The sequence below is a fragment of the Arvicanthis niloticus genome, chromosome 17 (genome assembly GCF_011762505.2).
Source record: "Arvicanthis niloticus isolate mArvNil1 chromosome 17, mArvNil1.pat.X, whole genome shotgun sequence".
Lineage (NCBI taxonomy): Eukaryota > Metazoa > Chordata > Mammalia > Rodentia > Muridae > Arvicanthis > Arvicanthis niloticus.
The window spans coordinates 56,232,931-56,375,344 of NC_047674.1; the positions used below are offsets into that span (position 1 = coordinate 56,232,931).

Sequence of the window (142,414 nt, forward strand, 5' to 3'; positions counted from 1 at the left end):
AGCTTGCAGCATCTCCAGGCTCCTCTCCCTGAAGGACTCAAGCTTGTCCTGCCTCCTGTACCACAGCATCTGATCCTGTGTGAGGGTCTAATGTGTAAGCAACTGCTCTGTGCCTTCTCTTCCTCAGTTGTTGTCAGACTAAGGCCAGAGCTGGTTGGCTTCCCTTCCCTGCTTACCCCTGCCTCTCTAGATACTGAGGTGTGCTCAGGCAATTGACATGCACTTGCCCTAGAAGGTGGTGTCCAGAGGCTTCTCTCCATGTTCTTGTCCAGAGGGACAGTGACTCACTGTAGTCACACTGTCATGAAGGGCTGCACTGGGGATTGGAACTCAGATTCTTCATCTTAGTACCATTGCACATTAACTGTTCACGAGGAGATCACACTGAAGAGGCCGCTGTGATGGTTTGAGTGAGATTTTCCCCGTAGTCTCAGGCATTTCAACACTTGGTCCCCAGTTGGGAGTGCAGTTTGAGACAGTTTAGGAAGTATGGAGGACATGTGTCATACGGGGTGGGCTCTGAGAGCCTAAGTCCTTACCCTACTGTGAGTTCCCTCTCTCCGCCTCTTGCTTGTGGACCAAAATGTGAGCTCGCAGCATCCTGCTCCAGCCTGGTACAAGCTGCCATGCTTCTCCATCAGTGGAGTCTCATCTCTTCAAATGGGAAGCCCAAATAAATTCTTCCTTTCATAAGTTGCCTTGATCATGTGTGACCTGGATCAGAGTCTGTGCAGGTCCCTGAGCTGGTAGACCAGGATTGACACAAATAAAGAAGGTAGGAAGACTGGGATCAGGAGGTCTTGCAGAAGCTGATGGCTTATGCCAGACAAGTTTATTACCAAGAACATCAGTTTTTATACGGGTTGCAGAGGGAAAATGGGAAAGCTGTCATACAATGGGATGAAGTGAGCAGGAAGCTAGTCAAGGTTGTACAAGAGTAACACAAGATATCTCAACTGTATCACAGACTGAGCCCACAGTGGCATTGCTAATAACCACAGCTCCTTGCAGAGGAATGAGGAGGGGGAGAAGTGTTGGGTTTCAGGGTCTGAAATCACACCTTCCCCAATGCCTGGCCCCAGGGCGTTGATGACTTTACTTTACTAGGCATGTTCCTGGTGTTAGATAAGGAACTCCACTTCTTCTCCATATATTACAGCTTCAGGGAGAGCCTTGGATCAGCTGGCTCCCAACAGTGGCATTTTATCACAGCAACTGATAATCCAGCCTTCACCACAGAGTCTCAGCATCCCTGTGGTGAGGATAGAAGCAGGAAGAGAGGAGATCAAGGAAGTTGACAGTTACCTTTAACTGTCAACTGGACACAGCCTAGAGTCTCCTGAGGAGAGTCTCAATTGAGGGGATCAACCTGATCAGACTGGCCTGGGGACACATCTCTGGGGGATTGTCTTGGTTGTTAATTGATATGGGAGGCTCCAGTCCACTGTGGGAGACACCATTCCCTAGGCAAGTGGTCCTGAGATGTATGAGAAAGCTACCTAAGCATGGGGCTGCAAGCAAGCCAGCTGACAGCGCTCTTCCATGGTTTCTGCTCAAGTCCCTGCTTCAGTTCCTGTCCTGACCTCCTTCAGTGATGGGCTGTGGCCTGGAAGCATAAGCCAAATAAACCCCTTACCTCCATAGGCTGCTCTTGGCAGGAGTGGCTGGGTTTTGTTGTTATTGTTTTTAAAGGTTTAAAAAACCTATTTTGTGTATAAGTATGTACCTGTAGTGGTTTATAAATGTGTACCTGTAATAGTTTATATGTGTATATGTGTGTACTTGTAATAGTTTACATGTGTATACATGTGTATCTATAATGGTTTATGTACGTATATGTGTGTACCTGTAATGGTTTATTTGTGTATATGTGTGTGCTTGTAATAGTTTATATGTGTATACATGTGTACCTATAATGGTTTATGTACATATATCTATATCTATATCTATATCTATATCTATATCTATATCTATATCTCTATCTATCTATCTATCTATCTATCTATCTATCTATATATATATACCTGTAATGGTTTATATGCCCCATGTATGTGCAGTGCCTGAGGAGGCCAGAGGCTCCTGCTCTATCCCTTCCCAACCATGTGGCACTGGCCCCCCTGGACACACTGAACACTTCCTCCCTCATGATGTTCCAATGTTTTAGATACTGGCTAGCTGTCTAGGCAGCCATTGTCTTTCATTTCTATTAATTTTGGAACTGCTTGCCTGCACTTCCTGTATACTCAGATAATACATTTTTTTTCCTTCTCAAGTCTCTGATGGGGTTGGAGACTAGATAGTCATAGTCTTACTATAAGCTTAAGTTGTCTAGGATTTAAGATGCTCTAGGTCTAAGAAGATGTTTTTAGTTTGATAATGCAAGTTAGAATAGAAATTGATTTCGATACAGAACTTTGAACTCACCAGGATAGTATAGATAATGGAATACTTTCTCCTGGGTTGCCAAATACAAACAGACTGGACTTTTTTAATATAACTCGTACGTAATAATTTTCATAATTGTCCCTACTGTATGTTGTTTATTATTATAAGAGAAAGAGCCTTTTTTATTGAGACAAGAAGGGGAATTGTTGAGGTTTGGGCTGCAGCTATGTATTATCATGCTAAATTTGGTACCCAAGAATCTAGTTGCCTCCAAGTAAATTCTCCTGTTTACCAACTCTTGTTGTGCAAACCTTTTTCCTTAATTTAAAACTATTCCCCTTGACTGCTGAATGAAGCCTCTCAGAAGACAGTTATACTAGGTTCCTGTAGGCAGCAACAGATTCAGGGACAGCCCCTGCTCCAGTTGTTGGGGGACCCGTGTGAAGACTAAGTTGAACATCTGCTACATATGTGCAGGCTGTGCTCGCTCATCGGTTGGTGGTTCAGTCTCTGGAAGCCCCCAAGGGTCTACATTAGTCAATTCTGTTAGTCTTCCCCTGGAGTCCCTGTCTTCTTGGGGTCCCTCAATTCTTCCTCCAGCTCTTCCATAAGACTCCCCAAGCTCCATCTAATGTTTGGTTGTGGGTCTCTGCCTCTGTTTCTATTAGCTGTTGGGTGGAGCCTCTTAGAGGACAGTTTTGCTAGTTTCCTGTCTACAAGCATAACAGAGAATCATTAATAGTGTCGGCGATTGGTTCTTACCCGTGAGATTCGTCTCAATTTGGAGCAGGCATTGGCTAGCCATTCCCTCAGTCTCTGCTTTGTCTTTGTCTCTGCACATCTTGTAGGCAGGACACATTTTGGGTTGAAGGTTTTGTGGTTGGGTTGCTGTTCTTACTCCTCCCTAAAAATGGCTACAGGCAATTACTAGAGGGATAAAAGGTAGGCATATTTTGAGTTACCTGGTTGGGGGTTGCAGAGGAAGCAAGATGGACAATTGGGAGAGAGGAAGCTGCCATAAGTGGAGATGGACCATGAACACATGGTCAGGAGAAACAGCAAGTGTTTGCGGTACACCACTGGGGAGGTAGCCAGGCCTGCAGTTAGAAAAGTAGATTAGGGATGGCCCCCAGTAATTGTCAAAGCCAAATAAAATAACCAGTCTGAGTCTCATTCATTTGTAAGCTAGACGGAGAGAAACTTAAATTGGTTTAACTATACTCCTATGTTGCTGTGGGTATCTTGTCACATCAATGAGAAAGTAACTAATGGGAGAAGTAAACACAAATGTCCCTGCCCCACTCAAGACACCAGAGGTTTCCTAAATGGCTTCTATGGTGTCTGTAGTGCCAGTGTGATGATGATGATGATGAGGTGATGTGATTTTGGTGGTGATGATGGTGACAGTGGTGGCTGGGGGTGCATCTCTGTGGTAGAGTACTTGCCTGGCATGTGCAGGGCCCTGGGTTCTACTTCTAGCACTAAAAGAAAACAAACAAAATGATTGTGCCAGTAAGTGCTGACTCCGACCCCTCAGGGAGAGGAGGACTCCCGGGAAGGGGAAGTGGTTGCCTAGGTGGTCAGCAAACACAAAGATCAGCTCCATTCTTTTTCTGGTAACAATAATTTAAGATCAAAACACAAGAGACTCTGGAATACCACTAGCTTGTCCAGGTGGGCATCAAAGAGAGGGAAAAGGGAAAAGCTTTGGTCACCTATAAATCATCTGCTCTGTGTGAAAGAGGGAAGCAGAGGTAACTGTGATTTGGTGGGGCCTCTCTCTGAAAGGCAGCTGCTGGGGTACTGAGCCCTTCCTGCTTCTGTTTATCCACCCAGGGCAACCCTGGAGCATGGACATGACTGCTTTTCCTCTTAGCTCTCTCCTTAGTCTGTGACCCTGGTGCAGGTTTTGCCGTGGCCTCAGGAGCTCACCACCGTACTTCCGTGTTCACAGGGAACTTTGAAGCTGGCTACCAAGCTCTCACATAAGGTACTAAAGTCTGCACAGCTCATGTCAGGACAGGCTGCTTTGCATTATGGGTCGAGTTTCCAAAAGAGGAAACTTCGAATTCGACAGCCCAAGAGAAAGCAGCCCTTTATCTTGAGTTTCACCAAAGCTTTCAGCTCAACATTGTCCAAAGGAGAGGCATCTCAAAAAAAAAAAAAAAAAATCACGTCCAGTGGTAATTATTATTATTTCTTTTTTATTATCAACTTATCCTTTGATAGCATGCAGACAACCATCTCATACAATATGCACTAAAACATAGGGGTAGGGGTTATACGTAGGCACCAACTCCACAGCTGCACATTAAGTTGAGTAGGTAGTGTTTTCAGCAATTGGGCCATGCTGTCAGTTTGTGGAGAGCAGCCCATAGTCTTGGCAATACCCTGGGCTGTTTGTATTCTCCTGTGGGACCCATTTGGCCAACAGAACACTTGATGTAACTCAATCTTGGTACTGAAAGCTTTGTTGGGAGTCAAGAGATAGGCAGTAAGGAGTCTTTCTTCCCTATTATTTGGCAAGTTTATTTAGATTGTCGTCATATATGTGTTGAGGTAACCTGCCCCCATATATATTGAATTAGCTGGCTATGAAAGCCTGCCCCTGTATTCTCAATTGTTAATTGCTGTGATGGCAGGATATTTCCTCACCTGACCACAAAGAGGATTCTTTGAGATTATCATGTTAAAAGCAAGCTGCTTTGGTGGAGATCACAGAGTCCTCAATCTGGCAACACTAAGCTAATAGTTTTTTTTTTTGTGTGTTTGTTTTGTATGAGAGAGGAGTGTGGTTTTTATTGAATAAAAAGCTGGTGGCTGAAGCTATGGAAGAGGGACAGAAGCAGAACAGGAGCAGGGCAGGAAAGTCTGGTGCAGTCTAGATTGGTAGCTGAGGGACTGGTCTAGCAAAGAGGCTAACAGCCTTGTACTATACAGATGTCTCTGTGTCTTTATTAATGGATCCAAAGCAGTATTTCCCTGGAAATCTCTCACAATACATGGTGCTCAACATGGGGCATGAGATCCAGGCAAAAGGCAGACATCACCCCAGCTAAGAGAACACCCAGACATGAGTTCCAGACAGGAGACCTGGACAAGAGAACCCAGGCACAGGAACATGGAGAAAAGACATTGGCCAAAGACAGAGAAACTAAAATCCCAGACCTCAGAGTCAGCACTGCATGCTTAGCGTGAGCAGTCGTCAGAGGACAGAGTTTAGAAAAGTTTCAGTACAGAAATAGATATTAAGTTTGAAAACAGTAAAGAATAAGAGCACGTAAGTTTGGAAGCAATAAAGGAGAAATAAGTAGAAATGTCTTATAAAGGGGCATAGATACTAAAGGAAGAAAAGAACTGAATCTAGACATATGAGTCATAGAAAGAAAAATTATTAAGTTTCAGTAAAATAAAGTGAAGTCTCCAGAGAAGGAGAGAGTTAGAAAGATTTAAAGAAAAAAAATATTTTCTGTATTAAAGAAAAGGAAAACATCATAGCAGAGGGAATCTGGACTCCATAAAGTTTTGTTTTAGTTATAGTCATAGGACTACTTACAATTTATTTGGTAATGATTGCATTTTTCTGTGCCCTCTCTAATGAAGATGAGGAAGAGAAGGAGGATGAGGAGGATGAAGAAGAAGAGGAAGAGGAGGATCTTCTTGTTCTCCTCAAATTCACAGGAAGCAGATTTAGATAGAAAGAAAACTGAGAGATGGAATGTAAAATTGCGAGTGGTAGAACAGAAATGAGATCTTTTAAGTCAGAATAAAGAATTTTCTCCAGCCAGATCAGAGGAATTCAATCTAAAGCCCACAGCACCACCTTGTGATGAGATTACAGGATGCCAGTCCACGCCCATTAGAAAACCCATAATAGTTCTTACAGATACTGTAAGGCAGTTAGCCCCAGATGAAAAAAGCCCACAAAGTTATCGGGAATATGGATGGCAACCCAGAGATGCTAGATCTAAAGAGATTTAAAGAGGCAATGATACCATATAGAATGCACTCACCCTGTGTAAAACAGGTATTAAATAACTAGGCCACACAAAATTGTATAATTCCAAAAGATTGGAAAGATTTAGTGATAGTTATATTGGAAGCTGGCCCTCAGCTACAGTGGCTGACCTTGTAGAGAGAGGCAGCTTCAGCTTTGGAGCAATGTAATAGGACTAGATGTATTAATGTTGTCAAGAATCAGTTGCTAGGTGAAACTCAGTATGCTGAGTTACAAATGTAGATTCTGTTTAATTAATGCCACCATAGAGATTTGTTGTATAGTAGCTTAAATGCTTGGGACAAGGCTGAACAACAGAGAAGATGACCCAAATCATTTACCAAGATAATCCAAGGTAATCCAATCATTACCAAGATAATCTAGGGCTCAGATCAATCTTTTACTGATTTTTTTTTTTTTTTTTACAAAAGTTAACTTTTATGTAAACAGAGCAATATTAGATCCAGATGCAAGAGAGGTATTGAGTCTTTAACTTTTGAGAATGTTAATGCTGAATGCAAAGATGCTATTAGAAATTAAAAACAAGATCAGTGCCTATTTATGAACGAATTAAGACTACTAAAGTTATTAGACCTAATGCTTATAATATTGCTATGACTGGACAGTCAATTGCTTGTCCAGTATTAAAGGTATTAGAGATCAAAATGTCCAATGCTTTGACTATGGAAGACAAGGCCATTTCCAAAAGGACTGTAGACAAATAGTTCCTAAGGATAATATTTTCTCTAATGATAGTTCAGAAAGAAAGCTTCCTGCGATATGGAACAGATGTGGAAAGGGCAGACATGTGGCTTATGAATGTAGATCATTCAAAGATATATGAGGCAACTCCTTACTATTATGAAATGGCCTGGGGGGGTCTTCCTTGGGCCCCCACAAAAAAGAACGTAAGCTACTTATTCTCTATCAGCCAAGAAGAGACTATCCCGTACAGCAACCAGAAAAATTAGTGCCTGATAGGACAGAAAACACTGCTCTAAACTTACAGAGAACCCACTTAACAGGGACAGATCATCTATAATGGATGGAACAAGAAATTTTAAAGGTACCAGGAAAAAATATTTTGACAAACTTCTATAAATGATCAGATACCAAAGTTGGAATTACAATAAGATTGAATTGAGATTGAAGGCCTAGTGGATACAGAAAGCAGAGGTAACAATAATTTCACATGATTCTTAGAATCCAATTTGGTCACTTCAAAAGGTATCTTGACAGTTTCTAGGGATTGGGATATTGTCTCAGGTAAAACAAAGTCTAAAATGAGCTAAATTTATATGACCAGAAGTTCAGATAGACTAAAGCCATATGTATATAGTCATAAATTTATGGGGAATAGATCTATTACAACAGTGGGAAAAACAAATTAACATTTATTCAACTTCAGGGACAATCCATGAAATAGAAGATGTTCTTGATGAAAGTGTTGAAAAGCATTATCAAAACCAATTACAGATAATCCAAGTTGTCCAGAAGCAGGTCACAACAGGTGTTGGCTCTTAAAATTTGTAAGGGAGAGTGGGCCACTGCTAATAAAGTATCAACTGCTCTACAATTAAAGTTGTTAATTAACAACTCTGTTTAGGTAGATCAGTGGCCCTTAATGAAGGAAAAATTACAGGCTCCAGAAGAACTTGTCCAAGAGCAGCTAGAATTGCAACATATAGCAGAGTCCCCTTGGAATTCTCCTGTATTTGTCATTAAAAAGAATTCTGGAAAATGGAAGATATTGACTTGTCGAGGCCCGAGCTGGAGCCTCACTTTGTGCAGCCAGAAATGTTGCGGCCTAGCAAAATGTTGAGGCCCAGGCTGCCCCACTGTATCCCGGCCCAAGCTGCCGCTCCGGTCAGCGGGTCAGGGTTCATCAAGAGAGAGAATGAGGACAGACTCAAAGAATGGAGACCAGACAGAATGTGATTCAATCCCGTTTATTCTTCAGTCTCTCTTCCTAGTCCAAGTCCCAAGTCTAGCTGTACTCTCTAAAGAGTCTCCCTAAAGTGTATATCTCTCTGCCTCTGCCTCTGCCTTTTATATGTCTCACTTCTAAGCCGTGCCTCTAAGTCACACCTTTAATCATGCCCTTAGGTCTTGTCTCTAAATCTGATCTCTAGGTCACACTCTTAAGTCACACACCTTTAATCTCACACACCTTTAATCTCACACACCCAAGGAAATTTCTGGGTATCCAAAGCAAGATGTTATCAGAGTGTGCTCAGCTGTTGTAGGCTATTGTAATACAAGTCTCATGTCAGGGTATATGGCTCAAGATGGCTGCAAAGCTGATAGCCACTTTCTGCTAAAAGTCGGCCCCCAACATTGACTGATTTAAGAGCTATAAATAAGGCAATTCAGCATAAGGGTTCTCTACAACCTGGAGTTCTCTTACCTTCTTTGTTACCTAAGGCATGGCCTATTATGATGATTGAATTAAAAGATCGTTTTCTTACTATAGCCATGCAAGAACAGGATAGAGAAAAATTTGTTTTTACTATGCCCACATTTAACAATAAACAGCCTGCAAAATGATATCAGTGGAAAGTTTTATCATGAAGAATGTTAAATAGCCCTACCTTATGTCATTATTTTGTAGAACAACCATTAGACATAATCTGTAAACAATTTCCTCAATCTATAATTTATCATTATCTGATGACATTTTACTGGTTGATTCCAATACAGATAACATAGAAAAAGTTTGTTGAAGAAAAAAAAAAGCCTTATGGGAGATTACAAATTGCTCCTGGAAAAAAAATACAAAGAGGACATTCTATCAACTATCTAGGTTATAAGATAGCTCTACAGAAAATTCAACCAGAGAAAGGACAGATCAAAAAAGATTAGTTACAAACAATGATTTTCAAAAATTGCTAGGAGTTATTGTCTGTGTCCCATCATTGGTTTAACTACTCAAGAGTTAAGTAATTTATTCAAACTTTACAAGAAAATTTGGATTTAAATAGTCCAAGAAAATTATCTACCAGAGACAACTGGCTCTGTAGAAAGGAGATTATAGGATGCATATGCAGATTGCTTAGATCCCAAGCTTGATTGCATTTTAGAGATTTTATCTTTTACTCATTCTCCCACAGGAATTCTTATGCAGAGAAAAGATAATATCTTAGAGCATATGAACAGAGTAAGAAATTAAAAATCTCTATAGAAAAGGGTTCTGATTTAATTGTGAAAGAAAAAATAAGACTTCATCCATAATCAAGAACAGACCCAGCAGAGATTGTAGTTCCTTATACAAGTGCTGAAATTACTTCGTTATGGGTAATCAATGAAGATTGGCAAAGAACTTTTAGTAATTTTGGGGGAGAAACTAACAAATATTATCTCCAAAGCAAACAACTTCAGTTTATAAAAAGAATGAGTTGTATTCTTCCTCATATAGTAAGAGGAACACCAATTTCTAAAGCTCCTACCTTTAATACAGATGCTAGTAAATTTGGAATAATAGGCCACAAGTCATGAAATTTAAGTAAAGTAATTCAAAGCCCATATGTTCAATTCAAATATCAGAACTATATGCTGTTTTCATGGTTCTATTAGATTTTTCTAGAATCCCTTAATGTAGTTACTGTCTCTACTGACTCTCAATAAGCAGAAAGAGTTGTTTTACATATAGAAACTGGTAAACATATTCCAACTGATTCAGAATTAATTTGTTATTTATACAACTACATATTTATACAACCCATATTTGGTCTCATGTGGGTTTGCCAGGCCCATTGGCACTAGGAAATGAGAAAATAGATAATTAATAGGCAATGTGTTAGAAGCTTCAAAATTTTATAAATTTTTACATAATGTAAATTGTAGTAGATGCTTAAATAAAAAAATTTCTATAGCCTGGCAACAAGCCAAGGAAATTTTTTTTAAAAAAATATCTTACTTGTTCATTGTGTAATCAAACTCCATTATATGCTGAAAGTAAAGTTTGGTTGGTGTCACTATCGCTCCACTGGGGTTTCTGCCTGGCTACAAGAGAAGGCCTCTTTTTTTTTTTTTTTTTTTCATTTTATTTTATTTACATTTAAGATGCCATCCCCTTTCCCCATTTCCCCTCCCTAGAAAACCCCTGTCCCATGCCCCCCTTTCCTTTTTGCTTTTATACAATTTTTTTTAAATGTTAATCAAAGGATTTATAAGTTTGGTAATGCTCAATCAGAAGGGTAATCCAATACCCAACCTAGATATAAAGACTATCTTTGACTGGTGGAGACCTGTGAACATCTGCCTCCATGCCCCCTCTCTCTTTCTCTCTCTCATCACCTAGCTTCTCCTCTCCTTCATCTTCTCTCCTTACTCCAAAGAGAAGGCCTCTTCAGGTTCCATATCCTCAATGCTATCAGTCACAGATAAAATTACCCGAATTGATTCTTGGGCACCTACCTATTCTAGGTCTCTGTCATGGCAGATGAAGGGAGGGAACTGGGTGGGACAGGGAATGGGGAGGTTCAGGATTAGGTATGGGGAGGAACAGTAGAGATGACCAGGTTATCATGAGAATGAATGGAAATCTGCAACTGATGGGAGTGAAGAGGTGGGGGACATCTCTAGGAACTTTCTGTTTATTATTGTATCACCTAGTCTCAATTTTTTTTTATTTATATGGATTTTTTATGTGATGATACAAATTTATGATTATATTTGCTACAATATACTGTACATGATTCAACTCTGGTTTAGACTATACAATGCTTAGAATATTTTATATAGAATGTCTATGATGATGAAGTTTAAAATTATGAAGATCTACTCAGGTTAAGTCCCTTATACTTCAAAACATTGGAGCATCTGATCTTTAGCCTTCTGGCCTAGGATCATCTGACAGACCTAGTAATTCAGAATTTTTAAGGGCTGATCACTCTGTCTTGGCAGATATAATCAGTGGACTATTCTGCAAGTGTGTCCTTTTTCTGAACAGTAATTTGTCTGTAGATAAAATGAGGCAATTCTTGCCTAGTGGCTGTCTCACCACAACTGTTGTAACTCCGAAGATGCTCAATTTCTTCTTAGTATTCAAGATAGAAAAGCTGTCAGGAGAAGACAGGTCTCTAATCAAATGAATATTAATTCAGAAATGTTTGCAACATCAATTCTGTGGACTTCTGATGTTTTTGAAAACCAACTATCTATGTAAAACAATCTGGACTATTGTCCATTAAATACTCTCAGCTATTTCTAATTAAAATCTAGAAAACACCCTAACAATAAACTCAGAGCCATGAATTTGTTATTAGGCCCTTAACTCACAGTTTAACCATCTTAGATCAGTTTTAAAAAAGTTAAAGAAGGACTGAGTCTAAGCCCTGTAGCCACCAATTTTGACTTAATAGAAGAAAAGATACCAATGAAACCCTTGAATTTGAAATTAAAATAAATTTTGTACCATTTAAGAAATTGTAACTTCAGATTAGTAACAATTATACAGATTTCTACCAAATAGGTTATGGCTATTGTAACTATTCCTTCTTGTTCCAATAAAACCATTACTTTTCCCTAGAAGGACAGCCTAATATTAGCCACCTCAGTCCCCAAGCCCAGGGAATAGGGGCGCCGACTCTTCATTAACTTCTTCAAGCTGAGTATGGGCATTGAGATATTAGAAGAGGGGTCAGGGGAAGGGTAAATTGATAAGCCTCTGACGTCTGTGTCTTCACTGCATCCAACTGAAATTTCAGGACATCAGAGGTTTGAGCAGGTTTGCTCAGCTTGCTTGATGAGTAGATACACCAAGGCTGTGTATTCTGCAATATACAATTCTCAAAACAAATTTTAGAATCAAGACAATTTTTTTGTTTGAATTCTGGAATCTAGACTTCTGGAGGCCTACCTCTGTCATATCTGATTCATATAATTCTGGGAGGTAGAAATACCTTAATCATCCCTTCTGAAAACACACAGACAAAACCTTTTTCCCCAAAACATAATTTCCTTGAGCCAGTAACCAGAAAAACCTTTATCTTGACCTCTTTCCCAGAGGAAAAATATAACCACAAAACTGAAAATCACACCCATTTTGAAAATGCAATCAATTTAATAACTAAAGTACTGTATGTGCTTATTTTTAGGCCTTTCCTATTTTGCCAAGCAGGAAATGAACCCAGAATTCCTGTGGGGCCCACGTTAGACAGAACACGAGTTTCCTGTGTGGCAATATAATTTTATATCATCGGAATACACCTGATTTACACTATCTTTTCTGTTCGGCTCTCTGCCAGAACAGTTTTTTATTTATACCATCTATCTGTTTGGCTCTCTACTCCAGAACAGCCTCTCTTTATACACTGTACTCTGTACTCTAAAGTCAGTGACGATTTCCCTATCTTAGTTCTAAACCATGGGCGAAAATCCCCACATGAATCAGACAAAACTGTTTCTAAATCTATCTTAAAGACAAATAATCTCAATTTTAATTCACAGTTAAAATCTCTCTGCCCTAGAAGTAAGCTACTTCCTTCTTTTCTTAACAAAAAGCAACCTGTGTTTCCCCACAGCAGGGGACATCAGCTTGTGGTTTCTTTGTTTAGTTCCTGTGCTAGGAGTCATGTGACGGTGTCTCAGAGCTTACTCACTTTCCTTTTTAAAAAAAATACAACTTTTATTCTCAGGTGAAATAGACTTAAATATCTAGTAAATTTGTGCCCCATGATAGGCTCCACTTTGTTGTGGTAATAATAATTGCGGCACCAGATCTTGCTTGTTCTTAATCAGTCGCCATCTTCCCAACTAGACAAGGCTTGTGGCCACAAGCTTTGGTGGCATGTTTTCAACGCAGCTTGGTTCAGGCCACTGGCTCTGGCCAATGGCTCAGGTGGCCAGAGACACCGGCCCTGTCACCCACGAGACGCCAGTGTGGGAGATGGCTCTGCCAATATTCCACACTGTCTCCACAAGGTTGGGCTGAGCCCAGACCATCCCACCATCCATGAGGTACCTGGTAGAAATGAGACTCTAATGTTTAATGATTACCCAAAGGCTTTGTATGTTTGATAAGGTTCAATTAACAAGATGCTCACACAATTAGAGGTGTGTCCCAATATCTAACCTTAAGATATAAGTTGTTACCCAGGAATGCTCTTGATACATGCATGGTCATCCATGGCTCCTACATCTCTCTCTCTCCCTCGCCTCACTCCTCTTCTTCTTTCTCTTCCTCTCTTTACTGCTCCCACCTTAGCTCCTCCCAACTTGCGGGGAAAATTTTCCCCTACAATGTATAACTGGCTACTTATGTCTTTGCTAAGTTGCTCAACAACAAGCTGCTCAAAAATTCAGAGAAGTTAGAGCATGTTTGATACATAAAGTATTTTTTATCTAGATTCTTTGTCTTTAATCAAAATGCATAAACTCCTAAGGTCTACTCAGGTTCACAGTAATATTTGTCTAGAAGAACTGATACAATTAATTACAATAATAAGCTTTATTAAGCCTTTTGTTTACATTTTCAAAATACGGAACTGAAAACAGGCAATGTTTGTTTAGATATATTTTAGGTAGATAGGTGATTCTCAAACACTTCAGAGATCTGTGGTCTGTTATTTTTAATAGATTTGGAAGCTGCTTGCTCTGCATTTCCTGCTTATTCAGGTAAAATGTATTCTTCTTAAGTATCTGATGCGTTTAAAGACTAAACTAATGAAAGAATTAACAATTTAACAGCAGAAACCAAGGCTTCAGCTGCCTTCTCAATTCCCTTCAAGTATAAAAAAGTCAGACCACAGACCTCACTCTCTAAGAGCTGCTACTTCTAGGTGTAGACATGGTCTATCTTGTTAACCACTTTATGTATGGTCTGAAAATAAGAAAGTTTAAGTTATAAGGATCTGAGAAAGTATTTTAGGGTCTAGGAAGATATTTTAAGATTGGTGAATGCAAGTTATGAAGGTTGAAGAATGTGAAAGCTTAAATAATGATAAGAAAGTGATTTAAGGTATATAAAAGGAATGAGAAATGTTCCAGATTCCTTTTCTTGCTCTGCTTGTGTTTAGACTTCTGAAGTTCAGAGCTTTACCATTAACAATGGAGTTCTGCTGGTGTTGGAGGCTGGGAGGATGGGAGGAATGGGGAGAAGAAAGGTTGGGGGAGAAAAATCTTTGTAACTCATTAGGGATGGGGTCAGGAGGAAAGAGAGACTGAGGTTTTCTGCTATAGATCTGGGGATGAGATCGGGGGTGGGAGGGTTAGAACTGGAGGAGCAGTAGGAGAGGTGTGGATCCACCTTCAGCCTGTTTGTTGCCCTGCCAGGAATGCCCTTGATAACACAATAGAGGGTGTCTGCAGGTTGATGACTGGGATAAAGCATCAAGTTGGAAAAGAGAGAATAGAAGCAGAAGATCTGTGGAATCCACGGGAGATGTGAGCAGGTGGCAGGGAAGGCTGTCACAGATTTTCTGCTGCAGAGCTGGATATGAGACTGAGGGGTTGGATCTTGGGGAAGAGAGAGAGAGATTGAAGGTCAGTCTTTAGGAATACCTGTAGGTGTAGGTAAAGCAGGCTGTAAGGCTCCCATTAGCCACATGGTGGCATTAACATTTCTTAAATCAACCAACAATCTCCATCCTTTTACAAAATACCCTTTCAATTAAAAAAAAAAAGGGGAGAAAAAAAATCCAGAAAGAAAAAGAGTTTGTTGATGAAGGTCTTTCCTCCAAAGATTACATGAGTAACACAGGTTGGTAGGACAGCCATTTGTGACAACTGGACATTGTAACTTTGTAACACTTTATTTACTATCATTAGCACTAGTAGCTCCTAATCCTATCAGGGTTGAATTTATCTCTACAACAGACCATTCAGGTAGCCATTCTTCTATCTTTGTTGTTGTTCAACATGTGGCTCACGACAGATCACACCAGGCCAAACAGTTCCACGTGAGGTTTATTCAGGAGATAAGGGCAAAGGTGATGGCAAAAACAGGGAGAGAGAGAGAGAGAGAGAGAGAGAGAGAGAGAGAGAGAGAGAACTCTGCCTATTTATATGAATAGTGATGTAGCCTCTCAAAGATAAAGGTGGGAGGTGAGCCAAGTGGATTCTGGGAATGTGTGGCAGTTGTCGATTAGATATGATGTCACTGGATTTGGAGACTGATATCCAAAGACAGTTAAGACAGAACAGAGACATCAGGTGCAGAATCAATCAACCCTGTAAAGTTTATCTATAACACCAAATCCTCCCTCACAGAGTACATTTTTCCATGAAGGGACTACATAAGGCAATAATAACAACAGTGCAATCTTTTTCTTTCTGCTTTAAATTGCCAGTCAGTGGGCATTGTAATCATGACTGTGATTTTTCCTGTATATTCTTTATCAATGACTCCTTTATAAACTTATTCCTTTCATTGATAAACTCTTGTGACCCAATGAAGTCCAACTGTTCTAGGCAGTACAGGTCCCCAATATCCTGTGTATAACTTAAAAGGACTTTGAAGAGAGGAAGTGATAATATCTTTAGGACAACGAGGAATAGCAGCAACAGTAGCACTTCCTTGAGCAGCTGCTTTAAGGAAAGGACAGATTGATTACAAGCTGAAGCTGGCACAATGTTATTGGTTTCAGATTTGAACCCTCTGATTCTGAGCCTTCCGTTGTTGTAAGGGACATTTACACCATTCCTTCAAGTGGCCAGGCTGGCTGCAAAACAAACACTATCTGAATAACAATAGTAAGATAATTGGCAATCTGAAGTAAACCCTCTCCCAGTAACTAAACCTGAGAGGTGCATGAAACACATTCCAAAAACAAATCTGTATTTAGAAGGCATAGAGGTCACAAGATTCTTACCTTGTTTTCTTGGAGTTTTCTCACAAGCACTCCCCACACAGCTTCATTCCTGGATAGAGTTTGTCAGGGACCTAGGGACCACAGTGAGCAGACATTCTGAGAGGAAGAAAGGAGATGACCTGAGGTCACTGCTGCTGGTCTGGAAGCCTAAAGGACATCAGAGAAAAAAGAAAAAAAGGAAAAAGGTCTCAGAATCTCAGGGCATGGTAGGTGCCAGGCTCAGGATAGACACCGGATAGACCAGCTCTCAACAATAATCCTAAACCTGTGGCCTGTTCCTATGTCCAACTCTACCTTCAGATCTGCCCTGACACTGACTCCTTAGGTCAGGGGAGATGCCCGTGAATGCATGGTGGCAGTAGCCTGAGATCCCAGCATCAGGGAGGGTGGAGCAGGAGGACTATGTGATGAAAGTCATTAGACCCCGCCTCAATGCCACATACTCCCTGAGACCCTGAAAAGAACCCAAAATTTGTTCAAAGTAGAAACACTGTTTTGAGGACACTCTTTTCATTTCCAACTATGAGGAGATTTAAGGCTGTGACATTTCACAGTGAAGGTGGGTGAAGCTGGGCTTGCAGCTCGCGTTAAGTAAGTCTCTTTGTTGACCTCTTAGGTAAGCCAGTGTTTAACAACTGACTTGGAGGAGGCTGTTGACCTGAGCATCTTTGGTGTTTTCCTGTAGTGGTAGTAAATTAAATCCCGTCTGTGCTCCCAGTGGGTGCAGGAGCCCCCTCTACACCTGCCCAAGTGTCTTGGATTCATGAACGAAAGACACACACATCAGCTTATTTTTAATATGTCCTAAGCAGTGCAGTAGTTGGGCACTTCCACACCTCCCCAAGGCTAGCATACTCTCCCCTTCTGAGTTGACACTTACTAAATCTATATTTTATCTTTGCGGGGCAGTCCCCTGGGGTCGCTTTCACCTTGCACCTACATTCCAGCCATCTCACCCTCCTGCAGTTTTCCAGTGTGGTCTGTCCTACACCTTTCTTACCAAGGTTTCGCTTCTCCCTCTCCTGTGTTTCTTGCCTGAGAATCTAAAAGTCTCACCTCTGTCTCCCTGCTCAGCCATTGACTACCGGCAATTTTAAGTCTCCCCTCTGTCTCCCTGCTCAGCCATTGACTACTGGCAATTTTATTTCCCAATCAGAAAGAACCAATTGGCGGCAGGCAGGCTTCCTTTAGCCTATGTGCAGGACCCTGTACACAGGTTTTTGGGTAACATTATTAGTATGAGAACACAAGCCGATACATTTTCAGCTTGACTGGGAACTCTAGAGAGCATGTCTACCCCTAGTGCTCTGATGTCAGATCTAAGCTGCAAAGCTTCTAAGAAGTACAAGCTTATGCTAAGGTGGTGTTGATGGCGATGGTGGTGGTGGTGGTGATGGTGATGGTGGTGGTGGTGGTGGTGTCCTAGCACCAAGACCAGAGATGGAGAAGCATTACCCAGGATACCCTAGGGGTAGGACCAGAGGTGAGGAAACATTTAGATGTTCTCTAGCTGCAGAGGGCCATAGGGGTGATGGTCCTGCTACCTACAAAGGACCTTGGAAGGTCCCATAGGCCTTGTCAATGGCAGAATACACTGGTTGGTTCTTCATGCTCAAGACCTAGCTTGGGTATGAGAGGGGAATTGGGGAGTGTAGGATGCAAGAAGCTGGTCATCTTCCATGGATGTGAACTTTTCAGCCATCTTCTTCATGACGCTAAGGGATGGGAGTCTAGTGAGCAGTAGGGGCACTAGCTTGATGGACTCTTCTCCAGGTATGCCTAGCATGAGCGCTTCTCCCTGGAGGTCCCTTCAAGTGTCTGCACATGAAGGAAGGCTGGACTCACAGAAAGGGGTCAGGCATGTGCCCATGACCTCTAGTGACAGTGGGAAAGGGAAAAGATGAAAGAAACCATGATGAGAAGAGACTGCAGGGCTGGCTCTGCTTCTGCCCTTGGGGTGTTCAGGCGCTGTCCTGAGCCTGACTGGAGTGAAGGAACTGAACGGTGCTTGTCTGGGTGGGTGGGTTCGCTGAGTGGTGGGGTGGAGGCCTTCTCAGAGATGGTTTTCATGTTACAGCTCTTTATGGGGGTGTGGGTGTGAAATAGCTCTTCTAGATGATATCTGGTGAGACAGCACCTCTCTTTATTTGGGGGTGGGTGGGTGGGGTTTTCTAGGAGAGTGTACATTATTGCCTGGGGTTGAGGTGCTGGGGATGCCTTATTTGAATGAAGAAGGACTTCAGGTGCTTAAATCTGGAATTTGGCTGAGAGGCTATGTGCTGTCCCCAAGAAGGACAGAAGGGAGGTGGAGGTAGGGGTCATGGGTCTATGTCCCCTGGGGCACTTTCTCTTGCCAGTCTCAAGATGAGGTTCTCAGGGTTTTGGAAGCTTCTTGACTTCAATCTTGTTCAAGTCTGTTCTCTTTCTCTCTGTCTGCACTTGCCTCACAGTAGACCTGTTAAGGCCACGAGTTCTGCACAGGACACCATGTGAGCATCTGTCTCCTATGAGGGTTGAAGCTTACGTGTGCTGTTCTTTAGTCAGGGTGTTTGTCTAACTGCAGCCCAGAAGGGGCAGCCATTTTCTGCTGCTTTCATTTCTGGATGACTTGGGAGAACTCTTCCATGAACTGAGGGCAGGTAGGTTCATGCTCTGGGGCTCAAAACTTGAAGCCAGGGAAGGCTGGTTCCCTGCATCCTCTTTCTGAGGCTGCTCATGGTTCTTCAGGGCTCCTAAACAAAAGGCCAACCCTGCTAAGCTCTTCACAGGTACAGAGGGCTGCCTTATCTGTGTTTAGCTGTCAGTTAATCAGGCCTCACAATAGACCTGGTAAGCTGGTGAGGTCTAGCTTACGGATGCGGAAACTGAGGCACAAGTGACCAAGCCATGTGCAGGAAGTCACACAGCTGGAACAAAAGGCAAGCCAGGAGTGATCCTAGGTGGTTGGGTCTGTAAGTCTCAGTGTGGACCAAATTCACAGTCCTTGAATGAAGACACTGGGGACACTCCAGCTGGAGCCACTGGCCTCCCAAATATCCCTAAAGAGATTTTTAGTCAGAAGCCCAGGCAGGCCTGGAACTCAGGCTGCATCCTCTTACGTCTGTCTCTACTGTGCTGGGATTTATAGGCAGGAGCCACTGCTCGGCTCACAGACCTTCAGTGTGAACCCAAAGTCCAGGGAACAGCCTCTTTGAGCTGTGAGCTGGCCTTCCCAGTGTGTGGTGTGCTTGACGGATGGGAAGGGAGTAGATGTCTGACTTCCCCTCACAAATCACAACATGGCCTACTTCCTTCTTTGTTCAACTGCAAGGAAACCGTAGCTAGACCCAGCTCTCCTAGCATCCTCCCTCAGCCTCACCCACCTCTGTACCCTGGGATGGCCCTTGCTGTCTTCCGTACTGTCTTCCAGGCTCCCCTGTTACCCACTCTGCTGCTTGTAGTAAGGAGGGGTAGGAAGAGGCTTACCAGATCGGAGAGTGGCTATGCTCAACACCCCTCCCTCAGAGGATATGGCATTTGCCAGGATTCATCTTATAGATCTCAGAGGATACTACCAATACTGCAAGGGTCAATGAGAACAAGAGTGGGGGTCCCTTTTCATTATTATTATTATAATTAATATTATAATTAATACTATCATTATTATCATCATCATTATCACTATTATAATTATAATAAGATTATTATTATTATTATTATTATTATTATTATTATTATTATTATTATTATTACTGTTTCCAGAGCAAAGGCAGACGTTCCAGAAGCCACAGTGACTCACTTCTCTATAGTGATGCTTTTATGAGGTTTTATTTCTAGGCCCACAGAGGGAAGGAGAAGCTTCTGCATTTTGAGGAGATTATGTATAACCTTAAGGATGGGGTCATCGAGGAAAGGAGTCCATTGAATTAACACACCCCAGCATCCTAAGGATCACAGGTAGGACCCGGCAGTTTGGGATCTGTTAGCCTGAGGCCTGTGCACAGAATCAGGTCTGACGTGGGAAAGAGACACAGCTGCAGGTGGATTCTAGCAGCTGTCTCCCACATGGGAGCCCATGAAGGTCCTCTGTTACCACCTTGGGTGGCAGGGGCTAGCCTTTCAGAGAGATCTAGTTCATTGCAAGATCTCCTACCACTTAGGGGAAATTTCCAGTGTGGGGAGTTGAAAATCATTACCTTTGGAAGGGCAGGCACCCTCACACCCATTTTACAGATGTGAAAATCAATTCAGAGAGAAATGAACTCCTGGCCCATGCAGTATAAGACGATTCCTTAGTTTTCAGCCTTGCCTCCTTCTTTCACTGTCTCAAACCCTTAGCAGTCAAGTGCAGTCCTAACCACCTGGTGAACTCCATGCAAACGTTTTATGAACCTGTGGCTAGCTGGGATAGGATGTATCTGGTACATGTGAATAGTACTAGGGTGGGGCGTGCAGAAGGCAGTTAAAGGGCCAGCTGCCCCTCTCCCACTGTGCCTCTGTCACCAAACAAGTCATTCTATAGCAGAGAAATAGAAGGCTTGGGGAGTGGAGGATGAGTTCAGTCCCAGAGGCCCAACAGGGTGTCATAGTTCAGGTCTGAGCTCCCAAGGAGCTGCTCACTCACCATGGTACAGAGCCTCTTGGGAGGTGGTCCTGTTCCTTGGGAAGCTCAGCCATGCGGAGGGGCCTGTATTTGGCAGAAGCTGGTTTGCCCTCAGAGTTTGTGCAGCTGCTTCTGCTGCTCAGGGCTCACGTGGCCTCCACACATCGTGTCTGTGAGCTTGCTCATCGCCTGGAATTTCATTTGCAGGTGTTCAGGTCCTGGCGAGCATTGGGTTTGTCCTTAATGCACTCATGACATTGTAAACCGGTGGTAAGAAGGAATTCTCTTCCTTCATGGGGACAGAGGAGGGAGGTCTCAGTGAGGGTGGCAATATGGGACATGACAACATGCTTGGACCCAGGCAGCTTTCCAGTAGCAGTAAAATATTTTTGGCCCTGTGGTCCACCCACTACCCCCATGGAGGCCGTGACACAGGATACTGAGAGCTGGGCGGAAGAACTGAGGGGCTAACAACTTGTTGATTTCGAGACAGGCCTGGAAATCCCTATGTGGTCAAGGGTGACCTTGAACTACTGACCCTGCTTCCCTCCCCTCCTTAGACCGACACCAGCTTCCTCTGTGCTTAGGGGCTCATCTATAGCCCTGGCTTTCCTGGAACTTGCTATGTTTGAAGCTGGCCTCAAATTTACAGTGACCTACCGGGTCTCTATGTTTCAAGTGTTGGGATTAAAGATTCGTGTCACCAGGCCCAGCTGAATCACAAGTATTGAAACTACGCGTCATCAGGTAAAGGTCCTTGCCGCCGAGTCTGAGCACCTGAGTCCAGTCCCTGGGGTCTGCATGGTGGAAGGAGAGAGCTGACCCCCACAAGCCTGCCACTGCTCGCAGAGGCCAGAGAGACTGTAGCCTGTAGAACAGAGTTGTGAGCCTCTAGATATGGCTGTGGGGACAGACCCCAGGTCCTCTGGGAGAACAGTCAGCACTTTTCACCACTAGTTAGCTTTCACTCCACATGTTTCTCTTCTTAAGGAAAAATGCAGTTCTCAGTGAGTAAAGTCTTCCTCCCCACTCTCTGGACAGTCACATGACCTTGCGGGATTCGGGAGTCTCCTGTTACATTTTGATCTTGACAGTTTTATCTTTATTGTTACTTGAAAATCTGGCACTGACTTCTCTGTTGTACCCTCCCCACCTCACCCCACCCCACCCCACCCCACCCCACCCCACCTCACCCCACCTCATCCTACCCCACCTCACCACAACAGTCAGTCATTTCCCTTTGCAGGGTGTCTTTATCAGCTTTTGAAGGGTCAGGGTCAGCATCCACTAGTATGATCAATTTATTTATTTCAGGGCTGGGAATAGAATTCAGGGCTTTGTACAAGCCAGACAAGTGCTCAGCCACTGAGATGCTACCTTCACCAACATCACAATCATCACCACCACCATCACCACCACCATCACCATCATCACCACCACCATCACCAATATCACCATCATCATTCCTCATCATCACCACCACCATCATCACCGTCGCTCTGAGACTCTAAGGTGATGGTGATGATGATGGTGATGGTGATTAAAAAAAAGCCAAGGTTTTGATCAGCAATGACAGATCGATGAGCTTCGTTACAAGGGGGGTGATTGCTCTAGCAAGTGCCATAGGTGCTAGTGTATGGCTGCCATGCAGGGATGACCATGTGTTGATGGCTATGATTGGCATTTCTGAAAATGAATCTGCGGGCTGCCAGTCTGGAGGACGGTGTGCAGTCATGCGTTGCAGTGGGATGCCCACCCCGTCCCTGGAGTAGACTCACAGTTGCTCTGATGTTCATCAATTAACTCAAATGTGTCAGTAGAGTCAGCCAAACAGGTTGTGTCTAGTTGTCCCCACAAGGGTGACCACAAGAGGGAATTAGATGCAGCGTATTGAGGAACTGAAATGTCCCTGAAGTGCTGGAAACCGTGTCAGAGGTGACAAATTCCTGTTTCTGAAGTGAGAAAGCCGGTCTTGTGTTTGAGATGGACGTTGGGGCAGTGCAGGAGCTGACTACAGTTATTCTCACTAAAATTTTTTGAGGTTGAGAGCAAGCATATTGGCATGTCCCTGCCACCTCGGCACGGTGGATGGGCAAACTAAAAGTCTGCCCGGCTACGCTGCAAAACCTCTGAATAAAAATTAACAAAACTATTGTCTGTGTGACTGAAAAGGTTAATTGCTTCAGGGGTGCCTTTAAACCAGCACTAGGGAAGCAGAGGCAGGCACATCTCTGTGATTTCTATGGTAGCCTGGTCTACAGAGTGACTTCTAGAACTGCCAGAGCTACATAGTGAGATCTGTGCAAAAACAAACAAACAAACAAACAATTAACCGAAACAAAAAAAAAATCAACCAGTCAAAACACAGGACAGAAAGTAAGTGTTAGGATCGGTCTTGGGTGCTGTGTGTTCAGATGCTGAGCTGTGTGCTCCAAGACCAGGTTACAATCTGGACATGTGGATTGTAATGTCTCATGTACTGTAAAGAATGCCCCCAATTATCTCTGATTGGTTAATAAAAAGCTGGAGCCTATGACAGGGCAGAGGAAATAGGATGGCAGGATGTGTGTCGGAGTGCGTCCAGACATGGGCATTGGGTTGTGTGTGTGTGTGTGTGGAATGAAGTGTGTGTATGTGTGTGTGTGTAGGGAAATGAAGTGTGTGTGTGTGGTGGAGAATGGAGTGTGTGTGTCTGTGGGGGGATGGAATGTGTGTGTATTTCAGTGTGCAGGGGAATGAAGTGTGTGTGTGTGTGTGTGTGTGTGTGTGTGTGTGTAAAATGTGTCTCAGGTAGGGACCACAAGGGAGAAAGAAGAGAGAGAGGTCACCCTGAGGCGGATGCATCATGAGCAGGTGACCAAAAGAAGTTCGTCCTGAGGACAAACAGCGATAGCAGAAGTAGCCCAGGCTGGACAGTGGCAAGTAACTTGGGGCACATGGCTCGGAAATAGCAAAATCGCACAGGGGGTTAAAAATATATGAATTTCTGCCTGGTTCTAGGGTTTTAAAGCATGTTGAAAAGCTCCAGCAGGCCCGTGTCAATTACTCAGGAGCTAAGTGGGCTGGGGCGATTTTACACTCCCCCCCAAAAAAATTACTAAAACAAAAAAAAGAAAATAATTTTCAGAGTAAAGGAAACTGAGGTTCCTAGAGGTTTAACTGAGGTTTGAGCACTGCTCCCCTGAACTGCCCTGCTGACGTCAGCAGGCAGGGTGGCCAGTGACAGTGCTGTACCTCCCAGGAATGGGCTCACGTCCTGTTGTGAAACTTTCCAGAGAGTCTGGGTACAGAGTGTCTTACAGCTGTCCTAGCAGCCCACAGAAGCAGTTGGAGCTGAGACTGAAGGATGAGGAAGGCCGGGTTCTGGGGACTGCTGTGCGTGTTCTTTGTTTCAGGTAAGGCAGGTGGGAGGTGGGAGCAAGTGGCCGTTCGTGTGTGTGTGTGTGTGTGTGTGTGTGTGTGTGTGTGTGTGTGTGTTACAGGTTGGCATTGGGTGTCTTCCTCATTTTTTCCCTTGAGACAGGGTTTCTCTGTGTAGCCCTGGCTGTCCTGGAACTCACTCCGTAGACCAGGCTGGCCTTGAACTCAGGGATCTGCCTGCCTTTGCCTCCTAAGTGCTGTTACTAAAGGTGCGAACCACCACTACCCAGCTCTTTTTTTTTTTTTTTTTTTTTTTCCTTCTAGATACAGGGTTTTACTGTGTAGCCTGTCTGTCTGGAACTTGCTATGTAGACCAGGCTGGACCTCTATCTAGTCCTGCTTCTCTGCTTCTGATTACTGACATTAAAACTATTAATTGCCACACCTGGATCTACATTGCTCCTGAGTTTTTTGTTGAGCCTGGAGTTAGCTTGTTAGGCCAGCTGGCGGAACACCCCAGGGACCCACTTGTGTCTCCCTTCCTGTTGCTGGAACAGAAGTGTGCACTGCTGTGCTAGACACGTCACATGTGCATTAGAGATCAAGCCCAGGTCTGCATGCCTACGCAGCAAGCATTTTGCCAGCTAAGGGGTCTCTCTAAGCCCTTGAAGCTCTCTCCGCTGAAGCACTAAAGCAGTGGTTCTCAACCTATGGGTCTCGACCCCTGGGATGGGGGGTCGAATGCCCTTTTCACAGGCATCTCCTAAGACCACCATTGGAAAATAGAAATTTACATTACGATCCATAACAGTAGCAAAATTACAGTTATAAGGTAGCGACTAAATAATTTTATCATTGGCGGCCACCACAACTTAATGAACTGCATTAAAGGGTGGCAACCTTAGGAAGGGTGAGAACTACTGTTCTAAATCATATGGCCATCAAACACAGGGCCACAGACTGCTCACTTCGGGCCAAGCTTCACCTGAGCTCAGAAAATCAGACCCTGAGGCCAATGAGCAGAGACAGAAGGAGGGCGAGTTAGGGAGGCAGGCACTCTATGCTTGTTTTTTTTTTTTTTTCTGGCTATATTGTTTTAAAATAATTTTTATTTTATATGCACAAGTGTTTGCATGCATGTATGTAGGTGTATCACATACATGTCTGATACCTGAGGAGGCCAGAAGGTGGCATCAGGTTCCCATGGAACTGGAGCTACAGATGGATGTGAGATGCCAGGCAGATGCTGAGAAACAAATCTTGGTCCTCTGAAAGAGCAGCAAATGCTCTTAATTGCTTTCTATTTTTCAGTCCTGGGGATGGGATCCCGGACCTCCCATCTGCCAGGCAGCTGCTTCCCAGACTCTGTGTGCATTTTGATGTCAGAGACATACAGATCCTTTGATGGGAACAATGAACAAGTAGGACAGGGTTTCTCTTTATAACCCAGTTGTCTTTGAACTGGTGGTCCTCCTGCCTCAGCTTCTTGTGTATTTTGGTTACAGATGGGCACTACTAGGCCAGCAGATCCAGCCAATCCAAGTGTGGCATGATCTGAATAACATATATGTGTTTTTGAGATAGAGTTTCTCTGTGGATCCCTGGCTGATCTGGAACTGTCTATATAGATCAGGCTAGCCTCAAACTCACCCAGTGATCATTCTGGCTGTAGATCAGGCTAGCCTCAAACTCACCTAGTGATCATTCTGGCTCTGTCTCCCTAATGTTGAATTAAAGATGTGTGGGCCCATTGTGTCCAGCCATATAAATAATATTATTTCATGTTGAAATGTTTTTTTCTTCTACTCCCCCCATGGTGCTTTAGATGTGGATAGTCCATTAGATCCAAAGATGTAATTCATTTAAAGGATATTTCCCAGGGTTACCTTGGGCCAGCAAATCTTCTAATCTGCTAGATTAGAAGTCAAAGGTATGAACAGAAGGCACCTCATGAAGGTTGTGATCCCAGCTCTTCAGTGAACGCTGAAGCTCTCACATGTGCTGATCAAGGCTGGCCCAACCCCGAGCCCCGTGACTTCATCTGTAACATTTCAGTGAGTCAGGGCTTCTGTGATGACAACCCAAGGGTGGAGTCCACATGTCTGTCATGAAGGGTGCTTCAGACATCCTGTGATGCAATGATCAAAATGGATTCAACAAAGCCCTGAACCCCTGCTGGCCTGTTTGTGCATATGTGGATATTCTGCCTGCCTCAGCTTCTGTTAAAATTTTTTATATTTTTCTGAGACAGGACCTCATGTAGCCCAGCTGACCTCAAGTTTATTATGTAGCTGAGGGTTATCTAGAACTTTTTCCTGATGAGCCTACTTCAACCTCCTGAGTTCTGAGATTATTGGTGAGCACCATCACAGTGGGGATGGGAGAGTGCAAGGAAGCCTGTTGACAAGGTTTCCTTAGAGATCTAATTGTCCTTTGAGCCAGGCTCACCTACAGAATCCCCCATGGGTGCTTGAGCTGAGTCTTACCAAGGCCAGATGAGGGCAGGGCAAGCCTTCTGGAATCTAACATCCTTCGTGGGCAGGCAAGGGCTCTACTGAAGTGGTAAGTCTTGGCCTGTATGGGTGGTACATGGCTGCATGAGTTTGTGCATACGTGCATGGTGTGTGCATATGTGCATGTGTGCACGTGCATGAGTACATATGTGAGTGTGTGCATTGTGAGTGTATATGTGTGTTCATGTGTGTCTATGTGTGAATGTGTATGCATGTGTACATATGTGTGTTCATGTGCACGTGTACATGCATGCTTGTGCTTGAGCGTACATGTATGCATGTATGTATGTATGTATGCATGTGCTTATATATGTGTGTGCAAGTGCATCTGTGAGTGTGCATTGCGTGTATGTGTGTTCATGCGTGTGTATGTGTGTGTACGTATGCATGTGTGTATGCATGTGCTTTCAAGTGTGAGTGTATGCATGTGCATATGTGCATGTGTGTGTACATATATGTGCATGTATGCATGCATGCTTGTGCTTGAGTGCATGTATGTGTGCATGTATGTATGACTATTCATGTGTGTATCTGCATGCCTGTGTGCATATGTGTGTGTGTGTGTGTGTGTGTGCTTGTGTGGAAGTTGTAGTAAGAACAGCAGCAGAAGTCTGGGGAAGTGAAAGGCCAACTCACTGATCTGGCATTCAGTCAGTGCCTTTGTTGGAGAATGATGTCCAGACATTCATGTTCCTGTTTATAACAACTAAAACTGTTTTCCAACACCTGTCTCCAGTGGAGGACACCTGATACCCAGTGGAGGGGGACACCTGACACCTAGTGGTGGACACCTGGAAACCGATGGGGAACACCTGACACCTGGGGGGACACCTGACACCCAGTGGGGGACACTTGACACCCAGTGGGGGGATATCTGACACCTAGTGGGAGACACCTGACACCCAGTGGGGGTACACCTGACACCCAGTGGAGGGGACACCTGACACCCAAAGGGAGGGCATCTTAAGTCTAGTAAGAAACATGGCTGTAATTTCCGTCAAAAAATAAGAGGGATTTATTGCCTTAGGAACCAGGGAATCCGGCTGTGCTGACTTGCAAACACAGCTAGGGCCACAACTCAATTGCTAGTCCCTCCTCACCTCCAGTTTCTGTCTGCCTGGCTGGCTCATTCATAGGCAGCTGATTCCTATAGCAATGGAATTTCACACCCTGCAGACCATCAACCTCTACATAAGGTTTTGAATAGTCACAGAGCAGGTTTTGATCGGCTCGTCCTAGTCTCACGCCCATTCCTAAACCAATCTGTGTGGCCAGGGTTTTAGGGTTGTTTTGACCCGTTAAGCCTCCTCATGGGTATGTTCTTGAGACAGCAGGCAGGCACATCAGCTGACCCATACAGGATGGCTGGCAACCCTGAGAAAGGAGAGAGTGCTTTGTTATTCAAAGAAGGGAGGAAATGACGCAGATAGTGGCATTGCCGTCCATCATGCCCTGGATGCCTCATTTTACTTCTTTTTCTTGATGCTTTCTTGGTGTCTCCTGAACTGAAAGTCTCTGTCCTGACTTAGATGGAGCCACCCAAACTTCCTACGCATCATTCTGTGCTTGGAGGATGTCTTTGTATCCAGTCTTTCCCTTGGAAAGTGCCTTTCTACAGGGCTTCTCTCCCATCATGCACTGGTCATTCATTTCATCTCTCTAAAGGATCATTTAGAGCTAGAGAAATAAATTACGCTGTCAGTGGAGTGCTGCTGCACACAAGCATGAGGACCCGAGTTTGATCTGCAGAAGCCATGTCAAGAAGCCAGACACGTTACTAATCCCGGCACTAGGGCATCAGAAAGAGCTGGATCCCTGAGACTCTCTGAGCAGACAGCCCAGCAGAGTCGTCCAGTTCCATGTAAAAAGTGAGAGACCCTGGGAAAAAGAGACAGCTAAATGACAGTATTGTGAGGTGCGACTGATACCTGAGGCTGGCCCCTGGGCAGGACAGCCATGCACACATGCGCGCGCGTGCGTACACACACACACTAGCATGTACTCACAAAAACATGATTCATCAAGTCTGATTTCCAGGGACCACAAATTTTTGGCTCTTTTACTAAAACAAACACCAAACAACTCCTTCCCAGTGGAGGGTTTGGACAGACATCATTCCCTCCAGAGCCTGTTTCTCTTTTCCTGTTTTTAGAAGTCCAAGCTGCCATTGTCCCAACTGAAGAAAGGTATGACCTAGTTGAGGGCCAGAACTTGACCGTGGGCTGTCCCTTCAACATCATGAAGTATGCCAGCAGCCGGAAGGCTTGGCAGAAGCTATCACCTGGGAATGAACCTTTGACCCTGGTGGTCACAGAGAGGTCCTCTACAAGACCCAGTGAAGTCCACGTGGGGAAGTACACCCTGAAAGATGACCCTGCTGAAGCCATGTTACTTGTTCAAATGACTGACCTTCAAGTGACAGACTCTGGATTGTATCGTTGTGTGATTTATCATCCACCCAATGACCCTGTTCTGCTTTTCCATCCTGTCCGCCTGGTGGTGACCAAGGGTGAGTGACTAAGAAATGTGTGGGGAGAGGGTAGAGAGAGGTGGGCCAGACATGAATGGAGCCATTGTACAGTGTGTGAAGGTGTGTCTCTGTATACCCAGGTGTTATTTCTGTACACAGCTGAATGTTGGCAGGATTCTGGTATTGGTGTTTCTATGGTCCATTACCAGGTTTTCCATTTTGTAAATATCCAGCTTTTCCTCACCTGTCTAAGGGAGTCTAGAATGGCTGTAATAAATATCTGACAGCCAATAGCTAGACAGAAAGTGGAGGGTGGAAATGAGAGAGAGAGAGAGAGAGAGAGAGAGAGAGAGAGAGAGAGAGAGAGAGAGAGAGGCAGGAGATTCTCCAGGGACACAGAGGTGAACGGTTGGACCAGAGTGGAGTAGAGAGAGGGAGCTGCCCACATGGATGTAAGTGCCAGGATTGGTTGAGGTAAGTGGACCTCACCATGCAGAGGTGGGAAGAGTCAGGGAGGATGCGCTCAGACTTACATTGCTTATATTCTATCCTCCAGGCAAGGTTCTAGTTTCTACAGCTGGGGTTGGGACATTGCCAGTTTCTTGCTTCATGCTGGACAGTCCCTCCTCCAGAGGGGGTTCTCTCTGGTACCTCAGAGTCCTTCTAGAGGGAGGGAAGCTCCCTGTTTCCCCATGACCTCCTATGTGACTGATCTGTGGATCTTCCAGGATCTCTGCAGATCAGTGTGGCAGCCCTCTGCCTTCAGAGGGTAGCGCACTACCCTAAATGCTGTTCATTGGAGGCTTATTTCAGGCCAGAGAGACTTTTAAATTTGCCTGTTTAAAAATAATCTATCAAGCCTCTTCATGACAACCCTGGCAGTTTGGCAGATCTTCCTAGGAGACCACGGAGCCCTTTCAGGTTTTCCTGTTTCCGTATCCAGGTAGATGTTCATAATGGGTTGCCAAGTTCCCTTTCTCATCCTAACAATCTCACAATGCTTAAAGAAATTAGCTAGATTCTCCTGAATCTCACTGCCATTTAATCTGTGGACATGGATTGCACTGTTGGCAGGCAGAGCCTTCGTTAGGATTCATAGGGAAATTTATAATAAACCAAGGTCGTCTCCTCCAGCCACCGAGCTGAATGAAGCCAGCTCGCTCTCCAGTGCTCATTCCACTGCTCTCCTCCCTGCATACCTCTACTCATGCCTGTAGGATTAAATCCCCACACTTTCTGGTCACTCACGTTCCAACTCTTTCCTGATCCAGGAAACCATTCAGACTCCTGCTCATAAACACCCATGCTACTGGGATGGTCTCTGCTCATAGACACCCACGCTACTGGGATGGTCTTCTGGGGATGAACTTTGCCAGCCATGAATGTTGTTTCTTTGGTTTTATTGACTCAGTGGCTGTAGGATCCAGTCTGAGCAGGATAATAAGAGAGACATTACTGTCCATAGCTGCTCTGTTGACCATAGCTACTCTGCCATCCATAGCTGCTTGGCTGTCTGGAGGTATTCTGCTGAGAAGAACTTCTCAGATCATAACTAATCAGCTGTGAAGAGAAATGGATGGTGGGAGTGTGACCTCAAAGAGAGAACCAGGGGATCAGAAATAGTAATAATAATAATAATAAATAATAATAATAATAATAATAATAATAATAATAATAATAATAACAACCACACACACACACATACACTGGAAAGTTGGCTTCAAGAGGCCTTGTACAAACTATGTTTTATGCCAAGCAAGTTGATTAAGAAGTACAGTATCAGTTGGGCATGGTAACTCTCACCACTATTTCCAGCACTGGTGAGGAAGAGGCAGCCCTATGAGTTCAAGACCAGCATGGTCTATATAGGGGGCTCCAGGACAGCCAGAACTACATAGTGAGATTTTGTCTCAAACCAACCAACTAACCAACCAACCAACCAGCCAGCCAACCAAGGAACAAACAGTACAGCATCTTCTATGTGATTTTCAGGGGAAACATGGGACAGCATCAGCAGAAAGCTATTATTCAACGAGGCAAAGTCAGCAGGAATCTAATCAAACGATATTGCATAAAGCAAATACAGAAGTCTCCAGTGTGCCTTTGACCAAGCACTCATCAGCCATGGGACTGTCAACTGCAGTCTTTTCAGTAAGGATTCCCAGGTTGCCAGGAACCGAAATCTTAAGTCCTTCAAGGCCTTGACCCGAGCCTCAGATCAAATCTTGCCAAAATTGCTCCTGGGCAAGAGCACAGAGCTTGCATTCCCTGCGTCTTTTTATCAAGGCCTCTAAGAAAGTCTAAGATCAGTCTGACTCCCAGGAGAATGGGATGGGGTTTGGGTGACTGGCTGCATGACGTTGTTCCCATTACCTGGGGGTAACTGTAGTCTCTCTGTCCATATCCTAGGCAGGGATGGTTCTAATCGTCTATGCTAGGTTAAAGTTAACTAGTCTCAGGAGACTTTTAGCTATCCTGTGGTCTTGTGGGCATAGTAGCTGCTGTCTGATGTCCACAGGATAGGTAAACAGGCCGAATGCTGTGTGCCAACTCAGCTGCATAGGAGGTCTTGGTGGTGGTAACAGTGATGGCCAGCCGTAGTGTCATAAGCACGTGTCCTACTGCAGGACAAGCTAGCTATGTGCCTGGAGGGCAGTTTGAGGATGTCCAAAAGAAGTTGCATATGCAGCCAGCACATAAGGCCAGTGGTCTGAGGCCTGGGTCTCAGGCTCAGACTGGCCTGAGGCTGACATCTGTAGGTGTTCACTAGTTCCATACATTTGTGGCCCATATAACTGGGTGGTGTGTGTATGTCCTTGACTTGACTGGGCTGTGAACACTGCAGCCCTGCTGGCTTGCAGGTTGTCTGTAAGTACTGTAATCCATGGATGTTATGTTCTCTTCTTAGGAAGTCTCTTGCAATCTGCCCTCCTCCTCCCAAGATGCCAATGGTGGCCCTCCCATGGGCTTCTGAACTGTGCATCTCAGGCCTTGCTGTGGGCATGAGCCACATGAAGACCTTGTTTCAAATGCAGACCCGGCCTCAGTAGATCTGAAGTGACACTTGCTTACGAGGAACAAGTCTCTAGGCTTATTTCCGTGGGAATTATGCACTTACAAGACCCCACTACAAATTTCTGAATTCTCTGAGGAAGAGCCAGTTTCCTGCTGGGCTCTGCATCCCCAGCAAGTAACAGAAGATGTGTCAGGGACTGCAGAGAGCAAAGGAACAGGTCTCCCTTCCTAGAACCAGGAGAGTCTGTGCCAAGCCCAAGACAGGGCTCGGTCACAATATTCAGTAAAGGACAACTTGAGAGTGGTGTGACTTACAGAGGCAGCTGGACCAGTGTCAGGGAGAGGATGGGGCAGGTGGAGAGTGAGCAGCAGCAGGCAAGAGAATTCCCTCAACTCAAACGCCAGCCCAAGAAGTCTTTCCTCGTGCCGCTTCCCACCCTTCCCCCTTCTCCTCCTGTTCCTTTTTTACTGCCTGTGACTCAGGATGACTTTACGCTATTTCTCTGGATTTTAGCAAAAGAAAACCTTGCTTCTTGGATGGCTGTGTTTGTTTCTCTCAACTGCTCCATTTCTCTTCACCTACTCACCTGTCCATCTGTCCATCAATCCATCCATTTATTCATCCCTCTATCAGTATATACATAAATACATACATATATGCACATACATATACACACATACATACACACACATACATACATACACACATACATACATATACATACATACATACATACATATACACACATACATACATATACACACATACATACACACACATACATACATATACACACATACATACACACATACATACATATACACACATACACACACATACATACATACACACATACATACATACACACATACATACATACACACATATATACACACATACATACATATACACACATACATACACACACATACATACATATACACACATACATACACACACATACATACATATACACACATACATACACACATACATACATACACACATACACACATACATACATACACACATACATACATACATACACACATACATACATACACACATATATACACACATACATACACACACATACATACACACACATATATACATACATACACACATACATACATATATACATACATACATATACACACACACATACATACATCTGTCCCTCCATCTATGCATCCACCTACCCATCCATTAATTATCCACCCATTCATCTGTCTCCTTCTGTGTCTTGCAGGTTCTTCAGATATGCCCACTCCTGACATCATTCCTACTACAAGGCTGAATAAGCTTCCCATCCCTAGTACCACAAAATACTCACCCAGTGACACAACTACAACCCGATCTGTACCCAAGTCCCCTGCTGTTGTTTCCTCTCCTGACCCTGGAGTCACCAACATAAACGGGACAGTTCCTGGCAGGTATGTTTTCTTGGCTCCTGGTTTGGACACCCTTCATGTCTTCCTCCTTCTGTTGAGAGGCCGTGGGGATGGGGATGTGGGGTGGATGGAGCAGGATCAGACACGAGTCACCTCTCAGTCTGTGTGGAATCTGCAGAGAGGGAGGAGGTGACAGCTGCATAGGTGGCTCCTGTCCTCCCCAGCTCACCTTCCATGTTTTCTTGCACATCAGAGTAGGAAGATGGAAATGGATTTTCGATGAAGGCTATTAGTCCTGCAACCCGGAAGTAGGGTGGATTCTCATGTCAGGTAGACTAGCTGTGTCTGTAACAGTGGGTGAGCCAGGGACCTGGGACCCAACAGTTCCCAGGGAAACTGTTGATACGCTAGAAGACCAGAGCTAGAGGAGGCTCTCACCTGCCTCCCCAGGCATTGTGTGTGCTGCGACAATCTCTAGTGTTGCTCATTCATTCTGTCTGATTCTAGCTAACTTGTCTGTTTTATTTGATTTTAATACTGGTGGGAGCACCCTATCACAGACTGAAGGAGCACCCTCCATAGACTGAAGGAGCATCCTACCATAGACTGAAGGAGCACCCTATCATAGACTGAAGGAGCACCCTATCATAGACTGAAGGAGCACCCTATCATAGACTGAAAGAGCACCCTATCATAGACTGAAAGAGCACCCTATCATAGACTGAAGGAGCATCCTCCCTTAGACTGAAGGAGCACCCTCCCATAGACTGAAGAAGCACCCTATCATAGACTGAAGGAGCACCCTCCCATAGACTGAAGGAGCACCCTACCATTAACTGAAGGAGCACCCTCTCATAGACTGAAGGAGCACCCTACCATAGACTGAAGGAGCACCCTTCCATAAACTGAAGGAGCACCTTACCATAGACTGAAGGAGCACTTTCCCACAGACTGAAGGAGCACCCTACCATAGACTAAGGAGCACCCTCCCATAGACTGAAGGAGCATCTTACCATAGACTGAAGGAGCACCCTCCCATAGACTGAAGGACCACCTTATCATAGTCTGAAGGAGCACCCTCCCATAGACTGAAGGAGCATCCTCCCTTAGACTGAAGGAGCACCCTACCATAGACTGAAGGAGCACCCTATCATAGACTGAAAGAGCACCCTATCATAGACTGAAGGAGCATCCTCCCTTAGACTGAAGGAGCACCCTCCCATAGACTGAAGGAGCACCCTATCATAGATTGAAGGAGCACCCTATCATAGACTGAAAGAGCACCCTATCATAGACTGAAGGAGCACCTTCCCACAGGCTGAAGGAGCACCCTCCCATAGACTGAAGGAGTACCCTCCCATAGACTGAAGGAGTACCCTCCCATAGACTGAAGGAGCACCCTACCATAGACTGAAGGAGCACCCTCCCATAGACTGAAGGAATGTCAGTTTATGGAAATGGTGCTAGACTCAGCATGTTTTCTGTTTTCAGTGCTAGGGATCAAACTAGCCGGAGCTCCTGGTTTCAGTACATTTTACAATAAGATTTATCATTCGTTTTTTTAAAACTTCAAAATTTTAGGATTTTTATTTTAAAATGTATTAACTCTTGTTTTGTATAAACTAAAAAAACCTGAAGTCTTAAAAATAGAAGTAACTTCCTACATACTTGGGATTGACTATTAAGCAACTGAGGGAGTTAGAACTTGGTGTGGTCCTTCTGTAGCAGCCCTGGTCTGGCAACGCTGGTCACTGCTGAGCTGTTCTTAACCTGTGTTTACATCTGCTACCTTTCCATCTTTGTATCAAATGCCCGAGACAATAGGTATAAAAGAGGATTGGCATTCTTTGTCTCTGAGTTCTAGAGGTTTCAGTGTCTGAATCTGTGGTGAGACAGTGTATCATGGTGGCAGCATATGACAAAGCTGTTCCCTCCATGGTCATGACACTGAGAAAAATGAAGAGGAAGGGTAACAAGATGCCCACACAATCAGAAGTGTAACCCAATACTCAACCTAGATATAACAATTACCTTTGACTGCTAGAGACACATGCACATCTGCCTCTCGCGCTGTGTCTCTGTCTCTCTCTCTCTCTCTCTCTCTCTCTCTCCCCTCTCCCCTAGCTTCTCCTCTTCCTTCTCTTCCACTCCTTCCTCTTCCTCTCCTTACAAGGGGAGCAGGCTATGGTTGTGTTATCCCTTTGGGGAATGGATACATGGTGGACGGTGAATGGCTGAATTGTTGAATGCGTGCATGAATAAGTATTTGTATGCATGGGTGACTGGATGGACACACGGTGACTAAATGGTAGGATGACGAAAAGGGTGGATAGATGGATGATAGACGCAGGAACAGAAGAAGAGGGAGGGACTGAGGGACGTCCCAAAGGCCTAAGCCTTTGACTGACCCCAGCCTTTAACCTCTCTGTCACCTCCTAACAGTGTCACTCTTGAGACCAACTCAGATCCAAACTGCAGCAGCAGGCCAAGTTACGAGCCACCACCTTAGCATGCACATCCCTTCTTGTAGTTACTAACAACTAGTCAACAATGAAAGTTATTATATGTTATTAATATTAGAATATGCCTTCATTTAAATGTGTCAAGAGAGAAAAATGTCTACTGTTCCTACTGATCCAATCTGGCCCCGCCCATAGCCATGTGGAGTGTCTTTATTCATACATGCCTTAGCCTGGTACCAGTTCTAATTACACACATGACATTATTGTCTCTTCCAAGATTATTCTTCAGCAGGGCACGTGTGCATTAATGCCTTTAACCCTGGTACTTGGGGATTGGGAAGTGGGGACTGGAGATCCAGAAGAATCTCTGTGAGTTTGAGGCCAGTCTGGTGTGAGTTCCAAGAGAGACAGAGCAATATAGAACAAATGTATCTAAAATAAATGAATATATATATATATATATATATATATATATATATATATATATATATATACATATATATATTCATCACTACTCCCTAATCTTCAAAATCATAATTTCAACAAAACACATTTCCATTGATCATAAAAGTCATAATGACGACATTCATTACCCTACATTAGCTGTTTTCATTTCAAGATCTTCTATTATTGTTGTTTTTCAAGACAAAAGTTTTCTGGGTAGCCTTGGCTCTCCTGAAGCTCGTTCTGTAGACCAGGATGGCCCTGAACTCACAGAGACCCACCTGCCTCTGCCAATACTGCCAGGTTGATTTTTAAAATCTTTTATCCCCACAAAATTTTTATGAGATATTTTTTGAGCATTTATATGAACCTGAATACTATTACACAAACAAGCTGTCGTCTAACTACCAGAAGTTTCAGGGCTGGGGAGACGGCTCAGTGGTTCAGAGCACCAGCTGTGCTTCCAGAGAACCTGGGTTTGACTCCCAGCCCCCCACATGGTATATCACAATCACCTGTATTTTCAGTACCTGTATTTCTTCTGGCCTTCATGGACAGACATTTCACCTATACAGTTCACAAACATATCAGGCAAACACATATATACACAAATAAGAATAAATAAAACCTCCAAAAATATTTTAAAGTCATGATCCACAAGGTTGAAGTGGGATGGTATTACTGCAGGGTGGCCATCTTGGATTTAGTATATTAAAACATTTCCTCTAAGGCTGAGTGAGCATCTGACTCAGAACATGGGCTAAGGATGCACTAGGCTCTGGTTCCATCCTCAGCACCAAGAAAAACATATTTTTAGTAAAGTAGATTTGGTCTGTTCATGGCGTTCATTTCTCTATGAGTGTGGACTCTTATTCCAGGATTGGAGGCAGTCGTAGTATTTCTCCCTCTTTGAGTTGTTTGCTTGGTACCAGATCAAGAGCCTGACATGGAGTAGGTACTTATTCAGCCTTTATGGTCTAAATAACAATTACAATCTAGTGAGAGTCAGCACTGATCTAACTTTTCACTGTACGTGCGTGCGTGCGTGCGTGTGTGCGTGCGTGCGTGCGTGTGAATTGTACACCTGAGTTCAGGTGCCTGCATAGGCTGCAAGAGGCATTGGCTCCTGTGGCATTAGAGATACAGGAAGTTGTGAGCTGCCCAGTGTAGCTGCTGGGAAATGTAGCTCAGGCCCACTGGAAGAGCAGTGTGTGCTCTTAACTGAGCCATCCTTCGAAAGTTACTTTTTCTCCCTTGCCTTTATTTTCCAAGGCTCAGGAGGTAGACACCCTGCTCACATTCTGGCTAGCACTGCACTCTTCCACCTGCTAACTTTATACAGTATGCTATAGCGTGGGATCATTCACCAACACTGATTATTGTTGGTCAGAGCCCAGGCAGGACAGCAGCAGTCATCCCAGCTGTCTGTAAAGAGAACTGTTGGGATTCAGTGAGTTCTTTGACCAGGCAACAGAAGAGCAGAGCCCCTGCCCTGTTGATGAGCAGGCATTTCAGGGAGCCTCATTTCCTGTGGCAGAGCCTTCCTCATATGTAGGGCATGGAAAAGTAAACCTCACAAAAAAGTTTTAGGAAGTAATTCTTGCCAGAGTCATTAGGAAAGTGAGGCTGGGGAGGGAAGGGAATCAATAAAGGGTCATAAACAGGGCCAGTTCCTCAGGTGTGCCATAGTGTGGTTCCTGCAAGGGAGTCTGGGTAACATCTGGGCTTGCTTCTATCAGATGCAGAAGGCCTGGGGCATATGTTCCTGCATCCAGTCATTGGGTGAGGGAAGCCCTAAGCAATGCATGGGCACATGGAGTCCCACTACCTCAGGGCCCACAGTCCGTGCAAAGCCAGGGAAAGGGACAGGTGAAGAGCTGCCCTGGAGCCCAGTGCGTGACAATAGCTCAGAGCTCCAGGAAACACGACACTGGCAGTTTAGACTTGGGAATCAGTGCAGTCAGCCAAGGCCAGAAGCAGGGCCTTTCTAGAAGTAGGTTCCTCTGGGGGGCGGGGGCTGGCACCAGGGAAGTACTGTGGCAACCACAAGATGAGAGACAGGAGCTGGCCTCCCTGTATTGGGTGCCTCTCCAGTACTGTCAGCTGCTGAACTTACCAAGTGGCCTTGGGGATATTGTCACCCTGATAGGAGACGGGACGAGAGGCTGGAGTGGGTGTCAGCACACAGAGGCAGGTTACCCCAGTCTGTCACCATTTGCGTGACTACATGTACTGCCTTCAAGAGTATTGTTTTGATTTATTCTTTAATTGAGCTCAATTCTATTTCCCAATGATTTCTAAGATACCTTCCCCATCTCTGTCTGTCTGTCTGTCTGTCTGTCTGTCTGTCTGTCTGTGTCTGTCTATCTATCTATCTATCTATCTATCTGCCATCTATCAATCATTTCTATATCTCTATGTCTATATTGTAGCATGTAGTTTCTACTACCTCACTTTAAGCTCCAAGCAGACTGCCCTGCCAGCCAGTTTGGTTCCCTTGGATCCATGGAACACACACACACACACACACACACACACACACACACACACACACACACACACACAGACACACATACACACACATACACAGACATACACAAACACACACACGCACACACAGACACACATGCACAGACAAACACACAGACACACACCCAGACACACACACGTGTGCATGCACACACACACACACACACACACACACACACACACACACGTGCTCAGTTTTCACCTGCCTTAAGGCTCAGTGTCTGGGCTCTCCTAAGCTTCCTGAGGCTAGCTTGCCTCTCCCCTTGCTCCTTGCTCAGCATCCTAAATCTGCCCTCAGCTTAGTTGCATTTCTAATCCCCTGTTTGCTACCCCAGGCCCAATGAGGGACATGGCCAGTGTCCACTCCAGCAGAGATTTCACTGGCTGATGTCGCTCTCTCTCCGAAGCAGGGTGAATTCCCTTTCCTCCTCCTGCATCTTCTGGGCCTGACTGTGGAAACCTAGAAGTCCCGCCTCTCCTGCCCAGCCATTGGCTGCTGGCATCTTTATTGATCGATCAAGAACCAATTGGGGATCAGGACTTTCAAGGTTTACAAGCAGATTCCAGATCAAAGAATCAGAACTACCGCCTACACTATATATACACTATGTATCTATACAGCTATCTAATCTACATATTTCTCTATGAATCTAACCTATATATCTACATCTCTTCACGTCTACATTTCTATACATCTAATCATTGGCCATGGTTGGAGCAGAATTGTAGTCTAGACTCAGACCAACCGAACTTTACGGTGCTCTGTATAACTGCCCCGTAGGGTTAGTCACTGAATGATCTTTGCTTTAGTTAGTAAGCAGGCCGTTGACAAAGACGTTGCATTCTACTTATTTATTTAGATGCGGTTTCATTCTGTGGCTCATGCTGGCTGCAGATTTGTGATCTTCTGGCTTCAGCCTACCCAGTGCTGGAATTATGGGCATGAGCCATGTCTGGCTTTGTTAACCATTAAGTTCTTAAATGTAGAGGGTATGAGGGCCTTGTGCTTGCATATAAATACATATAAAAAATACAGGGGAACCAGTATTTTTAAACATGTACTGTTGTCTCCTCAAAGGGAGAGATGGAGAGCTTGTCTTCTGCCAGAAATCTGGGAATGGTGACCTCTGCCCTCACGACCTACGTGGTTACATCACACCTGCCCAGCTGCCCCCTCCCTGTGCCCAGACTTTTATGTTTATCTCAGTCTTTCTCCTGAGATTCTTATCTTGAACATTATCCCTCAGTCAATAGAACCCATCTCAATGGAAGATGTCATTTGTATTTTGAAAAGAGTCTCAATGTTATTATGTTATTTAAGCTTCGTTGTACACACAGAATTGAGTTAGTCACAATCAGGAAACGCTTTTTCCTAAATCGTGCTATAGTTAAGTATGCCTAAAGTAAACTGCTCGGGGTCAGACTCTAGAAGTTGCAACTAACACCAGCTGCTGAATTTGGTGGATCCAGATTTCCCTCTTGCCTCATGCAGATGGGCACGCTGGTGTTCATGGAATTTGCAGAGAGCTCCACGATTATATGTCATTAATAGTACATGTGGCCCTTGTCTTATTGTAACCTGCTCCTTTTGTCCCTGTGTCCTACCATGCAGAGTCCGTGTGTCCTCACCTGCCCACAGTCAGACACGTCTCCCTCGCCTCTGGGGGTCTACTTCCTGAATCTATTGCTCTCCACCTGGAACTTGGAGAAACATTTTGCTAAACTCATGACAAATCCAAAGTAGGATTTTCAGTGAGCTTGGGTTCTTCGTGGTTTCTGGATGGAAAATGAGGCTAAAGGTGCCATGAATGTCCCCAGAAGAGAGTCAGAATGCTGACCACAGAGATCACCTTCCCTAGATGTGGGCCTCACTCATTCCACAGAGAAGGCCAAGACGCTGGACTATCTCTTCTTCCTTTATGTGTCTCCTGGACCTGAGCTCTATGCTCTCCACTGCACACATTTCTCACTGGTTATTCTAGGAAGTGACCCTCTGAATGGCGCAGGGCCAGAGGCTGTGGAGAGGCTGCAGGAAGGACCTAGGTTGTAGAGATTGTGTGGGAAGAATTTCCTACTCAGTGGTTTGAGTGGCCATTGCACCGACCTTCAATCCCTTCTCTCTACAGAGTCTCCCTATCCATTGTTATTGTTCCCGTGGTCTGTGGACTCCTCAGCAAGAGCCTGGTCTTCACTGTCTTATTCGTTGTCACACAGAGGTCATTTGGATGACAGATCTTGAAGCTGTACAACAGTGACCTTCAGCTGTGTCTATTTCACAGGAGGAGCTGAGCTGGAGGCTAAGGAGAAACTGTGACATAAATTGAAGCTGTAATCATGGGTGACATCTATGGCTCAGGATGTCCTCAGCTGGCCCTGCCTACTCTCCTCATTGCATCTGTCATCACGGGGATGTGCTGCACCCTCAGAAAAGAGGAAACACTTCCCAGCACACTCTGATTATTACCCCTAAATAACTTTGCCTGAAATAAAGACAGAGCCCAGTGCATTTCCCTGTCTCCTTTTGTTGGAGTCATGAAGACTACAGGTCACCATTGGTATCTCCACCCTTTGTCCTTCCCTTCCCTTGAACAGTACAATTCTAGTCATCTGGGCAGGGTCAGACTCTAGAAGTTTCTGACCCCGAGTCTCATCACAAAGCAGTCTACTCTCCAGCCTCTGGGGTTTACCCTCTGGGAGTCAGACACTCAGATTTCTGCCTTCATCTGTGGTCCTCTGAACACTCTCAAACATGGACCAAGAAGACAAGATCCCACCTTGACAATAATGCAACTGGGAGAGAGAAATCAAGTTAAGCTGGAAACTGTTGTCTGGGAAATACCTGGAGGAGGAGGTGGCATCTGCAAGATTGGATCAGTACATGGCATCAACATGCTGTGTGCGTTTTATCATTGACTCCTCAGTGGAACCCACGAGGGTCAAGGTGTATGTGACCAGAGTGAGGCTGCAGGAGCAGCAGGCCATCACCTCCTGGCAGGAATGAAATCTAGAGAGTTCTCTTGATGCAGGGCTCCAGAGACAGGAGATGGAAACCCAGGCTCTTCTGTTATCTAAGTGCCTTTTTGCCTGGACTGAGACAGGTGCCAGTACAGCAAGGGTCCCAACCCAAACTGTCCCCCTGTGTGCCTCTACCACCCTTCTTTCACCTCTCAGTCTCCTCCCAGGTGCCCTATGGCTTCAGTGCTTTCTGTGGGATACATTGGCATTTTCTTGATTCTACTTCTTTGGTGGGCTCTAAAGACCAAGTGACCCCATGGGTGGGAAAAGGTTGGTACATTAATTCATTCTACTTCAGCAGTGGCTGGAGCCAACTTCATCTTAAGGCTCCCAAGAGCAAACACATCACCACAAAGCTCACATGATCTCACCCAGAAGGCTGAGAAGTGGCTGGACCACTCATCTCAGGTCAGGCAAGCATGTTCCTGTCGGGGAGACTTTCCCTCCTCCTGTGAAGATCCTAGGTCTTAAGGTGTGCTTCTGTCACATAAGGACAGTTCATTGAGAAAACTGCTCTCTGTGTAACTCCACCCTGGGGTAGCATTGCTGAGCACAAGGTATTTACAGTCCCACAATCTCCAGTATGCTGGGAGAGGCCTCAGTGGAAGTCACGTTATGTTGGTGCTCTGGGCCGAGTCTTTGGAGGACTGATACAGACACTGTTCATCTTAGTATGCTTGTATTCTGACTTAAGAAACAAGCAGGGGTTTATAGGCCAGTGGATAAAATGCTTCTTGAGAAAGCCTGGGAACCAGAGTTCAAGCCGGAAGAGCAACATAAAAAAAAGCTTTTAGGGTGGGCCATGCCTATAATCTCAGCACTGGGGAAGCTGAGATAGATGGTTCCTGGGGCTTGGTGACCAGTTAGAGACCCTCCTCTGGTCAGTGAGAGATCCTGTTTCAAAAACAATGATAACAACACACACACACACACACACACACACACACACACACACACACACAAGTTGTATACTGACTGTCAGTTCTTAGGTTAGCAACTTACTGTAGCCCAGAAGCCACTCCGGAGGGGAGCCTCTGTTGAAGAATTGTCCCCTCTGGACATGCCTGTGTTGCATTGCCTTGACTGGTAACTGAGGTGGGAGGATCCATCTGTATATGGGTGCTACCACTTCATACACTGGGCCCCCGCTGTGTATAAGAATAAGGAAACCTAGTTGATCTGAAGCAGGTTGACTCCAAGGATCCAGTTTGTCCCCTGCTCTTGACTGTGGATGTAATGTAATTAGCTGCTTGCATTCCTGCCTTGACTGCGAGACAATAATGGACTGTGACCTGTTTCAGTTGTTGTTGTTGTTTGGTCAGGGTACTTTCCCAAGACAACAGACTAAAACTGGAACAATGACACATGTCTGTGATCCCAGCACTTGGGAGACTGAGGCCAGGGGCCTGAGGATTCGAGGACAGTTTGGACTTTGTTGTGAAACTCCATCCCAAAGAGAAAAATAAATAAAATGATGCCAGTTCAGATTCTGTAGCTGTGGTGACTGTTCTAGTAACATGCTGTGTCTGTGTCCTGAGGTAGATGGTTTAGTTGGATTCTTGGGCCAGAGTCACCCAAGCTGCTTGTTAAAACACAGATTCCCCGGCCCTTCTGCAAGCCCGTGAATTCAGTCCATCTGAAGGTGGAACCCAGATATGATGATGCATGCCTGGCTTCCTGAGTGATTCAGCCACGGGGCCACACTGAGAACTATGGGTACAGTGAGATGAAAGATGAGTCAAAGGCTGAGGAGATACCTCCATTGGTAAAGTGCTTGCCATAGAAGCACAAGGACCTGATTCCCAGAAGCCACAAAGAAAACACCAGATGCGGTGGTGTCCATGCACAATCAGCACTCGGGAGACAGAGACAGGCAGCCTAGCCTACTTGGTGAGGTTGGAGCCAATGAGGGGATGCTGTGTCACACAAACAAGCTGAATGATGTCTAGTAATGACATCAGTTTGTCTCTGGGCTTTGGAAGGTGAGCAAATCTGAATGTTCAGCATCATTGGTTTGCGGAGGACAGTGTGAGGGGTCAGCGGATGTGACGATGTTCTGGTGCCCAGAGGCAGTGAGTGGAACAGCGTAGGGACCTCAGGTGTGGTGGAGAGCTGCAGCCAGCCGCAGAGTGTTTCTCAACAGATTGTGGCATCGAAGAAGGAAGGAGGGTGTCACAAAAATGGGGTTCTCTCCTTTCCCCCCTTCTGTTCTCCTGGAGCAGCTTCCTCTTGTCACATTTCCCTAGGGGTTTCTCAATGGGACAAAACAACTGAACCTGTGGGGAGAGAAGCCGCTCAGCTTCTATGTGGGGCAGCATGCTCCAGCAACTGTAAGTGGCTTGGTCACTTGTCTCTGGCCATCAGCAGTTAGCACACCCAGGAAGGAGCTTCACACGGAGGAGGGAGGACCTGGGGGATGTCACCACTGCTGCTATGGCTGGGACTGTTGCTCTGTGTCTCAGGTAAGGAGAAGCAGGTGAGGAAGCCAGCAGACAGGGTGCCAACAAGAGGGATGGAGTTTGCAGAGGGGAGGTAGCTGCTAAAAGAAGTTTACTTTTGTTCCTCAAGATGGCCTGGGAGGAGACCAGGGCATGTGTTAGAGATGGGTGAATGTGGAGGAAGGAGTGGACAAAGACCTTGGTGATCCTCCCGACGCAGCCGGGAATGGGCCGTGAAACAACCTGGAGGTTCTTCTGGGCCATATTAAAGTAGAGCAAGTTATGTGGTGGTAACCAGGCAACCACCTTGCACTGCGCTGATACCTAGAGGTAAAACCAGGGAGGCAAATCTCCCTTAAAGGAACAATCAACCACAGAACAATATAAATGGCAGGTACAGAAAGATATCCCCCAAATTAACCAACAGGTTGATGGAAAGCTCATGTCTCAGTATTTCATGCACGGTAAATATGTCATAAAAGTCACAGGAGATGGTGGTGGTAGTAGTGTAACCTGGTTTGGGTGACCCATGGCAAGAAAGACAGACCAAGAAGGGAAAAAGATTAGTGCAGTTGGCACTGTCTGGTGGATACCTCCCTTAGACAGATGGACACAGGTTGAAGGGGAATTCTACCTAAGGATACAAGGAATGAACAGAAAGGGTCGCGTGTCAGGCAGCAACGACCATATCTGGGCCATCAGAAGCACAACAGAAAACAAAAGAGAGCTGGATATGGTGGGACATGCCTGTAATCCCAACATTTGAGAGGCTGAGGCAGGAGGACTGTGGGGAGTCTGAAGCAGTCTATACTATATGTTGAGTTCAGGTCATCTGAGACCTTGGAATGAGGGAAAGAGGAAAAGAGGGAGAAAGTGAGGGAGAGAGGGAGGCTCAGACAGAGAGACAGACAGAGACACATAAAGACACACAGCTGAGAGAAGTGAGGGAGAGGGGCAAGAGAAAGACAGAGAGGCAGAGAGACATACAGAGATGGGAAAGAGAGGTGTGACAGAGAGACACACAGGGACAGACAGAGGGGTGAGAAAGAGAAGGAGAGAGAGATAGAGAGACAGAGAGGTGGGAGAGAGAAAGAGACAGACAAAGAGACAGAGAGACAAACAAAGATGGGAGAGAGGTGTGTGAGAGAGACAGAAAGACAGACAGGGACAGACAGAGGGGTAAGAGAGAGAAGGAAAGAGACAGAAAGTCAGAGGTGGAAGAGAGAAAGACAAAGAGATACACAGAGACAGAGATAGATAAAAAGAGACAGAGGGGCAGGAAAGAGAGAAAGAGAGAAGCAGGGAGACACACAGAGACACACGGAGAGACACACAGAGGCAGGAGAGGGAGGTGAGAGAGGGGAAAGGGGACAGGGAAAGGGAAGGGGGGAGGGGGAGGGGGAGGAAGAGGGAGAGGGAGGGGGAGAGGGAGGGGGAGAGGAAGGAGAGGGAGAGGGAGAGGGAGAGGGAGAGGGAGAGGGAGAGGGAGAGGGAGAGGGAGAGGGAGAGGGAGAGGGAGAGGGAGGAGAGGGAGAGGAGAGGGAGGAGAGGGAGGGGGAGAGGGAGGAGAGGGAGAGGGAGAGGGAGAGGGAGAGGGAGGGGGAGGGGGAGAGGGAGAGGGAGAGGGAGAGGGAGAGGGAGAGGGAGAGGGAGAGGGAGAGGGAGAGGGAGAGGGAGAGGGAGAGGGAGAGGGAGAGGGAGAGGGAGAGGGAGAGGGAGAGGGAGAGGGAGAGGGAGAGGGAGAGGGAGAGGGAGAGGGAGGACAGGAAGTCAGGAAGGTAGATGTGGGTGAATGGCTGCCTGCATATACACACACATTTCTAGATTTAGAAATGGTGATGCAATCTGGTGAAGTGGTGATGCAGATCTTTTGTAATCATTCAGTCTGAAAATTTTCCACTCTACAAGATGCAGGCAGAATATTTCCTGCAAACACAGCCTAGATCTAGTCACCTGTTCTGGAGATTTTGCTGGTTTACTTTATTGATGTAGACACAGACAAAGCAATCAAGAGGTCTGGAATCGTTGCCGAGTTCCTAGATCCCCTTGCCATGCTTGCTGGGGTCATCAATGTCCCAGGAATGTGTGGCTGACGAGGGAGGCAAGGTGGCACTATGAAACACGTGTTTCCTATTCCAGGGCTCCAAGCAGGAGATGGGGAAGAACGGAAGTGTTTTCTGGAGGGTGAGACCCTGACTCTGACTTGTCCTTACAACATCATGCTATACTCATCCAGCCTGAAGGCCTGGCAGCGGGTCAGAAGCCAGGGTTCTCCAGAGACTCTGGTGCTCACAAACACCAGAAATTCAGACTTCAATGTGGCCCGGGCTGGGAGGTACTTGCTGGAAGATTATCCCACCGAATCCGTCGTCAAGGTCACAGTGACTGGGCTGCAGAGGCAAGATGTGGGGCTGTACCAGTGTGTGGTCTACCTCTCTCCTGACAATGTTGTCGTCCTGTATCAACGGATTCGGCTGGTATGGTGCCAAGGTGAGCTCTGGTGGAGGTTCAGGTGGAGTCTTTCCCTGCACAATAGTGGATGAGCCCATCTTCCAGGAGCTGCTTTAAGGAGGCAGCTCAGGGTAATGAGGAGAATTCCATATTTTTTCCTTCTTCCATAGTGTGACACCAGGAAAGTCACATTCTCTGTGCCTTATTTATTTATTTATTTATTTATTTATTTTGTCTGTAAGACAAAGACATTGATGTGTTGAACTCAAAAGCCATCTACTCCCACGTCATGAAATCTGCTAGAGAAGCTGGTAACTGGCCATCTGCCACGAGCCACGCCTACAGCTGCCTACTTGTTCCACTGCCTCCCTGTGTCGGGAGGACTCAGGGATGTTGTCATTCACTGTGTTCCCCTGCAGATCACTGAGCTGCTAGGACCCCACAGGCCCACCCCTCTCAAAAGTCCCTGGAACAACTCTGAAATGGCCCAGTTTGAACAATATGATACTACCTGCTTGTTAAAATTTTAGTTTTCTTTTATTAGCCAAAGATATTCTTATACATATACACATACAAACACATACACATACACATGGTAAAATCAATATAATAAAATGAAGAGAAAACTATATCTAACTTGGTCATGGCACCCCAACTGGAGGAAAAGAGTCCATGGAGACCTCTCTATAGTTTAAAGCTGTTGGCCTTTTGTTGGGCAGTCTCTCAGCTAGCTATGTCACTTAACCTTGGCTTCTCTGCCATCCTGCCTCCCTGTGTGGTCCTCACTGACTGCTTATAGCTCCATTCCATCTTCATACTGCTTCTCCTGAATCGGCTTCATCTGCTTGCAGCTCCTGTATCTCTTCTCTCTCTGCCCTGAAGTCCCACCCCCATACTTCCTGCCCCAGGTCCAACCACATTCCAGTCTGAACCAATCAGGAGCAGGACAATGCCCATTCTCAGGTTACCTTTAGGCAACGAGGGCTACCTGACCTTCATCTTTTGGGCTGGTGAGATAGGACAAGCATTTACATACAGAAAACCAGTAATGTGCCATAGATATGACAGTACCAAAATCCTACCAGACTTAGCTTTCTCCTGGTACAGATTTAACAACTGAAAACACAGGAACACGGCTTCACACAGTGTAAGAGGAGTTCACTCCAACAATTCCCACAGTCAAGAGTCCCATAAAAATACCAAGCTAATAGCTATAATATACACACAAAGAACCTCGTATAGACCCTGCAGGCCCTGTGCTTGCTGCTTCAGACTCCTTGCTTAGTTAATTTGAAGAGCTGTGTCCTCGTGGTGTTCTCTATCCCCTCTGCTCTTACAATCTTTCCATCTCTTCTTCCGAAGGATTCCCCAAGCTCAGAGGGGAGGAATTTGATGGAAGCCTCCAGTTTAGACTCTCTCTCTCTCTCTCTCTCTCTCTCTGTCTCTCTCTCTCTCTCTCATGTCTGGCTGTGGTCTCTGCATCTGTTTCCATCTGCTGCCAGAGGAAGCCTCTCTGATGACAGCTGGACAGGGCACTTATCTATGAGTATAACTGAATATCTTCAGGAGTCATTTTGTTGATTTTTTTTGAGATTAGTTATTGGTTTTATTCCAGGTCTCTGGGCTGTCTAGTCTCTGGTTCTTGGTCACCCACTGCTTGGGTGTGGGTTCCTTCTCTTGGAATGGGGCTTTAGTTCAAGCCAGACATTGGTTGGCCACTCCCACAAGTTCTGTGTCACCATTGCTTTAGTGTATTTTGCAGGCAGGACAGATTATGGGTCAAAGGTTTCTGGCCTGGGTTGGTGTCCACATTTCTCTTTTGGTAGCCTGCAGAGTACCTTCCTGAACCAAAGACACTGAACCTAGGGGTGAAGTCTCCATGTAGTCACCAGGTCGACTTCATGTTTGTTGAGTTGTGTGGATGCTGTTCTTAGTAACAGGGCCCTGATATCAATTTGCAGAGAACAAACTTTTGTCTAGGTTGTATGAAGATTTCCATGGGAACCCTTGATCAACAACAGCTCAACTGAATATAATCTAATCTCACTACTGGAAGCCTTGCCCAGCTACAAAAGATGGCCAGTTCATTTATTTTTTTTAAAATGTATGTATGTATGTATGTATGTATGATGTATGTATGTATGTATGTATGTATATAAGTGTTTTGTCTGCATGTATGTCCATATACCATGTGTGTGCAGTACCCCAGTGAGTTAGATAGTTATGGCCTGCCATGTTGGTTCTCTTCGAGAGCAGCCAGTGCTATTAACACTGAGAACCTCTCTGGCCTCTCTCAGGGAGTCCACAAGAGCAGGGGAGAAGAACAGACACTGAAGAGCAGAAGTTCACTGCTCTTCAAGTGTTCTTTGTTGGTTACGTCACTGCTGGCCCCTCCTCCTTGTTAAAAAGCCTGGATATCCTTGTGGGGAGTTGGCTTGTGGAAAGTGGGTCCTGATACCTTGGCTTTAGTGTCCTCAGTAAACCTCCCTGTGGGAGCTGTGAGTGCAGGAGGTACCAGCCACCACAAGGCTTATCTCAACATGTGACCATCTCACGGAACAGGCTCAGGCTTGAATCAATCACATAGAATCTGTAGATAGAGTTGAGGGCTGGGATGGAGTATTTGCCTAGCATGTGTGAGGTCCTAAATTCAATTTACAACACTGAAAAAAAAAGAAAAGAAAAACAAACAAACATTAAAAACAACTCTGGGCTGAGGAGATAACTAAATCCGTGAAGAGTATGAGGTCCCGAGTTTAATCCCCAGGACCTTGTAGAGAGCTGGGCATGGACGCACTTGCTTGTAGTCCCAGTGTTGAGGAGAAGAGACAGGAGGATCCCCAAGGCTCTCTAGCTAAGCAGCCTAGCCTAGTTAGTGAGGCCCAAGTCCCAAAGAGAGACTTTGTTCCCAAAAGTGGGGAAAAAGCAAAACAAAACAAACAAGTCAGAGCTAAATGTGTTGGTGTGGGCTTTAAAGTCAGTGCCGGAGAGGAAGAGGCAGGGGGAATCTCTTATTTGAGGGCAGGTTATATGACAGTTTATACAAGTTCCAGGCTAGTCAGGGCTACTTAGTAAGGCCGTGTCTCAAAAGAAAACACCAAGCAGAGCGCTTGAGGAACTCTGAGGGTGACCTCTGCTGCTCGGTCCCCTCATGCCAATATGCACAAAAGAAGCAACCGAGACCACATGAAGACAGGGAGGGTGGCAAGCTCTACTGATCGGATCTCTAGGGGAATCACGTGACACCCGGTGACACCTGGGATGGCGAGACTGACTCACCTGTGTAGTTAAGCAGCTCCTCAGCCATCAGCTCAGGTCATTAACCTGGACCCACTCCTGAAAGCTGTGCAAGGACTAATTTAGCAGCCCTTAACAGAGCAAAGTGCCACTTCAGGGACTAGAAGATTCTAAATCTTTGCTTGCTTTCTGCCCTGAACCTACTCAGTGATCTTGAAAAAGTCCCGTACCTTCTCTGGTGATCAGTAAGCCCTTGTCTGTCTGGCTCCCCCACTACGGCATTTGATAGCTGCCACGTTTTCGGTTCTTCTATACGTGTTGATCACAGGGAGCTACAGTTCTCATTTGTCACTGGGTCAAATCTACCTGCTCCAGGCACTATGTTCTCTGCATCCATCACTTCATTTCCACCCATCCTTTTGCCGAAGTCCTAGTTACAATACTACAAGAAAAGTCACCGAGAATGCCTGAGTCCACCATCTTGCCTGAGAACTGCATGGAGCTCAATAGAGATGGATAACTGTCAGATGCAAACTAGGCTTCCTTTACCTTCTCTCCAGGGATGAGAGAAACCTTAAACTAAGATGGCAGAGGAGTGGCATCTGGCACAGGTTTTCTCTGCCTGGAGGGATGGCAGGAGAACTCAGAAATAACCCTCCACAGAGTGTGCTGCTGCGGTGACCAGAGTGGTCTGGAGGGGGCAGTGCAGGCAGCTGGGTGCAGTTCTTTGTTCTAATTTTAGTTTCAGCTAGGTTGAGAGCAAGTCTTTCTTCTCCCCGCCCCCTCCCTTCCTCTTCGCTCCTCTCTCCCTTCTTCCCTTGTTGTAAAAAATATTTTTAAAAAATCCCTGTGTGAGATTTCTTCTTGCCTTAGGCCATTTATGTTCCTGGATGAAACACACACACTCACAGGCATACGCACACTCACGCACGCACGCACCCTTTATATTTTAATATCCCTGAAGCAGCACAATAGCTAGCTGGGCAGCTGCCTACCCTCCATGCTGTTAGAATCTTTCTATCCATAGCCCCATTGGTACTTTCTGTTGCATCTGGGCTGCTCCTAGCTCCAATTGAAAAGCCCACTTGGCCATGGTTTATGGCTCAGCTAACCCATGGCTGCTCCTTCCTCCTCTCCTGCACACTCTTCAAACCCAATGGCAGCTTCTTCTCTCCTGCACATTCTTCTATCCCATGGGCACTCTTTCTCTCTCTCCTCCCCATCTCCTCTCTCTAAGCCCATGAAAACTCAACCCTACCTATCTCTCTTCTGCCCAGTCATCAGCTGCTGGCATTTTATTCACCAATCAGAATTAACTTGGGGGCAGGGTTCCAGAGGCTATGTGCAGACTAGATCTTGGGGCCAGCACTTGGCATTACAATAAACAGTAAAAGACAAACTCTCAACACTCCCTTTCTCCCTCCCCTTTCCTTCCTTCCTTCTTTCCTCTCTCCCTTTTTCTCCATCCCTCTATTCACTTTCCTCCCTCCCTCCCTTCCTTCCTCCCTCTCTCCCTTCCTTTCTTCCTTCCTCCTTTCTTCTCTTTCTTCCTTCCTTGATCTCTCCCTCTTTCCCTCCCTTCTTCTCTTCCTCCATCCCTCCTTACCTCCGTCCCCCTCCCTCCCCTTTTCCTTCCTCCCTCCCTCCCTCCCCCCCCTTCCATTCTTCTTTCCTGCTTCCTTTGCTTCTCTAGTAATGAGGATGGAACACAGGAATTTAGATTCCAGGTTACTTTATATTGTCAACTTGACATAACCAGATGTCATCTGGAAAAGAAGGAGTCTCTGATCTTGCTCAGGTCAGAGTGGCCTGTGGCCTTGTCTGTAGAGAATTGTCTTATGATTAATTGGCATTAGAGGGTCCAGTCCACTGTGGGTGGTCCTAGGTTGTATAAGAAAGCAGGCTGAGCAACCCTTGGAGAGCAAGCCAGTAAGCAGCTCCCCTCCATAGCTTCTGCTTTTTAGTTACCACCTCCAGGTTCCTGACTTGATTTCCTGCCTGACCTGCTTCCATGATGGAGTATGACCTGGAAGTGTAAGACGAAATAAAACCTTTCCTCCCCAAGTTGCTATTGGCCATCATCCTAGTTAGGGTTCCTATTGCTGTGATAAACACCATGACCAAAGCAAGTTGGGGAAGAAAGGGTTAATTTGGCTTACACTTCCACATAGTAGTTCATCACTGATGGAAGTCAGGACAGGAACTCAAACAGGACAGGAACCTGGAGGCAGGAGCTGATGCAGAGGCCATGGAGGGTGCTGCTTCTTGACCCCGTGTCAACTTGACACACAAATGCATCACTCTTAAGTCCCAACCTTTCTTGTTCTCCCAAAGAGCACACATTAGTGTCAACATTACAACATAAACATTATAAAAAGATCCCATGGTTTCTAAAAATTCAAAGACTTAAAAAGTCATTCTCTTTAAAATAGCTAGTCATGTTTAAAATACAAAGCCTTTTAAAATTCAAAGTCTCTTAACTGTGGCCTCCTGGAATAATAAAAAAAATAAATAAGTTAAATTCTTACTTCCAGAAAGTATAACTAGGGTACAGTCACAATCAAACCAAAGCAAAGCCAAACTCTACCTGTGTAAACAACTCAGTATCCAATTATCAATTATCTGGGATTCACTTGTGGTCTTTGGGGGTTCTCCAAGGGGTTTGGGTAACTTCTCCAGCTCTGCCCTCTGCAGCCTACACAGCTGGTCTTCCAGGCTCTGTCTGGCTCCATCCTGCTGCTATTCCTATTCTTGGTGGTCATCCCATGGTACTGGCATCTCCAAAACGGTTGGCATGTCTTGCTGCAACTAGGCTAGACTTTTCACCAGTAGCATCTCTTGGGCTCTTTTCAGGGACACAGTGCCAAATCTTTCCTGCTCTCCATGACCCCTTCATGCCTTCAAAACCAATACACGTGGCTGACTCTTATACTACTAAGTTCAGCTTCTAGCATGAAGGACAACCTTGGTAGCTTCTGAAACACACCTTCTGTGTGATGATCCTGAAGAGACTTTGGAAGACTTCACTTCAATGATGCTGGTCTCCTCTTAGTCATAACTGATTCTTCAGCCCCAGATGATCAGCATCCATTGTCTAAGAAAGGCAAAGAGTTACTTTAGTAGTTCTGGTCTCTTGTTAATCACAGCTTATTCTTCAGTCTCAACTAACCAGAACTTCAGAATCTTCACACAAAAGGCCCAGTAGAGTCTTGCTTCCCTCCAAAACCTCACAGGCCTTTATCTTTTACACTGCTTTCAACATTCTTATCTTCCAAACTCCTACAGAACATACCACTGAGCTCTCAACACTCATTGGGTTTTCTAATCCAGGGTTCCAAAGTCTTTTCACATCCTCCCCTACACATCCTGGTCAGGTCTGTCTCAGCGCTACCTCACTCCTGGTTCTAACTTGTCTTAATCACCACTAATGTCTACTAGCCAGCACAGTCATAGTTTTTATCAAAGCAATAGAAACCTACCTAGGACTGCCATTATGGACCAGAGACACCCTCAGCAGGAGGGACTGTGACCAGGGCAGGCAGGTAGAGTGGGTATGATGGATTGAATGGGAGATGTGCTGAATGCTGGCCAGGCTCTTAGATGAAACTCTGGAGGTGGATACCAGCACCATGTCATGAGCAGAACTTAGGTGTTGGGGTCCACACTAGCCCCACGTTGGGGCAGCCAAAAAATGTCGCGGCCCAAGCAAAATGTTGAGGCCCCGGGCCGACCCACGTTTCGGTGGCCACTGTATCCCGGCCCAAGCTGCCGCTCCGGTCCTCGGGTTGGGGTTCAGCAAGAGAGAGAGAGTGAGGCCGGACTCGAAGAATGCAGACCAGACAGAGTGTAATTCAATCCCGTTTATTCTTCAGTCTAAGTTCTAAGTCTTGAGTTCCTAGTGCCTAGTCCCTAGCTCCTAGTCCCTCCAAGTTCCAAGTTACTTCTTCCAAGTTCTCTTCCAAGTGCCTGCTACCTGTCTTCTCTCTGCTGTGTCTGGTTCTGTTCTGTTCTGTCTCTGCCTTTTATATGTCTCACTTCTAAGCCATGCCTTTTGGTCACACCTTTAATCATGCCCTTAGGTCTTGTCTCTAAATCTGATCTCTACACTTCTAAGTCACTCTTAAGTTACACACCTTTAATCTCACGCACTTTTAATCTCAAGGTATCTAAACCAAGATTATCAGAGTGTGCTCAGCTGTTGTAGGCTATTGTAATCCAAGTCACATGTCAGGGTATATGGCTCAAGATGGCTGCAAAGCTGATAGCCACTTTCTGCTAAAAGTCAGCCCCCAACACTTAGGTGTGGGGTTAGGAGATCTGGGCACAGTGCTGGCCCTGATGCTGTGCAGTGTCAAACTTGGATGTTTCTAATCTATTGTGTAGCTTGGGACATTAGCTGGAAAGTGGATATCCCTTCTTTGACCTTCTAGGGCCCAGTGAACCTTCCTTCCTCAGCCAGATAGTCTTATGATAATGGTCTGGGAAGAGAGCCGCCTAGCTTACAGAAAAATTCCACATCCCTTCATGTTTCTTGTTGGCTCAGGTTAAGCCAGTTAGGCTGGGTAAAGAGCCTCTCAAGCACAGGGCACATTGTCTTTATCAACAAAATTTGGGCACCCAGTGGGAGCCATATCTCTGATGAGCCATATCTCCCAAAGAGTCTTTATCTCTTTTCAGATCATAGCATTTGCCAAATAGCACTGTGGGAAGGATTAGGAACCAGACACTTTGAAGGCAGCAGAAGAGTTGGGGAGTAAAGAAGGAAGAGACGCTAGTGTCAGGTGAAATGTGAGAGACTGGTGGAAGTGCCAGAAACTAGTAACCATGTTCAGAAAGCATACGATGGGGTGGGATGGGGGTAGAAGAGACAGAAAACCAGTTTGTTCTCTGACATGAGAAACATCGAGGACTTCTCTTTCAAGGGTATGTAACCTCTTGGCTGCTCTCAGGGTGCAAGGCAGTAGCAGGTACAACCACAGAGCTCTGAAGGCAAATAATCCATGTCCACTTAGATTTAGTAATGTCATCCCTAGAGTGCCCAACACTTGCCTTTGATCTCACAGAGCAGCCACTGATGGTGATCGTTCTGACATGTGGCTTCATACTGAACAAGGGCCTGGTATTCTCAATCCTGTTTGTCCTTCTCTGCAAAGCGGGGCCTAAGGTAAGTAAGTGGGACAGGCCAGAGTGAGGTGGATCAGAATGGTCTCAAAGGCTCCTCAAAACCTGTCCCCTGATGTCATTTTCAGAGGGTATCTGTGGTCAAGGGGTAAGGCCAGCCCTAGGCATAATGCAAGGCACTGGCAAAGATCCTGGGAGCAATGTGCTTAGTGGGTTTCCCTTGGCTAGGAAGACCCAAGTATGGGGACAGGCATGGTGGGGACAGCATGGTGGGGAAAGCATGGTGGGGACAGCAGGGTGGGATATCTGCCCTTCCCTTCAGAGCAGAAAGGCTTGATTCAAGCCTGGGATTTCTGAGCTAGTCATATATTTTTTAGTTTAGTTTAGTTTGTTTGTTTGTTTGTTTGTTTGAGGGTGTCACTGTGTAGCCCAAGCTGCCCTGGAACTCACAGAGATCCACCTGCCTCTGCCTACTGAAGAATGGCATTAAAGGTGTGCAGCATCATGCCTGCAATTGAGCTGATACTTTCTAAAGCTTGTCTATTCCTTTTCCTGCACAGGTGTTACAGCCTTCCAAGACATCCACAGTACAGGGAGTCTCTGAGAAACAGTAGCCTTCCTGCTACAAGCTGTGAGCACACCTTCCTTTGTCTTAACAGCGTAACAGATGTTCTGTACTGGGGACAATCTGAGCCTTCCTACACTCTGTTTGTGAACTCTGATTAGCACACGTTACTTCCAGAGGACAGATCTGGGGAGAGTCAGTGAAGAATGTGATAATAAAAAATGGTTTTTTTTCATGCAGTTTTACTGCTCCTGTATCCCTCCTGTGATGGTGAATGCCAATTGTCACATGATGCAATATAAAATCTCATAGAAGTCATATCTGTGAGGGATTGTCTAGATATATATGTTAGGTCCTGAGAGTGTCTATGAAAGATTATCTTGTCTATGTTGTCTATGTTAATTGATGTAGCACCAGAGAGTGGGATATTTCAGTGACAGACCTGACCATGATGTTTTTTGGAAGAATAATGAAGATTTCTGACTTGAAAAGCAGTTGGATACTTTAAGTGTGGCTTAATGGGACATACTAGTAATAGTGTTGAAGACAATGTTGAGGGTAATTGGAACTGTGGGGCAAAGATCAAAAAGTTTCAAAGGGGAAGAATGTGCACGAATGACCTAGAGATTTTATTGTGATGTTTTGGCAAAGAATGTGGCTGTTTTCCTTTGTTCCAAAAATCTGCCTGGGGCTAAATTAAAGAGCTTTAGATTAATGGTGTTGGCAGAGGAGATTTCAAGATAGCCTAATATCAACTGTATAGTGCGGTTATTAGTGGTCAGTCTTGTGCAGATCTATAATGAAGAGTGAGGGAACTGTAGATCATGAAAGAAAGACTGGTAAAGTCAAGCTAAAGGCTTGAAGCCCCAGAGACCCTGAAGGGATGGTAGGGACTTCACCTGCTCCTGGCACCAGGCTTCTGTCATGCAGCTGCAGCTCCTCTTCCATAGAAAGATTTGTGGCCATTAATCACAATGCCCCAAGCCTTTGAATCATGCTTAACATCTCAGACCAAGACAATAGGAAAAGAGACCACAATCAAATAGGCTCAAAACAGAGTTCTCCATGTTAATGGGGTATCTAGAGATCTGGAGAGCATTGCCAATAAGCTTCCTTTCCCAGACATTCCTCCCTGCAAAAGGTATTTAATCTCAGGCCCACCCTGAGAAATAGGATATGGTTTTATTTATCCATTTTCTGCCATGACAATAAATTGAAAGCATGGACCGGCTCTTCTCTGTGCTTCCAGCCACAACTGCCACCAAGCCTGCATCCGCCAAGCCAAGGACAGTCGCCACTGGGACTAGTTGGGGCTCCCCTCTCCTCCCTTAAATTGCTTTTGTTGGTGCATTTTATTACAGAAATAAAAAGAAGCTTAAAAAACCTCTGTTCCGAGCCCCTTCGTGTCCCCTTCACCCTCGGAAGAGACACATGAGGCGGTGTTCGGGTGGTTACTACAATGAGGCTTTACTTCTTGTATAAGCAGAAGCGGAAAGAAGGAAAGCCCAGAAAAGGCACTGCTTAAATACACCCTAGAGTGACGTGTTCACTTCTGATTGGCTGTTCACTCATTACCCATAATACGCCCCGGGATGGGCAGTGACTTTGGCGTGCTTTTTGCCTTTTGCACCTGCGCAGTCAGTTGTTTACTAGTGGGAGGACAGGATGCCCGTGCCATCTTGTAATGGTGAATGCTGACATGCTCGCTGTGGCTCCCAACAAACCTCTCTCGGCTTTTCCCCATGCCCAGGTCTTCTTCCTTTTATAGCACCCTGTCCCTCCAGAACAGTATATTTGCTACACTGGGTGAGCTCACACAGACATAGCACTATCATCTCAGACTAGCATCTTTAGGATCTACTGTTGGTGTCTTGCACACTCTGGATACTGACAAATGTGTAATGATGCATTTCAATTTTCTATCATGAAGAAAAAAAAATATTTTCCTAAATATCTTGTGTAGTGACTAAAACAAGAAGACTTGATTTTATTTATGAGTAAGTGTATGTGTCTCTGTGTGGATCTGTACATGTGGATACCAGAGAAGGCCAGAAGATACCATCAGATCCCTTGGAACTAAGGTAACAGGTAGTTGTTAGCCCCTGGACATGCTTGTTGGGAGCCGAACTCTGCTTCTCTCCAAAAGCAACATGTGCTTTTTCTTAACTGCTTTGGTCTCTTGTGTGACAACTTTTGAAGTAAATAAAATTTGATTCCAATACTACTTCCAGTTCAGTAATTCAGGGAAGATAAGATTGAGTTTATAATGAAAGCCTCGTGCTGGGGATGTAGCTTGGCAGTAGATAGAGCCCTTCCTTGCCTAGCATGTACAAGGCCCAAGGTTTGATTTTCAGTGCTGCAAACCAAACCAAACCAAACCAAACAAATTAAGTTTATATCCCAAACTTCTGGGTCTTAGTCCCTCATAAGTACAAGGGGGCAGTTAGCTTTTTTATTCTTTGCTTTGCCATTTCCACATCTTAACTGTTGCATAGGAGGTCCCTAGGCTCCCTGGAAGTGGAGCAGATACATGAAGACAAATCAGAATTTAGGTGTCCTGATGACCGTGGCATCCCAGCTTGTACCTTGGACTCAGCAATGAAAGCTGAGGTTTCCTTGATGTGCTGTGCATACGCCTTTCCTAACTGGTTGCCACTGATTATTGACTCCACTTTCAGTCTCTCAGCTCTTGACAGTTATCCTGGGTATCTTTAACTATCAACTCAAAACGGCCTGGGGTCATAGAAAGGACAGCCATGTTTGAGAAACTGCCAGAATCAAGTTGACCTGTGAGTATTGCTGTGGCTGTTACTTGATGTAGGAAGACCTAGTCCACTGTGGGTGGTACCATTCCCTAAAAAGGGATTTTTGAACAGGATAAAAATAGAGAGAAAAAGATGGGCACAGGAAAGAAATGATGCTTCTATTCTCTCTCTGCTCTTGATTGCAGATGTGATGTGACTAGAGGCTTTAGTGCCTGCCTTGGCTTTCCCAGTTGATAGAGTATAACTTAGAAATGTCAGTAGAATAGACCCTTTCTTTCCTAAGTTGCCTTTGGTCGGGGTATTCTAGCTCAGAGACATAGATGAACCTAGAGCACTTCCCAATCAGCTAGCTGTCAGCACAGCTCTGACTCCATAGTCAAGATACAGGAGATGTCTTTCTCCTCACTCATTTTACCTCAGGTTTACGTTTCACATAAGTGTTTAATGGTTGGAGCTCTAACTACCAGAATGTCTTGGAACTCACGATAACTCTCCTGCCTCTGCCTGTCCTGATCAAGTAGGAAGGAGAAACATCAGGGAGATAAAGAATGCACACATCCAGGTGTGTTAGAGGAAATACTCAAGGCTATTAGATCACAAAGGCTGTGACTTGAATGGTTTAATACATTGACAGACAGCCCCCAACACAAGCAGCAGGTGCTGCGTTCCTTCTCCTTTAGAAAAGAGTAAATGTTCCAGACATATCCTAGCACTTCGAAACTGCTGTAACATACTTAGACTGGCTACTTTATAAATAAATTCATTTAGTTAGTTCTTGAGGCTTAGAAGATGGCATCTGAGTTAATGTTTTGGCACTAAAATAAAATACCCAAGTCAGTTACTTTATAAAGAAAAGAGGTTTGTTTAAGAAACACATACGAAAGCTCAAAGGCATGAGCTTAGGTTAGTTCTTGTTACAGCCTCAAATTTGATGGCATCAAATCTTAAGAGTCAATTATGGGAGTGGGGGGGGGCAGAGAGACAGAGATAAACAGAGACAGAGTGGTAACTCAAGGCATGTCAGTTGTTCTAAGGACTCCCTTAGCCTGCTTCTTAAAGGCCTTACACTACTCTGGGAACTGAGCTTCTGATCCACCCACTTTAAGAGCAAATGGAAATCATATACAAACCACTGCAGGACCGAGCCTCAGACTACCTCTTGCTCTGTTTTGCAAATGCACCAACTTCATTCATGAGCATGGAGCCCATGTGACCTGTCAACTCCTCAGAGGCCCTACCTCTGTTGGAGTTGAGTTTTAGCATATGACTTTGGGGGATATGGGCCTTCAGTCCCCTCATCCACCATTATAGGTCATGAAATCCTTGCTCCTGGAAAGCATTGTTCTTCTCCACTTGTTTATCTACTCCATCATCTTCTTAAACCCAGACTTGTGGGCATTTTATAATATATAAATATAACATATGACTATAAACATCAGTTATTTTATTGCTACACTGTCCCAGCCTGGGTCACCCTTTCTTCCAGACATTTTTGCATATGAGCTGTTAACATGAGATAATTTTTCTTGTTTTCACTCACCCACTCATATGTCCCTTCAACATGGTCATGAATTCCCCTGCTTCCTTTCTCACCCCTAAGAGGCCCCTCCCTCTAGCCTTCCCTTCTGACAATTCTTCCTCATTGTTCTTTACCTCTCAGTAGCCCCACTCCTCTTTTCCAGGGACCATCCTTACAGTCTGGCATTGGAGTCTGGTGGCTCACATACCTTCCAGGATGACAACACACTGGAGGTGAGGGCCCTGACTTATCTTAGGGATGGGGATTCCCAGGACTCTGGCCACACCTCTAGGGACCTTTGACCTTTCTCAGGAAGAAACAAAAGAGGAAAGGACCTCTTACTTCCCCCTTTTTTGTAGCAACAATGGAGGAGTGTGATTGGTGTGGAGTGGCTGAGATGGGGAGAGGATGAGCAGGGGTGAAGTGTGAGGGCCACAGATGGACCCTGCAGCTTGCAGTTCCCGGTGCAGGTCTGGCTATTGTTCCTCTTATGGGTCCATAAGCCCGCCTTCCTAGGCTGGCCACTTCCCCAACCAAAGCTCCCGTCTTCCTTGGTTCTTACATCTCACAGATGCTGAGACTTAGGGGAAGACTCCTGCCTAGTTCAGAGGCCTCCTCTTTTTCTCCTCTTGTTCACTGACAGAGTCTGGACTGGTATGGCCTGGAGGTGCTCACATCTGCTGCCCGTCCCTGTGCTGCTGGTGCTCCTGGCCTCAGGTGAGATGATTCAGGTTATAAGGGGTTGAGAGATGGGATAGAAGGACGACAAGGGCTGGGCAGGAACCAGACTGACCCCGTGACCAGGGCTGGCTTTGGGACCATGTTCTGTGTTTGGGTGTTGGAAGCCATTGTATTGGCTTCCCTAGTCCCAGAAACAAATGTATACAGCTGAGACTCTGACCTCTGACCTCTGACCTCTGACCTGACGGTTTGTCATCCAGATGTCTGGGCATCCACAGTTATATCTGAGGAGCTTCATGGAATGGTAGGACAGAGCCTCTCCGTGCAGTGCAAGTACACGTCCAAGGAGGGGCCTTATGTGCTGAAAACGTGGTGTCGGCAAACATCCCCAAATAGATGTAGGAGAGTGATCACTACCTCTGAGCCTCGGAAAGCAGTCAGGGAATTACGGCACACGATCTGGGATGATCCTGAAGCTGGCTTCTTCAACATCACCATGACTCAGCTAACAGAGGAGGACTCGGCGTTCTACTGGTGTGGTTTATTTAGTCCTTCCCTCCATAAAGTAACCGTTCTCAGAGACATCAGCCTGGTGGTGTCTCCAGGTAAGGCCTTTCTTAGAGATACAACCCCCTTCCAGGGACCAAGCACAATATAGATCCCTGATCCTTTCCTTCTCTTTGTGATCCCTAATCTTGACACCTGATTTGACTGATTTCAGTCTCTGTCATGCCTGGCTCTGCATTGAGAAAGAATGTTTAAGTTTCATGGGGTAGGCACCTCGAGTCTCTCTCCAACTCTTATTTAGTTTACACTAGCATTGTGCGACTTTAATCCCAACATTTGCGAGGCATAGGCAGGTAGATCTGAGTTTGAGGCCGGCCTAGTCTAAATAGTGAGGTCCAGGCCAGCCAGAACTACATAGTAAGACTTTGTCTCAAAAAAAATGTTGGAATGTTTTTATTTTAAATTATGAGCACTTAAGTGCACATGCCACATGTGTACCAGTGCCCATGGAAACCAAAGACTAGGATCTCTTGCAGCTAGAGTCACAAGTTGCTGGGAACCACTCAGTGTGGATGCTGGGAACCAAACTCAGATCCTTTGCAAGAGCCTCTGGGTGCTCAATGGCTGAGCTACCTCTCCAGTCCTCCTACCCACTTTCTTACTTAGGCACACCTGTGCAGACCTGAGGTACAAATTCCTACTGGCCCAAGGGCTCCTGGGATCTTTCTTGCCAGGGGCCAAGCCTGGCATGGTCCTCTGTTTTGTTCTTGATTCCCCTTGAGGCAGCAGAGGGGAAAGAGTATCGGTCGGAGGGTAAGACTTTTGTCTTACGAGATATTTAGAGTTTTGCTGTATAATAATAAAAAGTTTACTTATCTAAGTCTAAGTTACTTTGCTACTGTAGCTGACCTGCCTTCTGTGTCTTCTGAGGCCAGAAACTGCAGTCTCTGGCATTTAGCTCCTCCTCCTAAAACAACAGGAGATTAAGTAAAGGGTTAATTGCTACAAACTTTTCCTTTTTCCCAGATGCCTCTCATTTGTCAGGTTAGGGGGAAGTTTGGATCAATAAACTGTGATTGAACCAGGAGAAGAGAATCATGCTCACGGAAGGAAAAACTTTTACATAAGAAAATACGCATAAACTCATATAAATTCATACAGATTCACACATGCATATTTATACATTTCCATTCAAATCAGTTGGGTCCAGGTTTCATACATTCTCACAATTGCGTCCTTACACACATCCATACTTACATATGCATTTGGAGCAAAGGAGCAAGCACCAGTGCAGAAAGAACTCACTCATTCTGGGTGAAAAACGAGCTCCAATCTTTATTGTACAGAGAAAGAAAAAGCTTTTACCCTTTTAATGCTAAATGCATTAAACCCACGTTTTAAAGAAGAAAGCTTTGTTCCTCTTAATAAGACTAAGCCTGCCTGTTCTTTCCCATGGTAAGGAGCAGCCTCTTAAGGAGCAGCTTCTTATTTCCTCTTTTCTTCTGCACTCTGCACATTGCTCTCTTAGTTTTTTATGTTACCTAGAGTTTCTAAGTTATTCTGCTCTGCATTCTCCTTTTAATCTTGCACTCTCTTCTTGCTCTGATGTCACAGTAATGCTCTTACTCTCAATGCCTTTTCTCCAATGCTATGTCTTTACTTCAAGTTCTTATTAAGTTCAGTTCTGTCTAAAAAGTTCTCTTGTGTGTTGACTAAAAATTTGTCCTCAGTTCTGTTCTAAAAAGTTCTGTTCAGATCATGTCTAAAAAATGTTCTGTCTAAAAGTTCTCCCCAGCTCAGCTCTGACTCTTCACTCTGTCCTCAGCACTTAAGCGTCTTTCAGAATACATAATCACATGGTAAAAAGTTCATCACAAGTTTACACATAAGTTCAAATCATAAATCGAAATAGAAGTTTACAACAGAGAATGTTTACATGCAAATTCATTAGGAGTAATCATCTGGCTAAACACCTGACACAGCTCCACAGGTTCATAGAGAATTAAAACCCATAACTAAGTTAGTTATTAGTAAAGTTTTGTATAGATAAACCCAGTCACTATTTTATCTTCTGCCCTAGTACCTATAATAAATCATTTATTCCCTGTTTATAACTTTTGGCTAATGGTTTTACAACCTCTTGAAAGGTGCTCTGAGGAGTAGAATGTCTGTAGCAATTAACTGGTGATAGATACTAAAGACTGGCAGAGTTCTAATTGCAATTTTGGCTATCAGAAAGAAGTTAATAGTGTTATTAAAACAGCTTAATAATTATTATAAATTTAGGATTTCTTATAGGATCATCATTGAGGATAAAGAAATCATCTACTTTTCTATATAGCATTACTACAAGACAGTACATCTTTGTTGTTCTGCAGAATTCTGCTCAAAAGAGTGGGCTAATACCTAGTGATTGTTATACATGTGATAATAACAGGAAAAGCACATTAATATCAAGAATCTTTCCTAAAATGATTTTCTCTTGGGCCTTGCCTACTGGAGTTCCATCATAAATTTTAAACTAAGGTGAAGTCATCTCAAGAAGATTACCTGCTAGTCATTAGCTAGTTGGCTCCTAACAGATGCTCTAAGCCCCCCTATATCCTGTCGCTGTTTAGGTGTCAGACTTTATTTTCCCTTCAGGACCCCACACAGTCATCTTCTCTTTTTCTCTTATAGCCTTGCCCACTCTTCCTCCATCTGGCTGCAAACAAAGATGAGTAAGTTATTGAGGAGGAAAGAGTTATGGTCGGGCAGGTCGAGGAGCATGGGACTCAGAAGGGCACTCCCCTTGGGTGGATACCCTAGAAACTAAGCAATGAGGGAGTTCCACTCAGGGCTTCAGATATAAAGAAATCAAGTGTGCTATCAGGTCTACCACAACCCACTTCCCCCTGGAAGGCCAGATTTGATTTCTGCTATACATAATGCTCTCCTGCCAATCTGAGCAGCCGCCAAAACCAAACCAAACAACAACAACCAAATGGCCAAGAAAACCCTCAACATCACTGCCTGCCAGGGAAACATGAATGAAAACCATTGTGAGATATCATATCACTCTGTAAAAATCACCCTTCCCCAAAAGACAAACAATAACAGGTGCTGGGGAAGACTCGGAGAAAGCCTTATGTGTAGCCATTTGTAAATGTAAATTAGCACAGTTGTCATTGTGACAACAGCCTGGAACTACTACTATGTGTCTTACCAGCCTATGGTCCTGGTTCTTGGGAAGTGGAGACTGGTAGATCACAAGTTCACCATCTTGAGCTATGAAGAAATTTTGAGTCCAGCCTGGGCTACAAGGAACCCTGACTGAAAAAAAAAATGCTAGCCAGTATGGTGGTGCAAGCCTTTAATCCCAGCACTCAGGAGACAGAGGCAGATGGATCTCTGTGAGTCTGAGGCTACCCTGGTCTACCAAGGGAGTTCTGGGCAAGTGAGAGCTACATAGTGAGACCCTGTCTCAAAACTACCAATCAACAATAACAAAACCCTGATTTGATAGACATTGGACTAGATTAGTGGTTACCAGAAGCTGAGGAAGGAGCCAGGAAGAGTGAGGGTGAGGCTTGGCTGAAGACTATTGAGTGACATGAAGGGGACAGAAATTCTAATGCTGTGCTGCACAGACTTCTGATAACAATAATGTGCTATTTGCTTCTGATTATTAAAAATGTAGAATATTTATTTATCTTATTTTACACATATGCATGTTTTGCCTGCATGTAGAACTGTGTAACACATATGTTTGGTGCCCATGGAGGCCAGAGGAGGATCTGGGTCCTCTGGAGCTGAAGTTATGGATGGTTGTGAGCCACTGTGTGGGTGCTGGGAATCAAAGGCTGGTCTTATAGGTCCTATCTATATGTACTATATGTCCTACCAGTAGGACTGGTATATATGGGACTATATTTCTATATGTTCTATCATCTGTCTGACTGTCTGTCTGTCTATCTATCTATCTTATTGTCCTATATCTACAAGAGCAGCTAGTGCTTTAACCATCTCTCTAGCCTCTGCCTGCTTTTAAAAGGCTATAAAAAGGATTTTAAATGGTTTTACCATGAAGAAATTATAAATGTCAAGTACACAGCTAACTTCGGTTTGAACGTCATGCCATATGTACAACATATATTGAAACAGTAAATGGCATAGCATAGATGTATGAAATCCTCTTTTAAATTTATAATTATATTAATGATGATAATAAGAATTATTCTTACTATTGCTATTATTATTGTATGCACTAGGGCATAGGCCATAGTACACATGTGGGACCAGAGGACAACTTTTGGGAGTTGCCTCTTTCCTTCCACTGTGGGTTCTAAGGCTCAAAGTCAGGTCATCGGATTATCTCAGCAGCCCATAAATATGTAAGTCTTAGGTTAAAGATTTTAGACCCAGTCAACTCTGAGTCTCCTGCATCTTTCAGAGATTAGTGTCCAGATTTCATTCACCCTTTTATGCATAGTTATCTTCTCTTTTCTTCTCTAGCCTCATCAACTCTTCCTTCACAGACGATTGCTTGGCTCCCAGAAAGCAACGGTAGGTTTGCCGGGAGGAAAGGGGGCTAGCCAGGCAGTTTGGGTAAGGATACGGGAGGCCTGCCTCTATGGTTGATGCCTTATATATGTAAACAAATTAAGTATAAAGATTTTAGGTGCAGGTAGTCCTGGCCTGAGGGACAGTGGGGTGTGCTTCCATCTAACCTTTCTCTACTTCCTCTCATGCTCTTGGGACCCATTCTTGGTCTCCATCCTGGTCCTCTAAGCAGCCACCATCTTTACGTCCTTCTTAGTTCTGACCACCTCTCCTGAGGAGATCACTGACCCTTCCATCAATGGCTCTGAGCACAGGTGAGTCGGGATGTCTTTAGAGGGAAGAGTCCTGGGAGATGCCCAGGGAGCTCCTGTAGGGAAGGATCGTCCTCAGGATGGCTGGGCATCGAGCTCTTCAGAGGCACTCCCAGGTCCAGACAGACATGGAAGTGGAGAAAGAAGAAATGGAGCCTGGAGAGCAGGTCCTACATATTGGAAGAGCTGTCGAAAAGGCAGGGAGGAACAGAATGAGTCTGAATCTCTATAAAGAAGGATGAAAAGGAAGAGATATGTGAAGAAAGAATCAATATAAGTTTCACAGAATTGTAAGAAAAGGAAAGCTCTCAGATAACAAAGACTCACAGAAGGCTGGGGAGTTGGCTCCGTGATCAGTGTTTGCTGTATGAGCAGTGAGCATGAACGTCCGAATTTAGGTCCCCGACACCCACATAAAAAGCTGGGTATGGCAGATCTAGATCTGGAATCCCAGTGCTGGGAGGCAGAGACAGGCAGGTCTCACAGGCTCAGTGGCCAGCCAGCAGACTCTCCAACCAGTGAGCTTTAGGTTAAGTGAAAGACCTTGTGTCAAAAAAGTAGAGAAAGAATATGTATATGTATATGTATATGTATCAGTGCTTGATCTCTCTCTTTCATTTTATCCCTCCATCCTTCTCTTCTTCCTTATCCCTCTCTCTCTCCTTATCTCTCTCACTTACCCATATAAAGACATTGTCAAGAGAGAGAGAGAGAGAGAGAGAGAGAGAGACAGAGAAATAGGAACCATTCCCACAGACACAGACAGGCAGATGGACATCTGTAGACCCAGTTCCTGATTTGAGAATATCAAGACCAGAACATTCTGGAAACTTAAAGATTATCTACAAAAGAACAAGAATGAGATTTCATATCAAATGTAATGAGATAGCTGAAGCCATCAGACACCCACACACCCATGAGTAAAAAAAAGATGGTGAGATTGCAAAACATTAAGAGGATTTTTTTTAATGAAGACCATAAAAACCTGTACATGTTTCTTTGAAAAGTTTTAACACAGTAGATATACTGTTGTCACGACCAAGATAATATATACAAACACTCAGCATTGGGGAGGTAGGGGCAGGTGGATCTCTGTGAGACCAAGACCAGCCTGGATGACAGAGCAACTTCTAAGGTCAGGGCTATACAATGTACAAGCTCTGAAAACCAGCAACAAACAGAAACAGAAAAAAAAAACAAAAAAAAAAAACTCAACAGACTTCTCCAAATCCAATAAACAATCAAGCAACAACAAAAGCAGAAACAAGAAATGCCCCCAGAATCAAGCAACCATTAAGTCTCATTAAAAAGTTAGGCAAGGTTGTCAGATGCAAGATCAACAAAGATCATGCCAGGGGTTTAATTTCCAGCACTCCCAACAGGCTATAACTCTACTTCTGGCCTCTGTGGGCATGCATATGGTGCACATACATATTTGCAGCCCAAACATTCGTACGAAACATAAAATAAAAGTAAATAAACAAATAGTTACCTTTGAGAACAGTGCAGTACAGGTACAGGAAGTGAGCCTGTCATGGCCGTACTCATGCCTGTAATCCCTGTACTGAGAGGTGGAGACCAGGGGATCCGGAGGTAAAGGTCATCCTGCCCCACATAGAGAGTATGAGGATGGCCTGAGCTATATAAATCTCTATCTTAAAAAAAAAAAAGATGGAGGACCCTAATGAGAAGGACAGAGGATCAAGTGGGAGTATGTAAACAGATCTGTGGAAATGCAGGGACAGATTATAACGTATAGTGATATCCATAAACAGTGGGGGCAAGTTCCCGTTATTTGGAAGACTAGCTATATAATTTAACCGGGCCTTCTGCTACTATACACAATGCTGAACCCTGGGCAGATTAAAATTGTGTAACTATGAAAAATAAACTTCAGTTAATTTTTTAAAAGACATGGCTGGGTGTGGTGGTGCATGCCTTTAATCCCAGCACTCCAGAGGAAGAGACGGGGATTTCTGTGAGCTTGAGGCTAGACTGGTCTCCATAACAAGTTCCAGGATAGACAGCACTACATAATGAGACCCTGTCTCAAAAAAACAAAAGAAATAAAGAAATAGTGAATATCTGGGTGAAGAGGAGGAGACTTTTTTATTTTTTACAGAAAACATTAAAAACATACATCATGGGGGTTAAGTTAAACAAATTACATGAAGGAGGGAAGGATTGTACTCAACAAGCAACATTGTGGGAAACGTTCGCAAGCAGATGAGAGACTGAAAAAAATTAATTAAAAGGCAAACACGGCAGGGCAGTTATGGTCCTCAAATGGGAAAAAATGGCCAATCCAGTGGGACCAGGCAGACAACAAGGACGATGACAGAAAATCTAAAAGGCAAACTCGTGTACTCACATGTGTCAGTAAGTAAGATCATCAGGAAGCACCACGTCACACCTTCACAGTGAGCAAGGTGGTTAGACATTTGGAAGGAGTAGAGAAGTTGAAGACTCAGGTCCCCTGAAGTGTCTGTGATCTCCTCACTGGCCTGCTGAGCTCTGGTCCTGGGTGGGACAGCCTCTTCCCAGCAGATCAGTGTGTGGACCAGCTTGATGGCTTCTTATCTAATGAAGTGAGGCGGTTCCTTCTCCCAGCTCAGTTCAGATCCCCAGCCAGAGGTTTTGACCCTTCCAATTGGGTGTCTTATAAGTTGGTTTCCTCTCGGGCCCAGGGACCCCAGAGCTCCATTCCAGATTGTGTTCATTGTCCCTTCAGAGCCTAGGGTGGGTCAGTATGCACATAAACTCTGGATACAAGGAGATGGCTTAGGATCACACAGGAGCAGGTGACATCCCAACCCAGGCTTCTCTATCTGCTTCCTACCTCCAGAAACCAAAGTTCTTCCTCTCCTGGCTGGACCTCCCCGGGACTTCTGATCTCTGTGCAATATGGCCTCCTCCTGCTGAAGGGCCTGATGCTGTCAGTTTTCTGTGTGCTCCTTTGCTGGAGGCGTGGCCAGGTGAGTGGCCTGACTGGGGTGGGGCTGCTCTGTAGGGTCTGCCCAGTGATCTATGACAACCATAATTTCAGTTTCAAGTGGGTATGTTTATTAAGTATGCAGCAAGCCAAAGTAAAAACACAAACACCAAATAGCAGAGAAATAGCAAACTATCATAAAACAAGGCACTTAAAACATCCGGCAAAAAAGGGAAGGAAGCCCCACTGAGGCACTAGTGGGAGTTTCCAAGAGACAGAGTCCCTGGCAGAGCCATCTCCCCTTGGGCGAGGCTTCAACAGAAGAACAAGGAAACAAACAGGGCAGATATAGACACCATCAAATCAACCGGGGAAGTTGAAGCAGCCAGCTGGGTCCCAGATGAGACTTGCCTTCATGGATGAGCTTCCCATGGCTGGAATTCCAGCTTCTCTGACTCTACACTTTCATACCATGTGGTAAACAATAGTAACTTCTGCTGGAGACATTAATCTGGTGGTTTGAACAGGAATGGCCCATGTAGACTCGTGTTTGAATGTTTGGCCCGTAGGGAGTGGCACTATTAGGAGGTGTGGCATTTTTGGAGGAAGTGTGTCACTGTGGGGGTGGGCTTTGAGGTCTCCTATGCTCAAGTTAACACCCAGTGTGGCATACAGTCTCTTTCTGCTGCTTGCCAATCAAGATGTAGCGCTCTCAGCTTCTCTAGCATCCTGTCTGCCTGAATGCTGCCATGCTTCCCTGGGAAGACAATAATGGAGTAGACCTCTGAAACTGTAAGCTAGCCCCAGTGAAATGTTATCCTTTACATATGAGGCTCTTCACAGCAATAAAACCCTGACTAAGATCATAACCTTCAGGCTGTTCACAGAAGCATGGTGTTTTCAGCCGTGGCTGGTTTTACTGTTCTCTTCCTCCCTGTTTAAGGTTAGGTCCCCCCATTCCCAGACAAGAGGCTTGGAGGGCACTTTGCAACAAACCTGTTATCTCAGTAGAGCATGATGGAGTCTTACTTCCAGAGGCAGCTCCACAGGAAGCTCAAACAGCAGAGCATGTGTATATATGAATGTAACACACATCACAGGAGCAGTAGAGCCAGGGTCACAACTCTCCCAGTTCCAGAAGATAGATGGGTACAATCTTAGCAGAGATAAACAGAAAGCATCCTCTGAGAGGAGAGAGGCCTAGGGCCCTTGTTGGAAATCTCTCTTCCAGGTTTTTGTTTGTTTGTTTGTTTTTCAGAAGGTGCCTGAGGACGGCCTCCAGAGGAAGGAAAGAGGAAGAACATATCAGAGAGCAGTCCTGGGGCAAGAGAAGGTGACACAGAGAGGCTATATTTAGTAAGTTTCTCCTTCCTTCCCCAGAGTCGTGAGTACGCGGCAGAAACAGATATGATGGAGCTTTCAAAATTACCTCACATCTCGAAGTCCTTGGGCAACGTTTAGCTACATCTCGGAGTGTGAGAAGAAAGCTAACCATTTCTAAGGCTACCGAGGAAGCACAGCAGTCCCCACCTCAGCTCTACCGAAGCCATCAGGCAAGCCCATGGGAGACAACCACCAGACCCGCACCTCAAACGGCCAGGGCTGTCACTCCAGTATCCAGCACCCTCAGCACCACACACCCCTGTAGCCCAGACCTCCCCAAAGCTGACCAACCACGGAAAGTTCATCTGCAACAGTCATCTCATGTACCTTCCCAGAACCCCACCCCTGAGCCGTTCTCATTTTCTCTCCTGCCTCCGTTCGCATCACATGACTCACAGGCTGTTTCCCAAGTGAGCTCCTCACAAGGCCTGCGCCTGTCCACTGGACTGAAGTCCACATTCTTGGTTTGCATCAGAGCAGAACCAGGTGACACCGTTTCCCCTGGGCTTCTTCTCCTCTAACTCGAGATTTTCTAAAATAAGGGGGAAATGACTTAAATCCTAACACGGGGAACTAAGAAAGGCTGTGCGCTGTGGACCACAACTGTCAAGAAGTTAAAGGGAAAAAAAGAGTTTCAAACCGGACCCCTCACGTAGTCACACATCAGAGGTGACCGCCAGGGGTCAGTATTGTGCTGGTTTAGCCAGTGACTCAATTTCATCTGCACAGAGAAAGACTGCTTATGCAAAGAGGATTTTTGGCTGCTGCTGGTGGCGGTGGGAATCGTTTAGGGAACAAAAAGAATGTTACATTTGTAAAACAGGAAGAGGCCAGAGTGATGTTCAACCCATGTGACGTTCAGTAGAGCCTGGATACTGGCATTCAGCGTGGATGTGGTCATGCACTATTGACAACAAGCTGAATGTAACCAAAGCCTTGTAGCCATGAAAAGGCCACTATGAAGGGAGCACACTTTATTCTCCCTTTTTTGTTATGTGTAGGAGAATAATATAGATGTTTCTTCACAAATATCTCATACCACATGATTGCCACCTATCTGAGCACCACATGATGCTATCTGTGCACACACTTTTGTTCCATTTCTCCTTTGAAGTGGAGATTTCTGGTTTCTTTGTAAACTTAGTTGTGTCACATGATGTTTTCCTGGAAGCTGTCTTGGGACAGGATGTTTTGCTGAAGCAGACACACGAGAGGATGTGTGGTGTTTGGAATGAGTATAAATGAAACCCCACCAACAGTGAGAGGTTGCTCTTGCCCTGCAACACTTCTCTGGACTGGGCTGTGTGCTGTGTGCCGTGTGCCGTGTGCTGTACTGGGCTGTGCTGGGCTGCATTGGGCTTCACTTTGTAGAGAGAAATGCACCACAATACTTCTTGTGGTATTCTGTGTTGCCAATTCAGCAGAACCTTGTGGTTTCTGCTGGATAGAGCTGCTGCTACTGGTTCATGTTTGGTGTTTGCTATTGGATTGGTGTGGCTGCTTGTATTATGTTAATTTGGGTCCCCAAAATTGTTTGTACGAGAATCTGCATGTTCGAATGTAAGACACTGAGGGGCCCTGCCCCCTGTTGGTTCTGATTGGTAACGTTGCTGGCAGCCAATGGCTGGGCAGGGCAGACAGAGGTGAGACCTTTAGGAGGGACCAAGGGAGAGAGAAAGATCTGCAATGCTGGGAGGAGAGGAGAGACACCAAGCAGGAAAGAGAGCATACCAGTCCTGTAGGAGTTGGGAGGAGAGTGGCCCAAGAGGGCTGCCCATCTGAGTCCAGGGCAGCAAAGATGGAACATAGATTTTAGTAAGTAATAACTTGGGAATAAAGGAGAGAGGTAGATTAGCCACGTGGAGGTGGCTCAGCCATTGAGCTGCTTTAGGCACATCAAAATATAAAGGCTGTGTGTGTCTCTCTCTCATTCGGGAACCCAGAGCATTGTGGTGGGTAGCAAGGAATGCCACCGCCTCTGTCACTGCCACTGCCACCGCCGCTGCAGGGATCAATTTGAGTATATAATTGGCTATTACAACTACTGGACTGTTGGTATCCTAACAACAAAGAGTGAATCACTGTGGGAGTTGGGAAGGCAAGGGATCATTGAACCAATCAAATACAGGTTGTACAGCTTGAGGGTAATAACATCTGATTAATCTAGATAGACATTATGTTTTCCTTACTAACATGTAACTTTTAGCTATTTGACTTTGGCAAAAGAGTTCATCTGTAGCTGGAAGGTTTGGATCTGTCTTCTGTCTCAGCGTGTGTCTCTGCATTTTGGCATGTGTCTTTGGATCTCAGCATGTGTCTCTGGAGTTCAGCTTGTGTCTGGAGTCTTCAGTCAGATGGTGTCTGGAAGAAGGCAGCTTGGCATCCCAGGCAGGTTCCAGGAGATGGCGCTGTCTTCGCTGGACTTGTGGTAGTACCTATAGGATAATTACAACAGGAAAGCAGCACCCCGGCAGGGGGATGTCTGTAAAGGGTGGGTAGCCAGTATTAAGTTACTCTGGAGCATGCACGTCATGGTCTGTCGTTAAGATCCTAGAAAAGTAAAGGTGTTTGAGGAAATTTTAGTCTTAGAAGGTACCTTTGAGTGTGTTTTGGATGACTGAGGAAGAAAAACATCATGTTAATTATGTATCTGGGATAGGCAGCAACAGTTTGTCTGTAAAAGGAAACTAGTTGTTAATTAGGGATTGAAAAATGGTGATCAGCATGTTGATTCGACCTGTGAAAGTAGATTAGATGACTTTAGAACCTTAAAGAAGTCTCAAAAAGTTGAAAAAAAAAATGTTGGACATGAATCACAAGTGTTAGAAAAGGAAACATTTAAACAAAAAGTGAAAAATTTTGGGTTGAAAAGCACAAACATTGTTGCAAGTATTTCTGTTAGGGAGAAAAGGAAATGTTTAAATAAAAACCAAGAAAATTCTGGGTTGAAAGCACTGAATTTTTGTCGCAGGTATTCATATTAAGGAGAAAAACATTAATGGCGGGTTTAGAAGCAGTGGGGGAGGGGCTTACACTGCCATGTGGCATCTGGGTGCTCTAGCGGAATACTCCCCATTTGTTTTTCTTAGAAATCCTAACTGTCGAGGAAGAGAAGAAAGGCCAACCTTGAAGAAAGTTCAAAGCAAGAAACATAGGGGCTTGGTAGGGGAGTCAGAGTCAGAAGGAGTGAGTTTCTGTGTAAGAGACTGGGCCATGGGAGAGAGAAGCTGTATGGGAGCCGGCAGCTCCTGGGAGCAGCTAGCAGGCGGAGCACAGTTTTTCTAGGCTCACTCTGGTGTTTTTTAGCCACGAGAAAGAAAACTGTCTCAAAAGGAAAAGGCACCTAAGGGGAGAAGTCACAGGCGCTGCTTCAGGCAAACAGTTGAACTAAGCGGCTGCAGCCCGTTGCAAATGATGGGGGGTGGGGGGGGGTGGGGGGGGGAGCCTACTAGGCTAGCAGGCAGACTGACCTCTTGGGGAGAAATGGCTGGGAACTGGAGTTTGGAGTCAGTGCTCCTGAGAAGCTAGGAGGCAGCGCACGAATGACTGACCCCTGGGGGAGGGGCAGAACACGTGGAAGAGAAGGAGAGACAGAGAGAAAGAGAGACAAGGAGAGGCCTGCCCAGTCCTGTGAGCTAGGCTGGATTTACTCACTGTCCCATGGAGAGGTTCTTGCAGGCACCCTCGGGGTGGGGTGTGGGGGGTGTTCTTGGAGCTGGCTCTGCCCGAATTCTCCACCACCTGCTGGGAATGATAGCCCTCGAGTGGTCTCGGGCGGGCGTGGGTTTCTGAATCTTATTGGGTGGTTGGTGATTCCCACTGCTCTGACGAAACTGGAAACTGGATTGCAGGAACCTTGACTGAGTTTGTTCTGAGCAACATGGGTGGGCGCTGGGCCATGAGAGGCTGCTGGGGCACCTCTGGACGGGGAGTGAACTCAGACTGATTCTGAGGGCAGCACAGGGATCTTGAGTGGGCCCGGAGGCCAGTCTCCATTCTCGAGCCCCCAGATGCTGCTGGGGGGCTGCGGAGGAACGGAGACTAGAGGTTCACAGAGCTGGCCCGAAGCCAAGAGAAACGGGGGGGGGGGGGGGGGACGGGGGGAAAGCTCTGACCACCGGGCAGGAAGGACTATATTCGCTTGGCTTGATCACAGCTTGCCTAGTTGAAGAGGCATTCCCCCCACTCCCACCCCACCCCACCCCGTGGCTGGAACACAGAGAAGTTTTCCATGATGGGCCCCAATGCACAAATCACCCTAAAGAACTACTTCTAAACTGGTCCACAACCCCCTTTTCCTAGAAATCATTTTTTTCTCTCTACCTCTGGTCAGTGGGGTAGAAGGAGGTTAAAGCACTCTAGAACCCCAAATAAAGTACGTAGGTTTAGAAAAATCTGAGCCTATACTCCTTTTAAATCCTCATTTTTTTATTTCTACTTGATTTCTTCCAACCAAGGTCACCACTCTAATGCATTTGATATGTAATCCTGAATTTGACTGATATTATACAAAAAAAGAGGCATTTCCCCCTTGTGACTTTTTGACTCACTCTCTCTCTCTCTCTCTCTCTCTCTCTCTCTCTCTCTCTCTCTCTCTCTCTCTGTGTGTGTGTGTGTGTGTGTGTGTGTACATGAGTGGTGTGCCTGTAGAGACTAGAAGAGGTCATCAGATTCCCATGGGCTGGAGTCACAGGCGGTCGTGAAATTCTGAGGATTGAACTCCAGTCCCTTGTAAGAACAGTGAGCCATCTCTCCAATCTCCAATCTGTATCTGCATTATTAACTTCTATAAAATAACACAATGTGCTTCCCCCAGATATATGCTTCCTCTTGCTGATTGCTGGGTACAGATACCCAGGTGACTGATGCACACCCCACTGCACACATGCTCTCCATCAGGGGACACTGTTGGGACCCAGGGTGCATGTGATGTCTCACCCTCTCACTTTCATGATGCAGACAGTTCTGTGGGGAACATCTCCATCACGCTGTCCTTGGGACCCATGTGTGACTTCATTAAAATTTATGAAGAGGAGTTTGTAGGATTTCATAATCTAAGCTGCTGGCGCTTCCAGCTTTGTTTCCTAGACAACCGGAGATCATACAGTGCATCTACAGGAAGTATGTAGAACCATCTATGGACTGGTCATCCAAGAAGCAAATGCAAGCATGTTGGGAGCATGAAGGTTTTATGCTCACATATCACCAAGGAAACCGGAAATGTTAAGCACACAGGATTGTCTTCCCAAAGGAGAGGATGTGTAACCTATTTTTCCATGCAGAGAGAATTGAAGGTGATTGACAGCTTGGTGGTCTGTCGGACCAGGCCATATCAAGCTTCTACAACCAAGACTGGAGATAGCTAATAGTCTAAATGTTTCTTATGAGCAGTGGTGGCACACACCTTTAATCCCAGCACTTGGGAGGCAAAGGCAGGTGGATTTCTGAGTTCGAGGCCAGCCTGGTCTACAGAGTGAGTTCCGGGACAGCCAGGGCTATACAGAGAAACCCAGTCTTGAAAAACAAAAACAACAACAACAACAACAAAATAAATGATTCTTACATTATCAGTATAGCCAGGAGCTCCCTCAGGCTCCCACAACCAGGACTGAGGGTGACTAATAGCCCAAATGATATCTGTATGACCAAGAGCATGCCAGATCCCCCTCTAGGCTCTTAAACTGAATATGTGTAACCTATCTCTAGGACTCATCTTCTTGGGAGAAATGACATGTACTTTGAGTTGAGTTTTGAAGTAATTATGCCTCCTTGTACATCGGGGATTGCATTATACCAGGAGACATTTTTCTAAATCATACTATGTTTAAATATGCTGAGAGTGGCATCAGACTCCTGGAGTTTGGACCAGCCCAGCTAGGTTGGACTGAACCGAGTTTTGATTCTCACCCCCAGTGTGATCGTTTTGCCTCCAACCATGACACCGGTAGGGACCCCATGGTAGGAGGAACCTACTGGTGTTGTTTTGCTACATGGTCAAGCTGCTGTCAAAATATTTGTGCTTATATGTATACATTTGTAATGTTCTTAACTTTGGTCAGAGAAACTTCTTCTTGCTATGGAAAGTTTGGAGATTTAGAACTGGTCAAAAGGCTGAGACTAAGAAAATAAGGAATTGCTGAGCCCTGGACGGGACATCTGTATTAATCCCTTGCCCCAAGTCTCAGAGGACATTTGTAAAAGTAACTCTTATTCTTCTGCTGTAATTGTCATCTTGGAGGCTCACTCCCTCCATCTGCCAACCTAGGCCTAGCCCTGGAAGCTTCTAGCCTCTGTACAATCTAATCTAAGCCTAGGATGTTTTCAGCCTCTGAGACTTGCTGCTGAATAAGCTCACCCTTTCTAGTTCTTTCTGAGTTCCACTTGGCTGGTTCAACTCAGTTGTTCTGGCTCAGAACTCCTCTATAAGATGACTGGTTCAGTCTGATGTCTCTGTGTTTCTCCTAAATTGCTCTGTTTGACCACAAACTAACACTAGCAATGTCTTCTAATCTCCTGGCTCCTTCCTTGTGGTGCTAAGGAGGTGTTAGTGAATCTCAAAAGACCAGACATGAGCCAATCCAATGCAAATCACACCAGGGCCTTTATTGGAGCTAGCTAGGGCTCAGCCCACTGCTGACACGCAGGATGGTTTTGGTGGAGAGGAGCCCTGAACACCTATCAGGGTAAGGTTTTATAGATAGCAGCAAGAGGGTATGTGTGTGAGTGCTTTTAGCCTGGCAAGGCTAAAAGTAGCTGTCACTGGAGACAGCTTAGTTGGTTAGCATAGTTGGTTGATGCTGAGAGTCAAACCATAATCTTGACTTCTGTTTTTCTCTGCATTGGTGGTTGTTAGGCAGGGGGTGGGCTTGTTGGGGATTTGACCTGGAATCGCTGGATTTGTTGGGGGATATTAACCTGGAGACACAGATCTTGTTGGTGTTAGCCTAGAAATTGGAGCTAGGCTCAGGTTTTATTGGGGAGGGGTGTAACTTGGAAACTAATGGTAGGTACCAGCCTGTTAGTTTACCTGAGTTTAAGTTCTCTAAAGTCTGAACCTAAAGGATTTGGTTGTTGGGAGCCGCAGTGATTTGCCATTCCAAGAGGGCGTGGACATCCTGTCCTCCCACTTGTAAACAACTGACTGCGCAGTTGCAATAGGCAAAAGGCGCGCCAAAGTCACTGCCAATCCCGAGGCATAATATTGGGTGGTGAGCGAACAGCCAATCAGAAGTGAATACGTCACTCTAGGCTGTATTTAAGCTAGGCCCCTTCCGGATCTCAGCCCTTCCGCCCTTCTGTCCTTCCGCATCCTTCCGAGTTTTCCACGTGTGTGTTACAGATTAAAGTCCTCGTTTGCAGTAACTACCTGAATACTGTCTCTCGTGTTTTTCGTCCACAGGCGTGGGGCGACATGGGAGGCGCGCGTTATATTTGGCCTCTGGCTGGTTTGTTCTATCTTCACTATATCTAACTTGTTTTCTCTTCAACCTGTGTAAAAATCTTCTGATAATACTGCCTCTTCCTTTTTCCTCTCTGCACTTCTTTTTCAAGAACCCTCCCTTTCCTCTCTGTTCTCAAGAGAACTGGGCATATCCTATCTCTCAAATCTTCCTCTGATCCATCACTTTGTCTGCCACTTAATGAACCACCACTTTCAAACATGAGGGCTTCCTTCTACAAACTAACTTTACCTTCATTGTTTGGGATTAAAGGTGTGTACTAAGGGCACAGTCTGTATTCCAGCCAGAAGGATTAAAGGTGTGTGTTAAGGGTGGGTCACATCACAACTAGAAAGTTTTTTGTTTTTATTTTTCTTTTTAGTAACAAACACAATCTTAGGGTTCATGATGTGATCAAATATTCTGCAGCAAAGATCACAGTAAAAGCCCCGAGAATGAGGGTGAGTTCTGTGAAATCCTGTCATCTGGACATGACATAGCAATTGCACACACAAACTTATGACTGCTATGGCTGCTGTCACAAGACCAAACTAGTCTACATTCTAGCAAGGATGGATAGGGGAGAGACTAATGGGGAACCAAGAAGCTGTTGTCAGTTGATGGCTGCTGGGGGAGAGAGAATCATTTTCCTTAGGGTTTGATTATGGGTAGGTTGTCCACGCTCCAGCAGATGGTTCCCACAGCTACACTCACAGGACGATACTAACTGGACTCCACGGGTCACAATAAAAATAAAGGGAAGAGGACATCAAATTGGCAGGGGGAGGTGTGAGGAGGGCTTAAGAGTGTTGGATAGAAGGCGTGAATATAATTAAAATACATTTTGTATGTATGGAATTATTAAAGGACAAGTTAGAAGTTTTAATAAAAGGAAACTGGGACATGAGGTCAAATACAACTCGGTGGTGTACAAGGCACTAGACGTATGACTCTCTCCTTTTCTGTGCAGACTTGGGAGAGTTCATGTACAAATTGTACATGAGTCAAAGCACAAGTGGATTGATGTCAGCAGCAATCAGTTTTGAATTGTATATAATTGAACACAAGCTTCTTTTGGTTATTTAAAACAATTACTAGAAATTTTGGGGAGTCCCACCTGAGCTACCACATATTACCTGGGAAATCAGGGTCCTCTATTGGGGTTTGTAGTTTCACTAATAAAATATTTTAAGGAAGCTGGAGAGATTATTCAGTGATTAAAAGTTCTTGCTGTTCTTCCAGAGGACCTGAGTTCAATTCCAGGCACCCCTGTTGAGTGAATCACAAGTAACTCCAGCATCAGGGAATCTGATGCTCTCTTCTAGATTCTACAGGTACTAGAGCATACCATGTGCACACACACACACACACACACACACACACACACATCTGCACATACAGAGTACTGGGTAGTTTTTATCAATTTGACACAAACTAGAGTCACTTGGGAAGAGGAAAACTCAGTTGAGAAACTGAGAAACTGCCTCCACAGATTGGCTTATGGGCAAACTTGCCTACAAAGAAAGTTATACCAAGGGGACCCTAAAATCCCTCTTCCATATCACGCCCAATCCTAAGGGCCACTGTTAGGTTTGATACTTCTTGCCTTGATTGGCCTTCAGTGAAGCCATTTGGGTTCCACAGTGTCCTCTATCAAGGGAGAAGCTTAAAGCCCATAATTGGAGTCCCCTCAATATTTACTGATGCAGGAAAGAGGGAAGCTGTGGCAATAATACACTATTGAGGACAAACTCCCTATTCTCTGACTCAGAGAGCTGCCAAATCATTCCCCCTAATATAAAGAATTATATGCTGTCAAGTTAGCCCTAAAAGGAGTCAAGGGTCTCCTTAACCTCTTTTCCGACAGTGTATATGCTGTCAATTTGCTCCCCTGGCTGTCAAGATCCTTTTTCAAACTAGATGCCAACCCACTCTCCCCTCTACTCATAGAGGTGTCCACCCTCCTACAGGAGAGAGCTTCTCCCCTCTACATTCAGCATGTCAGATCTCACAGTCCCCTGCCAGGCCTGAGATCCAAGGGAAATGCACTCGCTGACCAAACCACCTTAACAGGAACATTCATAGCCTCCACTGAGCAAGCAGACCAATACCATTTGCTCTCACACACAAATATAAAGGGGCTTCATGCCTGCTTCCCCCATATCCCCTTGCTCAGCTCCAAAGGATAAGAAAAACATGCTCCTCTTGTGCATCCCGAGGGACATCAATCCCCGAGCCTCAAATCCAATGCCTTATGGCAAATTGATGTCACCCATATTTCCCAATTCAGCAGACAAAAATATAATTTTGTTGCCATAGATACACACTCACATCATATATGGGCTACAGCCCAAATGAGTGAAAGCTCAAAAAGTTTAACTCACCGTGTGCTCTCCACCTTTGCCATCATGGGCATTCCTCAACTGATAAAAACTGGTAACGGCTCCGCCTTCAGTAACTCTCAACTTAAAACCTTCTGCACACATTGGGAAATTGCCCACCATACAAGGATTCCCCACAACTCTCAGGGCCAAGGAGTAAAAGAAAGAACACATCAAACCCTAAAAGCCCAACTTCTAAAACAAAAGACAACCACCTACCCCTCTAATGTACAATTAATGATAGCTCTGACTACAGTAAACATATTTAACATCTACAAAACCCCCAAACATTCTCCTATCTCTCTCCATTGACACACGCCAAAATTAATTCCCCCATCCTAGTATGACCGTGTGATCCTTTTGGATGGAATTTGAAAGGGACCAGACCCTCTTCTTACATCTGGGAGGGGTTTCATTCGTCTTTTCCCACAGGACCAGCCTAAGCCTATCTGAGTTCCTGACAGAAATGACTGACACCACCTCACCAACCTGGCCTGCCTTTCACTGGCAGATCAAGAACAGAGGAGGAGGGGACAGATGAAACCCACACCCAGAGGAACAACCAGATCTCCTGGAAGGACATCCATGGTCTGGTGACTGCCACCCAGGCCATGTGCCCTCCACAAGTTCCCCCTCCTCTGTTTTCAAGGCTGTTTTCATCGTTCTTCATACTAACTCTGCTACCGCCCAGCCTCTCCCTAGCCTTCCCAACACCTACCACTGGAGATCCTTCACTAGGAAAACTTACAACAGACACAAGAAAGTTATAGAAACCCAGGACTGCCCACTTGAAGGATGTTGGACCAGGATTGAGATTCTCCTCCACCCAGATTCCATATCCACTACCCCCAGCTCTTTCCTCTGCTTTCCTTACCAAAACACAGGTGAATGTCTCCAGGAGGTGTCCACATATGGAGGTTACAGATATTGGTGGCAGAATTGAATGTGCCAGCCGTGGTGGCACCATGCTCGCCAACCTTAAAACTCATTTCCAACCTTCCATCATCAATCCATGGAATGAACATTGGCAAACAGGAGTCATGGGTAAACTCTACCCTAATGGCTATGTCAGATACCCCATAGCCAACCCACAGGTCTCCCGTGAGCTTGTCCCCACCTCCAAACCAGTCTTTACCCATTTTAATATTTGTTAACAGGAAAATCAGTCTCAGAAGGAACTCCAAGCTCCTCTCATTGGCCCCACCAATTCATTGCCAACAAGTCCTAAAAGCAACACACACACACACACACACACACACACACACACACACACACACACATATCTTCTAGCAATGCCAGTCAAGAAAAAACACATCCGGGAGAGAAAGGACCTGCCTGCTAGAACAGCAGCCAAGCAGCCGCAGTGTGGCAGAGCAGGCTCCTCCCCCTCCACCTAGAAGAAGAGTCCGCTAAACAAAAAATAAAGAATGAGATCTTGCTACTGAGGATTTGAAAAAACACACCTGAACTCCTTACCCCAAGAACCCATGCTTCTTGGTTTCCATGCTTGTTCTCCGTAGCAGGAACACCTGAGACAATGTTCGTGCCTTTTAACCCAAAATTGTTCTAAAAATTTCAATTTGGTTAAAATTTCCTTTATGCTTCAAAAATCATTTTAATCTACCCCTCCCCCCCCCCCTCGCAGGTCAAACCGACTACATTAACAACCATTATTTAATCCTTAATTAATGAAATAATACTATTTACATAAGCTAGTTTCCTTTTACAGACAAGCTGTTACTGTCTATCCTAGATACATAATTAATATGATATTTTCTTTCTCAACTACCTAAAGCAGATAAATTCCCAGCTCTTCCATCTGCTTCTCTTAACACAACATAGGTAACTCCCTATTTAGAGGAGTCCTTCCAGGACTAAAATTTCTCCAACACCCTTGCCTTTATTTATTTATTTTTTTTCCTTTGACTATAACAACAGACCACCAACATGCTCTTAATCAAACTGTTATAAGTTTAACATGTGCATTATCCCCCATCCCCCACCCCTGTGCACACACACCCCTGCTGGGGTTCTGCTCTCCTGTTCTGATTATTCTACAGAAGGGGGAAAGACGGCTCTGCTGCTACAGACCAGACAGAGACCAACCTGCCATCTTCTTGGACCTGCCGGGAGCCGTGAAACTGCCTTTGTCCAGATACCTCATCTGACTGAAGACCTTCAAGGCAAGCAAATGCTGAGATCCACAGATGACAGCCTTGGGTCCTTCCAGTGACAGATGAACTCTCTTGCCACAGCCTAATGGCTACTGAACTTGGGGAAACTTACATGATAATAAGGAAAATGTTATGTCTATGTGTATCAATCTAATATTGTTTAAGACCAGCGTCAATATCCTCACAAGCTCTGTACAAACTTATTCTCTATTTCAATCTACTGAACAATTAATTATTTCAATAACCCCTTGTCTTCCCAGCCCCACCACTCATGACCCCTCCAGCTTATGTTGTGTTATTTTTTTAATTCTTACATCCCACCCCACCCAAAATTTTAACTACAAACAACATAAGAGAGAGTCATTCCAATGACACCTTGTCTTTAAAAAAAAAAGAAAAAGGAGTGGAACCTTGTCACCAGACAGAAAAACTGATAAGGTTGAGCAGATTAGGAAACCCTGGCAAGTCTCATAATTGAGAACAGGTGTTTAAATCTAATCCCAACTGGGTTCCTGTCCTGGAGCACATGATCATGACACCCCCACTAAGAAGACCATGGCAACTGGTCATGTAGCATACAGCCCAGAGTTCTCCATGCTAATGAGGTATCTGCATGGGCCCAGAGGCTTTAGCCAATAAGCTTCCCTTCCTGACCATTCCTTCCTGTAAAAGGTATTTAACCTCTGCTCCACCCTGAGTAAGTTGTATGCATTCATTTTCCATCATAAATAGTTTGGGCAAGCAGGTACTGTCTGTCTCATCAAGAACCGCTGTGGTGGGATGTAGCAGGATATTTATTTTTGCTACATTGTATTCACAGTGGAGCTTGGTGATTAGGCAGTAGAAGAGGAGGTGGCACTGGGAGGAGAAGAGAGGAAGGGGAGGAGAGAGGGAGCAGCCATGGAGAACCACAGACAGGTAGAAAGCTATCCTGGGTAGCCACTCCTATCAAAAGGTTAGATATTGGGTAACAACTCTAATTGTGTGGGCATCTTGTTAATTGAACATTTCTAAATATATAAATCCTTTAGATAATCATTAAGCTTTAAGAGTCTCATTTCTACCAGGTACTGTGAGGATGGCAGATATTGTCTGGAATTCAGCCGAGGTTGATGGATGCATCTCATGGGTGCCAGGGCCTGTGCATCTAGCTAGCCAGAGCCCTGGTCAGAGCCAAGGAGCAGGAAGAACATGGTGGCAGCCTGGGAACAAGCCAGTCTGGGCACCATTTTCTAAATATCACCACTACAGTGGGAAGCCTTCGTTATCGAGCTGTACAGTCTAAGTATCCTGCAGAAGGCCCCTCTGTGCACCGGACACTCACCCCTGAGCTAAGCCAGAGTTCCCTCTTCCCCATCTTGGCTCATCACCAGCCCATGGGCCGTTCTCAACACCTGGAGGTTCCCAGCAGCATCTGGGTGTCCCGGATTTTGAGTTCAGGAATCACAGTCTCAGCTCCAGCCTGCACTGTTTCTCTCTCAGGCTGGGGACCCCATTTTAGGCTGAGTTCCTCCACCCCTGAGGGGTGTATTGGCATGTCTCACGAGCCTGACACCCTAATGGTAGCAAGGATAAAATGTAGCCTAGAGAGCCTGTGTTTTGTCTGCTGGAGCAGCATTCACACACCTCAGGGACAAGGCAGAACTTGGACCCACAGTCTCTCTTTAAACCTGGAGCTCATTTTTTCAACTAGACTGACTGGCCAGTAAGCTCCTGGGATCTACTTATCTGTGCCTGCCCTACACTAGGAGTATAGGTGTATGCTTCTGCACCAGGCTCTGTACTGGGGACCTGAGCTCAGGTCCTCAAGCTTATGAGGTGAGGACTTTACCCACTGAGCCATCTCTTCCCAACCCTCCTATACCTTTACGTATTTTATCTTGGTATCTTGGTCTGAAAATTCTCTTAACACTTTTCACCATTTTAAAACTTGTATCAATATCTTAATACCTAAAAGTTACCCTTGTTTGGGTTTTTGAGCTTGTTATCACATGACCAGTGTCCTGTCAGTGTCCCTGTGTCCTGTCAGTGTCCCTGTGTCCTGTCAGTGTTCCTGTGTCCTGTCTGTCAGTGTTCCTGTGTCCTGTCGTCAGTGTTCCTGTGTCCTGTCAGTGTTCCTGTGTCCTGTCTGTCAGTGTTCCTGTGTCCTGTCAGTGTTCCTGTGTCCTGTCTGTCAGTGTTCCTATGTCCTGTCAGTGTTCCTATGTCCTGTCAGTGTTCCTATGTCCTGTCAGTGTTCCTGTGTCCTGTCAGTGTTCCTATGTCCTGTCAGTGTTCCTGTGTCCTGTCAGTGTTCCTGTGTCCTGTCAGTGTTCCTGTGTCCTGTCAGTGTTCCTGTGTCCTGTCTGTCAGTGTTCCTGTGTCCTGTCTGTGTTCCTGTGTCCTGTCAGTGTTCCTGTTGAAAAGTCCAGCTTTGGTATGATTGTCCCTCTGCTGATTTCTTTTATCTCGTTATGACATTTTTATAATTTTTCTTTGAAAATTACATTAAAATGTCTTAATGTGAAGTATCCACAGAGTTCCTCCTTGCCCAGTAAACCCTTATTTCAACAAGTTTCCCTTTCAAACCTAATCTCTAATTTGTTCCTTCTCATTATCATTTATTCCAGCCAGTGAAATGCCTCAGCAGGTAAAGCAGGTAAAGGCAATTTCTGCTAAGCTTGACAACCTACATTTGATTCCCAGGATGGATGCCCCTTCCAGCACGCACGCGCATGCGCATACACACACACACACACACACACACACACACACACACACACAAAGAGAGAGAGGGGGGGTGTCGATATAAGTAAAATAAATATAAAATTTAAATGTTGCTCTCTGCAAATTAACAGCTAGGCCCCATTGTAGAGGAGAATAGCCATGCAGCTCACTGAATGTGAAATGGCCTAGCTGGTGCATGCAGCCAGCCTTCGTCCCCTACTTTCTAGTCTCTTTGGTGTAGGAAGGTACTCTGCAGATGACTGAAAGAGAAACATGGACACCCACTTAGCCACAATACCTTTGACCGACAGTCTGACCTGCAAGATGTGGCTCAGAACTTGTAGGAGTGGCCAACCCAATGTCTGGTTAACTTAAGGTCCACTCCACGAGAGGAAGCTCATGAACAATACTGCTTGGGTGGTCAGGAACCAGAGACTGAATAGCTCAGTGACTTAGGGTAGACCCAACACAACTGCTAAACAGACAAAACAAACAAACAAAACAAACAGTAAAATGATTCCTAATGACATTCTGCTATGTGTGCATAGATCTGTGCATTGTCTAGATTATCAGAGAGGATTTCTCCAGCGGCAGATGGAAGTGTGTGTGTGTGTGTGTGTGAGAGAGAGAGAGAGAGAGAGAGAGAGAGAGAGAGAGAGAGAGAGAGTCTAAACTGGAGATCTCCATTGGGTCTTACCCTCGGAGGTTGGGAACTCCTTGGAAGAGGGGCTGGAAGGATTCTAGGAGCCAGAGGGGATGGAATACACCAGGAGAACATGGCTCACTGAGTCAACTAAGCAGGCTCAAGCATGGGCTCACAAAGACTAAAGCTGCAAGCATGGGCCTGCAGGAGTCTGCACCAGGTCCTCTGTTTATGTTATGGCAGTTAGCTTAGTCTTTTGTGGGGCTCTTAACTGTGAGAGTGGGTGTGTCTCTGTGAGGTCTTTCACCTTGCCTTACTTAGTCTATTCTGTTCAGTTGTGTTTAGTTGTCTCTCTTGGACGCCTTCTCTTTTCTGATGGAAGACAGAGGAGGAGTGGATAGGGGGAATCGTGGAGAAGCTGGGAGGAGTGGAGGGAGGGGAAATTGTGGTCAGGATATATTGTATGAGAGAAGAATTTGTTTTCAATAAAAATATAAATAAATAAAAATTAACTTAAATTGCCTATGTTAAAAAAATAGAGAGAGAAGAAGACTTCATCCAGCAACTGATGGGAGCAGATACAGAGTCCACAGGCAAACAACAGGTGGAGCCCGAGGAGTCCTGCGGAGAAGGGGAAGGAAGGATTGGAGGAGCCAGAGGAGTCAGGGACTCCACAAGAACACAACCCACAGAATCAACTGACCAGGGCTCACAGAGGCTCACAGACAGCGGGGAGCCTGTAGGGATCTCCCTAGGTCCTCTGAATGGCATGGTTGTGTAGCTGGTTCTTGTGGGGCTCCTAACAGTGGAAGCAGGGGCTGTCTTTGATTCTATTGCCTGCTTGTGGCACCTTTTCCTCCTGCTGGGTTGCTTCATCCAGCCTTGGCATGATGATATGTGCCTCGTCTTATTGTAGCTTGTTATGCCATGTTTGTTTGACTTCCCTAGGAGGCCTGATGTTTTCTGGGGGAAGGCGAAGGGAGGGTGGATCTGGGGAGATTCAAGGTGGTGGGGAGAGACTGGAGGGAGGAGGAAGTGGAAACTGCAGCCAGGATGTAATATATGAGAAAAGAAAAATTGAAAATTAAAACAAAACAAAGCAACAAAACCAAAGGACACTAGTCCTAGAGGATCCAACCCCCCTCTTCTGGCCTCCCTGGGTACTGCACATATGTTATGCTCAGACATACATGAAGATATAGCACCCATACACATAAAATAAATAAATCTGAAACACCACCAATCAAATGACAAACATTACTTGTTGTTTCTTGTCTATGGATAAGCTTTTTTTTCTTGGCATTTTTGAAACAGGGTCTCTATGTACTGAGGACCAGCCTCGACCTGTTCTGAGGGGATCCTGAGAAGGGGGTGCTTGGGAGTAGCAGAAAAACAACTCAGAGTCAATGATGGATACAAGCTGACAGCTCTGTGTTCTGCTTGAGATAGCTAACTCTCTCTTGCAGACTAAAGAAAGCCCAGTCTTTTATTTTGCATAAGATATTTCCTTAGGAATTGCATATTAATTACCCCAGGTTCCCCTTTGACTATCCCACAAATCTGTATGGCTCTAAAGCCAGAGCCACATGACCAAAGCTGCCGAGATCTGCTGCTTGCTGGAGTTGGAACATGGCCCCCTTGTTCTATAACATTATCACTAGCTTTCTGTTTTCCAACTCCTTCACTGCCTTGGCTTGGCTGTCCTGGAACTTGCTCTGTAGACAGACCTTGAACTCAGGAGATCTGCAAGGCTCTGTCTCCTGAATGCTGGGATTGAAGACATATACCACCATGCCTAGACCTAAGCTTTTCTTCACCTAGGACTTGCTCTGTCCTAGGCTAAGCTTGAACTCAGAAATCTGCTTGCCTTTGTCTCCTGGTATTAAAGATATGCATCACCATGTTTGGGACTAAGCTTTCAATGGCCATAATTCTTCAAGATCTGGATCAAAAGCCTGTGTTTTCCAGTCTCAAGATCTGGATCACAAGTTGTGAGGAGCCGTATTCGCCATTAAAAGATGGCGCAGGCTTCTGCTTCCTGGTTCTTCACGGAAGCTTTACTTGAGAATGTGCCTGCGCATGGCGCGAAAACCGAGTATGACAATTGGATGGAAGATTTGAGCCAATGAGGGATCTGCACGTCTCCCAAAGCTCTATTTAAGCAGCGGGCTTTCTGAGCTCAGCGTCCTTCCCTCCACCTTACCATCTTGAAGAGCTGTTCAATAAATGCTGTCAGAAGAATCCTTATCGGCGAGGTAGCGCCTCACAAGTGGAACTGAAACCCTGGATGAAGCCGAACGTCTCGGGGTTTTGACCAGTCACGAAGGACCCTGTTGGCTCGCAGAGGATTCAGAACTGATGGCGCGGAGAGTCTAGACGCTTTTCTGCAAGGTATGGTGGATCTTGTTTGGCTTAACAACAAGATAGCCTATCAGAAGCAGAAAAGGGAGAGAGCGCTAATAAAATAGAAAAGAAAACTAGGATAGAGAAGAAAACTAAGAAGGAAAGGCTAATTTGGACAGAGCCTCAACGTTTGAACTCTAGTAAGCAGGATACAGTGGAAGACACCCTGCGCTGGAGAACCAGTCGACTGACGGAGCTGGTTGAATTCGGAAGTGAAACAAAGGTGATTGCATAGTAACAAAAATGGGGCAAAAAATAAGCAGAAACAGATGAAAAAGGTTTTAAAGATGCAAGGAGTAAATTGCAGGCTGCTCTGAGTCAAGAGAGCCAAACAGATAAAGGTTATAGTAACGAAAATGGGGCAAGAAATAAGTGAGTAAAAACAGATGAAAAAGGCTTTAAAGACGCAAGGAATAAATAGAAGGCTGCTCTAGACAGAGAGCTAAACAGAATGATAATGTTAATTGATTTAACTTTCAAAATGGGTGTGATTCTGAGTTGTATAATATTTTTCTGGATAAAAACTCAATGTAAAGGTTTTTCTGGTTACTGGCTTAAGGAAAGGCTAATTTGGAAAAAAAGGTTTTTCTATGAGTTTTCTGATGAGGTCATTAAGGTAGTAGTTATGTCTTCCAGAATTATATGGATCAGACATGACAGAGGTAGGCCTCCAGAACACTAGATTTCAGAGAAACAAAATAATTATCTTGATACTAAACCTTGTTTTGAGGTTTGTATATTGCAGAATACACAGCTTTGGAGAATGAATCTTATCACCTGCATGTTCACTGATGCCCTGGACTTCCAGCTGGATGTAGTTAAGACAGACTTCAGATGCTTTCAATTTACCCTTCCCCTCATCCCTCTTCTAATATCTCAACGCCCATGTTCAGCTTGAAGAAGTTAATGAAGAGTCAGCGCCCCAATTCCCTGGACTTGGGGACTGAGGTGGGGGTAGGGTTATTTGGCTGCATGATCTTTGGGGGAGTGCTGCTTACCCTCTGGTTGCTCTGCAAATTCAAACAACAACATCAAAAAGATAAGGTGGTGATCACGCAAGCATTGCTTGCCGTGGAGCAGGGAACATCCCCTCAAGCCTGGTTGAATCTGCTTAAACAATGAGACACCATCACTTAACAGGATATCCTGAGGGCTCGTGTTCCCATTGCACCAGGTATCCTAGTGGTGGTCCTCCACACTTCCCAGGGCTCAGGTTCCCATTGCACGGGATAAAAGGTGTGGAGGGTCTCGTACTGTTTAACTGCCTTGAACGCCTATCGGTAGAACGGTGGGCTAGATCGGCAACCTAACAGTCCTCAATTGTTGTTGCAGTTTAATAAGGAAGGGGGAGATGTGAGGAGCCGTATTCGCCATTAAAAGATGGCGCAGGCTTCTGCTTCCTGGTTCTTCACGGAAGCTTTACTTGAGAATGCGCCTGCGCATGGCGCGAAAACCGAGTATGACAATTGGATGAAAGATTTGAGCCAATGAGGGATCTGCACGTCTCCCAAAGCTCTATTTAAGCAGCAGGCTTTCTGAGCTCGGTGTCCTTCCCTCCACCTTACCATCTTGAAGAGCTGTTCAATAAATGCTGTCAGAAGAATCCTGAGTGTGGCGTGCTCCTTATCGGCGAGGCTGTGCGCTACAACAAGTGTGCCATCCATTTCTGGATATAGTTTATTCCAGATTAAAAGTCCAAACTATTCCTTGGTCAACTGCAAACACAAACAATAAACTTACCTGGGTGGGATCTTGCCCTGAGATCTTAAGGGCTGTCCTGAAGGTCGCAGCAGTACCATTTTGCTGAGGAACACCAGACATATGCTCACTTCCTGGAATCATGCTACTTCTGATTATCATAGAGTCATTAACCTTGGCAGGAAGAACATTCCCTGAAGGAGAAACTTATATGTTTGTGCATATACATTATTGCACAAACAAGCCTTTACGCCTACAGCAACTGTCAGCACTTGAGAAGACACCATGCCCTGCTGGCTCTGCTCCAGGGGCAGAAACCATGTCATCTACATGGCCCTAACTTCCCTAGAATTATCTATGAAGTCCTGGCTGGTCTCAAACTCACAGAAATCTGCCTGCCTCCTCCTCCCCAGTGCTGGGATTAAAGTCCTGTGCACCATGCCTGGCTGGATAAAGTTATTACCTTCATTTTAACATCTAATTTTATGGCTTCCCATTTCCTGTAGAGTGATTGTTCTACTTATTTCTCTGTAAGACATCTTTTCTAGTTACTCTTTTTTATAGCATTTGGCAACCTTTCTTGTCTTGTTTTTATTCCTCTTTGAGGACTCACTGCTTAAGGAAGCCTGAGGTGAATAGAGATGAGAATCTTGCCAGAGAAGCCCAAAGACAGACATATTTAGCACAACATAGAGTCACCTAAATCAGACACTAAAAAGCCAAGAGAATATCTGTAATTATTTAGATTTTTCATTTTCTTTTAACACTTTAAGCGAAACAAAACCATAAAAGAAATAAAAAATATAAATGTTAAGTAAGAAGATATTTAAAAATAAAACAAAATATATGTGTGTGTATTGAGGTAGAGACATAAGCAGTAGAAAGAAGACAGATAGGAGCTGTAGAGAAAAAAGGCCAGAGCTTTAAAACTCCAAGACAGGCATGGCACAAACCTGAAATTCCAGGGCATGGGGAGCCTAGACAGGAGGATGAATGAGTCACTGTTAGGAGTTCAAGTTCCACAGTGGGTTTGAGATCAGCATATGCCCAGCTATTGTACTGATTAAAACATATTAAAATATAAAGGCTGTGTGTGTCTTTCATTTGGTTTCTAGGCCTGCCTAGAAACCAAAGTTACAGTTCTCTGTGTTTTAAGACACTGTGAGGGAAAGGGGAAAACAGAACAAAGGATTGAAGAGGTGTGGAAGCACAGAGGGGGGAGGGAGAGAGAGACAGAGAGAGACAGAAACAGAAAGGGGAGAGAGAGGTGGGAGAGACAGAGTGCATGCTCACATGCAAGAGAGAAAGAGAGAGAGAGAGAGAGAGAGAGAGAGAGAGAGAGAGAGAGAGAGAGAGAAAGGGGAGAGGGGGCTGGAGGGAGAGGGGGAGGGAGGGAAATGGAAAGGGAGGGAGGGGGCAGGGAGGGAGATGGAGAGTGAGGGAGAGGGGCAGGGAGGGAGAGGGGCAGGGAGGGATATGGAGAGTGAGGGAGAGGGGCAGGGAGGCAGGGGGAGGGGGAGGGAGGGAGATGGGGAGGGAGGAAGAAAGAAATAGAGAGAGGGGGGGAAGAGAGAGAGGGAGGGGAAGAGAGAGGGAGGGGGAGAGAGGGGGAAGAGAGGTGGGAGAGAGAGACAGAGAGAAGGGGAGACAGGTGGGGGAGAGAGAGCACTAGAAAGCAATAACCTAACTCCCTCTCTGTTGTATAAAATAAGTCATCCCAACCTGGGGTTTCTACCGGACCTTAGACTATTTAAGTTCCCAGATGAAAGACACACACCACTTTATATTTGCAATAAGCCTAAAACAACACAAGAGCTGAGGGCGCCTGTGTCCACTTCAGCTAAACATTCCTTCACGCATTTGCCCCAGCAAAACACCATCCACCTGACTTTCTAAAGAACCTTTAAGTTTCCACGTCACGGGACAACCAGTCTTGGGGCCCAAAATAAGCATTAGAATACAAGCAACATTAGGCCAGCCCACTACACCTCTCAGTAGCTGTATTAGTTAAGGTTTCTAGCTCTGTGATAAAGCACCATAACTGTGGCGGTTCGGATAGACTTGCTCCCATAAATTCATATTTCAATGCTTGGCACTGTTAAAAGATATGGCCTTACTGGAGAAGGTATGGCCTTGTTGGAGGAGTCCATCACCGTGTAGACGAGCTTTCATTCTCCTATACCCAAGCTCCACCCAGTATGGAATCAGAACTCCTCCTGTCCGCCCGTGGAGGACAGTCTCCTTTTGCTGCTTTCGGATCTAGATGTACAACTCTCAGCTCGTGCAGTACCATGCCTGCCTGGACACTGCCATGCTTCCCACCATGATGGTAATGGACTAAACCTCTGAAACTATAAGTCAGCCCCAATTAATCATTCTCCTTTACAAGAGTTGCCTTGGTCATGGTGTCTCTTCACAGAAATAAAACCCAAACTAAGACAATGACCAAAAGCAACTTGAGAAGGAAAAGGATTTATCTTGGTTTACACTTCAGATAACAGTCCATCTTTGAAAGAAGTCATGACAGGAACCCAAGGAAGGAACCTGGAGGCAGGAGCTGATGCAGAGGCCATGGAGGGCTGCTGCTTACAGGCTTGCTCTCCATGACTTGCTCATCCTGCTTTCTTATAGAACCCAGGAGAACTAACCCAGGAGTAAGTGGGTGGCACTGTTAACAGTGATCTGGGCCCTCCCACATCATCAATCTAGAACACAGGTTGCCCACAGGCCAACCCTGGGTGGGGGCATTTTCACAATTAAGATTCCCTCTTTCCAAATGACTGACTGTGTCAAGATGACATAAAATTTGCCAACATAGTCGGCCCTGTCTCCTAAAAGTTCTGCCTCTTCTCAGTAAATACAGACAGGTGGCAAAGCCTTTGACTCAAGTCTTTAGAAGACATTTGTGCAAACTCCCGTGGGTTCTTAGAGACATCCCCTTGAAGATGAATCCTAGGGCTTTGGTTTGGTGGGCACGGTAGACTTCTTCAGCTGGGATCCACATCAGTGACGTTGGCAGGGCAAGCCTGGGGCTCTAAGGTGGACACAGAACCCTCATGCCTATTGGTGGGTCCTGTGGCTGGGCAGAGATATTCTGATGGCCCTACACAGGCAGGGTGGTGTCATTGATACAGAAGAGATGGGTGCCCCTCAAATTCTGGGGATCCCTCATTGATGGAGTCACCCCAGTGAGTACAGGGTGTGGTGTAGTGCCTGTGGCAGTAAGTGTGGGACCAAGAATGGATTTGATGCCAGCACTTTTTTTTTTCAACTCGGCAAATTTTATTTAGAAAAAATGGTGGGGTTTGAAAAAAGTGACACTCATTACGTACAGACTTAGAAGCCTCCATCCTTCTGTAGCATCTTAGTCTCTTCTCTAAGTTTAACCTCACACAACTTGTAGAGAAAAGGTCAAGTCCCCTCCGAAGCAGAGTGGATGGTGGAGGTGCTTGAAAACGGCCAGAGAAGAGCCCCAGGCGATCGATGTTGCGGTGGAGGACACTATGCAGCACAGACAGATGTGGTCCTCCTTCACCTCCACCCTCCCTAGAAAAGTCCCGGATGAAGCGGCCACGCTCAGACTGGAAGATGAACTTCTGGGGCAAGGGCCCATGCTCCAGAAGGAAACCCCAGACACTAAGCAGCAACAGACGTTCTTCAAAAGGTGCCAGTTGGCTAAATACTTCGTGCATATTACCCAGGGCTGGTGGCAAGAGGCTTCCCTCAGCCATGACAGCCACCAGGATGCAGGATGACTCCAGATGCCAGGGGGAGTTGGTTGTATCAGGGTGTCGAGAGGCTTCCCAATGGCTCAAGAGGGCAGCAGCACGGAGCAGTAGCACAGGGCTGGGGGAGCAGCTGATGCCAGCACTTTAATTCCAGCACTTGGGAGATGGAAGCAGCAGGATCTCTGTGAGCTCCAAGCTGGCCTGGTCCACACTGCAAGTTCCAGGCAGATAGAGAGACCTAGACTCTGTTTTGTTTTGTTTTGTTTTGTTTTGTTTGTTGTTTTTAAGAGTGGGTTTAGTCTTACAAAGGTACCGTGTAATGTTGGCCTAGCCAGAGTTCAAGGCTGAACTCCGACCTTGTAGCAATGCTGGAAGTATGTGGCCCTTACACTGGGTTCAGGGTCCTTGAGGGCTGCAGGATTCTCCAGTATCGAAATCCTCTACTGTCTGTGGTGTCTTCTGAGGTTGCCGACACCATCTAGCTTACCTTTCCCTGTCATGGCAAGACTTTGTTGTTTCCTAGAAGATCCCAGCGGGGCATCAGAACAGGAACACAGTGTTCCACTTCCTTTTAAACCAAGGTGCAGCCCTGACAAGATTCATCAGAGGGATGTTGAGATGACCAACCGTTCCAGCTCCCTGCCTGATCCTGCCTCACCTGAAGCTGTCTCCCGAGACTTGCTCTCAGAACAGCTTCAGGAAGAGCTGCTGATTCCTGATGCCCTCAGTTCATCAGCCTTCCAGACAGATTCAGTCAGAACTTCAGTTAAGTCCTGAACTTTCTAAGCATACAGAGGGTGGGTAACAAATACTAAAGCTAGCTTTCTTAAGTCTAACCAATTCTTCTGGTTTTTCTACCCCTTCCTTACACAGAGAGAGAGAGAGAGAGAGAGAGAGAGAGAGAGAGAGAGAGAGAGAGAGAGAGAGAGAGAGAGATCAGTCACCCCAATTCAGCAGGAAGAAGCTGTGGAGAGTTGTAATTCTGATTCCTTGGGTTTGAGAGTCTGGTTATGGTTATTTTATAAATTATAGATAGGTTGTCATTTTAAGGGATGATTTGGAATGGGTCATAATTTTGGACAGGGAGGAAACTAAATAGAGAACTTAGACTTGGGGGTTTCTGTGTGTCCTTTCCTCTTCTCTGTCCTTTTTAGGTAAAAGGAAGGGGTTGAAAAGTAAAAAGGCAGATAGAGTAATATAAGAAATTAGATGTATGTCGGTCGGATTACTAAATGTACTTGTAGTGGGGTTTGGGCCAATGCTGCTTGTAGTCTTACGTTAATTTCTGTCCTTAAAATTGTTAGCAATTGGTTCTGATTGGTTAAAAAAAAATGCCAGCAGCCAATGGCTGGGCAGGGCAGACAGAGGCAAGACTTGAGGATTCCTGGACTTGGGATGGAAAGGAAGAGGAGGGGATGAGATCTGCCATGCTGGGAGACGTGGATGAGAGGAGATGCCATGCCTGAGAAGAGTGGAGGAGGGGAGGCATAGCCGCCATGTAGGTGCCCGGAGAGTGTGGTCCAGAGAGGTGCCCACTGGGTCCAGGGTTGTAGTGTGCGTGGGTCCATTGTTGGGTGGAATTGTGGGTCCTGCGTCTGTCTCTTGGCTAGGGCATCTTGTGGGGAGAGGAGTGGGAATTTGACTGTGTTCACTCCACGCTGGCACCTGGCAGACATTGGTCTGTGAGAAGCCGTGGGACTCCGCTCCAGGGGTGGGGAGCACAGTCTGAGGTCCCGCATGGAGCCAGAGCTCTTGGGTTGGGGATCCCTGGGCCAAAAGGTGGCTGGGAACCAGTCGGTACTCAGACTCCCCCTGGGCTCTCTGGCGCTGCTGAGAGGCTGTGGAAGGGCAAAGACAGTGGGGGCATACGGGGCTAGATCAGCCTGCAGTTGTCCTGCAGGGATGAGAGTTCTGGTCTCATTGACTCGTTTGGCTGGGTCACCGCTGGCTTGGCTTGCTTGCTTGGGTGGCTGGGTCTCCAGGGCTGGGAATGTAGAGAGGTCGTCAGCAGGAGATTAGATGGAGGCTCTCATAGAAGAGAAATAGGCTATGGTCTTAAGATATTTATTGTCATGGCAGAAAATGGATGAAACTATACTCTGTTTCCTCGGGGGCAGGCCTGAGGTTAAATACCTTCTGTAAGGAGGAACTTAGGTCTCTTCTTTGGGACCTGCTGTGGGGAACCGTGGAGAAGGTTTTCAACTACAGAGCCACCATCTTATCTCCTGCAATGTGTTTCGCTTCCTTTTTTTTTTTTTAAGAAAAAAATATTTTTATTATATGTGTAGACTGTTTTGCCTGGATGTCTGCCCGGGGTTATTGGCAGGAGGTAGATTAATTGCATGAAGGTTAGGAAGTGGCCCAGCTATTGTACTGATTAAGGCATATTAAAATATAAAGGCTGTGTGTGTCTTTCATTAGGGAAACCAGAACATTGGGGCAGGTAGCCTGGGATTTATATATAAAAAAATATTACTACAGTCTGACCATGGTACCATGTAATGTTGGCCTGGCTAGAGGGTTGAACTCCGACCTTGTAGCAACACAAGAAGTATGTGGGCCTTATACTGGATTCAAGGTCCTTGAGGGCTGCAGAATTCTCCAGTAGCGAAATCTTCTACTGTCTGTGGTGTCTTCTGGGGTTGCTGACGTCATCCAGCTTACCTTTCCTAGAAAGGTAAGTTGTTTCCTAGAAGATACCAACAAAGTCTCAGAACGAGCATGCAATGTGTTTCACTTCCTTTTTTTTAAAGAAAAAAATATTTTTATTATACGTGTAGAATGTTTTGCCTGGATGTCTGCCTGTGCACCTGTGCACCTGTGCACCTGTGCACCTGTGCATGTTAGTTGTCTGCAGAAACTAGTAAAGGGCACCAGGAGTTACCGACAATTGTGAGCCACCATGCTTGTGCTGGGAACTGAACCAAGGTCATCTGGAAGAGCAGCCAGTGCTCTTACCCACTGAGACATCTCTCCAGCAAACCCCAGCACCCTTTTTTATACATGAGATCATCTCCGGTCTTTGTGGTTTTCTCTGTTTGATGTTCTGGAGTTGTTCCCCCAGCCTCTCTCTCTCTCTCTCTCTCTCTCTCTCTCTCTCTCTCTCTCTCTCTCTGTCTCTCTCTGTGTGTGTGTGTGTTATGCATGCATGTGGGTGTGTGCTCGTATGAATGCAGGTGCACGTACGTGGGCTTGTGTGAGTGAGGGCAGAAGTCAATGTTTCATAAGCTTCTCAATGGCTACCCACCTTGTCTTAAGACAGAGTCTGTTGCAGAACCTAGAACTCACTGATATGGTTAGGCTGGCTGTCCAACGGGCCGCAGGAATCCACCTGTCTCCACTCATCCCTACCGTCATGACAACTTCATGACATTACACTCAGCTTTTACATAGGGACTGGGGATACCAACTCAGGTCCTAGTGCTTGGGTGGTAAGCACAATACTGTCTGAGCCATTATCCCCTGCCTGCCTGCCATGCCCACTGCTTTAGACAGTATCTATTTAGGTTTTTGTTGCTGTTTTGTTTTTTATTTGTTTTTTTTCTTTCATCCTTCTTTGCATGAAGTAAGCCTGTCTAGAAATTCCAGGAAGCCATCTTGCCAGAAGTCCCTGAAGACATCAGGGTTATACATGTTATTTAGGCAGGATCTCATATATCCCAAGATAGCCTCAAACTTTCTGTGTAGTTGAAGATGAATTTGAATCTATGTCTCTTCTCCCGAGTGCCAGGATTACATTCGTGTACCACCATACCCTTTTATGTGGTGCTGGGGATTGAAAACCAAAGAAGGCCTCGTGCATGCTAGGCAAGCACTCTACAGCTGAGCTACATCTCTAGGTCTCAGAAATAAATGTTTTTTTAATGGGTTGATTTTACAGTATTTGAAGTATATCTTATAAAATGGTTAAAAGTCTGTGAGCTTAGGTTAAGTGAAGATTTCTTTGATATAACAAAAATAATAAGCCATTACAATTATATATAGGATTTCGCCAAATAAAAGAAATAAACAAACAAAAAACTCAAAAGAGTCTATCCTATATAATGTTCACTTTCTAAAGGAAAAACTATAAGAAGAATGTCCACTACATCAGGGTTTGCCAGGGGCTGAGGAACTACTAAGCACTGTGGGGAAGTATGGGGAAAGTGGCAGAATTCAGTTACAGTAGTAGGTACAAAGGCCTCTGGATTACATACACATTGAAGAGGGTGAATTTTACTTAATTTTTAAGTGGGAAAATAAATGTAAAGTGTAGAAGTATTTTTGTGTGTGGGAGAGTTTCACCTGTCTTAATTAGGGTTCCACTGCTGTGAAGAGACACCATGACCAAGGCAACTCTTATAAGGACAACATTTAATTGGGGCTGGCTTACAGGTTCAGAGATTCAGTTCATTATCATCAAGGCAGGAGCATGGCAGCGTCAAGGCAGGCATGGCTGGGGAGGAGCTGAGAGGAGATGGGTCTCAAAACCCTCCCCAACAGTGATACTCTTTCTCCAACAAGGTCGCATCTACTGTAAAGGCCACACCTACTGCAACAAGGCCACACCTAATAGTGCCACTGCCTGGGCCAAGCATATTCAAAGGACCACACTGCCCCACTCTAGCCTGTATGGCTCCCAGATAAAGGACACAGAAACCTGGTATTTTATTTACAAACTGTTGACACTGTGCAGGACAGAGTCTGAGCTATGCTAACCTACGTCCCAGCTATGTGTCTGTGTTACGTCCCAGCTATGTGCCTGTGTTACGTCCCAGCTATGTGCCTGTGTTACGTCACTTGCTTTTTTAGTCTTGTCTGATTAGCTCTGCTCCATGTGTGTCCCAGAGCGAGCTTCTCTTGGCCACATACTCATGGTCCAGCCTCTCTGATGGCAACCTTCTTCTCTCTCCTACATACTTCTCCTCATGGTCTCTACTTGAGACAACCCTACTGTCACGGTTTGAATATGCTTGGCCCAGGGAGTGGCACTATTTGGAGGTGTGGCCTTGTTGGAGTAGGTGTGTCACTGTGGGCATGGACCCTCATCCTAGCTGCCTGCAAGCCAGTATTCTGCTAGCAGCCTTCAGATGAAGATGAGGAACTCTCAGCTCTTCCTGCACTGTGCCTGCCTAAATGCTACAATGTTCCTGCCTTGATGATGATGGACTGAACCTCTGAACCTGTAAGCCAGCCCCAATTAAATGTTGTCCTTATAAGAGTTGCCTTGGTCATGGTATCTGCTCACAGCAGTAAAACCCTAACTAAGACACCTACTCAATCTCAAGTTCTGCCTTCCTCTCTCCCCTCCCCAGGCACAGGCTCTAGCCTTCTATTACCCAATCAGAGATTACTGGGAAGCATTCTCTGCAGCACACTGGTCGATACAATGCCATGTCCAGACTGCAACCTTGCCTTGTGGCACAGAACTCAGCATTTGAATACACAGTGCACAAAACCAACCTGGAAAAAAAGAAAAAAAAAAAAAAAAAACAAAAAACGGGATCTTGAGAGATGACTCAGCAGTTAAGAAGGTGTACTGTTCTCCTGCAGAGGACCAGAGTTTGGTTCTCAGCACCCCAAGCTGAATGACTCATAGCCACCAGTAAGTCCATCACCAGGAGTTACCATGTCTCACTCTATGCTGGACACACTTAGCCCCTAAGAAATTTCAGCTGACAAAGTTCTCCCAGGGGTGAGTGTGAACCCCCATGTCTGAAACCACTGCTTTAATGGAAGGGAGGGAGGAAGATGCCACGTGTGTTGGGGAGGGGAGAGTTCCTGAACTCAGGGGTGTGAGTCCTGGGAAAGAATGTTGGAAAAGTGTGAATGAACGAAACAACTTGTCTTCAGTGAGTGGGGAGTCAGCCAGGGCCGTGCCGATGTGTGCAGCTCTTCCATTTTGGTTGAACTTAAACAATTTCTGAAACCAAGTTGTTTTTTTTTTTTTCCCAAGAGTTAAAGTAGCTTGTTTCATAGAGTTGTGCTGTCCCTGTGCCCACACTTGGAGCTGACTCACCAACCATGGGTGGACCTTGGAACCTCCCACTTCCTCTGAGCTTTCTTCAGATCCCGACCATGCTACTGTCTACCTGTATGTCTACGGCACCTTAGGTGCAAAAATACAACGCCGAGGTAATCAGAGAGTACGATACAGAATTTACTTGGGATGACCATTAATGAATCAATTAATTAAGAATGACCATTGTCTAGAAGTACAGACTAGGTAACCCCCAAATTTTTAACCTGTTTTAATCTGTTTTTAATATGTTTTAACCTGTTAATGTTTCTACGCAGTTTTTAGAAAGATTGTGTGTGTGTGTGTGTGTGTGTGTGTGTTTTGCTGTCATACATGTATGTGCACCATATGTGTGCCTACTGCCTTTAGAAGCCAGAAATAGGGAACCGGATCCCTGAAACTGGAGTTAAGATGGTTTTAAGTTGCCACATGGGTGCTGGGAATCAAATCCAGGTCCTTAGCGAGAACAGGGAGTGCTCATGGTAGCTGAGCTATCTCTCCAGTCCCCTCTGTGAAGTCTTATAGTAATATAACAAGCAAAACTGTACATCAGGGCACTTTAGAACTATAGTGGTAGAAACCACAGGCAGGAGGTCACTGCAAAGTGAGGAGGTCTTAGCTCTGGGCCTCAGATGCTATCTGACCACACTCCTAGCCTCTTCCATGCTGGGGAGTAGAATCTATCTGTGCATTGCAAATATATTTTGGTCACAAAGATATTAATTAGGTCACATACTGAGGAGGGCAAGAAATGGCTATTGGGAGGGGCTAAGATAACTTGGCTATGGACTGTCTTCATTCCAAACTCCCCATGGTCGTTGAGGCAGTCTTTAAAAAAAAATGAAGATAAAGAGCAGAGAGATGGCTTAATAGAGGATCTGGGTTCCACTCCCAGCACTCACATGTCGCTCACCAGCATCTGTAACTCCAGTCCCAGGGGATCCAAAGCCTCTAACCTCCACAGACACCAGGCACAAATGCAGTGTGCATACATAACATGCAAGCAAAACACTCACAGACATCATATTCATATATATATATATATATATATATATATATATATATATATTCTCTCTAATTCATATGTATGTATATATGTATGTATAATTCATATGTATATATATGAATTAGAGAGAGAGAACATTTATTTATTTAATTTTGAGACAGATTTTCACTATGTAGACCAGGCTGGCCTTAGACTCACAGAGGGAGGCCTGATTTTCTTTGCTGAAATAAATGTATATACCATCACACCTGGCCAAAAAAATCTTGCTTATTGTTTAAAGTACAAGATCACTCTTGTCAACACAGAGGGTTTAATCCTGGGGTAAATGAAATCTTGTCTGAAAACAATGAGAATAAAAACTAAAGACATCATTATAATAAGAATACAGGTCTGTTTAACCAGATAGTAAATAGAGGTACCGATGGGGGTCTTAATAAGTAGCCATTCTTTCTCTTCGCTCATTGAATTTTGCAAAGCTAACCTTTTCTCAGGGTGACCTCATCAAAGTGTAAGTGCATGTGCGTGTGTGCGTGTACGTGTGCATGTGCGTGTGCGTGCGCGCGCGCGTGCGTGCGTGCGTGTGTGTGTGTGTGTGTGTGTGTGTGTGTGTGTTGTATGACAGCCCGAGGATACCTCACTGGAGTCAGTTTTTTCCTTTCATCATGTGTGATAAGTTATTTCTCCTCTGATGAAATGAACTAGTTCAAGCCAGTTTAGAGTGTATGAAAGCACACGTGCTGGGAAGCTGCTCTTGGGTGGGAAAGTTCATTGGTCCCAAGGAAAGGTCAGGGAAGTCACCATGGGGAAGGAGATGAGGGAAGCGTGAAGGGAAAGAGGAGTTGCAGAGAAGAGAGGAGAAAAGGGTGCTGCAAAGAGACCAAAAAATCTGGATTATACAGGAAAGAGTCTGTGGAGGAAGGGAGCCCAGCCCTGGGCTGGTAAGGTCTGGGAAGAGGGTGGGAGTATGCCAGGGAGGGACTGAGGGACAACCTGGAAGCCAGGTCTGCTTTGGTATAAGATAAGATATGCACCTCAGCTATTTGTTCCAGGGTCTGAAACCAAACTCCGAGGATAGAACGCAGGTTCTTTGGTTTGTCAGCAAGCCCCTTTACCTGCTGAGCCATCTTGCCAGAGAACTCCATTGGTTTGGGAGTGCAGTTTAGGGTATAGTTCCTCTTGATGGGGCAGCCAAAGTGGGGGTAGCTTGGAGCAGCATGGGATTCACAATCAGAAAGCAGAGTCCTGAGTGTGTCAGGTGACATTCGAGTCAGTCAGTCAGTAGTCAGTCAGCCTAGTAGAAGGTTCAGCATCAGGTGCAGATCTTCCCAGGAACTTCTGTTCACAGCATTAGATACCAAAAGATAACCTGTCTCAGTGTCCTGTTGAATGTCACATCAGAACCCTTTCAGTGGAGAGCTTCATCCCTTTCCACATAGTGCCCAGGGCCATGCACAGCAAGCACACTGTAAGAACTAATGAATGAATGAATGAATGAATGAAGAGTCAAAACTGTGAGAAATTTGAAGAGAGCAAAGCTACAATTCCTTTGGTCTGGGACTTGAGAGTTCAAGTCCCGTTAAGACTGCGGCTATGTAAATGGCAGGACTTTCGGTTCAGTGTCCTAAACAAGTAGAGGGATCCCATACAATCATGGGGTCCCCTGAGCCTCTGTAATCCATGAGAGCAGGTTGCATCGCTGTTGGACTGTTGGACGTCAGTAGAGTCTTTTGATTCTTTGAAGACAGAGGGATGGGTGGAGCCTTGGGACAAATGCTGGGTCATTTCAGCTAGAGCCGGGTGGCTGTAGAAGAGAGATATGACTGAGGGGAGGAAGTTGAAGAGAGCACTGTGTGCTCCATGCTGCCTAAGCCTGCAGAACAAGGGGAGGGAAGGGCTCTGAGGGTGGGGTAACTTGAGAGGAGGTGGGGGAGGGGAAGACTTACCGAACTTCAAGAAGCCTGGGAGCCTTGGAGCAGTGGAAGGCTAGAGCAAGCTGCTGGGTGAGTTAGAACCAGGAGGGACAGAGCCAGGGAAATACTTGAAGAGGGAGAAGGGAGAGGGGAGAGGGGAGGGGGAGAGGGGAGAGGGGAGAGGGAGAGGGGAGAGGGGAGAGGGAGAGGGGAGAGGGAGAGGGGAGAGAGAGAGGGGAGAGGGACAGGGAGAGAGAAAGAGGGGAGAGGGGAGAGGGAAATAGAGAGGGGAGAGGGAAAGAGAGAGGGGAGAGGGAGAGGGAGAAGGAGAAGGAGAGGGAGAGGGAGAGGGGAGAGAGAGAGGGGAGAGAGAGAGGGGAGAGGGACAGGGAGAGAGAAAGAGGGGAGAGGGGAGAGGGAAATAGAGAGGGGAGAGGGAAAGAGAGAGGGGAGAGGGAGAGGGAGAGGGAGAGGGAGAGGGAGAGGGAGAGGGAGAGGGAGAGGGAGAGGGAGAGGGAGAGGAGAGGGAGAGAGAGAGAGAGAGAGAGAGAGAGAGAGTGTGTGTGTGTGTGTGTGTGTGTGTGTGTGTTAAGATTTGCATCTTTTTCCCCCTTGACAAAAATAAGCCAGCACATGAGTCCATGAGAGGTTATTTGCAACTGTGACCAGCCTGAACAGAGGAGGCTCACGGTGACTGAAGGAAACCATTTTACCAGACTAAAGATCTTCCTGTGAAGGAGTGTCAACACCTTCCAGAGAGCACCTGCTCCTGAATCTCAAAACCCAGAAGATCCCATAAAGTCTCTACAGAATGTTCCAGAAGCCTTTCCTTCTGTTCCCTGGGTGGACCAGCTGCTTGGAATGAGGAGACACCCCAGATGGATCAGGTTTTCTGTAGAGAATCACAGAGATTGTGGGGTTCTGGAGTTTTCTCTGGCCCAGGGGCCCCAAGACAGGGTGGAACAGCCACACCTGCCTGAAGTTCTGAGGAAGGGGGCGGAAACATACAGCTCCCGCCCCCATATTCTCTCCCCACAATTGTGGGCTCTACTGGGGCATTGTGTGCCACACTGGCTCACTTCCCCCAAATAGGCAACCGTAATTTTTAGAGCCTGACATCCAACCCTGGGAGGTCAGGTGGCATGCCTGGGGTCACCGTGGGTCCTAACCTCAGATTCCCGGGGGGAGACTGTGACATTGCATCTGGATGGAGCCATGGCCTCTTCCGTTCCTGCTGTCGCTGCTGCTGCTACAGGGCTGTGTCTCAGGTGAGAGGCCAGGTTTGGTAGACGAAAAGGACCACTTCCCCCGTCTATCTCATACTGCCTTTTCTTGCTCCACTAATGTTTTGTGGGTTGGGGAAGGAGGTTGGGCTGACAGGCAGGTCTTTACCAGAGACCAGTGAGAATCCCCCCCTAATATCTGGCCCCAGGCAGAGCTTAGCCAGGCTAATATGTAGCTGTATCCTCTCTATTGGCCTTTATCTAATGGATTTCCTTATTGTGGAGAATGAACGCTTCATTTCCTCACAGAAATGACCTCTGTTTGACTTTTGTCTGACTAGAGCTGGTATGAGTTCTTGTATCAAGTCTGCACACTTTAAATTTCGTTTTTCTCGGAATGCTGATGCCACATCCGGTCCCCTCCCTCCCCCCTCCCCCCTGCTCTGACTGGAAGGGAACCAATCCCCAAAAGCCCTTCTCAACCTGAGGCTACTCTGCAAGGGGCTCACTGGTTTCAGCCTTCCTGGCTGCCAAGGCAACCATTTACCACTTCCTGTTCCGTTCTGGCTAGGGTGAGGGCTGGCAAACTCACCCTTCACCAGTTGACAGAAAATGAAGGCACAAATGAGCCCAGGACCCCAAGAGGCTTCTTCCAGGTGATTCCCATCCCTCCTGCTCTGCAGGGAGAAGGTTCTCGAAACCCTGGGCTGAGCCAAGGTGAATTCGAGGCCTGTTCTGTTCTGTTTACTTGGCAAGGGAAGAAGAGACCTCAGAGCTTCAGCTACAGTGACAAGCATGTTGGAAATAAGGGCAGATAGTGGGGCTTTCAGGTCTTGACTGTACCCTCTGCCATCTTCTGAGTTGCCCTGCCAATCACTAACTCTGCCCTTTCTTCAACAGACTGGATTATGAAGGGCACAGAAGACATTTGTGTACCCTGTTCATATTCATTCTCTCTCTCTCCCTCCCCCTTCTCTCTCTCTCTCTCTGTTATACACACATGTGTGTGCACTCCAGTCCATCCTCCCCCCCCCCCCCCCCCCGCAAGCCCATCCCTGATGTTACAGGCACAGATTAGATGGGGTTTGTTTCCAGGCTAGCCTGACTTCACTAGGTATCCTAGGTTAGTTAGTCTTAAACTCTGGATCTCACTACCTCAGTCTCCTTCATGCTGTTACAGGCTTGTGCTACATCTCACTCCTAGGAATAGAGACCAGATACTCTACCATCCTCATCCAGCCTGTGGTCTGCAGGTCCCATGCATCCTGGCACAGCCATGACTTGCCTGGTACATCTACAGATGTCAAAGTCAAGTCCCAATGACAAAAAGTTGGATGAGCAGTGAATACTATATCTGTTGGCTGGCTCATCAGTGGGGCTTAAATGTGTGCGGCATGCTTAATCTGTGTGTGGAAAGTAGGGTATTTAAAAATTAAGTACCATGAAGAGTGCTATTTAAAAGGTATCCAATGGGGGCAGGGGAGTGGCCCAATAGGGGGCAGGGGTATGGCTCAGTGGTAGAGTGCTTGGCGAACATGCTTGAGGTATGAAGCAGTGTGGAGGTGTAGTGATCCCCACCACCCAAACAAGACAAAAAGGAGAGTGTCCAGGGAGGAGAAAAAGAGGAGGAAAGACTAGTATTGGGAGAAATAATTCTTCATCATTTTTCCGGATGCTGGACCTTCTCACGGCCTCTGTAGTTTGTGCTCTCTGGTTGCAAAGCTTGGTGAGCTCTTTGTGTCTGCATCGTCTCTCTGAGGGAAGGGTCTGGGTCTGTCCTGAAATCCTGGACATCCCCGAAGACCGGAAAACATCCAGAAGAACAAGGACTAACTAAGTCTGGTGGAGCTCTTGTGCTAGGGGTGTGTCCCTATTGGACTGGGGCCTCCTCCATCAGACTCGGAGCCAGCTTCTGGGGCGTGGGGTTGCTGCGCTTCTCCATGCAGGTTCTCTGAGGGTACGGCTGTGCATTTGCCTCACACTGAGCTCCAGGAATGTCAGGGCAGTGTCCCCCTCTCTTTTTGTCCTCGGCTTCCAGTTTCAAGATGTCTTCTTTCTCAGCAGACGTTGGTCAGCAAGTCCTGTCTCCCCAGGTCCCTCCAATGAAAACCTGTACAGGAAAGTGTGGCAGCGTGAAGGACAGACTCTGTCTGTGCAGTGCTCCTACAAGAACCGCCGGAACCTTCTTGAGGCCAAGTCTTGGTGCAAAGTCAGGAAGAAGAAGTGTGATCACAACTTCGTCCGGAGCTGGGTGAGGGGTCCCAGCTACTCTATGAGGGATGACGCCAAGGCCAAGGTGGTCCGTATCACCATGGAGGCTCTCAGAGTTCAGGACTCCGGTCGATATTGGTGTATGCGGAACACGGCTGGAAATTTCTACCCCTTGGTGGGTTTCCAGCTGGAAGTATATCCAGGTGAGTCCGCCTGCACAGCGCCTGAAAGAGTGGGGTAGTGTAACAATGGTTCTTTGTTATGTACATCTTCCTGTCATGGTTTCACAGACAAAGATAACAGGTTTTGGCAAGCTCTGTGTGGCTCCTACCTTGCCCTTGAGCAGAGCAAGATTGGAACTTGAGACTCTATTTTATAAGGTCATCTGAATGTCATATGCTCACCCAGCTTGGGGGATGTGCCAGGCACTGTTATATATAGGCTTTGAGAGTATAATAATGAACAAAAAAAAACCAGCCTCAGTCTTGCCCTGTGGGAGATGCTGGATAGGAACACGCCAATCCAGACAAATAGCTGCACAGCACAACAGATGTCCTTAGAAAACAAGGATGAGCTGCAGAGTTACACAGAGTCAGGGATTCGGCTGACAGTGAGCATCAGAGGACCAGTGAGCATTCAGCAGCGCTCCAGTGACAGCTCTCTCACCTATGCTCACCGAGCAACTGCAGGGAGAGCCTTATGTGCAAGGTGAGATGCATCAAGGCCTGCACAAGGAGACTGGGCCACTCACAGTGGGGGCGGGGAGAGGATTAGGAGACAGGGAAGGACAACAGTAAGTTTTAGAGAAGTTGGCTGCGTTAGTTTGTTTGTTTGTTTGTTTGTTTTGAGATAGGGTCTCACTATGTAGTCCTGTCTGGCCTGGACCTCACTCACTCTGTAGACCAGGCTGATCTTGAACTCACGGAGACCCACCTTCCTCTGCCTCCCAAGTGTGCACCACCACACCAGACTAATGTGTTGTTTTTATTTAGGCTTTAAGCATGGAGAGTCGAGTTGTCCTCAATTCCATAATATGGAGCTGGGTTTAATTCTAACTGCAACAGAATTCTTTGCCTGCCTCTCCTCTCTCCTTCTCCCTCTCCTTCTCCCTCTCCTGTGTGTGTGTGTGAGCGCGAGTGCGCGCGTGCGTGTGCACCTCTGCCTCTGCCTCTGCCTCTGCCTCTGTATGTATGTGCAGATTTATGTGTGAGTGTAACATGTGTATGTCAAGGCTAGAGGTCAAACTCAGATAGCATTCTTTAGAGCTGTCCACACTGATTTTTGAGACAAGGTCTCTCACTGGCCTGGAGCATGACAAGTAGGCTGGGCTGGCTTCTTGATGCCTGGGGTTAAAAGCATTTTACTGACTGAGCCGTGTCTTCAGCCTTCTTTGCAAGGCAACAATCACTGCTTACGGAAGGTAGGAGCGTGAGAAGAGGTAATGAAACCTATGTGGATACTTGACTGGAAACAGCAGTGGTTTGGACAAGTGGGTCTTGGGCAGTGCGCGCACGCATGTGTGTGTGTGTGTATGTGTGTGTGTGTGTGTGTGTGTGTGTGTGTGTGCAATAGATGGACTCAATTCTATTCTTTTTCAGACTTTCTGTATATTTTGGAGTGACGGCAGGATTTGCTCAAGTGGGAGACAGGAAGAGACTATTGATTCATCAGTTGCTAGGAGATGAGTTTATCATTTATCAAGTAGGGGAACCCCCAAAGAGAGCTCCTTAGGAGGGGGATCATGAGCCATTTGGTCATGGGAAGGCACTTCCGAGGACCCAGGGGGGAGAGGTGACCCAGGCAGTTGAAGTCCTAGTGATGGGGCAGAACTCGGATGTATACTTGGAAGTGTCTCTATAAAGACATCCAGGGGCATTGAAAGGTCACTGCTTAGGGTTGGAGATGATCACTAAATGACAAGGTCTCTCTCAGCATGGTCCAGTGAAACTGCTCACCACTACTCAAGGGGATGGAAAAATCTCTCTCTTGTTCACAGAAATAAGGGAGAAGAGTTGGAATGAAGGTGTGGGGTCCCCACATTTATAAGACAGGAAAGGGTGAGTGGCCGTCAAGTGTCTGGGGAAACCCACCGGTTGACATAACATTAGCCACCAGCCCTCTCCTGCTCCCCTCCCCCGAGTACATCTCCATCCTCCCTGGTCTGAACCAGTAAGAGCTTTCTCTCTCAATTGTGGGGCCGAGTCTCATTTCTTTGCTCTCAACCCAAGAAGCTGGTGAATCTGACTCCGGGTCTTCATGTGGGGAGATGCGATGCCATTATGAAATGGACTTATTTTTATTGTCATTCCTCTTATTATTATTTTTGTGTGCATGTTTGTGTGCATGTGTCAGTTGGGTATGCGTGTGTACATGTGCACGTGCGTGCATCTGCGTATAGAAGTCCATGAACAAACTTGGGTGTCATACCCAGGTGCTGCCCGTTCTTTATTTATTTACTTTCTCTGAGACAGAGTCTGTCACTAGCCTGGAACTTGCCAAATAGGCTATCTGGCTATTGACCCTCCAGGGATTCCTCAGTCTCTGTCTCCCTAGCATGGGATTGTAAGCATGTACCACCATGTTGGGCTCTGGGGACTCATGTTTGCATGGCAAGCACCACACTGACTGAGCCCCCAGTCCAGGTCGTCATTTTCTGCTTCTTAAGGATAATCTTGGACAGGTAGCAACTTTGCCCATGTTTTCAGTTACAAGAAAAAAAAAAAACAAAACAACAACAAAAAAAAAAAACAAAAAAAAAAACATCTCCTGCCAGTGGGAAGATGGGTCTGTGGGAAAGGACACTTGATGCCAAGTCTGGTGATCCGAGTTCGATCCCTGGGACTGGTATGGTAGAAGGTGAGAACTAACTCTTGAAATTTTTCCTCTGATCCTCATACTCACGCCAGGAAAGTGTGTGCCCACTCCCAAACAAGTAAACAAAAATGGAAACAAACATGTACGCCCCAGGCACTTACAATTCTAACAGTAGTATATCCTCCATCCACAACAGCCAGGCCTTGTAGCCCAGGGCAATTGCTGGAGGGAGCAGCAGTTCTGGAGGAGCTGCTCTTCTGCCTAGCTCCTTCCTTTTTGGAGGTGGGGATGGTCTCCTCTTGATCACTTTCTCAACTCTCCCTCTCTCCCACACTGCTGTGCTGAGCAGGAAGTGGAGGAAAGATCGTTAGTGGTGTGACTTAGCCAGAGGGTGTGGGAATCCCCTCTGCTGACTGAGTCCTTTCTTGCCAATGCTTTGAAAGTCTAGGATGTGAATGTCTAAACTTGTGTCTCCCAAAATACCCCCTTTCGAGGGTTCTTCTGGTGTCCTTGCCACGAGAGTGTTAGTCATGAGTTGGCCTCTTCCTCCATCTCTTGCTTCACCGAATTTGTGTTCAGGCTTCCCTTGTTCAGAGCAGTGGTCCAGGCCTCCCTGCAAAGTGTCTGATGGCTTCAGGAGTATATCTTTTCTGTGCCCAGTAGAGGAGATGGAAGCCTTTCTCTGTCTTGTTCCTACTAAGACTCAAGAGCTCCTGATTGCAGCTCCTGTGTGCTGCTCAGACCCCTAGCTGCTCCTGGCAGTAAAGGGTTGGGATGAGCCCCCGAAGGGGCAAGATCTGCTCCTGTGTGACTTAGTGCACCCCAGCGAAGATGTTTGACTCTTTCCAGTTTCCTCCAAAATTTGGGACTCTTGGCTCTTCTCTGTCTCCACTTCTCATTCTCGTCTGACAATTATGGGGCAGCTTCCTTTACACAACAGCGTATGGTGGAGATATCTCTTAAACTCAAAAAAGGGCCCTGGCTCAGTAGGTCGAGGCACCTGCCATCAAGCCAGATGACCCGGGTTCAAACCCCAAGACCCATGTGATAGAACAACAGAGTTGACTCCTGCAAGCTGCCCTCTAACCTCCACATGTGTGCTGTGGCACATGCGCCCACATATGAACACACACACATATGTAATTAGAAAGGAGATCCCTCTGATGCTCATGATTGAGGAGGGCCTGGAAAAGGACAGTGGGCTAGGAAGGAAGATGGAGCTACGTTCTGGGAGCAGCCTGATGGGGGAGGCTAAAGATTGTTCCAGAGTCTCCCTCCCTTACACGTCTCCTTCTGTGTGTCACTCTCGAAACAACACAAGCCTGACAACCAGGAGCTAAGCCCAGAGTCACAGACAGGCAGGCTCTTGCCATTGTCCTGACATCTGAGGGGGGCTAGGAATTCTGTCCCTTGCAAGCAAGCCTCTGGCTTAATCTAACATTTCTTCCTCTCTGGTCCCTCAGCCCTCACAACGGAGAGAAATGTTCCCCACACACATCTCACCAACACCCTCAAGGATGGATTCGCCAACACCCTCATGGATGAATTTGTCACAACCGGCCAAGTCCATATTTCAGACCCTCGTGCCCCTTTCACATCTGATACAACTGTGTTCACATCTGACATGACTGTGTTCACATCTGGACTCCTCGCCTTGGCTTCAGGGACCACCACAGCAACCCCCGTGACACTCTACAGTTTCACTGATACCAGTGGCACCATTACAGAACCTGAGAGGAGCACAGAGTCCCAGCCAGCGACCATGTCTCCTAGCAATGCAAGACCCTTCTCTGCTGATCCAGCGACCACCTCCACCATGCCCAGACACCAGAATAGCAGTTTGTCCACCACGGGGACGTGCCACCAGTTAACCCCCAACAGGTTATGTGATATTTTATCAGGTGTGGCCTCAGCACAGCACTTAGTACCCAACAGATCCAAAGAGGCCACTCTTACTTCTAACCACTTCTGTTGCTCCTCCCAGGGACTCAGCGTGGCCCGTTGCTGAATGGGATTATGGGACATGGGAAGGGTCATAATGGAAAGCAATGGGGATGAGGGTCAGGGCAATGGATGCAGAGAAGGGAGGGCCTGGCCAAGGGGACACAGCATGGAAGGGGGCTGGCAAATCATGCTTGAGGCAGCCTCTGCTGTGCACACAAGAACATTGTCCCATGGGCAGTGCTTGTCAGATGCCCACTGAAGGCCAAGGGGCAGTGACATGCCAACTCCTGTTCTCGGTCAGTAGGGGGGTAGCATAAAGGACTCGGTGACAAAGGAGGGTGCAGGCCCTAGTGACACATAAAGGAGAGCTTCTGCTACAGAAGACAAGGGGGCAATGGGACTCCTCAGTCACTGTGGAGGCAAAATCTTAATCTATTCAGTCCCGAGGGGGCATTTTGTAGTGCCCTTGTCTTCACTGATGAATGGAGGGGAGGTACCAAGTGGAGATGCTCCCTCTGCCTGGTGACGTACTTCCTGAGACTCTGATGTCTCCTTTCTCTTCCCACAGTTGATCCTCAGAGAGACAGACAGACAGACAGACAGACACACACACTCAGAGACGGAGACAGAGAGAGAGGGAGACATACAGAGAGAGACAGACAGAGACAGAAAAACAGGAAGAGAGACAGACAGACAATGAGACAGAGGGAGAGAGGGAAAGAAAGAGGCTGTGTGCCTGGAGGGGTGCACTGTGAGGCTGTGTGCCTGGTCTGTGCTCCATGCTGCCAAAGAAAGCTGTGGCCAAGGTGGAAAACCCAGTGCTAACTCTTCCCTTCTGTCCGGCCTCCTCAGGTCCCAGGAGACTTACATCCCTGCGATGGTGGTGGTGTTGACATTTCTTCCAGCACCTGTGGTGTTGGTTGTGGCCTACGGGATTTGGAAGAAGAGACACATGGGAAGTGAGTACAGCCATTCCTGGCCTCCCAGGGCCAAGATCTTGGTATCTGAGAACTATGGACTGAGTCTCTGCCTGTGTCCAGGAATTGATGGCCCTACATGTGTCTCTTAAGGGGATGAAGGAATCATGCTGAGTCCAGAGAGGGGCAGAGTCACCCAGGTGTATTGGGGCACTAAGAGCTGCCAGGCATGGCCCTTTGTCACATTTCCCTATTTGTTGTAGGATACAACTTGGGCAACAACTATGCTAAACCCTGGATCTACCTTCCTGAAGGACCGGAGACATTGTGGAAGCCTACTTGATCTAAGATAATCAGTGAGCTGGGAAGCTGTGTTCAGTGGGCTCATAAGGCCAGAAGAGAACCAGAGACCAGGCAACAGCCCTGGGGCAGGAGGACAGTAGAGCTGCCTTCCCTTCACCCAGGGCCACTGTGTCCTTGGCTTCCCTCTGTTCCCTTCAAATGCCTCTATATGTTTGGAGGCAAGATCAGGTCTCAGGAGGCAGCCAGTGTTTCTAGAGTCCTGTTCTGGATGAGAAGGAACAGTGACTAAGACCTGGGCCACAGAGGAGTTGGTAGCCGGAGGTCCCAGAGCCGACCAAAGCCACATGTCTTCTGATGTTCCCTAACTGTGGCTGCTGGTCCCTTCTATCCTGGGAGCCTACAGGTCATATGTGTTTCCACTTGTTTCCTGTCTGCCATCCCCTTCAGGCTGGTGACAGCCTTCAGCTACAGGACCATCCTCTTTCAAGAGGAGTGCAAAGACTGAACCTGGTTTCGCCACTCAACTTCCTGCTCCCATGCTACAATGATGAGCGCGTGGAGGAGACTGAGCGCAGAGACTCAACCATGGGGGTCTGCAGCCTCTTCTAGAGAGCACCTGCCTCCAGACACTGGGATGGGCCAAGGACCAACTTCTGAGAAAGGAGAAACTCAAGCAAGGCTGCTTCTGAGAAAATGGAGCTGCCCTGCTTAAAACAGCAGGAGAGAGAGGAGCAGGGCAGGAGACTGACAAATTAGATTCTAGGATAGAGAGATGAGAAGACGCCTGGACACACGGACACACACACACACACATATACATGGAGGCAGGGAGAAAAGGGGAAGAGGGAGAGGAAGCAGAAGAGGAGAACAGGGAGGAGGAGGAGGGTGAGGAAAAGGAAAAGAGACTCCAAACAGCTCTGACTTGCCCTCTACTATCTAGATCATTGGTCCAGAGTAGAGCGGGCTGTGGGCTGTGAGCTGAACTGCCTCCCTAGCAGGGATGCCCACTAGCCCATGGAGGATGGACAGGTCCCTGGGGTCAAGTTCAACATCTACACTCTCAGCCCTGAGTCAGGGACAGCAAACATCACGGTCAGTGGGTGACTCAGCTGGGGCCTTGGTGTGCACTCTAGGATGGCTTTGAGGCAAGAAGAAGGACCAAAGTTCTAAAGTCGGGGACAGAAGGAAGAAGGCATCTCCCCTCTGCTTCCAGAAGAGACCAGAAGAGGGGAGATCAGACTGAACAACTGACAAAACAAGTTCTAGAAGGATGGACAGACAGACAGACAGACAGACAGACAGACAGACACACACACACACACACACACACACACACACACACACACCTCTGGCTAGCAAGCATCTGTATAGAGCCACCACCCTAGTGGATAACTAGGGAGGACTACCTCACACTGCCTCTAAAGTCCCGCCTCCACTCCCATATTGGCCCTGAACCTCCCTTGCCCCTTCATTGTCCCTGACAGCCCTGCTTAATGAACAGGCGATGGAGAGGTCAGGCATAAGGACCAATGATGCCACTGTCCCTGTGTGGCCCTGACTAAGCCACTAACCCTATCTTGGCCTCAGTTTTCTCTCCTTTTAAAGGGGACAATAATTCCTGCCTCTAAAGATTGATTGGGGATGCAATGGATGACATCAACACTGCGACCCGCAAGCGTCCTGTGATGCTTTCCTGGAGTTCTTTCTTGTCCTGTTGCTCATCAGGAACTGAGGGGGGAGGGTTGAGTGTTTCTCCTGCTGCTGTGACTAACAGTCTCTGACCAGGGGCTGCAAAGACGGCTCATGTTTAATACACTCATGGCTCCTGCCAGGACCCAGGCTCAATTCTAGCACCCACATTGGAAGCTCATCCTGTAATTCCAGTTCCAGGGCATCTGATGCCCCTTTCTGGCCTCCTCAGGCACCACACATATGTGGTGCATATAAACCATTACAAGGACACACATATACATGTATAAACCATTACAGGTACACACATATACACATAATATTAGAAAAATCTCAAAAAAACAATAACAAAACCCAGCCACTCCTGCCAAGAGCAGCCTATGGAGCTAAGGTGTTATTTGGCTTATGCTTCCAGGCCACAGCCCATCACTGAAGGAAGTCAGGACAGGAACTGAAGCAGGGACTTGAGCAGAGACCATGGAGGAATGCTGTCTGCTGGCTTGCTTGCAGCCCCATGCTTAGGTAGCTTTCTCATAAATCTTAGGACCACTTGCCTAGGGAATGGTGTCTCCCACAGTAGACTGGAGCCTCCCATATCAATTAACAACCAAGACAATCCCCCAGAGATGTGTCCCCAGGCCAGTCTGATCAGGTTGATCCATCAATTGAGACTCTCCTCAGGAGACTCCAGGCTGTGTCAAGTTGACATTTAAAGGTAACTGTCAACTTCCTTGATCTCTCTTCCTGCTTCTATCCTCACCACAGGGATGCTGGGACTCTGTGGTGAAGGCTGTTGGGACACCACTGTTGGGAGCCAGCTGATCCAAGGCTCTCCCTGAAGCTGTAATGTATAGAGAAGAAGTGGAGTTCCTTATCTAACACCAGGAACTTGCCTAGTAAAGTCATCAACTCCCTGGGGCCAGGCATTGGGGAAGGTGTGATTTCAGACCCTGAAACCCAACACTTCTCCCCCTCCTCATTCCTCTGCAAGGAGCTGTGGTTATTAGCAATGCCACTGTGGGCTCAGTCTGTGATACAGTTGAGATATCCTGTGTTACTCTTGTACAACCTTGACTAGCTTCCTGCTCACTTCATCCCACTGTACGACAGCTTTCCACTGACTCTGTCCCATTTTCCCTCTGCAACCCACATAAAAACTGATGTTCTTGGTAATAAACTTGTCTGGCATAAGCCATCAGCTTCTGCAAGACCTCCTGATCCCAGTCTTCCTAGCTTCTTTATTTGTGTCAATCCTGGTCTACCAGCTCAGGGACCCACACAGAAGCCCTCTGATCCAGGTCACACCATGACCAAGGAAACTATGAAAGGAAGAATTTATTTAGGCTTCCCATTTGAAGAGATGAGATTCCACTGACGGAGAAGCTTGGCAGCTTGCACCAGGCTGGAGCAGGATGCTGTGAGCTCACATTTTGGTCCACAAGCAAGAAGCAGAGAGAGGGAACTCACAGTAGGGTAAGGACTTAGGCTCTCAGAGCCCACCCTGTATGACACACGTCCTCCATACTTCCCAAACAGTCCCAAACTGCACTCCCAACTGGGGACCAAGTGTTCAAATACCTGAGACTATGGGGAACATCTCGCTCAAACCATCACAGTGGCCTCTTCAGTGTGATCTCCTTGTGAATAGTTAATGTGCAATGGTACTGAGATGAAGAATCTGAGTTCCAATCCCCAGTGCAGCCCTTCATGACAGTGTGACTACAATGAGTCACTGTCCCTCTGGACAGGAACATGGAGAGAAGCCTCTGGACACCACCTTCTAGGGCAAGTGCATGTCAATTGCCTGAGCACACCTCAGTATCTAGAGAGGCAGGGGTAAGCAGGGAAGGGAAGCCAACCAGCTCTGGCCTTAGTCTGACAGCAACTGAGGAAGAGAAGGCACAGAGCAGTTGCTTACATATTAGACCCTCACACAGGATCAGATGCTGTGGTACAGGAGGCAGGACAAGCTTGAGTCCTTCAGGGAGAGGAGCCTGGAGATGCTGCAAGCTCAGGATGGTCAGGCTTCATGGAAGAGCTTGCTCTATGTAGCCCAGAGCATGGGCTGTTGTCAGGACGTGGGTGATGTCTACAGGAGGTTGTAGAGATGAGGGTACAGAGACTGCACAGTCTGGACCTTGGGAAGGCTGCCCCCAAAAGAGCCATGTGGACAGATGAGGCCAGGGACGGGCCTGGACAGCTGCATGGAGATCTTCATCGAAGAAGATGGTAGGAGAGTGTAAAAGTGATCCCACCACTCATGTGTGTTCACATGGGGGTGGGGTTCTGTGAGCCAGCAATGCATGAGAGCTGCTCACTCTAATCCCTCCCCACGTGGGGACTCTGAAGTAGGGACACTGGAAACAGGGGAGTGCTGTAGACACCATTTCCTCAGCTCCTGCAGCCTGTTTCTGTTCTCAAACCCCAGTCCAGTCTCCTTTTTGCCTTTCTTTCTTGAGCTCCAGAGGAGTCAGAACCAAAGTAGAGTTAGGTCTGGGAGGGTCATAACCATCGAGAGGATCAGACAGGCCAGGGATGCTGCCTGCCTTGGAGAGGCAACAGTCTCCTGAGCTAAAGGCTGTAGGGACTGAACTCCCCTGCACAGGGCTGGTTGGTTGTGTTCACAAGGAGCAGGTGAAGTAATCCTGTGGCCACAATTGTGTACTCTCCTATAGAGTTTACACAGTGGCTTCAGAATGCATGCCTTGCTCTGCTTACTGGGAAGGATGCAGCCAGGTCTGCCCTCAGCATCCTTGGACTTCCTGCTCCACCCTGGGAGTGGTGAGGAGTCACCTCACCTGGCCCTTCAGCTGCAGAATGTCACCTTGTCAATGCCCAACTCCCCCCTAGACACCCTGCCTTGCCACTGGGTGATTGACACTGGTATCTAAAGACTTGGCATCCCTTTGCCAACTTGACCAAAGGCTTTCCCACCTCTCAAGGTGACCTGCACTTCCTCAGTGCCTGCACCACTGCCCACTCCTCTGTCCCTTTCTTCCTCAGAGCCTTTCACAGGTCCTGTGGCATTCTGCATTAGTCCTTGCTCCCGGGCATCCTACCTGAAACATTGCATTGTCACTTAAAGGTTTCCCATCATTACAAGTTTTTAAATTTTATTTTTATTTATCTGTTTGTTTTTAGACAGGTCCTCGTGTAGCCCTGACTGAACTTGCATGTAGCCAAGGATAAACTTGACCTCCCCATCCTCCTGCCTCTGCCTCCCAAGTTCTATGGTGATAGTCAGGCACCATCATGCCTGGTTTTCTCCTTACTTACCTGATAACTGTGAACAGTCTGTAGCTATTGATATTTCATAGCTCACGTAATGACAGGTGGGTTTATTTAAGTTTTTCCCTGTGTGGAATCGAGCACACATCTTTTGGGAATTGGGTCTCCACTTCCAGCCTGAGTTTGGGGCTCAAACTCAGGTTCTCAGTCTTGGTAACAAGTGTCCTTACCTGCTGAAGCCTCTTGCTGTCCTGTGACAGCTATTTTAAAAATGTGTTTTAAAATGCGTACATCGAATTCTTACCAGTGAGTGTGGCATGCTGGGAAGCTGGGTGTATGGGGGTAACAGGGGCCTGGGGCTCCCCTTTCCCTTCCCTCATTCTGAAATCTTCCTTCATGCCCAGCTCTCCCATCCCCCACTCTGACCAGGCTCCTGCAGCCCCCTTGTTCCTCTATTCCTGAGAATAAATCCTGCCCATTTCCTTTTCTCTCATGGCCTCTGCTCCACATGGGACAGGTGGGCTGAACGGAAAGGTCTGACATGAGGGCAAGCTGGGCTTGGAGTTGTAGCCAGATGTCCAAAGGGCTCTAATTCTGTCACCTACCTTCAGTGGCTACATCTTGGGTGGAGAGCAGAGACTTTTAGCTAAAGAGGAAGTGGGAGAGTGGGGGAGGGGAGGAGGAATGAGCACCCTCTTACTTCACTTTCTTGGGCTTTCTCAGCCTCCTCAGCCCTGCCCTCATGAGGCTCTGAGAGCCTTTATCTAGTTCAGTGCAGGGGCCTAGATTCAATGCCTGTAGCTGGAAGATCCACGGGACCACACAGGTCCTGCCCAGCTTCCCTCTCGTCTGCAGATGTCTCTGCCTTCCTCAGCAGTTCCCGCAGGACTGTCAGTGGTGGCTCCTGAACCCTGCCCAGGACAGCTCTCCTCTCTTCAGAGCATCCCTCCCTTCTTGCTCCCCATCCCAGCTCAGGAGGAGGACTGGCTGATGGCCTGGGAGGCCGCATACCTGCTCTCTGCAATCCTGCTTCTGCTCCTGGCCTCAGGTGAGGACAGGGGACAAAGACAGAGGGAAGGAACCAGGTTGAGGAGGGGGCAGGGGGCAGGAGGTGTTCACAGTGGGGCTCTATGCTTGGGAAGGCAGAATACATGGGGGCTTGTGGCCAGCCGCTGGCTGTAAGCATAGACACAAAGAGGGTCACTCCCTGAGAAGGGAACCCACTTCTTCCTGCTGCCGCAGAGGATGGGGCTCTCTGACATGACGTGTGTATTCCCAGGCTCCTGGGCACAGGACCCAGAGGTACTTCGAACACTGGAAGGCCAGACTGTTTCTGTGAAATGCTCTTATAATCCTAGCTACAGCTTACACCAGAAGATCTGGTGTAAGCAAATGTCAGAAGACACTTGTCAACCCTTAGTGCCGAGTGTCAGCACAGGTGCCGAGAAGCTAAGATTCTCCATCCAGCACTCTTATTGGTTCAACTTCTTCACTGTCATCATGACTGAGCTCAAGATGAGCGACTCAGGCATCTATCACTGTGGGATCGCTGGAAATAGCAGAGAGGTCACTATTCTCAGAAGTATCCATCTGGTGGTGTCAAAAGGTGAGCTTCCTCCTTCTATGTGGCTTTCAAGCCTTGCTGAGTCACAAGGCTGCAGATTGGAGAGGACTCAAGAACCTGCTACCTCTAGTAGAACGGTCACATATTAGGTATCCTGCTTATGTGATACTTACATTGTGATTGATTAATAATAGTTACAAAATTACAGTTACAGAGTAGCAATGAAATAATTTTGTGTTTGTAGTCACCATGGAATGAGGAACTGTATAAAGTGTCACAGCGTTAGGAAGGTTGAAAACCACTGCTCTAGTAGTTGAAAACTGGGGCGAAGAAAAATGGCCCCTCCCCAAAGACCACCAGCTGGCTAAAGCCAGAGCCCAGCTGAGACTCCAGGCTAGCTGGCCTGTGGCTGGTTCTTAGTGGCTTCTCTGAACACTTCTGCTGCGTTGCTGCTAACAGAAATCTGTTTCTTTGGATGGATGTTAAAGCTCCCCTAAGCACTCACAGCCTTCCATTCCTCAACATCCCTTGCCTGTAATCGAATCAGAATCCTTCTCACTAGGGCCGGTGGAGAGATCCCATAGCCAATAGGCTGGGCACTGAGAGATATGGACCCAGAGGAGACAGGTAGAAAGTGAAGCTGACTTGAGGCTTAGTAGGGGAGGCTGGGAGATGTGAGTTCTCTTCCGGGTTCTACCCTTGACAAGTGAGAGCCTTTGAGCTCTCAGACAGTGGTCCAGAGGCTACTGCTGTTGACCTTGAGTCTCCCATGTATTTCATGCTGAAGACTACAGTGGCTTAAGGCTTTCTGCATTCGAACTTGATGTCCATAAGGTCACAACCCCAGTCCCAGGGCTTTCCCTGCTGCAGCGCATGCCCCCACACTTTTGTTCAACGTGTGCCTGGAGGCTATTTTCTGAAAGTTTTGGCCCAGGCACATCCCATGTAGAGGAGGCAGTAGGAGTGGACCTTTCTACATGTTCAAACATAGTGGACACAGGACTGAGGAGACGGCCCAGATAATAAAATGCTTGCCACGTGTGGTGATTAATTTTAGTTGTCAAAGTGTCGGAACCTAGAATAATCTGGAGGACAAGCCTCTCAGCACAGCTGTGAAAGATTATCTTGGCTTGAGGTGGGAGGATCCATCTTAAAACTGGGTGGCACCATTCCCTAAGCCTGGAGTCTTGATACACCTGCAACCAGCTGCTTCAAGCTTTTGTAGCCTTGACTTTTGTAGGCTTCCTGTATGGGCTGGACTCTAAACTGTGTACATTTTCTCTCGTTGTTGCTTTAGACAGGGTGTCTTATCACAGTAATGTAACAAGTATCTGAGAAAGTGTGCAAGTCTGAAGATCCTAGTTGAATTCCCCAAAGGTACATTAAAGAAAAGGCTGGTCACAGTGGCTTGTGCTTGTAATCCCAGTGCTGGAGAGGTAGAGACAGGATGGCCCTTGAGGCTCACTGGCAAGGTCCAGGCTAGTGAGAAGCCCAGTCTCAAAAATTACATAAAATAAAAATGAAGTGGATTACACCTGAGTCAAGACAGCTAAAATTATCCTTTAGCCTCCCCCGACATGTACACACACACACATGCACACATGTGCACCTGCACACGCACAAACATGCAGATATGTGTATATATGAAGACACATCTTACAAAAGAACACCAGGGGCTGGTCAGATGGCTCAGTGGTTAAGGGTGCTTGCTGGCCCGACAGACGACCTGAGTTGGGTTCCCAGGATCCTTGTCAGGTAGCTCACCAAAGACTGTAACTCCAAGCTCCAGGGCATCTGGTCTCCCTGAGGACTGCACTCATGTGCACGTATCACCCCTGCCACATACACATAACTAAAAATACTAAAAATCATAAGATGAAAGAACACAGGAAACAGAGGAGGCCCTGGAACATGAGAGGCCTCATTTACTGTAACATGTACTGTGCTTTCTCTTGGGAGGTAACTCCTGCCCCATTTACAACACAGCATTGCCTTTTTGTGCAGGGAGAGTGGACGGTGCTACCCTGAGCCCTTGTTTGCTGGCTCCAGGGCCGTGTATGGGCTCCTCCTCTTCCAGGGCTGGAGAGTGGTGGGTTGGGGAGGCGAAAAGATGCTGTACTCACTGTGGTCTCTTACAGCTTCAACCCCACACACAACCACCCGGATGACAACAGCCCTGGCCTCTACCCACAGCCCTGTCACTGGCAGGTACTACAGGCTCCCTGGCCTGTCCTTTGTCTTGGGTTTCCTCCCATTCTCCTAACTATAGTTCTCCAACTAACTGTCACTCAGATAGATGCCACCTCTCACAGGATGGATTGAGTCAGATGATCACTTCTGATCATTTTATATAGGCTCAGTTTTCCCATCTGTGAAATGAAATCACAACAATATTTCCATATTTGTCTGTCTATCTATCATCTATCATTTATCTTCTGTCTCTCTGACATCTATCTATATATCATCTATCTTCTATCATCTATATATCTATCTATTTATGTTCTATCTATCTATCTATCATCTATCTATCTATCTATCTATCTATCTATCTATCTATCTATCTATCTTCTACTTATCTTCTATGCTGTAGGTTGAACCTGAGACCTCACGTTTTCAGGGCAGGAGCTTTATAACTGTACCGCCCTCTCAGCCTGCACTCTCTCACCTTTCCACTTTTGCTTTTGAGATTGAGATCTCAAGTAACCCAAGCTGGCCTTTAATTCACTCTGTCACACAAGCTGACCTTGATCTTTTGGTCCTCCTGCCTCGGCCCCTATATCTGGGGTGATGGGTCTGTGCCTCTAGCCCAGGCTCTTGCTATTTGTAGCTGGCTGATTCTTTGTCACAAGAGGCTGTTCTGTACCTTTTAAGATATTTAGCAGTGTTCTTGGCCTCGGATGGCCAATGGCATGAGTGTCTTTCTGGACACACGTGTGGCCATGAAAAATGTCACCAGACACTACTAGATGTGTTTTTGAAGGACACAGTTATCCTCCATTCATTACCATCGTCTCCTGGAGTACAGTGAGGGTGGACTGGGGTGTGGATGGCCGGGATCCCCCGCTGCTTACTCTCATGTAGGCAGCCATGTGACTACAGTGCTGTCTTTACCTCTGCCCTTCTTCCAGCCCTGTCCTGTCCTTCAGTAACAAGCAGGGCTATTGACAGGAAGCTGTGTTGAGTCTGGAGAAAGGGCACTACCTGCCGTTCTTGATCTCACGGCCAGGAATCTTTCCCTGCCTGCTGATAGGCTTCCAGGTCCCGGGCCTTTGGCCTCTGCCACCTATTCACCCCAAACCCAGCCTCCATGAAGACAGTCGGCCCTAGGCTCCTACAGACCACTTCATGCCTAAACAGATTCAACTGAGAATGAATGGAGCGGAGCTGTCCCTGAACACACTTTCTCTTTCTCTATGGCCTTGCCATTCAGACCCCTTCCCTAGAGGCTGCTACAAGACAACTGGACATGGAAGGTCTTTTCTACCACCAGGTCCTTCTTTAGACTCAAAGTAGGACATATTGGAATGCACTTAGCTGGCAGAGATGTTTGTCAGGTCCCCTAGTTCTCCTGGGAGCTGACTGTGTCTCACAGAGAAGAGCTGAGGTAAAGCTGCAGGGTGGGGACAAGGGCCCCTGAAAGAAAGAGGCTGGAGCCAGCAAATTCAGAGTCCCAAAGGAAGCTAAGTGACAGGAACAATGGACACAGGAACAGGAGCAATGGCTTGTGACATTACCGATACTACCCTATTCTGGAGACTGAAGGACTTACAAAGCGTGTCCACGGCATATGAAAGTGGTCCCTCGCTCAGCTGAGCAGGGGACCTCAGAAGAGGCCAGGTTGGGGGAGAACCTGTGGGAACTGCAGGCCTGGGGAAGGAAGGGTTTTTTTGGCTGCAGGTGTGTTGGGCTCTGACTCTCCTTACCTGACTAATCCTTGTTCCGAAGCTCTCAAGATACCTGGATGTGGAAGGTCATCGTTGCTGGGGTGGTTGTGGCTATTCTGTTATTGCTTGGACTCGCCATCCTTGTGGTCTTCTACCTGAGGAACGCTCGAGGAAAAGCCCAGAATGGTGAGCCCATCCTGTTTGTTTTGTCAACAAGGAAACTGACCTGAAAGGCAAGGTGTCCAAGTGGCTTCCTTGTCCATTACAAGGTGGCAGGCCTGGTGGCCTGGGAAGAGGTCAGGGGTCATGGGTCATAGGCATCATGGGGATGATAACATTCCAGCCTCACTCAGCCCTCAGGTTGGGTTACCTACAGGCACCTCAACTCCCCATCCATTTGCTTAAGACAAGGTGTGCTAGGATTTTGGATCATATACTTTTTTCATCTTAATATTTTTTATTATTTTATTTATTGGGTATGGAGGCTTGGCCTGCACATATTTCTGGCACCATGTGTGCCTGATGCTTATCAGATCCCCTGGAACTAGAGTTACAGAGAGTTGTGAGCCACCTCGAGGGTGCTGAGAATGGAACCTGGGTTATCTTGAAGAACAATCTGTGCACTAAACTGCTGATCCACCTCTCTGGTTCCCCCCCCCTTTTTTTTTTTTTTTTTTTTTTTTTTTTTTTTTTTTTTTTTTTACAACTTTACGATTACCAACTTGTTAAGAAGTTTATCTAAAATCTTTCTGGTTAATGATATTGAAATGTATTGTTGCTACTCTCATCTTTGAATTTTGTTTTTCTCAATATGGAAGAAGTGCAGAGATGTAGGTCAAAAAATACAAAGTAGCGAATACGTACAATGAATGGCTCGAAGGGCATAATGTACAGCATGGGAGCATGGGTAAGAATAGTAGGTCAGTAGGTCATGCCCTATATTTTTGCCAAGTAGGTAGCTTTTAACTGTTCTTGCCAGATAGTTCTGTGGACAACAAGATTAAAATGTGAGAGTGGATCAGAATACCCCTGGAGCATGTGAACATTATACTTTTCAGGCTCAAAAAAATCCTTAGAGAGGAGAAAATTTGGACATTCTATATGCTTATTTTCTAAATGTCGTGCAATCAGGTTAGTGGGTCACTGTTGACGTTTTTTTAGAAGACAAAATAGGAGCAGCAAAACGCTGGACTCTGAACACGTATCCTCATTCCGTGTTCATCTTGGAGTATGTGTGAGTGAGCACCCAGGAGCAAGTGTGGGAGGGCGTGGTCGAGTGTGGAAGGGCGTGGTCATAGGAAATGCTGTGCTTCACACAGAGGGCTTGGGACACAAGAAACTAGAAATACAACCTCTTACTACCTATAACGCCACGGTGAACAGAGTATAGTTACGTCTGATGTTTACATCTGGAATCTACAAGAACTAAAGTTGAGCAGAAAGTTGAGCAAGTTTATACAGATTAAACACGGGCAGCCAGGCTGTCTGGCTTCTTAGACTCTCTGGACACTACTCAGTGCTGGGCACTTGGGAGGTCCCTAGGCAGAAACTATCCTTTAGCCAGGCGTTGGCCTCTCTTCCATCGGGGTCCCTTTGCCCAGCCTGTGGTTGCCATGGGAAATGAGTAAGGTGGTACATGGGAAATCCTTCCACTAACCTTGCTGGTTTCCACACAGTTGAGAACAAATGTCACCCCATCTATGAAGACTTTTCAGAACAGAGGGAGGAGACCACTGTAAGTAAAAACGATTCTCCCCCAGGACTTAGGGAACTCTGGCTTTCTGGTGTACATCTGTTATGAACTTTGGCCTGCATTTGGTTTCTATTTACTCTACGTGGTGGGATACACTCATGATTGCTCATGTAACTCGTGACCTGTTTATCTGCTTCCTTTTTATGCATTTCTTCTCCTTGTGTTCCCCAACTCAAACTTGAGAAAGAGAGAAGACAGAGACAAAAATGAGAGACAGAGATGAGAGAGATGAGAGAGACACAGAAAGACAGAGAGACAGATGAGAGAGACAGAGAAAAACATTGTCAGAGAGACAGTGATGAGAGCGAGACAGAGACAGTGAGAGACAAATGAGAGAGAGACAGAGAAATAGAGAGACAGAGATAAGAAAGAGACAGAGACAGAGAAAAACAGTAAGAGACAAAGATGAGAGACAGAGAAAGAGACAGAAAGAAGACAGAGAGACAAAAATGAGAGACAGAGAGACAGAGAGAGATGAGACAGACAGAGAGAAACATTGTCAGAGAGACAGAGATGAGAGCGAGACAGAGTGAGACAATGAGAGACAGATGAGAGAAAGACAGAGAAAGAGACAGAGAGACAGAGACTGAGAGACAGAGATAAGAAAGAGATAAGAGACAAAGATGAGAAAGAGACAGAGAGACAGAGACAGAGAGACAGAGATAAGAGAGACAGAGAAAGATACACAGAGGCAGAAAAAGACAGAGACAGAAAGACAGAGACAGAGATGAGAGAGACATAGACAGAATAGCAGAAAAAGAGACAGAGACAGAGAAAGGCAGAGATGAGAGAGAGAGAGAGAGAGTGGTAGAGTCGTTGGCTATCACTTCCATGGGAAACAGCTTTTCCTGTGTTTTAGGTCCCAGTCAGACTACAGATGAGCTGCCATTGGTCCAATCAGGAAAACATGATGAATCACAGTTCTCTAAGTCCTCCTGAGAACTAGGTGGTTTGGGTAATTCTATCTCACCTACAGATGTCTAAAAATCCACAGAATTAGGAGGCTCCAAGGTCATGTAACCCAGCTCTCTGTATAATGCTAGAATCACCACGAAATGCATACCCAACAAGTGCCCTAGTCAAGCTTGAATGTGCATACAATTCCCCTAGAGAACTCATTAAAACAGTTCTTGAAGGGTAAGGTAGCCTAGGCTGGTAATCCCAACCTTTATGAGGCTGAGTCAGGGTGCTTTCCAATTTCAAGCCAGCCTGGGCAGCATAATGAGGCCCAGTCTCAAAAGCACAAGGCCCGGCCTGTGTAGCTCAGTGGGAGAGTCTTGCCACACAGTCTGCATGTACATGCAAGGTACATGCAAGACCCTGCATTCCATCCTATTATTGAAAAATATGCAAATTAGTGGTTCCTTAGTCCCCGCCCACAGGACCTTTGTTTTCACGGACCTGGAATGAGGCCTGACTGCAGTTTGGAACTGGAGTCTGGGGAAGTCAGTGCTTCTCAGCTCAGTGACAGGGAAGGCAACTTTCCCAGGCACCCCTTCCCAGAGGCTCTACAGGCCCCTCATCACTTCCCATATCTTTTTAAATAAAAGCTTTATTTATTTTGTCTGTATGAATGTTTTGCCCATGTGTCTGCAGTGCCTGAGGAGCCTAGAAAAGGGAGTCAAACCTCCTGGAACTAGAGATGACACTCCCATATGAGTGCTGGGAACTGAACCCAGCTCCTCTGGAAGAGTAGCCAATGCGTTCAGCCACCCAGAGGTCTCCAGAGCCCATGGTCAACTTCTTAATCTTGTCTGTGTCCCTCCACCCAGTTCTGGTCCCACACAGGCCACTGACCACTCCAGCTGCTTTTCTGTCAATAAACATATGTTTTCTTTGATTTTCAGAGCTTCAATCAGCAGGTCCCCTCCAGTGAGGACACTGGGACCGTATGCTATGCCTCTCTCATCCACCTAAACCACGTGAGCCCTCAGGACTCCATCTACAGCAACACCCAGCCTTACCAGAAGCCGTCTCCTGACCCGCTTCTATCTGTGGAATATGCCAGCATCTCTAGAAACAGACTGAGGTCTTCCAACTCAGATGCCCAAGAGGCAGAGACCAGGGACTGAGGGCTGAGCTCCTAGGGCAGCGAGTAGGTAGGCACAATGGTACTGTCCCCATGGAAGAGCAACTTCCTACAAGAGCTAAGATGGCCTCAGACATACTTTCTTCAAGGAAGATGACTGAAAGTGCAATGGAGAAGGACTCTGGACCCCTGTGCTCTCCCCCCTGGGGGTGCAGGACCAATGCTGCTAGCACACAGTCTGTGTGGAAGAGAGCTGGGCCAGCCCCTCTGGGTGGCCCTAACCTCCCTTCCTTGTATGACCATCGCTTCCTTCCCCACTGGCTCTTGAAATCCAGGCGGGTTGTGTAAGTTCCTCAGGACCGCTAGGCAGAACTGCAAACCCCCAATCCCTCCTCACACCGACCTGGCTCCTGTTTCTAAAACCAACCTGCTAGGAGAACTCTGATGACCTTGCCAGGATGAATACTAAGATGTGGACGGTGCCCGTCTCTGACCTGTCTTCTGAGGTATTAACCTCAGCCACACATCTCTGTCAGAATGCATGCTGGCTCCTCAGCCTCCTAGAGGATTAGCATTCACTCTGCTAACTGTGTCTACCTGCGCCATCTAAGACCACACGCACCTTGCAGGGTCCTAGCACTGAAGATGCAGTTCCGTCCGGACACACACTGCTCACCCCTATGAGGCAGACACTCGGGGAGGTGGGTACAGGGAAGGAATGGGATGCTGTGTGTGTTCTGGACTCTGCCTCACCCTGCCTACCCATGTCTTCTTCCTAAGACACAGATTTGCCTGGGAGAGACAGGACGCTGACTACCTCCAGCCTCACATCCAACTGATTCTCACTCCTGGGTTCTCGGTCTCTGTTCATGGTTTCAGTTGACCTGTGGTCCTTCATGGCTCCTAACAGCATCTTTGCTCTTGGGCCATGTTTCAGTCTACACCGTCTCCTGGAAGCCCACTTCTATTGTATGTTCTTTGGATTGCTCTCCCTGTCTGTGGCTCATCCGGAGGGTTGAGCTTCTCATGAGCTGTCAAAAACCAGAATGTTTTCTCAGACTGGAGCTCCTGGAGCGGACTCACCTGTATTCACTAGAACAGTATCAGTGGATACTTAGGACTCCCAGGGTCTACACTCAAGCTTACATGTGTCCATTTTACAGATGGAGATATAGTGAGGCACAGGGAAACTGGGTCTCACAGGTAATAAACAGATTGCAGACGGTGTTTTTTTTTTCCATTGCGATTCTGGTTTCTGCACCCTTAAGGATCTCCTTGTGTTTATGCTAGGGGAGATATCTGAAGGAACGGTGGAAATCAAGTGTCCAGGCCAGCTGGACAATCAAGTGGGACCCTTAGACCCTGTGGAGAGAACTGAGATTCGAGAGAAAATAAAATGGCACAGCAAGTCAAGAAGTCTGATCAAGCTGACAAAATTTTTATTGTTCACACTGGTTATATACTCTAAAAACAGGATATGGGGAGGGGTAGGAAAGGAAAGAGGGCTTTGCAGGTGGAGGAAGCTAGCTGCAGCTGTGGGGTCTAACTAAGTTATTCTTACAAAGCCTTTCCGTCACCAGGGATTCTAAAAACATCTATCTAGCAGGATGTTGGCTAAATCTAGAGATCAGGAGGAAGGGTTACTAAGGTGGGTTGCTATGAGGCTTTGTTTGAAGTTCTGAGAACTGACAAGTGAATCATGGAAGGTAAGCAGAAAGAATAGTAGTAGATAGGAGAACCAAGGTGAGTGTTTGCCAAGAGTAAGGCCTTGCCATGTCTTTCTACAATCAAGGCTTAGCTGTAGGGATGCACCAGGGCCAGACAGGACAGGGGAACGGGACCTGAGTGACAGAGGCCTCAGGATGCAACAGAGGACAACAGTGCAGTTACACTGCTGAGACATTTGAGGTGAGCAATTTCTAATTTATCAGTGACTCCAGGTTGAGCTGGTTCTACACACCTGTTACCACTGAAGGCCTGGAGGCCTTTCCAGAGCCTGTTCTCACCCCTTCTGACCTCAGGCCTCTGCAGCAAGCTAGCACTCTATCCCAGGGGTGCTTGAGGAGAAAAGAGGCATCTCATTTCCTGTTTCTGTGATAAAGCACCATGGCAAAAGGAACTTACATCAGCAAAGGGTGAGCTGTACTCATAGTCAGAGGGTACTTTTCACAATGGCTGGGAAGTCCCGGCAGCAGGAGCTGGAGGCAGCCGGCAATGTTACATCTATAGTCTGTAAGCAGGCAGTGGTGATTGTTGGTGCTCAGCTTCCTTTCTTCTTTTTGTCTGTCTGTCTGTCTGTCTGTCTGTCTGTCTGTCTGTGTGTACAGGTGCCACATGCATACAGGTTCTCAAAGAGGCCAGAAGAGGGTGTCAGATTCCCTGGAGTTCCAGGTGGTCCTGAGCCTCTCCCATGACCTCCAAGCTGGGTGCTGGAAACTGAGCTCAGATTTCTCTGGAAAAGCTTACAGCACCCTTAATATCAGAGCACCCTTAATCTCAGCAGGCCTTTGAAAGTTTTAGGCATTGATAGTGCTTTCTACATTTTTTTCTTGGAGTCCAGGACCCAAAGCCAGGGAATGGTTTGCCTCCCTTCAGGGTGGGTCTTCCCACTTCCATTAACATAAGCTAGATAATCACTCACGGAGACTGGCCAGAGGCTTGCCGCCTTGGTGATTCTAGAACCTGTGTTGGCCATCCTAGAGGAGAGATACTTCTTAACTTTTTGAGTTCTTAAGAGGTTTTAGACCCATTCACATGTGTTTGTGTGCGAGCTGTCCCTGAGGGTCAGCCTTCACTTTCCCTCCCTCTTGCTCAGTGAACCCCAGGCGATAGCTAGAGATGGATTTCATTCATCAGTAACCTCTCCTTTATGCCTCAGGGGTGTCTCAGGTCACCTCAGTGAGGTACTCCCTTGTGTAATTCCTTGTGTCTTCCATGACAATAACAATAAAATAGAAACACCACCAAAGGCTGGAGTGTCAGCATGTGCCTTTCATCCCAGCACCCGAGAGGAAGGATGGCCGTGGGTTCGAGGCCAACTCCTCTTTAACCATGTCAACCAGGAATACATAGCTAGACCTCGTCTCAGAACGTCAGCAATAACAAAACCATGGCTAAAGATGAACTGGGAGAACTGGCTACGGGGAGATGAGATGGCCTTACCCTGCCAGAAGCCAGACTCACTTCCAAACTGTCAATGTTTACCGCTGTGTTTGGAATGGAAAACTGGCTGAGGCTACCGAGCTCAGAACAGAGTGTGGCACTTTGAGTTGTGTGGGAAGTGTGGGATTTGACAGAGCAGACACTCCCAGTCAGGGGGAAAGGCTGACATAGCCATCTCTCCCATATGGGGGAAAAAATAAAATTAGATTCCTACCTTATGTTTTACACAGAAATACATTCCAGATGAAGCAGAAGCTAACTATGAAGGGCTGAACAATAAAACTTTTAGAAAAAAAAAAAATAAGTCTTTATATGAGCCGGGCACAGTGGCACATACCTTTAATGCCAGCACTCCGGAGGCAGAGTCAGATGGGCCTCTGTGAGTCTGAGGCTAGCCTGATCTACAAAGAGCTCTGGGATAGCCAGGGCTACATAGTGAGAACCAGTTAAACTAGATAGATGGATCGGTGGGATAAATAGGTAGGTTTAAAAAAAAAGTTTATATGACTTCAGGGTAGCAGATTTCTTACAAGTCAGCAAAGGCATAAATCACAAGTGGTTTTTAAAAAGTCACATGCCGGGCTGTGGTGGTGCTCGCCTTTAATCCCAGCACTTGGGAGGCAGAGGCAGGCAGATTTCTGAGTTCAAGGCCAGCCTGGTCTACAGAGTGAATTCCAGGACAGCCAGGACTACACAGAGAAACCCTGTCTCGAAAAACCAAAATAAATAAATAAATAAATAAAAATAAAAAGTCACATATTTGACTAGATTAAAACTGAAAACTTCGAGCCAGGTGGTGGTGGCGGCGCACAGAGACGCCCTGTCTCGAAAAACCGAAAAACAAACACAAAACAAAACAAAGCAACAACAACAAAAAAATAAAACCTGAAAACTTTGCCACCGAAGGAGATTCCAGAACAGCTATAGGATGAGCGAGACCGGACCGGACCGGACCCACGGTGCACACAGCTGGGAGGAAACCACTAGCCCAAGCTAACAGACATGGCTTCCAAATTCATAGAAAGGGGTTGAGATGGCTTAGAGGGCAGGCGCGACCACCTGAGTTTAGTCCTGAGATCTACAGCAAGGTGGATGGAGAGAACCAACTTACCGAGCTATTCTCTCCCCTCTGCGCATGCATTCCCCCCACCCTCTACCCCCTACCCCAACATTCCTCACTGATAGGTTGTTTCTCCGCTGGTGAAATGAGCCTATATTAAAGGCAGGTTTGATGAGAAACTGCTCTCGGGCAAGTTCACTGACCCAAAGGTCCGAAGCCAGTGAAGTCACCATGGGGGCGTGGAGGAAGAGCAGGGAGAGAAGAAGAAAAGAGCTGGAAAGCCCAAAATGCCTGGGTTATACAAGGGAAGAGCCTCTGGGGGAAGGGGAGCCCAGCCGCTGGGCTGGAAAGTTCAGGGTTAGGGACCGGGTGTGCCAGGAGGATCCTGGAGAACCTGAGGCCAGGTCTGCTTTGATATGTAAACTATACGCCTCAGTCCCTGCTCCCAGGTTTGAAACCATTCATTAATGATCTGGGGCCAGGCAGGATGCTGCAGCACATAAGGGTACCCGCTGCTACTCCTGACAGCCTGAGTTTGATCCCAGAAACCTACCTTGTGGAAGGAGAAGACATGCTCCCATGGGTCCTCTTCTGACCTCAGCGTGTGTACTGTGGCATAAGCATGTGCTCCTCATAATAAAATCATGTACTTCTCAAAAAACAAAAACAAGAAAAGATAAATTGTTTTCAACTACAGTATCGGGAAGACTAAACCCACAGAGCCTTCGTAAACCCTCACAAGCCTTCCTGAGGCAGAGGACACTAGAGGGACACCATATTGTTAATTTCATTAGCGATAGCTCTCAGAAAAACTCACATCTCAGCCAGAAACACCAATGCCCACCAAGCACCTGGAGCCTTTAGCTATAGGGCTGGAGATGTGGTTCAGTGGTAGGGTACTTGTCTGTTTTGTTAAAAGTGCTGGATTCAATCCTCAGGACTGGAACATATATTTATTTACACAGAGAGATACCAGCTCCAGAGGTATACATAAATGGCGCACACTGTCTTGTCCTGTCCTGTTCTCTTCCCCTTCTTCCCATCCCTTTTTTTGTTTGTTTGTTTGTCTGTTTGTTTGTTTTTGTTTTTCGAGACAGGGTTTCTCTGTGTAGCCCCGGCTGTCCTGGAACTCACTCTGTAGACCAGGCTGGTCTCGAACTCAGAAATCTGCCTGCTTCTGCCTCCCAAGTGCTGGGATTAAAGGCTTGCGCTTACCTCCGCCGGCCCCATCCCTTTTCTCTGACTCTCTTCTCTCCTCCCCGCCCCTACTCCTGTTTCCTCATGGGTCTGAGGAACCCAACCCAAGGCCATGCACACATTAGGCAGGTGTTCAGTCACTAAGCTGTATCCTGAGCCCTGACTTCACATTTTTGAATTCTGAAGAGTCCTAAATAATCATAATTGGAAAATATGTAGTTCTCCCAAATATGGAGGCCCAAATGGCCTTCCCTGCAAAATCACTGTAGAGTCTGTGTGGAGGTCAAATTATCTAGTGTGTCAATATGTGTAAGACAAGGAAAACAACATTTAAACACAGACATGGAATGAAAAAAAAAAAAAAACCACCTCAAATACAGTGTCATATACAAACCTCAGTGTGAAAAAAAAAATTAGTGTAAAAGTCCACTCCATACCGTATAAGAGAGAGCGTGGGTTTTTCATTTCCTGGATTGGAGCCATTTTTCTCCTCCGCACTCTTTGTTTTCAAGTACACACATCTCAGCCAGAAACACTGACATCCACCAAGCTGCCTGGAGCTGTTAGATGGGACACACGTAAGGTGCACATTCTCTGTAGGCTTCCATATGCTTAACTAAGACACACTGATGGACAAGCCTGACTCCAGCTTAACATTAAAAGCCATCTTGTCACAAGGTCAAAATAAGTTCATTCCTGTTGTCTGTAAAACTTGGATTTAACCAGGTCTTGACCCATCTTCTGGAATTTGACATGGTCCACACCCTATACCCTGACCTCCACCCTGATAAGATGTTCTGCCAAATAATTTTGAGGTTTTTCAGCTAAATTCCTATGTAACCAAAATTTCTCTGGAAATCCTCCAACCCTTGAAAACCCTCTAGACTTTCAGGGTTTTTTAGGGGGAAGGGGCCTGTTAAATCAGCCCTACCTTTTTCTGTGTTCAACACTATTTCCTCAAACCCTATTTTAGGGAGATAGCCTTGTCTGATAGAAAATAAAGCTTGCTTAGGTTGACCAAAGAGTTTGAGTAATGCTCTTTAGTCTTGTTTGGTGGGTTAGCAATTGGGGGCCTCAACAAGATTAAGACTTCAACTCAAATTCTGAAGCTGGACCTTCACTCTGGGATCTAGATGAGATGGTGCCTCCAGAGGTGGTGTGCATTTTGCAGGTGTCCCAAGGCTCTGAAGCATGTTTTCATGTTGGCAGCTTGTTGGAGCAAACTGCTGTGCTAAAAAGAAATCAGCAGGCACCTGTCTGAGAAGGCCTCCATCATTAAGTCACAGAAGGCATCTTATTACATGACATCTGGTACTGTTTCTGGTTGGATCCCATCTGGAGGACAGAAAGGTACCTGAGGAAGTCCATGTACTCCTCTCCTGGGCACTAGCAAGTCCTTGTACTGCCCATTTTGGGTTTTGGTGCCTGGTTCTTGGTCCCCTGTGTTTTGTTCTGTTTTGTTTGTCTCCTTCCCAGGGTTCTAGTGACTTTGCCTGCCTGGTTCTTGGTTGCTAGGAATCGAAATGAAAATTGGTCAAGACAAGTTAAATATATGAATGCAGGTGGTCACTGCAGGTTTTGTTTTTGACCAGTCCCTTCTGACTTTTTGAATGTTCTGTGTTCTTTGTTTACAGCTTTTGGCCTTTGCTGTGTCTGTCTCTTTAAATATGCTGCTTCAGGGGCCTGACAGCTCCAGCTGCCCCAAAACTTTCATAGACACAGGATTTGTTTTCCCTTGGTCTGCACTAGGTGCTGGATGGAGCAAAATGTCCAAGGAAAACCATAGCAGGTTGCTCTGGTCCCTCCCCCTGGTCACTGAATTCAATTTATTAGAGATTCAGGTATCCTTTAGATTTGGATAATATTGAAATATTGTTTTATGTTGTCCTGATTTATTGAAAAGCTGGCTGTGGTGTTGGGCTATGGCTCTCTCTTCTCTAAACCCAAGCATGCTCAATTTAAAAGTTTTCTGGCTATCCTGTGACAGGTGTGCCACTTGGTTTTAGGACAGAAAAAAAGGGGGGGGGGGCAAAACAAATCAGAAAAAAAAAGACTTTGTTTTGACTTTCTAAGACTTTTGCTAAGATATAAACCTTATCTCAAGATTTATAAACTATTAAGTGAACTCTCTGTGCCTCAAGATTTGTAAACATACTGGGTATGTTTAAAGATTTATAGTCTGTAACAACAGGTTAACTCCAAGCTTATAATGAAAAGTTAAGTTAAAGCCTTTTTTCATTAATGTATTTATTTATCCACTTTACATCTTGATCATAGTTCCCCCTCCTCTCAGTTCCTCACATGCCCCTCCCCCCTCCCACATCTCCTTCACCTCGGAGAAGGAGGAGGTTCCCCTTGGTACCAGCCCACCCTGGGACCTCAAGTCACTGCAGAACTGGACACATCCTGTCCCACTCAGGCCAGACAAGGCAGCCCAGACAGGGGAACAGGATCCACAGGCAGGCAACAAGGCTCAGAGACAGCCCCTGCTGGAGTTGTTGGGGGACCCCATGAAAATCAAGGTGCTACATATGTGTGTGGGCGAGGTGTAGGTCTAAAGTTAAAACTTATAACAAAAAAGGTTGACAATTAAAAATATATACAAGGGTAATCTTAGTTTGCTACAACTCACTGTGCAGACGACTTGGATTCAACTCTTATTTTAAAACATTTGAGAAACAACACTAAAACTATAATAGTTAAAGCTATAGATAAAAACTTTTAATAAACTTTATTCCTCAATCAAGGTAACAGAAGCGAGGCTTTGTTTCCTATAGTCTGTAACTATTTGCTCTTAAAAAAAATACCAAATAACAGGTCTTCTGGATGTCAATTTCACCTCAGACGTCATGTACTGAACTGGAATGTTTATCCTCACATGTCCTCAAATTCATTGTGTCTGAATTTATCAAACCAGAGATGGTGTCATTTGATATATGCCAAAACTCCTCTGTTAACTATGCCAATTCTAGTTTACACTTTATATAGAAGACTAAACCTAAAAGAATTCTGAAGTGGAAATCTATGGCTTCTTTGAATGGCAGTCTACTGGGACACACACGTGAAGGAATGTTTTCCTGAAGCACACACAGGTGAAAGGATGTTTTGCTAAAGCAAGCACGTGAAAGGACACGTGATGAAGGATTCTTTGCTAACGGCACATATGTATTGGTCTGCCCTACATCGTGTAGCTGAGCTCTGTTTGTTGTGACTCCATAGAGAGAAATGCACCAAAAAAACTTCTGGTGGTGTGGTATGCCTCGGCCTCCAGCCTCTTGTGGACTTGGGCCTATTGGCAGAATGATGTCAGCTGTTACAGATTCTCGTGGAGTTTTGCTAAGACAAATTCATGTGCCGAGGCAAGACACGTGGTGAGACAAGACCCATGGAGGACATGTGATGTTTGGAGGGGGTATAAAGAGAACCCAATGGACAGTGATGGAGGCTCGGCTGGCTTGCATAGCTAGCTTTACAATGCTTCTTGGTCTCATGCTTTCACTGATCTTTGCTTCGTTGAGACAGGCACGGCTGAGAACTTCTCCTGGCGTCTCTGTTGGTCCTGGTCACTCTTGCTGACCCTTGCCGATTAGGTTTCTGTTAGGTTGTGCTACCACTATTGATTTGTTGCGATCTCAACTCTGCCAAACTGGACTCCCGGTATCCTGACAATTGAAGATCAAAATTGCTCCAAAGAACAGTTTCTAGACAGGTCCACTTCCCCTGTGTTCCCCAGTGAACCTTTCTTTCCCACTACCTCAGCTGGGTGGTGGGCTGGAATGGAGGTTAAAACATTTTAGAGTCATTATTAAAAGGAGGGTGTGAGAATTTTCAGCCTACAGAATTCCATTTAAAGAGTCAAGATAAAAATGCCACCAAAAGCAAAACTAAACAAGAAAGGAGGTAAAAGAAACTGTCTCAGCCAGTCAGGTGGTGGTAGCATACCCCAGCGCTCGGGAGGCAGAGGCAGGTAGATCCCTGAGTTCAAGCCTAGCCTGGTCTACAGAGTGAATTCCAGGACTTCTAGGGCATGGTGCCTCTTACCTCTTTGATTAGATTTTGATGTCACCCTGACAGTCACTAGCAGGCACTGGCATCCCTAGTTGAGTCTTCTGATTCAAATATAATTCAGAAGGACCAGCAGAGGTCTAATGTAGTGACATAGGATCTGGACAGGATTTTAGACAGAAGATGGCAAAAATCTATATTATTCTAAATAAAAGATAAAAAAAATTAAAGAGGCCACAGCCATGTGTACAAAGATACATGAGATATTTTCTTTTGGTGAAGCTCACAGACCCAACTGAAGTCTGCCGCTGTGCCTGGCAAACTTCTCCTTCCACCCCACGGGTCACTTCCTCTTCCTTATTTTTATGGAAAAAAAAAAAAAAAAAAAAAAAAGGACTTTTGCCAGCAGCCATTGCTCGAATGTTACATGAAATGATTTCTAGGTAGCCTCAGATCAACAAATATGTGGGCAATTTTCATCACACAAAGAGCCAATGGCTATCTGAAAGGTCCTCCTGGAAACAGGGTCCTATGCTACGGGACCTGATGAACACGGCTAAAAGGGACTTTGAAGATGGCGTATAACAGACAAAACCGAAAGCAGCTGAGAAGGAAATGTCGACTTCAATGTTCGTTCTTAAATGTCCTCACACTCATTGCACCTGCGTTTCTCAAACCAGAGATGCTGTCATTTGAAATACGCAAAAGTTCTAGTAATTTCGCCAGTCCTCATCTAAACTTTACACAGAGGACTAAGCCTAAAAGAATCCCATTAAATTCTGGTCTCACGGGGAGCGCTAGCGCAAAGACAGCATCCTAAAGCCTGTATTGCCTTGCAACATTGACTTTGGTGATGCACACAAGTCTGGTGCTGCCTCTGCAGGACTACAGGAGAGGATGAGAACCCAGATAATCTCTGTCCATGTGCTGGTGTGTTGGTTACTGGTAGCAAGCTATGCATCACTAAGGACTAGCTCTCACTGCTGGATGTAGCTCCAATAGCTCCTGTGTTTCCAATTAAATTCTGCTGGGCCTACAGCTCACCCAGGGTAGACCATGCACTACAAGTTCAGTGTTTCTAAGAGATATTGTTAAAACTAAAATGTTAATCAATTTAGAATTATGTTTGAATCCTAATCTTATAAAAAAAAAAAAAAAACACTAACTTGCTATACAAAAGAAAATTGACACATTTAGGTTGGTGGTCAGTCACGATATAAATGACAGTCTTCTTCACTATGTTGAGAACTGTAGTCATGCTGGTTGCTAATGTAATGTACTTACAGGACTAAGCCTTGTCTAGTCCCTCATGGATGTTTTCAGGGTTAAGCCTAAAGCAAATAACTAAAACCAAGTAAAGTTTATGTAAAATCTTGTACACTTAATAGACTGCTCTCAAAACCTATCAGAGATCTGCTGAATATGGCATTTAAAATGTTTAATGCAAAAAAGCTTTGTATAATAGACAGAAATGACAGATCCTAGCTGCAACCCTAAGGTGTCCAAAGAAGACAGTTGGGGACATACCTGTATTGGGATGATGCTAACCACTGGGAAAAGCTGCCCCAAAGCCTCACCTGTTGCCAAGGCCTTGCACAAACTGTGGACACTACTAGGTTGTCTGCTTTACTCTGCCAAAGTCAGGTAAGTTAATTTTCCCAAGTTCCTCAGCCATGGGAAAACCTTTCAGACTTTCCAGGTCTGGCTGCCAAAGACTGTGCAGCAGCTGAAGCTACAATGTTGTTCTGTGTGATAGTCGAAGACTGACTTCTGCCTCTGACAAAACTGCCCCTGGAGCCTAGGTAGCTGCCCAGGTAACAGTAAGTCTTTGTAATTTTAATTAATATAGAAGCCATTAGGATTATACTCCCTGCTACAGTTTATCCTTCTTAGATCTCTGATGACGTTGGCAGCTAAATGTTCTTCATTGAACAACAGCTGCCTGGTAACTGCATTTCATACATCAGAATCTAGGCTTTCTAGAGCCACTGGGTCTCTTGATGAGAAAGGCAAACTCAACAGACAGGCTGGCCTTACTAACAGGCTTCAGTTGCCAGACATAACTCTTTACTAGTCCTCTTTTTTTAACAGAACTTGCAGTAATCAACCACCTGTGTATCCCGTTAAATGGTTGGAATGGAAAAGGTTTTAAATTTATGCAAATTCTGAGGGTCTAAGAAAACTATTCTAAAGTAATACACATTATATAAAGTTCTGAGGATATGAAAACTTAAAAAAATTATGAAGTTCTAGAGATGATTTAAGATATAAGTGTGTTACTCTACGCTGTTGTTACACTAAGATTTCAAAGGTTCAGAGTTTGAGCATTGATCAACGGAGCTCTGAGAAGCCGGCAAAGCTCTGACTACTATTATCAGCCATAAGCTCAAGATTTTAATTACCTTTATTTAATTACTCAGGTTGTCTTCTGAGTATAGATTTGAAGGTGCTTCTCATAATGCTAAAAACATCTCTGTCCCATATATATATCCAGTCCTCTGGGTATAGAAAAAAAAAATGTTCATGGTTTTTAACCCCAAACCAAAATTTTTGTTATGACTCAAAACCACAAGTCTACTCCAGCTATTTACAGACGCCGGTTAGCTGCTGTTTCTACAACATGTATTTTAGTACATATTGCAAACCGTGGTAATGGTAATGGAACTAAAACTTGTATCTTTTTTTTGTTAAAGATCCATATAAGCTTCAGGGAATCCCCAACTTGAATCCACCTGTCACGGAGCAAATGGTCTCCAGATAAATATTTCTGCCTGCTGCCTATTCCGAAAGGAAAATCTCCAAATGTAAGATTTTTCTTTAAGTTTCTTAGCTTTATTTTCTGTGTCTGCAGAGCTCTGCTCAGCTGGCAAGCAGCATTCTGAAATCAACTATGAACTACCAACTGACCCAAATGTGATCCCTACGCAGTCCTACAAAATCAGAAAGCCCTGTACTTGCTGATAAAAAATGCGAACCATTCCTGCTGATGTGATTGCTCCCTTGTTTCTTTGGCTGGGACAGTGAGCCAGATGCTTCTGATGAATACCCGATTGCTGTAATCCCTTTCTGGGCTTAGGCCAATGATCCAGCCTTCCTGGACCCTGATGATGGAGTCCTAACTTCAGCAGGAAGTAGATAAGAGAATGCATTGCCCCTTATCCTCAACAGAAGTCGGGTCTTGGACGAGGTAACTCCATTTAACTTGTGACCTTCAGTCAGGTAGCACACAGGTAGAGGGCGTGATTAGCAAGTCTCCACCTCCAGAGACTAAAATATTAATGAGTTATCTAAAGGGGGGCGTAGCTAATTAAGTTATTCCCTCCCCTCTTCCCCCGCTCTATAAAAAGCCAGAGGAGTCTGGCTTTTGGGGGAGCACACGCCATCTACACCCACTCACCAGGCCATGAACAATAAAAGCTTTGGAAAGCCAGATTCCACGTGTCGCCTGGGCCTGCTGCCGCCAGGTTCCCAGCCTTTGGAACCTTGAACTGCAGCCGCCAGCCTGCGGGGGGCTGTTTGAATGTGGGACCCTCCACCGGCGGTGCGGAAAGCCCGCCGGGACCCCGCTGCTGGACAGCGGTGAGACCCCACCACCGAACTCCCCCGCGCAAGGTTTTTTCCCCACAAACAGAGGCTAAAATGTCAGATCTCAAGGAAACTTCTTGGCAAAGGGAACAAAATGACTGTATGTATTGCCTATTGGCATACCAGGCTTCCTCACTGTTGAAACGATACCTTTTGAAACCAAATAGAGCAAGGTCTATCAAGAGGTAGATTCATGAGCTACACTGTGATAAGGCGCTTGACCTGCTCTATGCAAAGAGCAAAGACCATGACTTTAAGAAGAATTTATTCGTTCTATGCTAACCAATCAGACCAAATTAAAGAGGTCCTAACCATGATACAAACTTTGTCTCCTGCCAGATAGAAAATGCTGAGTGTTGGGGGTTGGTCTGGTGCTGCTACATACTCAAATGCGAAATACTGGGCTCCAAAATCTGGTTGCAATCCCAATGAGCAAACTCTCACGTACACCAGATAATGTTGTATGAACTTTGCTCGCCAATCTTCTCTGAGCGGTTAAATAAAAATGCCCACAGCCAATCACTGGGAGAATAGAGGTAGGTGGTGTTTCAGTCGCCAGGTTGGAGGTCACAGGTAGAGACCATGAGAGAGAGAAGGGAGGAGGAAAAGGAAGATGAGAGAGGAGAAGGCCGCTTTGAGTGGAGATGGACCATGAGCATGTGACCAGGCCAGCCTCAGGACAGGCTAATGGAGCAGACAGGCAGCCTGGGGAGATTCAAACAGCAAGCAACTTGGAGAGTGCAGCTGAGAGTTAGCCGGTCAAGTGTATATAAAAATAGATTAGGGATAATCGCCCAGTAATTGTGTTAAGCTGATTAAATAAATCGATAGTACTCAGTCTCAATTATTGGGGGGCTGGATGTGTCATATTAAGAACAAGCAGAGTTAATTAAAACCATTTTCAACAGCAGCTAAGTCATCTGCTGTCTGCTGGCATTATCAGCCCATACAACAGATATAAATGGCCGTTCCCTATTAAGGATTTGAAAGGGATGCATAAGACATGAGAGGATGGTGGGCCAGTCTGACTCCATTTTAAGATTAAAAGCCATCTTATTACAAAGTCATTCCTATTTTCTGTAAAACTTGGCTTTATCCAGGTCTTAACCTATCTTTTGGAATTTGACCTGTTCCACACCTTATACCCTGACCTCTGCCAAATAATTTTGAGATGTTCAGCTAAGTTTCTATGTAACCAAAATTCTTCTGGAAATCCCCCAACCCTGAGACCCCTCTAGTCTTGCAGGTTTTGGGGGGCTATATAAGCCCCACTTTTTCTCTGTTCAATGTTATTTCCTTAAACCCCACTTTAGGGAGATAACCTTGTCTGACAGAAAATAAAGCTTGCTTAATTTGACCAAAGAATCTGGGTAATCTTGTTTGGTGGGATTAACAACTCATGTTCACTTTTAAACACAGTTACTGTTGTGTTTATAAAAAGATCAAGAGAGAAGAAATATGTTTTGTGGAGATGTAGTCGGGTGTGGGGGAAGGGAATACCTCCTCGGGCCCATACTGAGGTATCCCTTCCCCCCTGAAGGACCAGCTACACAGTGTTATAGTACAGAATAGAGTTTATTCAGGGCATGGGGAGGGGAGTAGAGACAAAGAAAGGTAGAGGGGGGGATAGAGGAGTAGAGGCCAGCCATGAACACGTGGAGAGAGAGGTGGAAAGGGAATAGGGAGAGGGGGGAAAGGGGTGAGAGAACAGAGTGGGGAACAAGAAGGCAAGAGCAAGAGAGAAGAGGGTGGTGGAGGGGGACAAGCAGCCCCTTTTATAGTGAGTAAGGCACATCTGACTGTTGCTGGGTAACTGTGGGGTGAAGTTTAGACAGAATGCAACAGTTGATACAAGAGTGATGCGGGGGTTGTACTTGGAGTGGGAGGGGGCTCAGAGGAGAAGACCTGATCTGTCACCACTCAGAAGAGGACAGAGGTGAAGCTACCGGGAGACACGGAGGCTTGGGGCTGTTATGAAGCAGGAGGGAGAGGAGTGATGTCAGTTTCTTTGGGACATGGATGCTGAGGAGGAGGACCTGAGAAACACAGCAGCATTGTTCTGGTTAGCATTCTATTACTGTGATAAACACCATGACCAAGAGCCATTTGGGGAAGAAGGGATTTATTTGGCTTTCACGTCTTCACCACAAGCCATCAATGATGGAAGTCAGGGCAGGAACCTGAAGGCAGGAACTGAAACAGAAACTATGGAGAGGTGCTGATTACTGGCTTGCTCCCTGCAGGTTTTGTTTTGCTTTGTTTTGTTTTGTTTTGTTTTGTTTTGTTTTGTTTTGTTTTTAATGTACAGAAGGAGACCACCTACCCAGGGGTGGTACCACCCTCAGTGAGCTGTGGCCTCCCCATATCAATCACTAATCAGGAAAATACCCCACAGTGTTGCCTACAGACCAATCCTAAGGTCACATATCTCAGTCAATGTTCTTCTTTCCAGATGACCCTAGCTGTGTCAAGTTAGCAAAAAAGCTAACCAACATGGGTATGTAGCCTCTGATGAGGAGAAGTCTGGTGGCCAGTCTTGGGGGGAAGCTGAGTCTTGAAGGAGCTGGGGGAGATTGTGCCTCCAAAGAGAGATCACTGTGAGGGTAGCTTGGTAACCCCAGGCAAGTAGCCTGAAAAGTTCTGATCCTTTTGTTGAGTTAATGAGGGGAGAGAATTTGAAGGAGACAGAGGCTTCCACAGACATGGGAGACACATCGTTGCCATAGATGAGCTAGCTGTGGTAACACACCACCCGGGACACAAGCTTGCTTCTCATCCCAGCTACAGTGTCAGTTAATGAGGAGGCTCTGCTCCACACAGACATTTAGGCACTCACGTTCCTTCCCGCAAGCACATCTGTCACCTTCAGAACCTAGACTTCTGGGGACCCTCTCCATCTGGGTAAGGAAAGGGAGAGAACATAGGGAATTGAACCAGAGGTCTGTGGGCCAGGCCTGGAGCTGGCAAACTTCATTTCTTGTAGAACACAGTATGTGGCTAGCTCTGGTTGCACAAGAATTTAGAAGACACAGGCTAACGTAAAACATTTTTTTAGGACACTAAACAAGCTGACTATGGTGGTCCAGGCCTGTAATCCCAGCATTCTGGAGGCAGAGTCATAAGAGTCTCTGTGAGTTCTAGGGCATCCTGGGCTACAAGAAAAGACTGTCTTAAAATAAACAAACACAATAGAAAACCAAAGAGAAGTGCTATCATAGCTATTGATAACACTCATGTGTGTCATGTGTGTCGGCTACTTCATAAGTACTCTCATAACTTGAGTTATAATTTCTATGCATGGGTCTTTACATTTTAATCTTTCTTGGTTG

The 142,414-nt window shown here is 46.0% G+C and overlaps 5 protein-coding genes across 9 annotated transcripts; all 5 read left to right on the forward strand.

Annotated features, from left to right (window-relative positions):
• The first annotated feature begins 24,062 nt into the window (after positions 1-24,062).
• On the forward strand, positions 24,063-43,473 carry Trem1 (triggering receptor expressed on myeloid cells 1). Of its 2 annotated transcripts, none has more exons than XM_034522025.2 (4): positions 24,063-24,171; positions 28,802-29,158; positions 33,388-33,571; positions 41,091-43,473. In XM_034522025.2, exons 1-4 carry the CDS (start codon positions 24,123-24,125, stop codon positions 41,191-41,193), a joined length of 693 nt encoding a protein of 230 aa, XP_034377916.1. In that variant the 5' UTR covers positions 24,063-24,122; the 3' UTR covers positions 41,194-43,473. The 2 variants fall into 2 exon arrangements, with proteins under 2 accessions (XP_034377916.1, XP_076771469.1); XM_076915354.1 differs by having other exon boundaries at positions 41,244-43,473.
• A 724-nt stretch (positions 43,474-44,197) lies between these two features.
• LOC117722691 (triggering receptor expressed on myeloid cells 3) lies at positions 44,198-57,972 on the forward strand. The gene is made up of 4 exons (XM_034521953.2): positions 44,198-44,441; positions 46,557-46,907; positions 55,169-55,269; positions 55,787-57,972. The coding sequence occupies exons 1-4, from the start codon at positions 44,396-44,398 to the stop codon at positions 55,838-55,840; spliced, it is 552 nt and encodes a 183-aa protein (XP_034377844.1). The 5' UTR covers positions 44,198-44,395; the 3' UTR covers positions 55,841-57,972.
• Positions 57,973-60,123: 2,151 nt separating this feature from the next.
• Positions 60,124-73,775, forward strand: Treml4 (triggering receptor expressed on myeloid cells like 4). 2 transcript variants are annotated; one of them, XM_076915355.1, is made up of 6 exons: positions 60,124-60,792; positions 61,017-61,361; positions 65,758-65,808; positions 66,038-66,119; positions 68,962-69,091; positions 70,307-73,775. In XM_076915355.1, the coding sequence occupies exons 1-6, from the start codon at positions 60,732-60,734 to the stop codon at positions 70,403-70,405; spliced, it is 768 nt and encodes a 255-aa protein (XP_076771470.1). In that variant the 5' UTR covers positions 60,124-60,731; the 3' UTR covers positions 70,406-73,775. The 2 variants fall into 2 exon arrangements, with proteins under 2 accessions (XP_076771470.1, XP_034377798.1); XM_034521907.2 differs by having other exon boundaries at positions 70,429-73,774.
• A 28,758-nt stretch (positions 73,776-102,533) lies between these two features.
• Treml2 (triggering receptor expressed on myeloid cells like 2) lies at positions 102,534-114,836 on the forward strand. Of its 2 annotated transcripts, none has more exons than XM_076915356.1 (6): positions 102,534-102,607; positions 103,144-103,785; positions 105,834-106,154; positions 110,229-110,646; positions 111,562-111,668; positions 111,890-114,836. In XM_076915356.1, exons 2-6 carry the CDS (start codon positions 103,725-103,727, stop codon positions 111,967-111,969), a joined length of 987 nt encoding a protein of 328 aa, XP_076771471.1. In that variant the 5' UTR covers positions 102,534-102,607; positions 103,144-103,724; the 3' UTR covers positions 111,970-114,836. The 2 variants fall into 2 exon arrangements, with proteins under 2 accessions (XP_076771471.1, XP_034377891.1); XM_034522000.2 differs by having other exon boundaries at positions 102,542-102,607; positions 103,234-103,785.
• A 2,737-nt stretch (positions 114,837-117,573) lies between these two features.
• LOC117722744 (uncharacterized) lies at positions 117,574-127,303 on the forward strand. 2 transcript variants are annotated; one of them, XM_076915357.1, is made up of 6 exons: positions 117,574-117,894; positions 118,126-118,452; positions 120,549-120,618; positions 122,356-122,480; positions 123,971-124,029; positions 125,895-127,303. In XM_076915357.1, the coding sequence occupies exons 1-6, from the start codon at positions 117,702-117,704 to the stop codon at positions 126,117-126,119; spliced, it is 999 nt and encodes a 332-aa protein (XP_076771472.1). In that variant the 5' UTR covers positions 117,574-117,701; the 3' UTR covers positions 126,120-127,303. The 2 variants fall into 2 exon arrangements, with proteins under 2 accessions (XP_076771472.1, XP_076771473.1); XM_076915358.1 differs by having other exon boundaries at positions 118,267-118,452.
• The last annotated feature ends 15,111 nt before the right edge of the window (positions 127,304-142,414 follow it).

Coding starts and splice junctions, on each gene's coding strand:
- Trem1 (XM_034522025.2), top strand. CDS start 24,123: ATGAGGAAGGCCGGGTTCTGGGGACTGCTGTGCGTGTTCTTTGTTTCA. Junction 24,172..28,801: donor GTGCGTGTTCTTTGTTTCAG/GTAAGGCAGGTG, acceptor TCCTGTTTTTAG/AAGTCCAAGCTGCCATTGTC. Junction 33,572..41,090: donor AACGGGACAGTTCCTGGCAG/GTATGTTTTCTT, acceptor TTCTCTCTACAG/AGTCTCCCTATCCATTGTTA.
- LOC117722691 (XM_034521953.2), top strand. CDS start 44,396: ATGTCACCACTGCTGCTATGGCTGGGACTGTTGCTCTGTGTCTCAG. Junction 44,442..46,556: donor ACTGTTGCTCTGTGTCTCAG/GTAAGGAGAAGC, acceptor TTCCTATTCCAG/GGCTCCAAGCAGGAGATGGG. Junction 46,908..55,168: donor TCGGCTGGTATGGTGCCAAG/GTGAGCTCTGGT, acceptor TTGATCTCACAG/AGCAGCCACTGATGGTGATC.
- Treml4 (XM_076915355.1), top strand. CDS start 60,732: ATGGCCTGGAGGTGCTCACATCTGCTGCCCGTCCCTGTGCTGCTGGTG. Junction 60,793..61,016: donor GCTGGTGCTCCTGGCCTCAG/GTGAGATGATTC, acceptor TTTGTCATCCAG/ATGTCTGGGCATCCACAGTT. Junction 66,120..68,961: donor ATCAATGGCTCTGAGCACAG/GTGAGTCGGGAT, acceptor TCCTACCTCCAG/AAACCAAAGTTCTTCCTCTC.
- Treml2 (XM_076915356.1), top strand. CDS start 103,725: ATGGAGCCATGGCCTCTTCCGTTCCTGCTGTCGCTGCTGCTGCTACAG. Junction 103,786..105,833: donor GCTACAGGGCTGTGTCTCAG/GTGAGAGGCCAG, acceptor CTGTCTCCCCAG/GTCCCTCCAATGAAAACCTG. Junction 110,647..111,561: donor CACCAGTTAACCCCCAACAG/GTTATGTGATAT, acceptor CGGCCTCCTCAG/GTCCCAGGAGACTTACATCC.
- LOC117722744 (XM_076915357.1), top strand. CDS start 117,702: ATGTCTCTGCCTTCCTCAGCAGTTCCCGCAGGACTGTCAGTGGTGGCT. Junction 120,619..122,355: donor CACAGCCCTGTCACTGGCAG/GTACTACAGGCT, acceptor CTTGTTCCGAAG/CTCTCAAGATACCTGGATGT. Junction 122,481..123,970: donor TCGAGGAAAAGCCCAGAATG/GTGAGCCCATCC, acceptor GTTTCCACACAG/TTGAGAACAAATGTCACCCC.